General features: G+C 46.2%; 3 protein-coding genes and 1 long non-coding RNA gene across 8 annotated transcripts in view; 2 read left to right on the plus strand and 2 right to left on the minus strand.

The window, feature by feature from the left end:
• LOC140627474 (uncharacterized) overlaps positions 1–2,239 on the minus strand; it is a 2,726-nt gene extending 487 nt beyond the window's left edge. The window contains exons 1-2 of the long non-coding RNA XR_012026191.1: positions 1,758–2,239; positions 1–914 (exon numbers count right to left, since the gene is read on the minus strand). The exon at positions 1–914 is cut by the window's left edge and continues 487 nt beyond it. This is a non-coding gene — a long non-coding RNA (uncharacterized lncRNA). The remainder of the gene's footprint in view (positions 915–1,757) is intronic.
• A 3,422-nt stretch (positions 2,240–5,661) lies between these two features.
• Positions 5,662–72,665, plus strand: SEPTIN6 (septin 6). 4 transcript variants are annotated; one of them, XM_072817317.1, is made up of 11 exons: positions 5,664–5,984; positions 22,608–22,722; positions 30,879–31,074; positions 44,403–44,589; positions 47,279–47,440; positions 54,292–54,388; positions 57,577–57,745; positions 61,050–61,182; positions 62,525–62,715; positions 64,927–64,971; positions 68,254–68,986. In XM_072817317.1, the coding sequence occupies exons 1-10, from the start codon at positions 5,955–5,957 to the stop codon at positions 64,928–64,930; spliced, it is 1,284 nt and encodes a 427-aa protein (XP_072673418.1). In that variant the 5' UTR covers positions 5,664–5,954; the 3' UTR covers positions 64,931–64,971; positions 68,254–68,986. The 4 variants fall into 4 exon arrangements, with proteins under 4 accessions (XP_072673414.1, XP_072673415.1, XP_072673418.1 ...); XM_072817313.1 differs by lacking the exons at positions 64,927–64,971; positions 68,254–68,986 and adding an exon at positions 69,698–71,766 and having other exon boundaries at positions 5,662–5,984; XM_072817314.1 differs by lacking the exon at positions 64,927–64,971 and having other exon boundaries at positions 5,663–5,984.
• Positions 72,666–80,977: 8,312 nt separating this feature from the next.
• Positions 80,978–99,133, plus strand: NKRF (NFKB repressing factor). Of its 2 annotated transcripts, none has more exons than XM_072818049.1 (3): positions 80,978–81,675; positions 94,949–95,079; positions 96,154–99,133. In XM_072818049.1, exons 1-3 carry the CDS (start codon positions 81,410–81,412, stop codon positions 98,109–98,111), a joined length of 2,355 nt encoding a protein of 784 aa, XP_072674150.1. In that variant the 5' UTR covers positions 80,978–81,409; the 3' UTR covers positions 98,112–99,133. The 2 variants fall into 2 exon arrangements, with proteins under 2 accessions (XP_072674150.1, XP_072674151.1); XM_072818050.1 differs by lacking the exon at positions 80,978–81,675 and adding an exon at positions 81,899–81,933.
• Positions 99,134–101,723: 2,590 nt separating this feature from the next.
• On the minus strand, positions 101,724–111,462 carry UBE2A (ubiquitin conjugating enzyme E2 A). The gene is made up of 6 exons (XM_072817149.1): positions 111,228–111,462; positions 111,005–111,085; positions 110,567–110,592; positions 104,833–104,922; positions 103,749–103,837; positions 101,724–103,468 (listed from the first exon to the last, which is right to left on the minus strand). The coding sequence occupies exons 1-6, from the start codon at positions 111,269–111,271 to the stop codon at positions 103,340–103,342; spliced, it is 459 nt and encodes a 152-aa protein (XP_072673250.1). The 5' UTR covers positions 111,272–111,462; the 3' UTR covers positions 101,724–103,339.
• Positions 111,463–120,054: the final 8,592 nt, after the last annotated feature.

Here is a 120,054-nt window from a genome sequence, read left to right on the forward strand (position 1 = left end):
TTATTTATTCATGAGGGACACAGAGAGAGAGGCAGAGACACAGGCAGAGGGAGAAGCAGGCTCTTTGCAGGGAGCCTGACATGGGACCTGATCCCAGGACCCCAGGACCACGACCTGAGCTGAAGGCAGATGCTCAACCGCTGAGCCACCCAGGCATCCCCCGGTCTCTCCTCTTGCCCTCATTCAGTCTGTTCTTCATGTAGTGGCTCAAGTGACCTGTGTGGACACAGATCTCACTGTGTCATGCCACTGCTCAATAACCATTCATGCAGTGGTTCTCCAGCTGTGATGTACCTCAGGGCCACCTGAGGAGCTTGTTACAAACTAGTACTTTTCCCACGCAGAGTCTGATTCAGCAGGTCCAAGATTGGCCCCTTTTAATGCTGACTCTGTTTCCTCCCTGCCACTCCACTCTCATGTCACTGTCACCATCATTTCTTGCTGCAACAGTGTTCTGATTCCCAAGTTCGAACTGCATTAATCACTCCCTGCTCCAATGTTTTCCCCAAGCTGGAGCCAGACTGACCTTCCAGAATTGCAAGTATGTTCATATCACTCCCTTGGTCAAAACCATTCGGTGACTCCTCACCATCTAAGGGACAGTTTCTCTAGCTGGCTCAGGTGGCACAGCATTTAGATGTCGTGGTATTCTTTCCAGAATGCCATGAAATAATTGATATATTAAATCGCACCATATGAAATAAAAAAAAAACACTTTTCAAAAGAATACTTCTGCTAGCAGAAAATACATCCACATTATGTGTGTGCAATAGGAAATCACAGCCACAAGCACAGATGTCCATGAAAAAATAAACTGTTGAATTAAGCATGATCAATACTGGGATCGTCTGTTTAATATTCATTTGCTTCTTGTTCATTCATTTTGTTGCTTGCTAGCAGATAAGCAGGAGCATCTGTCAAAGATTTAGGAAAAAAATATGCTTAAAAAAAGTTAAAATAGAGAAATTTCTACCCATTATCTGATTTTTTTTCACTCTGAGCATCCATCCCATTTGTGGTGGGCATGTTTCCAGACTGAGCAGGCATTGTCTCTGGAGAGCCCAACTTGGGAACCCCTACTACAGAGCATGAAGTCTAAACTCTTTGGCATGACCGATATGATGCTTCCAGATCTGACCCCATCTTATCTTCTAGCCTCATTTATAGCCACCGCCCCCACTTGCCCTGGCCAAGACTTGGAATTCCTTAAATGTTTTTTTTTCCCCGTAATTTTACAAATACCATTCTTTTACTGCCTCCCCTCCCACCCTGCCCCCTCGATGACCAGATAAACTACCGCTCATTCTTCAAGACTCCACCCAGTCACTCTTCTTTCATGTGCCTTTCTTCACCTCTCTGGGTCTCTCTCTCCCCAAGCTCTTGCTTCTGCTTGGTAACATCACTTATCACGCCACTGCTTGTTCGTGGAGCTGTTGGCAACTGGCCTGGGAACTCCCTCAGGTGGCGGTAGGGATTCTTGTCACTCATTTTTTTCTTGAGTTCCCTGGCACTTGGCACAGTGGCTGATGTGCAGCAGTGACTTGGTGCATATTTGTGGGATGAATGAGTTAAATTGCAAAGGAAGTGAAGTTTATTTTTAGAACCTTCCAGTTCCCTACGGGGGTGCCATCTGCACCTTTTTTGGCACCCCTTCCCCAATCCAATGCACTCTGTAACCTTATGCTGTCCATGTAGAAATCCACCAGGATCTGCCATCATTGCTAGAGTCCAGGCTTCAAGCCTTTCTCTGGCCTTACCAGTCCTATGTCCCATCCCTCCATGGGCTAGATTTCAGATGAGCCAGTGGTTCTCGCACTTTGGCATTAAGTTCAAACACAGGTTTCTGGGTCCCAGGCTTCCAGGGTCTGATTCAGCAGGTGTTGGGTAGGGGCTAGGAATTTGCATTTCTACTAACTTCCCAGGTGATGCTGCTAGACAAAGACCACATTGTCAGAACCATTGGGATAAATTAATGTAAAACCAGGGGCAGCAGGTAATAATGCACAAAGGAACCCTAACTTCATCTTGACTCAGCCCCGTAACTGAGCTTCTGATTCCGTTGGCACTATCTGGATTTCTTTAATTCCAGAACATTTTCCCTCTGCTTTGTCTTCTCCTCCTCCTCCAACCTTCTGATTTTTTTCAGCTGGGTCTCTAGTTTCTTTGCTTTACCCTACTACTATCCTTCTCCTTCTCCTTTCCTAAAGCCACCATTTCAGGACAAAGGCTTTCCTGAGCCCTTAGCTCCATTTCATTGCCCTCTTTCCCCTCCCCGTTCCCCCATTCAGTCTTAGCAATCCCCCTAGCCCAGCAGTGAGTGAGCTTTCCAAAGCTTGGCTCCAATTAGGGTCCACTCTCACCAAGCAGGGGTAGCTCTTCCCCCCCCCACCAGTCTGGCTCCACAAACAACATTAGCATGCTAATGACAGTCACCTGCTGGCCCTGGGAAATCCGTTGCGTGCTTCAGCTTTCTCAAGGACAGTGGAAACACTGAAAACAGCACGTTTGAATGCTTCCGTTTATTCATTCACTCAACAAACACTGACTGAGCACCTGCCAGACACTGCCCTGGGCCCAACGGATCCTGCCAGGCCCCATGGAACATGAGCATGTATGCATGGCATGCCTGAGAGTTTATGATGCCTCTTCAGGAAGGGGATCTTTTGTTCCACTCATCAATGGGGACAGACATTCAAGGAAGGAACTGACCACTCATGGGCCCCTCTTGCCTCGGTTTCCCTGCCTGCCCTGTGCCTGGACAGGTGACCCAGGACCAAAGATTGGGAGACACCAACCCAGGGAGTTTCCAAACCTCTTTGTTGAAATAAGCATTGTAATCCACACCTCTCAGCTATTGGCCCATTATATTGAGTGAGGCAAGGTATGTAAAGCCCAGAACACAGTGAGCTAAAACCTCTCTGCACATCTACACCCCCATGCTGACAGACACACAGCGACACACAAACAATGACACAAACACCGACACACACACATATTGACACACACACACCAACACACAAAACTGGCATACACACCCTTTATACACATACCAACACACACTGAAAACACACTGACACACACATCAACACAGACACAGATGCACACTGAAACATACACACTGGCAGACACACACCAGTGTGTGAGTAAACACATGCCAACACACACATCGACAGATACTGAAACACGCAGACACATAGCTGACACACACACTGATACATGCAAATACACACCTACTCACACATCAATATCCAGCGACCTACAGCCCACGGAGACCAGGATGCCCAGGCCCCAGCAAGTGCTTGCAGCCGCAGGCAGCAGGTCTCAGAGGGACCAAAGGGTTGCCAGAGACTTGAGTTACAAACTTGGTTCCAGTCTGGCAGTCCAGATTTTTGGAGGAGGGGGCCTCTGAGGTTCTGAGGGTCCCCAGGGACAGGCGGGTAGAGTGGGTCACATGGCCAGGGAACTAAGGATTTCCAGCCAAGGTACCTCCTCTGAAGGGCTGAAAAATGTACGGAGCTTTGGTGAGCGCTAAGGCCAGGGGTGGGGGTGGTGTTGGAGGAATGGGAGGGGCAGTGGCGGACAGTGCACCCCGAGAGCAGGTAGGATTCCCAGGAAGCCCAGCTGCACCAGGCCCTCCTCCCCGCTGGGCTCGGCTCACGGAAGCTCTGGGTATCAGCTCTAACCTCTGGCTTCCAGATACGCCCCTCTGGTCCTGCCACCAACAAAGTCCCATGTCCAGATCATTTAGTGACCTCGGGCCCTTCTCCGTCGCCCACCGCACAGCAGCCTTTGCCGGAGAAGACCGGTCTCCCTCCCAGACACCCAGCCAGAACGGCCAGTCACCTCTGACTTCCCGCCCCCATCCGGCCAGGGCCCAGCCTTACCGCGCGGTTCCTCTTACACAGCGCTGGTCCCGCGTGTCGCTGCCACCCCAATCCAGGGCCCGGCGCCGCCCCCTGGCCCTGCCCCAGCACCCTGGCGGGCCTCAGAGACTACAGTCGCCCCTCTTCCTTGCCGTCACCATCTGCCCCGAGGGCCCGCGCTGTCTGCTGAACTCCCCTGTCCTGGTCCCTGATCGTTCTCCTTGGTCTCTAGCGCAATGACGGCACCTTCAATACTTGGCTCCTCGCGACTGTCCCAACTACTACCCCCTCATTGTGTCTCTTTCTTCGGTACCTGCGCGCCTCCTCCCATCCAAATCCCCAGTCCTCCTGCTCAGGAAACGCTTAATTGGGCGCTTCCTGGGTGCCAGACCCCGGACTAGGCACTGGGGATGCATTTTCCGGAGTCCTTCTCCAGGTGCACATCGCACATAGGCAGCTCTCTGAGACAGTGTGAAGCACTATCCCGGCAGGTGGAACCTAGTGCCAGGGAAGCACTTCCTGTGGCCACCCCATTTCCCTGCCTTCCCTCTTTCTCCCCAGGCCTGGGCTTCTGCGACGGGGTGCCTTCTCTCTCTGGTTCCTGTTCTTCTCCTTTCCTCCCTCCTGCCTCCCCCTCCGCCGCTCGCGCCTTTGGGCTGCAGCCGGGCCACCTCGCTGTCCGGGCTTCTGCCCGCGGGCCAGCCTCCCGCAGCGGTCCCGGGTTCCACTGGGGGTTCTGGCGCCTCTCCGAGACCAGGGCACAGCCCTACCGAGGAGTGGAGCGCAGCGTCTGCACGCTAGGGCCTGGGGCAAGGCGGTCGACCAGGGTTCGCTAGTCCCAGGGAGCTGGCACGGGGCCGCTCCCGGGACTGGGGGACTGGGGTAGGGGGCTCAGGGCCGGAGAGGATCCGCGGCGGCCGCTGGCCAGGAGGAAAGGGGAACCAGGCTGGCACAGCCTCTGCCTTCGGAGGCTCTTACTGCGCACCGCCGGCCGCCTTCTCCCCGGCTGAGCGAAGGTGAAGGGGAAATCCGGGCGGGACAGAGCCACCGGAGGCCGCTCCCCGTCACTCCCACGTCCCGCCCGACAGAGCTGGGGGGGCTTCACCCTCAAACTCCTCCTCTGAGACGCCCCGGCGACCTAGGCACTAGAAGGGGGTCGTGGTCAGGGCCCCGCTCACACGCTGCGCTTTTGGGGCTTGGTAGGAAGAGGAGGCGTGGGGACCGTCCGTATTAAGTACCCAACAGTGGTGAGCTCGGCTTCACGAAATTACCGCCCACAGCATCCGAGGCTTGGAAACCCCGGGGCAGAAGGGGACCTCGAGGCCGCGGGCCTCGGACTCCGCACGTCACCGCTCAGTGGCGGGGCCGCAGTGCGGCTCCCCCCAGCTGCCCCCTGGTAAGCTCCACTGTGGAGCGGCAGGTGCCGCAGCCGCCCCCCCACTCCCGCTGCAGCAGCACTCCCGGGCTAGGGGGGGTGGGAGGAGGTGTGGTGGAGCCTCAGGTCTCCGGCCGCTGGCGCTCCCATCGGAGCACCCTGAGATCTCGCTGGAGAGGAAGAGGGGGTACAGGGGGCGGGGAAGAGGGGGAGGAGGATTGCGGAGCTCAGCAGCGGAGCTGTGCGCGGGAGGGGGAGGGGCAGGGGCTCCCTTCCAGCCTCAGGGGTCTGGGGACTCTGGGATGTAAGGCGAGAGCAGGGGGGTGTGACAATTCAGCAGAGGTCGGGACGTACCACGGAGCCCAGTGGCGGGGGGGGGGGACAGAGGACGTGGTCACCGAGGGGAGCCCCAGCCCCCCTTCGCACAGGCCTACAGCTGAGGTTGCAGGGAGAACTGGAACTGAGCTCGCCGTAGGGGGAAGCGGCGCGTGAAATCCGCCCCCCACCCCGAACCCCACTTCCGAGGGAGTGGGTTGATAGAGGGGAGGTTGGGGTTGGAGCAGCGGCGCGGGGGCCCCTCCCTCGCACCTCCCCCCACCGGACTTGGTCGCGCCCGAAGTGTAACACTTTCTCTTTGTCGGAGGAGCTTCGCTGTTTCTTGTGCTGTACCTCCGGTGGCGGCGGCACCCGTGGCAGCCCTGGCGGACGCAGGAGCGATGGCAGCGACCGACATAGCTCGCCAGGTGGTGAGTGCGGGGCTGGGGGGCCGGCGCGGCGCGGGGGGCCGGGGGCCCGGGAAGGGCGGAGGAGACCTGGCCGCCGCCGCGGCCCCGGCGAGGAGGGCAGTGGGCAGCATCCCGGAGCCACGGCGCGGCGGGACTTCTCCCCCGGGGTCAGCGGCTCACTCCCCCGTCCTGTCCCCGCGATCGGTGGTGGCGGGCGGCCGGGGGACCCGGGCGAGGCTGCGGGCGGGCAGCTGAACTTCCATTGCCCAAGAGCTGCAGTGAGCGCCGCCGCCTCCCTCGCTGCAGCTGCCGCCGCGCCGCTGGGGCGTTGCCGAATGAATGGCCGCAGGAGCCGCCGAGCCCTCGGGGTCCCTGGCCCCCCGGTCTTGCTTTCTCCGGCCGTGGGGCCGCGCCCCTGCGCCCAGCCGCCCCCCACCCGGGCCTCCTGCGGAAGAGGGGCGCCGGGCTGGGGTGAGCCTGGGGCCGGAGGCGGCGAGTGGCGAGGGGGGCGGGGAGGTGACTGGCTGGGGTAGGGTTTCTCCATATGCATTACATATGTGACTGCGTCTGTGTGTGTGTATCACCGTGTTCGTATGAGTGCACGCGCGCGCACTCGTGCCTCCGGGGCGGGTGGCGGCGCCGGGCTTGTCCGTGACCCTGCAGGAGTCCGTCTGTTTCCCCGTGTGCGCTCCGTGTGCGCTCACCTCCGTGACGTGTGTCCGTGTGTCCCGACTGCTCTCTGCTGGGCTGGGTGCCTCTGGGTCCCGAGTGTGCGCGCGTGTGGCGGAGTGTGTGTGTGTGTGTGTGTGTGCGCGCGCGCGTGCAGCTCGTTGGCCTGTAGGTGGCTGGCTGCGTAGTTTGGCATGTTTCTGGAAGCCTTGACCCGGGTTTTGCGGGCCTCTGGGGGTCTGTCTCGGGTGCGTGTCCAGTGTAACAGGGCTTGTTCGCCAAAGCCGGGGCGCTGGCTTCTTTCTGTGGGGACTCAGGAACATATAAGTGTGAGGCTTGCTGAAGCGGTGCCGTCTCTCTTTTTGTTGGCAGCAGACTCTGGAAAAAAAAAAAATCTTTTAAAGAACTGAAGTTTTCCAGCCTAGAATGTTCAGAGAAATCATACTGAAGTGACTTGAGGCTCCTTATTTATTTATTTATTTATTTATTTATTTATTTAACCAGAAGTTTGGTTGTAAAGGGAGGGGATAATTCCGTCTAGGGGGACAATCTATCTTTCTCTTCATCCATGGGTATCTGGGATCTTCAGAAGCCCACAATTATCCACACTCTCTGATGAAGGAGAGTGAAGTAGGGGTAGGTGAGCCCCATAGCACCAAATCCTACTGGATGAAAATCTCCGAACCACACGCACACACAAGTTTTTAATCCATTGGTTTACTTTTTTAGGGAAACAGTCCATGCACTGAGATTCCAGTGCCAAAAAAAAAAAAAAAAAGAAAAAAGAAAAAAAAAAGAAAGAAAAGAAAAGAAAAAAAAGAAAAAAGAAAAAAGGAAAAAAAAAGCCTCTAGGTATTTGAAGTAATTTAAATTGATTTATTTTCAAAATCTGAATCCAGAATCTGGTCGCATTTTCACTACAGGATATATATAAATTTATTCCACCCTCTTGTCCCTGTTTGGAGGGCAGGGTGACTTTTCTTGAATCTCCCCAACCCCTACAGACCCCAGCACCAAGCTCTTCATGCAGTCATGATGTGGAAGGACCAGGACTAGTATAGGGGGCAGTGCTCTGTGATAATCGAATTTGAGAGAATTCTCTTCTAAGATTGGCACTGTAATATTTATTGCTGGGGCATTTTGAGGGTTCCCAGAGTGCTTTTCTACTCCCTGTTACCTGCATTTTAAAGATGGCATGGCTTAAGTAGAGGGATTAGTCTCCTGGATTACACTTGCTCCATCTTTAGTGACCAGAAAGGATGCTAATGATTTTTCTTGTCAGCTAATTAATTTGCATCGACCTGTCCATGCTCTGTCACCAGTCCTCCTTGCCTGGATTAGGATTGCAGGGCAGACGTTGCAAAGGGGAACATTCCAGAAGGTTGTGTTTCACCTCAGGCAGATTCAGGCAACCCAGAGGTCCCCTTTGTTCGGCAGATGGGAGGTGAGAGTGGTTTAGGGCCATTTGGTTTGCGCATGGTTCTAGTTTGCTCCGGCTGGCCTTGCCCATACTGCATGATGAAGAACATAATTGTACGCCAGATTCTGAAGCTGAAAGAACAGCCCAAGCACTTGAGACCTTGTTATCAGGATAAATGGGTTTCTGGGAAAACTGACGTCATTCTCTCTGCCCCCCTCCCCCAGTCTGTAAAGCTCTTGTTTATGTGTCATTTGTCTCTGCTCTCCTTTGTGTCTGCAAGAGGTTGTAATTCACCAGGGGAAGATGGAATTAACTCAGGAGACCTTGGATGGCTGGTTGCTGCTTGTTTCTTCCAAGAATCACGTATCCAGGGTTTGGGAAGAGAAGACTGGAAATTAAACCTAAGTGTGCCTATTGTAGGAGTTCTTTTGAATGAGCTCTGAGATATGGTGCCATGCAAGCATTGCTCTGGTGTGTTTGTGCATGTGGGGGAGGGAGTGTTCTTTCCAGAGTCAGTTGAGGGTCACCATGGCTAGTAAGGTAACCTCATTAGTGACCTGAAACAGGCCATGGAGTTGTTGGATAGGACACTTATTTAGGCATACATGCAGCTTGGAAGTTCAACTCTTGTGCACACAATACAATCCCATCCCATCGCGAATGAACACCATGAAGATGTGTGACAAAACTATTTCTCCGTTGTGTCCACACGTTGACTTTTGTCTAATAAGTGTCCAGCACCATGGCTAGCCCTGGTCAACTCTACCAAAAAAAAAAGTAGCAGACATAGTTCCTGGCTTTTAAGCTTAGTCTAGTTGGAGAGACAAATTATAGATGCTGTGAAATAATTAGAGATCTATAGAAGATTCTGGGGATGTCCCCACTCCCAGCCCCTACCTGTGAGGTGGCTTGGGCTGCTATTAATATACTCTTTGAGGTTATGGGTGACTTGTACAAGGTCACCTAGCAAGGCATAGCCCAGACCTCAGGGGCTGCATCTTCTGGCTCTTTTATTGAGCTCTTTCTTTCAATGGTGTATTTTGGGATCCAGATTGTAAGTGTTGGCCCATAGAAAGAATGGCTCATTGATTCTGGCTTGAACCAATCCCACAATGTGGACAGTGATGCTCTCCTCTGGTGGTAGCCAGGTAATGGTCTTTCTCCCTAATGAAAGATCTTGCAGGGACTAACTCTGCCTCCACCTGGGTCGTTCTGGGGCAGCTATCTCAGGGCAACTGCCTACAGGCTGGGAGAAGCTTGCCTCTGCATTCTGGTCTTACTACCAAGTGGCACTTACCCTTGATTTCCCTGGAAGCTCCCTGCCTCAGCCATCTCTATCACCTCACAGTAAAAGTAATATTATACTCCAAGCAGGGAGAGCAAAACTCCAGTATGTACCCATACCTCCACGGAGGATACAGCACAGAAGAAAATGTACATGGCTGAGGTGCCTGGGTGGCTCAGTCGGTTGAGCAGCTGACTCTTGATTTTGGCTCAGGTTATGATCTCAGGGTCCGGGCATCAAGCCCCTCAAGGGGGCTCCAAGCTCAGCAGAGAGTCTGCTTGAGATTCTCTCTCCCTCTGCCTCTGCCCCTCCCCCTCATGTTCACACACATGTACTTGCTCTCTCTCAAATAAATACATCTTTAAACATAAAAAGAAAATTTACATGGCCCCAAATATTAAAAATTGTTTAATCTAAATCAGGGGTACATTGGTGATCATGGTACTATTTTCTAACTTTTTTATGTGTTTGAGACTTTTCCAAAGAAAAAGTGGGGAGAGGGGAATGACAACGTCCCCCTCCCCCTAACCAAATGCATACAGCCCCTTCCCTCAGGGAGTTTGGGCTCTAGTAGTGGAGGCAGATTTAAATAACTATAATTATCATTGTGATCAATGCTGCACAGAAGAGCTGCTGCCTACTGTAAGAATTCATTACAGGGGCGCCTGGCTGGCTCAGTCGGCTAAGTGTCTGCCTTTCACTCAGGTCATGATCCCCAGGGTCCTGGGATGGAGCCCCGCATTGGGACTCCCTGCTCAGTGAGAAGTCTGCTTTTCCTTCTGCCCCTTGCCCCATTCATGCTTTCTCTCTCTTTCAAATAAATAAATAAATAAATAAATAAATAAATAAATAAATAAATAAAATCTTAAAAAAAAAAAGACTTCATTACAAGCAGACCTCATCCAGCCACGACTGGGGGCTTCCTGAGGGCTTTGGCTAAGAAAGGAGGTAGCTATGAGGAAAAGTAGGCTCTCATGCTGCTCCTGGGCTGGGAACACTTTATTTGCTAATTCACACACTTTTATTCTCATTCATTCCTTCAACGTGTTGAGGTGCCAGGGATATGGTGGTGCCAAGGCACACAGGACTGTGCCCTCTGAGAGCTTCCAGATGACAGGCAGGAATAAGTCCCGTTTCCTTTCATTTCCTAAATCCTGGAAATGGTGAGGGTTAGCAGCGTTCTCATTACAAAATTGCATTACAGCTGAGCGATTTGTCTGTATAGTATAATGAGATTTTGATCTGCAGTCATGTGCATAGCATTTACCTTGTGGCGTCTCTGCTGTAAATTTTCTGTTAATTGCTGGCTTTGTTACCTGGCCCGGCCCCTCCCTTTGTGTGCTGTAAGGGAACAAACCCGTTGCATGAGTCTGAGCAAAACTAATTAGAAAGATAAGTCCCCCGGAAAAAGGTATTCCAAAACTAAATAGGACCGATTTCTAGACTTGCCTGGGTTTCTGGATTATCAGAGTCGTGGTTTCATATTAGCATGAACAATTGAGAAGGGCTTTTAAGTTGTGTGTACTTTTAAGGCCACAGTCAAGAAAGAGAAAGAAGAAAGAAAAGAGAACACCATGGATAAGCGTAACATGTTTCTTTCAACGGTCTCAAAATGCTTTTATCTACATTGCCTGGACAAGTGTTCTTGTTTTCTTATTTTATGGGTACAGGGAGACCGAGTGACTTAGTTCAAAGTGTTAGCGCTGTTCAGTGGATGAAACAATGGGGCACACACTGGATGACACAGATTGTTTTTTTTTAAAGATTTATTTATTTATTTATGATAGACACATACACACACACACACACAGAGGCAGAGACACAGGCAGAGGGAGAAGCAGGCTCCATGTCAGGAGCCCGATGCGGGACTCGATCCCGGAACTCTAGGATCACGCCCTGGGCCAAAGGCAGGCGCCAAACCGCTGAGCCACCCAGGGATCCCCATGACACAGATTCTTTAAAAACAACCAAACCAGCCCTTTTCGTGACGTTTCTAAGAGATAAAAACTCTGCCTACCCTGACTTCCCCCTCTTTTCATTGCATGTCCCCCACCCCAGTGCGCTTGTGGAGCGGGGGGTCAGAGGAGAGTATACTTGGGTGCTCTGAAGGCTCTGTGATGATAAAAATATTCTCAGCTTCAATCCCAGAGAGCTCAGTCATGGGTTATATGTGGGTTTTTTCTTTCTTTTTTCCTTTCTTCCCATATTGCTTTAAATAAAAATCTTGGAGCCACCAGCCATGTAATGATGGATTATTTTAAGTAACAACTTGGTGGGGGGAGCAGAATAAATTAGAAACACAGACCCTTCCTCCTGGCTTTGGCAGGAGGAGGCTTCTGCTGCTGGGATTTGAAACCGTGGGTTTCTCCGCTGCCGGCGCAGAGGAAGGAGGCCACATGCTCAGGAGGGTGAGAAATAATGTTACCCCCTTGTGCTGCGTCTCCCCGTTAGAGACAGCCATCTGCTGAGCGATGCCGCGTGCCCTGGCTGGCCCTGACTTGGGTCATCCCTTCCACTCAAATGTGACCCGGTAAACGATTTGCAGGCTCTCTCCGGGTGGAGGTGGGCGGGGAACAGGACTCAGGGCTCAGGTTTCTCCGGCCAGCGCCCCCCCCCCCACCCCCGTGACCCCCAGCGAAGGCCCTGGGGTAACAGGAGCAGAACTCTGCTTTCCCACCCTGATGAGGTGTGAGGCCGAGCTGGGTTTCCTTTCCCAGTGGAGGCCCCGGCGCTGAACAGCGGCGCAGAGGCAGGAACTGGGTTTTTTCAGATCCACTTTAAATGAGACCAGATGGAGGCAGAGGCAAAATCAGGCTCCCTAGAGGACAGTTGGGCATTCATCCAGAGGCCTGTGAGTAAACCTTTTTTCTTTTTCTTTCTTTCTTTTTTTTCTTCTTCTTCTTTTTTTTTTTTTTTTTTTTTTTTTTTTTAGCAGATTGGAGATAACAGTGGCCAGCACACCTAGAAAACTATTTAAAGAGCCTGGCTTGAAGGAAATCTGTCTGGCTTTTGTGGGAAAGGTGACCTCCTCCCAGCAGGAGTTGTTCGTGGCCTGAGGTGGAACTGTTTTTACCTAGAATCTGGCTGGTTGCTGAGGTGGCCCTGGGGCCTCAGGCTTAGGCCCAAGTCACAAGAGAGGCAAATGACAGAACCTGAGAGAGAGAAGTCCCAGCCTCTCTATGGCATCAGATGCCTCAGTTGCCTTCCGTGGGCCAGAGTCACTTCAATTAGCCCACAGTGTTCTGGGTCGTGACCCGTGACCCTTCTCCCTTTTTTATTTTTTATTTTTTTCTCCCTTTTTTAAAAAAGATTTTATTTATTTATTCATGGGAGACACACAAAGAGAGAGGCAGAGACACAGGCAGAGGGAGAGGCAGGCACCCCACAGGGAGCCTGATGTAAGACTCCATCCCAGGACCCCAGGATCACAACCTGAGCGGAAGGCAGATGCTCAACCACTGAGCCACCCAGGCACCCCTGATTATTTTTTTTAAGATTTTAATTTATTTATTCATGAGACACACACACAGAGAGGCAGTGACATAGGCAGAGGGAGAAGCAGGCTCCCTGTGGGGAGCCTAATGTAGGACTCGTCCCAGGACCCGGGGATCACGCCCCAGAGCCGCCCAGGCGTCCCGATCCTTCTCCCTCTTTTTTTTTTTTTTTTGTAAAGATTTTATTTATTTATTCATGAGAATATACAGAGAGGAGAGAGAGAGGCAGAGACACAGGCCGAGGTTAGAAGAAGGCTCCATGCAGGGAGCCCGACGTGCGACTCGATCATGGGTCTCCAGGATCAGGCTCTGGGCTGAAGGCGGTGCTAAACCGCTGAGCCACCCAGGCTGCCCTCCTTCTCCCTCTTGACTGCCATTAAGCCACAGCCCAATGCCCCCAAAGTTTGAACACCATGAAGAAATCTATCTGGCACGTGGAGTGGTAGTCGGCTTGCTCTCTGCCCCTAAATCACTCTGTGACCTTGGACAAGTCACTTCCCCTCCCTGAGTCTTGTTTCCCCTTTGGTAAAACAAGAGAGTGGGCTGGAGTAGGTGAGCCATCAGGGTGTTACCAGCTCTCCCACGGGATGGCCCTTACATCTCCTTGCTCTCCAGCTTTTCTCTAGGATCTCCTTGCTCTCCAGCTTAATTTCATCTAGGGTCTCGCCTGCTTCTGCTTCCCACTGAGGTAACAGACTCTTAACTCCACCTCTTCCCTGCTTTCCTTCCTTGCGCAGAGTGAGGAGGGAGTTGTGGAAGAGGCAGGTCTGTGCTTTTAGCTCATCAGGGTCTCCCTGAGCAGAATAGAAACAACCGTTCAAATAGCCTGTCCCTGTAGGTGGATATAGCTATTGTCTTCCTATAAAGGTACATGACAGCTGAATTTCTGTCTATTGAATCCCATTTTAAATGCACTAGGAGAGCTGGCCATTTAATGGAATCCTGCTGCGAACCCTTTTACAGAATGAAAAGCCACTCAGGAATTGATCTGGTGCATTAAAATCCAGAGTTTCTTCTATTGGGTTTGCAAAAAAAAAAAAAAAAAAAAATGGGCCTTCCCCGTGTATAAGGAGGATGTCCTTTGTGTGTCCCCGGGGTCCCCAAAGCTGCTCCCCCACTGAAAGGCCAGTGTCGGCAGGGCTTATTTCTCCTTGGAAGGGCTCCTAAATTTCTCCTCCCAATTCAGGGCATTGCTACTATTGTCAGTTTCCCCTTTGCCTGGCTTAATCCTCAGGAGGGAAATCCTGACATGTGGTGCGTGAGGCACACTGGAGGATTTTTTTTAACCTCTGAGAACTTATCAGTATTTTTGTGGTTCTTACCGCTGATAATACAGTGGCATCCACTCCCTTGACTGGAGGCAGCAAATAGGGCTATCTATCATCCACCTGATTGCTTCAGCGAGCAGTTTTGTTGCATGTTTCAGGATATGTGATTTGACTTTTGGTTCACATGAATCCTTATAATAATAAGTTATGCCGTATAATAATAAGTTATGTATGTACAATGTTATAATAAGGATAATAATAGGGCTTTATTGTAGTATTGGTAAAATAAATATTTATGTACAATAAAACTGCTCCAAAGCTGACTACTTAACTGAATTTTCTGATTATCTGTATGTAAAGCACCTTTTTGGTAGTTGTGGTCAAAGATTTTGCCAAAATATCCAAGGCTACTTTCCTACCTAGGAAAGCATCATCATAGAATCTTTTTTTTTAAATAAAATTTCTATTCTGATTATTAAAGTAAACTCTGCCCCCCAAAAAAGTAAAAGACGCCTGTTGTAGAAAATGCAGAAGACACAGAAAAGCAACAACACCTACATTCCCTCCACTCAAAAGTAACTATTGTCACCATTTTGGTGGTTGACCCTCGAACAATGCAGGGGATAAGGGGTGGCGACCCCCGCACAGTAAGGAATCCACATATAACTTTCATCTCCCTCCAAATTTAACTACTAACAGCCTACTACAGACTGGAAGCCTTACCAATAACATAAATAGTAAGACTAGCACGTATTTTGTATATTATATGTATGACATATAATTGATTTTAATCATCCTGAGGGTTTGCAGGGTCTCTCAAAGATCAGTATTCAGGGGCACCTGGATGGCTCAGTCAGTTAAGCATCCAGCTCTTGATTTGGGTTCAGGTCATGATCTCAGGGTGGTGGGATCGAGCCTGGGCTGGACTCTGCACTGGGGGTGGAGCCTGCTTAAGATTCTCTCTCTTCGAGGATCCCTGGGTGGCTCAGTGGTTCAGTGCCTGCCTTTGGCCCAGGGCATGATCCTGGAGTCCCGGGATCAAGTCCTGCATCGGGCTCCCTGCATGGAGCCTGCTTCTCTCTCTGCCTGTATCTCTCTCTCTCTCTCTCTCTCTCTATCATGAATAAATAAATAAAATCTTAAAAAAAAAAAAGATTCTCTCTCTTCTGCTCCCTCTGTCCCCGCTCCTGCCCCCAAAGATGAGTTTTCAGGGCTGGGATGGAGATGGGGAAAAGGAAAGGTGTGAAAGATCAGGCCCACCAGTAAGGGACACGCGAGTCTGCTGGAGTGCATCTGATTTCAGTGTGTCTATGACATGCAGGGGAGAAAGTTTAGGGAAAGGCCAGTTGTGAGCCAACCTTTTTGTTTTGGCCTCATACTTACGTATTTATTTATTTAAGTAATCTCCACCCCCACTGCGGAGTTACTGAACCCAGGACCCAGCGATCAAGAGTCCCATGCTCTACCAGCTGAGCCAGCCAGGTGCCTTGTTTTGGTCTTGTCTTTCAAAACATCAGGCACTAACTTAGCCACCTCAACTGGAAACGGAGGCAGGAAACTCCCTTGACACATATGCACCCACAGTTCCAGAGGCCTCAAATACTGCTTGCTTCCTATACCACTAAGTTTGAAAGAGGGGCGGAGTGGGGGGCGGAAGACAGGACAGGCATTGCCCACTGGGGTGCTTACGGGACTTTTTATTTTCAGAATAACAGCAGTGGGAGCAAGATGCACAGCTGGAACCGCCATAACTCATTCTTCATAACATGAACCTTTGAATATTCAATTAAAAAATGAAATTGGTGTGTCCCCAGGGGAGGAGGCGGAAGAGAAAGAGAGCGGTGTTTCTGCCCGTGATATGAAGTGTGGTATAACGTATTTCAAACCGCAGGTGACTGCAGATGGGGAGAAAACAGGAAATGTAATTGGGGAGGGGAGGGGGAAGGGGCTCGTTCAATTCTCAGGAGCACTCTTTCATTTTGCCTTCCTTTTAGCTCTTCTCAGACTCTGCATCCTAATTACCCCTGCCGCAAAGCTGAGTGAGAAGTCTCTTCTCTCGGAAGTATTAAAAATGTTTTTAAATGACACGGGTAATGTATGAATACATTCCTGCTGTAAAAGGATCAAACAATACAGGAGTATACCGACTACCCCCTGGAGTAAGCCCCTATTTCCGCTTAGCTCCCCTGAGCTGGCCGCAGATGTCCCTGGTTTGGTGGAATCTTTTCTGTCTCCTTTCTCTGCACTCACATGCATTTATGTGCAAATACACATATATAGGGCTTTTTTGCACATAGGGGCTCCTACTGTGCTTTTTGTTCTACAGTTTCTTTCTACATTATAATATGTCCTGGAGATATTTGCATTAAAACATAGAGACCCGCTGTATTCTTCTTTTTTTTAAAATGGTTTATTTATTTATTTTAGAGAAAGAGAGAGACAGCATGAGCAGGAGAGGGGCAGAGGCAGAAAGGGAGAGAGAATCTCAAGCAAACTCCCTGCTGAGCACAGAGCCCAGACATGAGATATGGAGCGAGATCCCACGACCCAGAGGTCACGTCTTGAGCCGAAACCAACAGTCAGGTGCTCAACGGACTGAGCCACACAGGCGCCCCAAGACCGATCACATTCTTCCTAATGGCTACAGAGTATTCTAAAATATGCATGTGCCATAATGTAGTTAAATATTTTTCTATTATCAGACATTTATGGGTTTTCCCCCCTAGTTTTCCAGTATTATAATCGATGGCTGTAACGAATTTCCTTGTACATATGTCTTTGTACAGACATGTGAGTTTCTGTAGAATAGATTCGTAGGGGACTTTGCAGGGTGACAGGAGATGGGCCCTTTAACATTTTGGTGACTTGTGGACTTTCTGGCATCTTCATTCAGGCCTTAAACATGACGCCACCTGCTACTCGAGATGATAACTTGAGGTTTTAATGTTGGGCCGAGTTATCAGTTCTGTCTTCTCTGGTGCACATTGTAATCCAGGGAACGTTCAATTAACTGCAATCAGAGTAATTAAGACCTCACTTAATCAGGCCACCTTAAGGAGAGAGAGGAAAGAGATAAGATAGCAGAGCTTTAGCGAGAGAGGAGACAGAAACTTCCAGGGGCTGTCCTGGGGTCAGTATACATTCTGTCTGATGCCCTTTTTACCTCTACATATTTAACTCTGAACAATGAGGACTAATACTCATAATGATGACCTTGACATCTTATAAGATTTATCAAAACAAGAGTCAATGGTGCTTGCTAGACAGGATTTCCTAAAGCAGGAAATATATATACAAATATATTTTTGAAGCTTTCTCGAGGATAAGCACTGAGACAAAAAGTTTGCTCCTTAAATCTTAGCAAGAAAAACACAGTAACCAGCTCTCATGCTCCCTGGTCCCCAACATCCAGTTAATTTCAGTGTATTGGATAAAAGGATACAGAAGAAATAAGGATTCTAAAGTTACCAGTGACCTTCACCAAATTCCAGATTGATGGTTATTTCTCTGTAATTCTTCCTGACTTCAACTTTGGCCTCTGGTGATAGAAAACTATTGGGGCATCTCTTATTTTTCTGATCATGTCCTCCTCTTGGAAGAATCCTTTCCATCTTCCCATTCCTTACTTGTGGGCATTTCTTATATTCAGTCTCCAGCTCTTTTCTCCCTGTACTATCTCTTGGAGAACACATCCAGATTCATACCTCCCACTCCTAAATTCATACCCCAGTCCTGAATTTTCCTTGAGCCTACAATCCCATATTGCTAAGTTCTTGTTGGATTTCTTCCCCTGCATATCTCACCAGAAAATAAAAGCCATCGTATTTTCCTTACCACATAAAATGCTTTGGGGCACCTGGGTGGTTCAGTCGGTTAAATGTCTGTCCGACTCTTGATTTTGGCTCAGGTCGTGATCTCAGGGTCCTGGGATCGAGCCCCATGTCGGGCTATGCAATCAGTGAGGTGTCTGCTTGGCCATCTCCCTTGCCCCTCCCCTACGAGTGCCCACGATCACTCTCAAATAAATAGATAAATACAATCTTTTAAAAAAAATGCTTTTATGGGATGCCTGGGTGGCTCAGTGATTGAGCGTCTGCCTTTGGATCAGGGTGTGATTCCCGAGTCCTGGGATCAAGTCCTGCATCAGACTCCCTGCATGGAGCCTGCTTCTCCCTCAGCCTGTGTCTCTGCCTCTCTGTGTCTCTCATGAATAATTAAATAAAATCTTTTTAAAAATAAAGATTTTATTTATTTATTTGAGAGAGAGAGGGGGATGCCTGGGTGGCTCAGCTGTTGAGCATCTGCCTTCGGCTCAGGGCATGATCCTGGGATCCCAGATCGGGTCCCACATCGGGCTCTCTTTGAGGAGCCTGCTTCTCCCTCTGCCTGTGTCTCTGCCTCTCTCTGTGTGTCTCTCACAAATAAATAAATAAATCTTAAAAAAGAGAGAGAGAAAGAGAGCATGAGTGCAGGGGGTAGGGGCAGAGGGAAAGGGAGAAGCAGACTCTCTGCTGAGTGTGGAGCCCAATACAGGGCTCAATCCCAGGACCCTGAGATGGTGACTTGAGCTGAAGGCAGACACGTACCTGACTGAGCCATCCAGGTGCCCCGTGATGCCATTTTTCAATGATTCCGTTCACAGTGGTTAAAAAGCCTCAGAAACTCAGTGTTGGTCTAAGTATAGGTAAAACAGACCCTCTTGCACATTGGTGGCGGAAATAGACACTTGTACTATAATGATTTCTCAGTGTATACTGAAGTCTTTCAAAAGTGTGTGCCCTTGGACCCAGCGAGCTTCAATTCTAGGAATTTAACTTAAGGAAATAATCAAAGATCTATGGAAACCTATAAGAACAAGAATTATAATGTTTATGTTGTTTAAAACTCAGAAACGCACTAAATGTCTAACAATGGAAGATTGGTTCAGTGGAATGCTGTGGCCAATACAAATAACGTTTTAGAAGTTTATGCTTAATTTCTCAAGAAAACATCCACACTATGTTAAACGTCAGGCAATGGAAAGGAATATCCAGAATTATCCCTATTTTGTAAGAAACAAAAGGTATACAGACTGGAGGGAAACCCATATAAATGTTAACAGTGATTACCTCTGGAGAGTGCTGTTATGAGTAGTTGTTGTTTTCTCCTTTATCATTTTCTCCCTGTTCTAAAATCTCTACAGCAAACATTGCTTACTTTTTAGGAAATGAAAAATCCCTGATAAGTATAATGTTTACGTAATAGCTTATTTAAAACCAGAATCCTCCATTTCCCAAAGCAAGAACCCTTCCCAGGCTTCTCTCTGTTCTGTCCATGGTGCCATCAGTCCAAGCTCCCAGGCTCAAAACCTTGCAGGCTTGGAGCTTTGATCCCCCTTCGCTCCCACGTACCCAATCACTGATTGAGTGATCACCATTCTTTAGGACACGTCTCAAGAGTGTTCCTCCCTCCTGAGTCCCAAGTCAGATCAGCTCAGTTCAGGCAGCATTTGTTGGCACAGTGCCTGCATGTCAGTCTGCCAGGTCCACGTTAGTGGAGTCATCTGTCTTCCTGCCTCTGCTTCCTCTCTCCTCCAATCAATCAAATGTCCTGCAGCTGGAATGATCTTTTGAAAAACGCTACTTGTATCATGGCTCTCCCTGCTCAAAACACTCAAAGGGCCCCCAAACCCCGATGCCTACGGAATAAAGCCCATCCTCTTTCTTCTGCTATTTAGGGCTCTTTACAGAACTGTGCTAAGTGGGAGGTAACATTAGGGGGGGCACATGGGAGGTTTTTGGTGAATTATTGACAACGAAGTAAGTCTTTAAGGTGTGGAGCCTGGGTGGCTCAGTAGGTTAAACGTCGACTCTTAATTTGGGTTAGGTCATGATCTCAGGGTTGTGAGATTGAGCCCTGCAACGAGCTCTTTGGGTTGTGCTCCACACCCAGCATGGAGCCCGCTTAAGATGCTTGAGATTCTCTCTCTCCCTCTCCCTCTGCCCCTCTTCCTCAGGTTTCTCTCTCTCTGAGAAAAAAAAAAAGATTCTGCCCCTCCCCCTGCTCTCTCTCTTTTTCCTAAAGATTTATCCATTCATTTATTTTATTTTTTTTAAGATTTTATTTATTTATTCATGAGAGAGAGAGAGAGAGAGAGAGAGAGGCCGAGACACAGGCAGAGGGAGAAGCAGGCTCCATGCAGGGAGCCCGACGTGGGACTCGATCCCGAGACTCCAGGATCAGGCCCTGGGCCGAAGGCAGGCGCTAAACCGCTGAGCCACCCAGGGATCCCCCCATTAATTTATTTTAGACAGAGTGCAGGGGAGGGGCAGAGGGAGAGGGAGAGAGAAACAGAAGTGGACTCTGCACCTAGTGCGGAGCCTGTTGTGGGACTTGATCCCACAATTGGGAGATCAGACCTGAGCTGAAACCAAGAGTGTAACGCTCAGCCGACTGAGCCTCTCAGGCACTCCAGTCTCCCTCTCTTAAAAAAAAAAAAAAAAGAAGTGGAGTTCTCTCCATCTCTCCACTGTGTTCAGTTTGAAAATTCCCTTTCCTCTCCTTTTGGCAGTTGGACCAGAGGCCAGAGTTTCATGGTGCTGAATTTGGAGACAGGAAGAGGCAGCCAGGGGCGATAAAATATGGCTCAGGAAACCTCAACTCTGAGTCTGTCCCAATTTCCGATGCCTGCTATGTAGGAGGATCCATGGAGAAAGCATATTGGCTCTTTAGTCTCTGTCTCCCCTGCAGTGTTGAGGACCAAGAACAACCAGTGGGAGACTTAACATCTTCATTTGTTTGCTTTAAGAGAAAGAAGGAGGAAGGGGTGAGGGGAGGCAGAAAGGGGTGTACATAGAACCAGCTCCAAGTGATGTGGGCCACACATGAAACCCAGCTGTCATCAGGTGCCCCTCTGAGGCTCAGAATACGCCAAGTCAGACTGAATGATGACATATGGCTGGGTGTGGGAATGCTCCTCTGGGAGTGCATGGGGGTGAGATGTGTGAGGGTCATGAATTTGCCAGATGGCAGCCCCGGCCCTAGTACTGTCTCTCGCTCTTGGAAGACCTGATGGCACTACTGGGTGAAGGGGCTATCTGGGAACCAGTTCTGGCAATATCAGCTGCTGAGGTGCTCCGGCCATCCCTCTCTGCATGCAAATGTACCCTTAGGGACCTAGCCTAAAGGCAGGTCCAGGTGAGCACAGAGTTGCCTGCTAGCACAGCCCCGGATGCTGGTACGGACCTCCTGGCACTAACCATGCCCTTCTTGGATTGCTCTTGGCACCTTTCTGGTTCCTGAAATCTGGGTGTAGCCCCACCCGACAGAAATTCCCGACTCCTTACATGGCCCATACCTCTTGTCTGGCTGTGTCCAGCTCCCCTTCTCTCTTCCCCTGGGGCCGCTGGCAGTTAGCACTTTTCTGGAGTACATGCAGGCCTCTTTTTCCTTCCCCCTGGCTCCTTGCAAGCCTGTCCCAGTTTGAGGCTCTCCCTGTTTTATAAAACTATTAACAGTCAGGAGCTCTGGACCTAACAGGTGAAGCAAGGGCCCTCTGCTTTCCAGGGCTGCGAATGGCTTGGCTGACTCTCGTGGGACGAGGGAACCGGGGGAAGCCGGGAGGCAGCTCTTTCTAGCTGCGGAGGGAGAGAGCCCCAAGTGTTCCATGGCATCACGTGTTATTTTCAGAGTCTGAGTAGAGGGGTCACCTTGCAGAGCAATAGGAAGAGCAGCTTCTGTTGATGGGATACTCCCCACATGCCAGGCCCCGTGCTCAGTGCTTGAAGGGCATGAGCCTGTGTGATCCTCGCCCCAGTCCTAGGAGCTGGTAACCACTTGGCCCTGATTTTACAGATGGGAAAACTCTGAGAACCTAAGTAACTTGTCTGAGGTCCGAAGGTGGAGGAGGTGGGACTCTCTCTGAGACCTGTCTCATTTCAAAGCCTATTCTCTTAGCCCGTACACCGCACCACCTTTGTAGTCGCCCAAAATGCCCGCAAGAGAGGACTAATTGCTTTGGGAAGACCTTTTGTAATATTTACCGGACCCTGAGGCATGGCCCAGGCCTTGTGCTACGCTCGTTACATGTAGTGGTACCTTTGAGTCCCCCGATCACCTGGCAGATAGGTCATATTATCTCATCGGACAGACGTGGAAGGAAACGGAGTCACGGAGAGGTCACCTGGCTTCTAAGTGGTTGAGTGGAGAGTTAACCCGAGTTCGTGACCGTTACCCCCTAACCTGGCCCTCCCCAGCCCTCTCGTAAGTCATCTGGGCAGTTTGCTGTGTGTAGAACTATGGTGATATTTACGGCGGAGTCTGGAGACGCCTGCATCTGAGAGTCCATGACTTCCAAGCTGGCAGGCCACTCCGCTTTGGAGCAGGGAGTAGCTAAGGGAAGGTATGACACACTGGGCCTGGGAGGGGGAGTTACTTCCTTGCTCGCAAATCATTTGGATGAGAAGTGAGGCCCAGATTGCTTTTAAGCACATTTTCGTTTTTCTCTCCTCCCTCCCCTTTCCAAATTAGGGTGAAGGTTGCCGAACCGTCCCCCTGGCTGGACATGTGGGGTTTGACAGCTTGCCCGACCAGCTGGTGAATAAGTCAGTCAGCCAGGGCTTCTGCTTCAACATCCTGTGCGTGGGTGAGTATTTCCATAGCAGGAAATTCTATTACAGAATATGGATCCTTAATGGCTGGATGTGGCTTTGCAGGTAATTAGGTTAAATACTGTGTCATTCTGGCCTATTTGCAAAAGCGTTTTCCCCCCTCTTCCTCTTTTTTCCCTCCGTTTGCTTTTGTAAGCAGCCGACTGTGGTTATATTTTTCTCAGGGCAGACCAGAATACGGGGCTGTACCTTGGGGGAAACTGAGCCGTGTGACACCGAGTGGAAATTTTGTAAGGGCGCTGGCTGGCTGACTCAGCTACTGCTGTCAGGTTCACTTGGACTGCAGAAAACAGGAGCCAGGGCAGAATCGGGAGGAAGGTTGATGGCTATGGGCAGTGGGCTGGGGCTGTTTCCTCTGCAGCCCTGCAATGCTGGGTACAGCTTGAGCTCAAGTTCTTTTATTCCTTTTAAGCATATTTCCACCTGGACCTTTAGTCTCAAATGTGGGAACCATGCCTTAGTCACCCCTAAGGTGTTCATCACAGCACTAATAGAGTTAAGTGATGTTTGTGAAACGATTAAATGAGTTAACCCCCCAGGAACCACTCATTATACTTCTCCAGCACTTGCCCGTAGTAGCAATTTGAGTCCTGATTAGGACTGTGAAGTGAGCAGAGTGAGTAACATTTGTATCTTCATGGAGCGGATGGAGACTCAGACATTTGGGGAGGATAAGGGACTACCCGGGGCAACAGAGAATAAATGGCAGAGCCAGGACAAGGCCCCAGGTCTGGCTGACCCCTTGTCCCTCCCACCGCTTCTCTAACTGCCGCCAGTGACATCTCTTGAGAACACAAAGGCACTTTGGAAACTGTCAAGCACCAACCAAACAAATGGGAGGAAAAACAGATGCTTGACATTATTTAGGAATCTCCCCTTGAACCTTAAAAAATCTGGAATTTGCAAACACGGTCACAGCATATGATTTTCACCCTATAGTATAGTAGAGTATACCTGCATATTTTCAGTACCCTGCTTCCAGACCTTAATAATGATTGCATAAATACTGTAATGGAGTCTGTTTTCCTGCTTGTTAGAGCCCTCAGACACTTTTGCTAATTGCCCTTTCTTATGTTTGTAGAGTGTATGGGGAACTCATTCACCCTGAGGCTCTGAACCACTGCTGACTTGGATATTTTATTCTTTTCTTTTTTAAAGATTTTATTTATTTATTCATGAGAGACACAGAGAGAAGCAGAGAGACACAGGCAGAGGGAGAAGCAGGCTCCCTGTGGGGAGCCCGATGCAGGACTCCATCCCAGGACCCCGGGATCACGTGCTGAGCCAAAGGCAGCCATTCAACCACTGAGCCACCCAGGTGCACCCAGATCTTTTACTTTTTCATGTAATCTAAAGTTCTGCTTTCTGGGCAGCCCGGGTGGCTCAGCGGTTTAGCGCCGCCTTCAGCCCAGGGTGTGATCCTGGAGACCCGGAATCGAGTCCCATATCAGGCTCCCTGCATGGAGCCTGCTTCTCCCTCTGCCTGTGTCTGTGTCTCTCATGAATAAATAAATAAAATATTTTAAAAAAATAAAGTTCTGCTTTCTAACTAGGGGCGTTCATTTCCTTGGACTCTTCTTTTCCTCCATCCTTAGTGCTCTTTCTCCCTCATTTCCTGTTGGAGAGTAACTGCGAATTCGGGGATGAACAGAGAACAATGAGGCCACTTCTCAATGTGGATGACAAGCAGTTAGCTAGGCTCAGTCACTGGCTGAATGACTCCCACATATCAGCTTGGGAACCCAGGAGATGAAAATATGTGCTTCATTGAATTATATATACCATGGGCCTTAGCATCCAGAGCTGGGCCATTAATTCTTCAAATGCCAGAAGTCTACTGGTGGTTATGATGAGATGGTATTAGTAGAAGGATACAAAATAAATAGAAGCCACGGTGATCAACATCGAGACACTGTCACATTCAATAGTAGCACTGCCAGATCTCTCCGATCTTTGGCTGTTGGCCAACTTTTTTGGCATAATATTTGATTACTGAAAAATTTCCGCACAAACATATTGGATTCCCTTGGCATTCCTCCCAGAGCTCGGTGTGACCTGAACTGTAGTTGAGGAGCTGGGAAGTGAAATGACAGGCCCACCCTCATCAACCTTTCAACTAAGTACAGTTGGGTGGGTGAGTAAAACTTTAGGGGGGAGGCCATGCAAAGCAGAATGGCTCTCCGAGCGCGAGAAGTGTGGTGCAGTTGGACCTGGGGACCATGGGCCTCCTGACCCCCCAGGACCCAGAGGAAGAAGCAGTCAAGCTCAAGGCAAAGTGAGTGGGAGATAGTAAATAGCAAACCTCTGTCCTCAAGTTTCCACCCAGGCGCTATATAGCTACAGCCGCTTCAGTATGCACCTGCTGGAGTGGAATTGGTCAACTGCCCCAGACCCTTCAAGAGGGGACGGATAGGAAGGAGATCCTCATCCCCAAAGAGTCACCCTCTCTCTCCTTCCTCACTTGGCGAGTCTTAGGGAATAGCCCTAGAATCCCCCGTCTTAGAGCTGCGGGGACGCACACTGGATGTGCCCACCTGGGCTGGGTTAATTTCACACCCCATCCCTGATCCAAAAAAGACAGCAGCCTGTGCATCCTGCTTTCTGTTCTCACAACCCTGTCATTGCTCAGAGAACCCACAATTTGGGCCAAGGTCACGAGCAGTTGAGCTTGGCTCTCAGGCTGCAATCTCAGCCCAGCCACGGGGCTGGGTATTGTCACTGGCTGCCCAAGGGTCCATGGCTTGACTACTGAAGGTGATCTTTCCTCTCGTGCGAGGCTTTCGAGGGCCGTTCCTTCATGCTTACTGCCTGTGCATAACAATCAGGTTTACTCTCTTAATGACCGTTTTCAAACAAGTCTGTTTAGGCATAGAATATGTTCCCCCAAAGGATTTTCTTTTCTCATAGGACATTTTAAGTGTAAAATTGCAGCAGAGCTAGCTTCAATCATTGACAGAGACCTAGGACATTTTTATCGCAGTGTTGTTTATCTGGGTGCTGGGCTGCTGACTGTAGAGGTCCCAGGAGAGTGAGTCCTCTCCACCCTTGTGAATGTGTGTGCCTGTGTGCACAGGGGCATGGTGGGATTGAGAGAGAATTTTTATGAATCCAGAGCCTAATTTATATGTAAGGGTACCAATAAATGACACCTACATTTCTTATTTTTAGAGGGCTAGGCACACAGGTGTGGGCATATTATGATGCCCCTCGAACAGATTTTCTATGGTTGACAATAATTACTGAGTGAGGTGAGGTTCCCCTCTCCCTCCCCATCCCACCTCACCCCCGACAAAAAAACATACACTCGTGCTTAGCTTTGGGAATGACAAAGATCCCATGATCCTAGATATAATGCAGAAGGCCTCAGAGGAGCCACCGGAGCCAGCAGTACAAATGTTCTGGGGCCCATCACTCTGCACTGCTGGGAAAAAGCCCCAGACAGACGCTGCCCTCCAAATGTGCCAGCAACAGTAATGCCTGTGAGGAGTGCAAAGACTCATAATGATAATATTTACTTTGAAGCTGCTCAGGATTCTAGGCTCAACTGGGCTGTGTTGAACTTGGAATAAAACACACAAGAGAAGCAGGATGGAGGCTCACTATAGAGGAGGGAGGGACAGCTAGCATTCTGTCCAGGTCAAGGATCGCTTGGTCCATCCGTTGGTGTCTGGGAAAGGCAGCGGCTCACCTGAGACAGGCTGTCAGCTGCGCTGTGCCGGCCAGTGTGTACCAGCTCCCTCTCGGCAGAAAATCTGCTTTGGGTTGTGCAGCATTTGCCCATTTCCGTGGTGTCATTGCCCCCACTGTAGCGGGTCTTAAGCTGCCAGCTGGGACATCGTCGCACGTGGGATTGGGGAGATCCAGCAGGAAGCTGGGGCAGCCCGCGCCGGTACACCCCTGTCGGCCAGGGCTCGGCAAGATCAGGAAGGAGGAGACAGCGAGGTTACAGAGCCAGCCGTGACCTTGCCCCGGCCGTAGGCTCCCTGGAATTCCCGGAGAGTTTCCCTTTGGACACCTCCTTGTTGACCTCGGGAGATGTCTCTCTTAGTTTATTCCAACATCAGAGCTGGCTGAGATCTTAGCTTCAGGGGACTGTGAGCTCCCTGTGGACAGGGATCGTGGTGGTCCTGTTCACCCTTGTATCTTTGGTCCCTAACACTCTGTGTAGCTCCTCCTAGAGATCCAGTGGACAGTTGTCGTAGGACCCAATGAACCAATGAACGGACGTAGCTTGCCTGTGGGACGCTCCGGGGCATATTTACTGGTTAGAAGTACGGGCTCCGGCGCCAGCCTGACTCCGTTCAGGACCTGCTCTGCCACTTACCACATTTTACAGATGAGGAAGGAAGGTGTGGAGGGCCTGGGGAGTGCGGCCAATTCGCACAGCTGGGAAGCGGCGTGGCTAACCCTTCTGTGGACAAAGGACGGACGAGTACTATCTACCTCCTAGGTTTTTTTTGGGGGGGGTGGGCAGATAAGAAAATATATGTATAACAGCTGTGCCTGGCACATGGTAAGTGCTATTTTTATTAGTCCAACCTGTTCATTTTCTGGGGCAAGAGACTGGGGCCCAGAGTGGGGAACGGCATCTGGCCGGGCCCCGGGTGATCACCTGGCTGGGCCTCTGCGTTTCCTTTGGCGCAAGGACTTCATTACACAGGGTGCCAGAGGATGTGGATATTAGCAGCAGATGAGGAGAAAGGCCGAGGAGAGAGGTCAATGTTGGATTATCCCAGGGAGTGTACTTTGAAAAAGCATATTTCACATTACACGTTTTAAATGGAAATTCTTTAAAAAAAAAAAACCGGGTGTTTCCAGCATACGGTCTCCATTAAGCAAAGCAAGATGGAATCCTCTTGGCCCCTGGTGATGACCTTAAAAGGGTTAAGAAGGGAAGAGGAGAGAGAAATTGGCCCCTGGGGATGCCCCAGGTTTCCTGCTGGAATCTGCCAAGGCCCCACCTTCCTGCAGGGGTGGGAGGGGTGTGGAGTCTGCCGACCTGCTCCCCCTCTGTGCTGGGCCTAGGGCAGCTTGGGACGGGCCAGCGTCCTAGGCTCAGGCTGGGTCTGTGCCAGCCATTAGGAGAGACCCCCTGCAGCCCGCAGGCTCCACACGGATGGAAAAGTGGGACGGGTTGCCCTCCATAGCCATGGCACCAGCTCGCTTGATTCCCTGCCCTCTGTTCATGTCGCATTCATCACAATCCCCTGGACGCCTGTGGGTTCTTTTATTCCCCTCATCACTGGGCATCTGATTTCCACAGCCTTTTTGTGTTGGCAGGCACTCGGGTGGTCATTTGCCCTGCCGCTCCTCCCGGCTGCCCTGCCCTGCCTGGCCGGCCTCCATCCCTCCAGCTGTGCAAACAGAGCAGCCTGCGCTGTGTAGTCTGCTCCAGAGGCCTCTGCGTGCGCCAGGCCTAGGCCCTCTGAGGAGTACAGGAAGATGCCCCATCCCCCACTCTCCGAGAATCCTTGGGATCAAGAGCCAGGGAGCCAGCTCTGGGTGCTGGGGAGACAAGGCCTACCAGTCTAGGAGCTGCGGGGCATTCAGCAAGGAGCTCCCGGAGCAGAAGTGGGTGGAGGTGGGGATGGACATGGAAAGTTCATCAGGCACCCGCAAAGATGGGCTCAAATGGAGCTTGAACCTCCATGTCCAGAGGGCAGGTGAGTTGGGGGTGAGGGAGCCGCCCCAGTGTTCCCACCTCAGAGGTGCTGGTCCCCTGTGCAATGGAGCTGCACCCCCACCTCGGGCGGGGCGGGGAGGGTGATACATTCTCTTGCTTGGCCAAGTCTGTCACCTCCCATTGCAAAGGCCCCACCTCACCAAATTTTTCTTGAGACCCAAATACTTCCTGTTCCTTTAGGGAGGGAAAAGGGGCCTCTTCTGGGAGAATCTTTGCTGCTAATAGGTCTAGCAGACCTTGGCTGGAAACATGATCTTACCATGGAAACATGGTCCAGGGTGAGGGACCATTTCCCCCGCACCCTGGCAATCCACCACGTTAGTCAGACCTGGCTATGAAGTTGGGCTGGGGGGCTGGGGAGCCAGGCTGAGTTGAATGTTCTTCTTGTTCTCTCTCTCACCAATCTCTGTGCACTCAGAAAGCTCTCATCGGAGACAGATATTTTAAAAAGCACTTCCTCTATTCATAGCTCATTATTCAGGATAAAAGGCATGCAAGATGCAAAGCTAGACACACCCAGAGGGTGGAGGGGAGGTGGGCCATTTGTATTCACACGTTTTGTGTGGCTCTAACGCCAGCCTCTGGACCACCTTGCCGATCATCTGTGCTGCCGACCACAAGGGGGGGAGGTTTGCTAGGCCAGGATTTGCCCAGTGCTAACCCACTCCCTAATGCGGAGACAAGGCAACGCTGACCTCCCAAGGGTTGGGAGGGGATAGGGGAGCCTGGGGTCAGGATAGCAGAACAGCAGGGTGGTCTAGATATTCAAAAGGCAATCCAGGGTGATTAGCTACTGAATCTTTTATTCCTGGCATTCCTGAATTGCTCGCAGGGGTGGGGTGGTTGTGGTGGAAGCCCTAATATGGTCTGGATCCATGGAGACGATAAGCCTTTGTGGGTACCCAGCCTAGCTTGTAGCCTTGGGTCACGTTCCTGCCCAACTCCCAAGCCACCAATTTTTCTCCAACATCTTAATTCCCTGAAGACCCCTTGGCTCCTGGCAGTGGCTTGACATCCCTCAGGTCTCCCAGGAATGACCTCCAAAAACCTTCACCGGTCTCCACAGGCTCCCCCCCACCTCCGTCTCCCTGGTGTGAAAGTCAAGACTTGAAATTCCAATGGTTTAATTTATTAGTATCCCGCAGCCTGTTAGTTAAACAAACAAATGACTGGTTTGTTTGAAATTTAAGGAGAAGAAGAATTTGTGGCCTGCTAACTTCCCTCCCCCTTAGCTAAAAATGGCCTCCCCACTGGGATACACTTCCGGCATCTGCAGAGCGCAGTCTGGGCCTGGCAGGGAGGTGAGGTGGCAATGAAAAGGAGAGGATATTTATTTGACAAAGGACTGCTACCCCTTTCTTTTAAAATCAAAAATAGGGCAGCCCGGGTGGCTCAGCGGTTTAGGGCCGCCTTCAGCCCAGGGCCTGATCCTGGAGACCCTGGATCAAGTCCCACGTTGGGCTCCCTGCATGGAGCCTGCTTCTCCCTCAGCCTGTGTCTCTGCCTCTCTTTCTCTTTCTCACGAATAAATAAATAAATAAATAAAATCTTTAAAAAAAATCAAAAATAGCCCTTTAATTTTTATTACAAAAGCTAAGTATGTTCCACATAGAAAACTTGGAAAATACACAAAAGCTTGCAGAGAGAAATGAAAGCTGTACATAACCCCCACCACCCAGGGATAGCTCTCTTGGTAAGAGTATATTGTATGTCCTTCCAGACTTTCCAGGCATAACTGCTACCTCTCCATCGCTGCCTGCAACATAGTTTCTTTTTCTTTTTTTTTTAAGATTTTATTTATTTATTCATAGAGATGTAGAGAGAGAGAGAGGCAGAGACACAGGCAGAGGGAGAAGCAGGCCCCATGCAGGGAGCCCAACGTGGGACTTGATCCAGGGTCTCCAGGATCACACCCTGGGCTGCAGGCAGCACTAAACTGCTGAGCCACCGGGGCTGCCCCATAGTTTCTTTTTCTGACCACAAAAGCAGTGCATCCTCAACCTTCATATTATTATTATTATTATTATTATTATTATTATTATAGATTCTATTTATTCATGAGAGACACACAGAGGCAGAGACACAGGCAGAGGGAGAAGCAGGCTTCCTGCGGGGAGCCCAATGCAGGACTCCATCCCAGGACCCTGTGATCATGACCGGAGCCGAAGGCAGACACTCAACTACTGAGCTAGCTGTCCTCAACCTTCAAACGACACAAAAATATGGAGACTAAAAGAAAAATCACCCCAGTCACATTCTCCGGAGATGCTGCTGCCACGTTGATGCACTTCCTTTCAGTCTCTTTCACTTAACTGAGAGCAGTCTATCTAGTTTTATGTGTTATTGTGTACACATCCCCATGTCTGTGAATACACATCCAAAACATGATGTGGGCTGGCTGCGTGGTGGTTGTGTGAATGGACCATAATCTATCCTTTTGCTTTTCAGGAGAGACAGGTTTGGGCAAATCTACCCTCATGGACACCTTGTTTAACACCAAGTTTGAGGGGGAGCCAGCCACCCACACACAACCAGGTGTACAGCTCCGGTCCAATACTTACGACCTCCAAGAGAGCAACGTGGGCCTAAAGCTCACAATTGTTAGCACGGTGGGCTTTGGGGACCAGATCAACAAGGAGGACAGGTAAGGAGGGTGATGGGGTGTGGAGGCTGGTGGGAGGCTGCAGGGAGGAGCTCACCATGGAATCCTGCGACCTCTTCCCAAAATGGCCCATGCAGGCCACAGACACTTCCACCCAGGGTCCCTGTTTACCTCACACACTTTGACAAAGAAAGGTGTCTTTCCAATATACACAGGTGAGGTCTCCATTCCATTTGGCAGACACGTATTGAACTCCTGCCTTGTGCCAGGTGCAGCCATACCCTGTCAAGCTAAAAAGGAATAACTTTGTCTCAGCCTTTGAGGTGCTCACAGGAAAGACCAGTCTTGAACAAATAAGTTCCATCAAGTGTGATATGCTTTGGAAAGGACAGGGTACGAAGAGGTAAAGGACAAGTCACCATGAAAACATGAAGGAGGGAACAGTCAGTTCCACATGGGGAGCTCAGGGAGGCCTTCACAGAGGAAGTGCCTCCGCAGCTGGCCCTTGAAGGAAGAACTTTTTTGCCACACAAAGGGGAGGGAAGGGAAGTCTAGGTGGGGGGGGGGTAATGCTTGTACAAAGGCAAAGAAGTGTGGAACGTTATGGCATATTCCAGGGATCTGGCGCTTGCTCTGTTTGGCTAGCTCAAAGGCAGATTTGCTGTGGAACTGATGAAGCTAAGGCTTTAGGGCCCTCACTTGAATGGGCCCTTCCAAGGTCCGGTAACTAATTTTTAGTCATAATGTTGTGTTGTCTTTTGGAGGGCCCTTCTAATTGTATGAGCTTAAGGTCCCACAGTACCTGTGTCTGCCCCTGGGCTGGTGCTTGGCGTGAGCTAGAGCAAAGGAGGGGGAGATGAGCCTGAAGAGGGAAGCAGGGGTCAGATCATGGGGGAATTTCTAGAATGTCAGACATGGAGCCATTGAGAGGTTTTCTGAAGTGGAATGAGAGTCTCAGGGAGCCTGGGGGCTTAGTCAGTCAGGCTTCTGCCTTTGGCTCAGGTCATGATCCCGGGGTCCTGAGATGGAGCCCCACATCATCAGGCTCCCTGCTCAGCAGGGAGCCTGCTTCTCCCTCTCCCTCTGCTACTTCCATGGCTTCTGCGCTCTCTCAAATAAAAAAAAAATCTTAAAAAAAATAAGAATGAGATAGTCTGGCCTTGAAGTTTCTTTGGAAGGGGGTGGAGAGCAGGAAGACTAATTCGGAGACTATTGGACCAATTAGATGCAGGCCAGGGGTAACACAGGTGCAAGGTAGGAAAGAGGAGGAGGCAGATTTGGTAAACACTGAGTAGATGGAATCAATGGGACTCCGCAGACACTTGGTGTGGGATTGTGAAGGCAAAAGAAGAATCTGGAATGAGGCCCAGATATCTGGCTTTGGAGGGTGGACAAATGGTGGCGGCATTCAGGAGGGGAATTAATATCAGAGAGCCAGTTTCTAAAAGACTCAGCTGTGTTTTAGACCTGTTGAGGCTGAGCTGTCTGCGGACTACCGAGACACCTGATGACCTTTTGTGGTGGGCAGCTGGATATACCGGGTTAGAGATCAGCAGCAGGCCTGCCCTGGAAATATGGATTTGGATGATCAAGGTACAGGTGCTATGTTCCAACCGCAGACGCATGTAGCATCACCCAGGGATCAGAGTGGAGCGTGGTGAACACTGGGCTAAAGACAAAGTTTAGGATGTTAAGTCAGCAGATGGAGGAAAAGAAATCCTGGAAAGAGACTGAGCAGGAATATGCGGAGGGGTAGGAGGAGGGACTGCAAGCGGGTGGGGGTGGCTTGAGAATGGAGTGGGAGTGGGGGGAGTGGCTCAGAGGAGGGAATGTGTTGAGGGCTGGGGTCAGGGAGGGGGTTCAGGCACCATGTGCATTTAACTAGATGTCACATGGTTATTACACGTGCCCATCTCAGAAAAGGCCATTCAACATTTTGAGCAGTGTCTGCTCATCCTTTGAGGATTCTCTGGCTTCCTAGATAAACTGGATCCCAAATTCTCCTGTTTCTCTCCCTTGAAGCTTCAACAGCCATACTCATTTCCTTATAATGAATAAATATATTTAGCTTCTTAATAATTGAACTGAATTTTGTTTTTCATTTGAAATTCTAGACGGACACCTCTGCTTTTTATAGCCTTGCTTATTATGCTAATTTTGTTTGGTTGAGAATAAATTGGACCCTGGGGAAAGGGGATGGATATTTGGGGTCATCTCAGCCACGGACTGCTCAGGATCTTTTCAATTAGATTTCTCACAATTCTCGGCAACATACATTTGACATATTTGACATTGGAAACTGCTTTGGTAATGATGGTTTGGGAGGACCGAACTGATCTGGCCCCTTAGAGGCCAATCTACTTCCATTACATTTGTAATATCCTTATTGTTTTTCCTGATTATAAACAAGATGCATATTAATACAAAATCAAATAATACAAACTCGAATAAGTAGAAATGAAAAGCCTCTCGAAATTGGGCCTGAGAGCAGGAATGGAGCAAGCTCCAGGGATTTGTAATAAAAAGCAGTGTTTTCTCCGTACTGGCAGGATCATTTGGGCATAGATCTGTCAGTGCAGCTGCATGGAAGCAGAGCACCAGAATGCGATACTTTCCCCAGGGTTCATGGTCAACTAAGAAAAGGAGAGATGAAGGCCATATTCTAGGGGAAGCCACTATTTCAAAGATGCGGGAGCAAAAGGAACTCAAGAGGGAGACCCAGGGCAGGCTGGAAAGAGGCATGCTTAGGAACTTAGGCTTCAGTCTCAGACTGACCTGGGTTCAAATCCCATTGCCACCTACTAGCCCGGTGATGTTGGACCAGTGTTTTGTGCCTCTCTCAGCCTCTTGGTAACTAGTGTTGTGGCTGGTCTGGCCCTTGTGGTTCTTGCAAGACGCGGTCAGCAATAACCATCAGGGTACCAAAAAGTTTTATTATTCACAGGTCCGGGAAAGCACAGGGCACACCTGGGACCACATGGTGAGGTCACAGGGTAGAGAAAGAGAGAGAGGGCATGGGTCTGGGGTTCTGTTTTTATTGAGATGGAGGATTTAGGGCTAGGATTTGGTGGGCTTGCTCTGGGTGGGTGAATTTATTTATTTTTTAAGATTTTATTTACTTATTCATGAGAGACACAGAGAGAGAGAGAGGCAGAGACACAAACAGAGGGAGAAGCAGGCTCCATGCAGGGAGCCCAGTGTGGGACTCGATCCTGGGACTTGATCCGGGGATTCGGGGATTCGGTGCGGGGACTCCACTGAGCCACCCGGGAATCCTCTGGTTGGGGGGGGGGTAATTTAAAACACAAGAGCGAGAATTTAAGGCAGCAGAAGAGAAAAAAAACAAGTGGCCCAAATGGTCACTTAATGGAAATCAATCAAGATTTCTAAAACAAAGGAGCCCTGTGAGGGGTGGTTTGTGGAGGGAGGGCTGACTCTTAACCTTTAGGTAGCTGGCAGTGTATTTATTCCAGATAGTCAGTTGTCTTTGAAGTGGATACCTCAGCGATAAATCTTAAATCAGGCACTTGCATGGCAGAAAAGAAAGACCAACTCTCAGAGTTTACACTATAAGACCCTTAAATTCTCTATGGCTCAGTTTTTTCACCTGTAAAGTGGGGATGACCATAATACTAATATCTACCCTAGAGGGTCACGTGAGGCATACTTGACATGTTTGGCATATTAAAGGCTTCAAGAGTGCTGGGCACAGTGGCACCTGGGTGGCTCAGTTGGTTAAAGCATCTGCCTTCGATTCAGGTCATGATCCCCTGGTCTTGGAATCAAGCCCCTCATCAGGCTCCCTGCTTCACGGGGAGTCTGCTTCTCCCTCTCTACCTCTGTCCCTCCCCTCCACTCGTTTTCTGTCTCTCTCAAATAAATAAATCAAATCTTAAAAAAAAAACAGTGCCTGGCACTAAGTAACTAATGAATAGAAGATATTGTTACGATTATGACTTTCTTTGGTAGAAGAATCGAGGGAGAGTTATACCATGTAGCTTAATGGGGGGAATGACAAATGGAACTGAAAAAAATATCCTTTGGGTTTGGCAACATGCAAGTCATTAATACACTAAGGAATAATAATTCTAGGGAAGTTGTGGGTGGAAGCTAAGTTGCCATGAGTGAATGGAAGATAAGTTAGTAAAGGCATCAGAATAGCAAAAAGAGCAATAAGTAAAGCGAGACCAAGATCAAATTCCCGTTTATATGGGAATTTGGCATATGTAAGTGAGCAAGGAAAGAATGGACTATTCAAGAAAATGTGCTGGGAAAATAGGCAATCCATTAGGAAAAAAATAAAATGAGACCCTCCCACACAAACACTAGTCACAAAAATAGATTCCAGATGGGTTAAAAACAAATTCTAAAAATATAAGAGAAAATATAGCAGAATGTTTTTATAGCTTTAGGGGTAGAGAAGGCTTTTCTGATCGTGACACAAAATCCCAAAGCCATATAAGAAAAGATCGACAGATTTAAACTTAAGATAAAAAAAACCCTTTGCATATTGAAAGACTAAACAAAAGTAAAAACAAACTATGAATAGAGAGAAAATACTTGCAACTTATATCATAAAGAAAGGATTTTTCTAAAATGTAAAAAGAACTTCTACAATTCAATGTGAAATAAACAGGTAATTGACAGAAGGGGAAATATAAATCGCCAATTAACATATGAACTGATGCTCATCCAATGTCACCAGTGATTAGGGAAGTGCAAAATGAAACAATGGAATATTTTTTATCCATCAGATTTGAAAAATAAGAGATAAAAATATAAATGGCCGTTAATACAGTTCACTTCATTCATGTTGCTGGGAATATAAATTGATACAGATGTTTTAGAGTGCAAATTCGGTGGGACCTATTAAAACTTCAAATGTGAATACCTTATGATCCAGCAGTTCCACTTTTAGGTATACAGCCTAGAGAAACAATTGCACATGTTCATGAAAAACTTACAGAAAGGATGTTCACTGCAGCATTGGATGTGGAATAAAAAAATCTTTAAACAGCTTAAATTTCCATCAGTAGGGCAACTAAATGAGCTATGGTACAGCCATATACTATGGCATACATTTGGCAGTTTAAAAGAATGCAGTAGATCTGTGCACACTCACGTGGATGTGTTATCAAGTGAAAATAGAGGTTGCAGAATATACAAAATCATGATACCAATTGTATAAATCCACCATTCCTTTTTTTTTTAATCCACCATTCCTAATGAAACATCAAACACTCCCCCCCCCACATAAATGCATAGAAAAAGATCTGCAAGGTGAACCAACAAACTGAAAATAGTAGTTACCTCTGAGAAGGGGAGCATAAGTACATGTATCAGTCACATAATTAAGAATAAACTTTTTTAAAAGAATGAAATTTTTTAAAAGGAAGCAGATAAAGTGGGTGTAGACCGCTCATTTAAAAAGATTTCCTGAACTGGAAAAAAGAGATAAGGCAGTGTCTAGAGGGAGGCAGAGGTCAGGGGTGACTTTTTTTTTCTTTTTTAAGTTTATTTATTTTTTGTAGTAATCTCTACACAATGTGGGGCTCGAACTCATGACCCCGAAATCAAGAGTAGCACGCTCTTCCTACTGAGCCAGCCAGGCCCCCCAGGGGCCGTGTTTTTGAGGCTGAGCTGAAGACAGCTTGAACAGGATAAGAAGCTTCAAGGGCAGAGATGAGGAGGAGGCAGATAAAGAGAAAGAGTCCACCACACTTGGTAACCCAGTTGATTTGGGGGATATAGTACAGTTGATAACATTATACTAAATGCCAACTGTGTGTCAGGTACAGGTGCCAGGAATACTAAGAAATAAGGAACTTGTAGTTTAGTGGAAGGGGGTAATACGTAGCATACAAATTCTACATAGTGTAGTAAGTACAGTAACAAAGGCATATGGAGGATGAGAATGGCAAGCGGCACAGCCCAGTCGGGGGATAAGGTGGAGAGGAGGTGCTCAGGAATGGCTGAGCTAAGTCTTGAAATCTTCTAGGATGCGTGCAAGTTAGCCAACTGGCATACCATGGGTATTCAGTACCTAATTGTCCCTAAATGTGGTGGGGAAAATAAAGAAAAAAACCCTCTAAGTTTTTATCTTTCAAGACCAAACGTGTCCATTGAATGTGTTAACTAGGATGCCGAGGGTAGAAAACAGTCTACAATGTGTTGAGGAATGAATGAGAAGGAATGAATGAGTAGATTGTTCTTTCCAAAAAAAAAAAATTCCCCACTTACCCATTACACATTTATTGAACTTCTGTTTTATGCTAAGCCCTGTGGTAGATGCAAAAGACAAACTCGATTGCTAAGGGAGGAAAAGAAAGGGCAGCAGTTGGGAAGAAATGGGTAGTTGAGGGGGTTGGGTTGAGGAAAGATCTTTCTTTTGAGATGCAGGAAGACTTAAGCATGTTTATAGGTTGAGGAGAAAGAGTCAGTAGGGGGCGAGGAGCTAATAGATGAAGCAAGATTCTCAAAGAGCCTAAAAGGAATGAGAGCTAGTGCACGAAGGACAATGGGCCTTGCACACTATGAGGGGCCCTTTGTCTTCTGAGACTAGAAGGCAGTCAGGAAGGGCTGATTCAGTTTTAGAGGAGAGGGGAATCTAGCTGCTGTGAGGCTGATGGCCCAAATTTTGTTGGTAACGTAGGAGGTAAGACCATCTTGTGAGAATGAAGATGTCACGAGTAGGTTTTGGAGCTTGAGGAAAGTAGTGAAAGTTTGGAATGCCCAATGGAGGTGATGGGAAATGCAGCCAATCAAGGTCAAGTAATGGCATTGTCTTGTTGTTCTCTCTGAGGCTGGAGGCCATGGCTTTGGGTGCAAAGACTTTGGTGATGGCCTCTAGCTAATTTGAGCAGCCTCAGTGTAGGAGTGAAGGACAGATCCTGAAATTGATTCATCGCAGCAGTTTGCTGGGCCAGTAGGGTGGATGGCAGGGGTATCGTGGAGATGAAAGTGTGGCTAAAAGTGGTTCGGGTAATCAGTTAAGGGTTCAGCCAGGGCCGAGAAGGAGATGAGGCCAGCAAGGGGCTGATCACCTGTGAGATAATAAAGAGGTCAAGGTACCTGAGGATTCCATGAGGTGAAAGATCCAGGATGTAAGAGTGTTGGAAAGATGTGAGGCTGTGGCCAGAGAGCGGGAAGTTAGAGGCTGTCTTGGGGGAAGCTGGTCTGGCTCATGGTGAGGTGTGTAGGCGGCTGCAGTAGAGGGAGCCCGAACGTTGTGGAGTTCAGACAATCAGGGAAGAGAGGCTGAAGGTTGATGGGTTGTCTACAAGCACATGGCCGTCACCCAGGATGGGGAGAGAGAGACTGTGGGTCAGGTGCCACCAGGAGAGGATGGAATACGTCTCAGATGAAGAAAAGGTTTTACACTGAGGTAGTGGAGGAACAGTCTGGAAGTGGCACTGGGAAGCTACACGAATGCCCACCCCGCTGACCCCAAGGCACCCAGGTCGTGGGAGAATGAGCAGCCTCCTCCAGAGAGGGCTGCCGCGTAATGAAGTCTTCAGGGTGGTGGTATCCTGGGGGTAGGACAGAGGGGATTAGGTTTCCATTTAGGGCAAAGAAGTAGGCAAGTTCTGTAAAAGGAAGCTGATAGAGGTCAGCGCTGCTTAAACTTTCATCTTGCATTCAAGCCCCCGAGGCTCTTGAGAAAATGCAGACTCTGATCCTGTAGGTCTGGGTTGGGGACTGGGATTGTGCATTTCCAACAAGCCTCAGGTGGCGTCTCTGTGCTGCTGGTCCAAGGACCAGACCCTGAGTGGCAAAACTGTAGGCAGTTGTGTTTATCAGGGTTCTGGGGGTGGTGGTTTCAGAGGTCACAGTGCAAGAGCATGTGAAGCAGGAGAGCTCCAGGGGGAGAGTCCGTGGAGGACAGAGCAGACTCGGGATTCCGGAGGAGGGAAGGAGAGGTGACTGCAGGGAGGGTGATAGACTAAATTAGCTGTCATCATTTTTGGCTTTGTTCCTGCAGACCTGACCTGGTGCTACCTTGGTGCCAATGCCCGAGATGGTTATGCTCAAGCACAGTGTCTGTGACTGGGCTTTGTGAGTTTCTAGCAGGAGTTGGGGGGCTCTGATGGCTGTGTCTGCCCAGAGGACTGGCACATGGGAGAGGGAGGGACCGGGATCACCCTGAGGTGTCTAGGAAGCGTGATTGGGAGGCGGTGACAGCTGCAGCCACCGGAATGAGGGAGACCACTCAGGGATAGGTGTGTGCAATATGTGGAATGACAGCGAAAGATGGTCCAGGATGGAACCTTCGAGACAAGCCAAGATTTGAGGTGAGTGAGAAAGAAGAGTTCTAGAGGTAGGAGATAATGGTGGCAATGAAGTCAGAGGGCAGTGTTTCAAGAAGGAACTGGTCAACAGTGTCTAGAAAGATGACAATTGAAAAGTGCTCACCGAGAGGTAAAATCATTATTTTTCTATAGTAGGACTGTTTAAGAAACCCGAGGTAATCAATCACCTGGAAAACAATTCTAATGAATAACAGTTCGGTTAGGTAGCCAGTTTCAAAATAGGCAGACATGAAGAAAACCAAGGACTTCTTATCAAGCAACAATAACTAACTAGAGAACATTATGGAACAGAAGACCCTGTTCACAGTAAAAACCCCTTACTATATCCTGCCCATAAACCCTATGTGATCTGTCCCCTGCTACCTTGTTTGCTTCATCTTTTACTATTCTTGGGGTTTTTTCCTTTATTTATTTTTTTTTAAGTAGACTCCACACCCAGCATGGAGCCCAACGTGGGGCTTGAACCCATGACTCTGAGATCAAGACCTGAGCTGAGGGACGCCTGGGTGGCTCAGTGGTTGAGCATCTGCCTTCAGGTCAGGGCGTGATCCCGGGGTCCTAGGATCCAGTCCCGCATCAGGCTCCCCATAGGGAGCCTGCGTCTCCCTCTGCCTGTGTCTCTCATGAATAAATAAATAAATAAATAAATAAATAAATAAATAAATAAATAAAATCTTAAAAAAAAGGAAGGACCTGAGCTGAGATCCAGAGTCGGACTGTTAACCAACTGAGCCACCCAGGTGCCCCTGTTCTTGTTTTTAATAAGGAGAAATTCCCACAATATACAATTAACTATTTTAAAGTGAACAATTCAGTGGCACTTAATACATTCAAAACGCTGTGCAACCACCTAGTTCCAAACATTCTCATCACCCCAAAAGGAAACATTAAACGCTAACTCTCCATTCTCTCCGCTCATTCCATGGTAACCACGATTCTATTTTCTTTCTTGATGACTGACTATTGTAGGCACCTCATGTAAGTGGAATCATACAACATTCGACCTTTTGTGTCTGATTTCTTTCACTTGAAAGGTGTTTTCGAGGTTCACCCCCCCGGGGCAGCATGCATCAGACTTGTCTTCCTTTTATTTTATTTTATTTATTTTATTTTTTTTTGTTTGTTTTTGTTTTTTGTTTTTTTTTGTTTTTTTTTTGTTTTTGTTTTTTTTTTGTCTTCCTTTTAGAGACTGAATAATATTCCATTGTATGGATCTCCCAACTTTTGTTTAGCCAGTCATCAGTTGATGGCCATTGGGTTGTTTTCATCTTTTGGCAATTGTGAGTACTTCATTATTCTTCCTTCCTGCACTACTAGCTCCCAGCTCCCTTGCCTTCTTTCTTTTTTTTTAATATTAAAGTTTTTTTTTGGTAATTTGAGAGACAGAGAGAGCAGGGGCAGGGCGAGGGGGCAGAGGGAGAGGGAGCAGACCCCCGCTGATCAGAGAGCCCAATGTGATGCTCAATCTCAGGACCTTGGGATCATGACCTGAGCCAAAGGCAGATGCTCAACCACTGGGCCATCCAGGTGCCCCCCTTGCCTTCTTTTTATGGCAAATCTCCTCAAGCTCTTTTCTGCCTCTGGACCATTACTTTTGTTATTCCTCTCTGGAATGCTCTTCTCCCAAATTCGCCCATGGCTCTCTTATTCCCATCCATGCAGCTCAAAGATCACATTGTCTGGGAAGCCTTCCCAGTCACTTTTTAAAAAAAGATTTTATTTATTCATGAGAGACACACACACAGACGGGGAGAGACACAGGCAGAGGGAGAAGCAGGCTCCCTGCAAGGAGGCTGATGTGGGACTCGATCCCAGACCCTGGGATCACGCCCTGAGTCAAAGGCAGACACCCAACTGCTGAGCCACCCAGGCGTCCCCCTGCCCCGTCACTCTTTATCCCTGTTATTGAAAGGAATAAGATGTAGTGTCCAGACCATGAATTCTTTGTGCTTTTGGCCTCTTTAGCAATCTAGTGAGGCCTATGGACCTCATTCTTAGATTTTAAATGCCTAAAACATGCCAGTTATACTAAAAATACAGTTCCCAAAATATTTTCAAATTGTTATTTAGTAATCCATGTCCTTCTTTATTAGTTCCTGAAATAATACCTATGTGTGCAGCTCTAATAACTATCATAATTTAGAAGTCGTGTAAGTATAACTGCTATTTTGAGATATTTGCAACAACTTGTGATTGGAAGCAAAAATATCAGTGATTTCTATTGACTGTGAAATCACAGGTACTGCTTAAAATTACTATAGATTGTTACCCATGTTTGTACCTGAAGGAACCACTGAGAGCGCTTAGTGAAGAAGATTTTTTTTTCCTATCCAACTTTGTGGATCCTATGAATTCTTTCCATTGGAAGTCTTCTTCCCTTGGAAGTCTGGAGCCCTGGTTAAGAGCTCCTGCCCTAAAACATGAAAGCCAAACAGTAGTGACAAGGAGGGGTGGATCATGTTGAAGCTGTTTTTTTTTTTTAAAAGACTATTTTGTACCTGCTTCTGTGTGTGTGTGTGTGTGTGTGTGTGTGTGTGTGACTATCATAAATAAATAAAAAATTTTTAAAGAAAGACTATCTTGGAAAAAAAGAGCGCATGCACGCCAGTGGGGGTTGCGGCAGAGGGAGAGGGAGAATCACTTTTTTTTTTTAAGATTATTTATTTATTCATGAGAGGCAGAGACATAGGCAGAGGGAGAAGCAGACTCCCTGCAGGGAGTCCGACGTGGGACTCGATTCCAAGGCCCCGGGATCATGACCTGAGCCGAAGGCAGATGCTCAACCACTGAGTCACCCAGGCATCCCGAGGGAAAATCTCAAGCAGACTCCCCGCTGAGTGAGGAGCCCACAGCGGGGCTCAATCTCATGACCCTGAATCACGACCTGAACAGAAACCAAGAGTCAGATGCTTGATGGAGTGAGCCACCCAGGCGCTCCTTGGGACTGGGTTTTGTAGCAGATGGAAGAGATTGTAGGAGGCTGGGGAGTAATGAGCTAGAAGGAAGCTGCCCTCCCCACCCCTCCATGAACTTGGGTGTGAGAGATGGAGAAATTTCCAGCTGAGAAGGTCTATGAAGGAAGGCAGGTCTTTGACGGAGGAGAATCAGGTGTCACCTAGGAGAAGGAAACATTTGTGCAGAGCCTACCTATGGGAGTAAGGTTTATCATAGACTGGAGGCAGAAACCATACTGTATTCCAGACTACAACAGAGTGGGGCGGAGACCATACTATATTCCAGATGACCACACTGGTCACCAATGATACACAGATGAGTAAGACAGAGATGAATCAGCCATTATGATTAGTCTAAACCAAATGCTGTGGGTTGATTGGCTGGTTTGGCTGGTCTGATCCAGGCACCTCTTCCAAGACCTCTAAGAGCCTGGCAGCAGTAGAAAGGCCCAGTATCACTAGATACTGGGATGGGCTGGGGTGGGGGTGGTGGGGAGGGTGAGAAAAAGCTCAGAATGCACCTTTTTTCCCCTCCTTTGGTTCCTTTTGCAGACCAAAAAAAAAAAAAAATGAAGTAAGAGAAGCTATGTAATGGAGGAAAAAAAAGAAGCAGTGCCATGATTAGATAGTTTAAATGAGCCAATCATCTGAAAATTAATTAGATAAGTCTAAGGGATGCATCCCCCAGCCTTGCTCCTAATTCTTCAGGAACCTTCTAAGGATCTCTACAACCAAGAGTTTCTTGGATGCTGTTACCCTTCAGAATGATGTTTGGCTCAGATCAAAAGAAGCAAAAAAAGATTTTATTTTTAGATTCTTCTCTGGGGCTCCAGAGATACCTTGCACCTGGATCTCTCCTCTGTCTGTAGCTCTCAGAATCTAGAATTTGGTGATTCTTTTTTTTTTTTTAAGCTATTTTCCCTTCTCGACCACGGGGATCTTTCAAAAAAGGCTCAGGTTGGGGGCTGCTGCAGGTGGGAAGACTTGGCTGGGCCCAGCTCCCTTTGATGGTGTTTCCATCTGGCAGTGGTAGCTGCAAGCTCACTGCCCCAGGGTTGGATAACAAACCTCCTCTGGCTTGAAGGGAGGAAGCCCTGGACAGCAAGGCAGTGGGCAGAGGGGGAGAGGCCGAGCTGAAGCCCAGCTGACCTAGTTAGAGCAGAAGGAAGCTGCAGGGGTGGCAGGAATGGCCGGGGAGAGAAGAGAGAAGCTTCCCAGGACAGGGAGGAGCGGAGGACTGGCTCTTGTTTAAGACGCCCTGGCAAGAATCTGGGTCATAAAGGGGACCTGGCCTGGAGACTCAGTGAGCTGGGGTTGGGAGGGAGTGGGGGTTGGGGTGGGAAGACTCTTTACCAAATGTTGTCCACATGCTTAGATTTTAAAGTCACACTCTTGGGGGAAATGAGAACGAGAAAAATATGTGGATCTTAGGGGAGCTATGTGGGCTGTGCCGTAAACCCAGCAAGACAGAGCAGCACCCGGAGCATTCTGACCAGATGCCCCAGCGTTGGGTCAAGGAGACGTCCTGGCCACCACTGTGTAGCCGGCTCCCATGCTAGGCACTGGGGTGAGACTCATGAAGCACAGACGTGGAACCAGTCCACCCACAGACGCTGCCAGTGGGTTCTACATGGCATTGGGGCCCCACACAGTGTAGACAAGTGCCCTCCATGGTCTCTGCCCCTCAGAGGGATACAGTCTATCTGAGGGAACAGCAATCCTGGTAAAACCAGAGGAAGCGATCCAATAGCATAATTATTATTTTTTATGCTCTGGGGTCGCGGTAGGGATTTCTGGCAGAAATGGGGAAGTGGGGAAGGCTGTATGGAAGAGGAGGTGGACATTCCATGACCCCGAGGTCTGGGAGGGCAGGATTGGGATGAGAGGGGAGATGTGGGCATTCCAGAGCCAAGGTCTCCTGCCCACTGGCAGCAACTGTGGGTGGGCGGCCCTTCGAAGGGAGATGGAGGAACCCAGCTGGAGGGGAAAGTCAGGTTACCAAGGGCATTTTAAACTTTGGAAAGGGACTGTCTCCAAACCCGGGGTTTTGGAAGCTGTCAGGCCATTTCCTTGCTCTCCCCCTCCCCGCCCCGCATCCCACCCCCAGCTACAAGCCCATCGTAGAATTCATCGACGCCCAGTTCGAAGCCTACCTGCAGGAGGAGCTGAAGATCCGCAGGGTACTGCACACCTACCACGACTCCCGAATCCACGCCTGCTTGTACTTCATCGCCCCCACGGGCCATTCCCTGAAGTCTCTGGACCTGGTGACCATGAAGAAGCTGGATAGTAAGGTGCGCAGCAGGGGCGAGGGCCGGCGGGAGGCTGGGCACACCGGAATCACTCTTACTGATCTCTCTTGCCACATATGTGCCGGGTTCCAGGAGACAATTTGTGGCCTCATCCTCTCCTTCATTCCCTGTCCCTCCAGAAAGATGGTGGTATTTAAAAAAATATTTATTTAGTCATAAGAGACACAGAGAGAGAAGCAGAGACAGAAGGAGAAGCAGGTTCCCCATGGGGAGCCCAATGCAGGACTTGATCCCAGGACTCTGGGATCAGGCCCTGAGCCGAAGGCAGACACTCAACCACTGAGCCACCCAGACGTCCCAAAATGGTGGTATAGATCCAGCACCTGTGTGGTGTGCTTTGTGATCCGTCTTCCCTGCATGATGGCATGGGTTTGCCCTGAGCTGTCTTTCTGCCCTGATCCATCTAGGGGTGTCAAGGGTGACTGTGAGCAAGGTGGCCGTTTAGGTCTAGGGGCTCAGCCTTTTGGGACGGAAAGATGTTTTTCCTTTGCCCCAGGATTAACTGGCCTGGACGAGAATCAGACATGCAAACTGGACTTGGAAAGTTATTGTTTTTATTATCAATTATAATTTTAGTAACAGCAGCTAACATTTGTTAAATCCTCAAGCACTGCTGTGCACGTACCCCCTGGAGTATCTCCTTGAATTTTCACAAGCCAGTAAGGCAAGCATTATCATTATTCCCCACTCACGGAAGGGGAAACCGAGGCTCTAAGAGGTGCAGGGACCTGCCTGTTGTCATATAGCTAGCTCCAGGTAGAGGCTAGATTCGAACTCAGATCCATGGAACCAAGTTCTATGGCCTCTATTCCTGAGAAAGATGGCTGTGTGAATCAGTCATGTCCTGCTCTAAAAGGAACTGAAAAATGAAAGTGCCATGCCAGGTAGAAATCAGACGAGGATTCTTCATGTGAAAGGACTGTTGGCTGCACAGAAGAATTGACACAGGATTCTTTCAAAAGCCGAATACATTTTCCGCTAGCATTTCATATGTGCCTGGCCCTGGGATGAGTACTTAGTATGCATTACTTTATTTCATCCTTCCAGTATTATCCAGTGTGGTGGATACTGTTGTTCCCATTTCCTCATGAGAAGAGTGAGGCACGGAGAATGAAGTAGCTCGTTCCAGGTCAGACAACTTGTAATGGGTCTGTGATTCGGACCTGGCTCTCTCTGACTCCAAGGCATTTTATTTTCTGACATTTCTAACTGATAGGCATTATGTAGTAGCATATACGTGATAAAAACCGATATTGAGCTTAAATCAAAATAGGAGTGATTTTTTTCTTTTCTTTCTTTTTTTTTTTTTTACAGCAATGAGCTCCCCACCCACCAGTAAGGGGGCTGCTCTGGAAATGTCGCTATGCCCTGCATGTCCTGTATAGGGCAGCAGAGAGCCATGCGCTGGTGACCTGGGGCGTGGGTCGGTTGAAGTTAAGCAGCCTTGGCATATGCTTGTAGTGTCGATGGGGACATGGTGGAAAGTGACAGGGCGGATTGGCTCTGCCTGCTGTTCTACCTTGGCAAGGGCTTTGACCCGCCATCCTCCTGCAAAGACTTCAAGGAGGGTGCCTATAGGGTCCAATCTTTCTTTGACCTAGCATGTGAAACTGGTGGCAGCCTTTATGGCTACTCCGAAGGCAAAAGCGTAAAGCAGGCGATTTCAGGTTCCAAGTGTAGAGCTCCTTCTGGGGCCCAAGCACTATCCGTGTTGCCCCGCCGGAGTCTGCTGGCGGGGACACCCATGTTCTCCCTGGGCACCTGAGCTTAGGTGTGCTCTGGCTCACAAATGCATGTGCATTTCACCATTCTTTCCCTTCCCTCAGCAAAAGCCTTGTCTCTCCTTGGAGTAACTTCAAGGAGCAGGGTTCAGGTGGATTGAACTTTGGGGTGGCATTAGGCCTTCATCCTGCTGTCTGATATTGGGCACATAAATCTGCTTGCTTTATGCAGAAATTAATCGTGAAACTCAGGCAGTATACCTCTTTTTGCATTAAGTCTCGGATCACACTGGTAACTGAGAGGGTCATCTTCATCCAGCTGGGCTGGTTCGCATGTTTGCTGCCAGGTGAGCATCTGCACGGAGCTCTGCCCTGCCTCCCTTCCCTGCCGTGGCCCATGGGGATGGGTCCCTAAAATCCTGGGGCTCGCCTGCACTGGATAGGTTGGGACAATTTACTTTTTACAAGGAGTCGCCACCTCCCCTCCTTGTCAACCACAGATCCCCAACTGTCATCTTTCTGCTTTGGAATCACCCAAGTGGTGATCTTGATAAGGAAAATATCACACAGCTCATCAATTTGGAACTGAGCTGGCTAAGACTGTGGATTTAGGAATAAGGCTAAACTTGGATCTGGATCTCAGTTCTGCTATTTACCTGCCTTGGACAAGTTACTTAGCCTCTCTACGCCTCAGTTTCTCATCGGTAAAGTGAGAGGGTTGTTGTCAGGACTCATTGTGTTAATCCATGTCAAAGCACTTAGTTCAGTACTCAGCGCTTAGTAAGCAGCACCCATTGTCATTTGTCATATTGTTCTTTGGCGACGGAGGTGGCCAGTTCTGGACCATTGGGTCGAGCTGTTCCTTCTGGCACCTGGTGGAAGTCCTCTGTCATGCTGCTATGGGTTGCAGATTACCAACAATGATCCTGCTTTGCTCCTCCCTTCCCTAGGTGAACATCATCCCTATCATTGCCAAATCAGATGCCATCTCTAAGAGTGAGCTAACAAAGTTCAAAATCAAAATCACCAGCGAACTTGTCAGCAATGGGGTCCAGATCTACCAATTCCCTACAGATGATGAGTCTGTGGCAGAGATCAACGGAACCATGAACGTGAGTGGGAGCACAGGGGTTCGTTCATCTTTCTGACCATTTGCTGCTTATTTCTATTGTCATTATTTTACAAACAAGCCGCTGAACATCACAGTCCATTTTAGCGCGGTCGACTCTCGATCATCTAAATCTCAGGGGTTTGTGAGAAAGAATCCAGAACCAGAACAGCTCTTCTCCCTTAGCGGTGATGGCTTCAAAGCCTCAGAGAGGCAGAGATTAATAGCCAGAGACCGAGGGAGGGAAAGGCCAACCTGAGGAAGAGTCTGGAGCTGGAGATTCAGACCTCTCCTTCCACTTTCCTCTTTGGTGCTGCTTCAGTCTAAGCCAGCACCCCCCCACCCCCTGTGGGGACTGCCAGAAAGGCAACCGGTTCTCCTCTCTGACCAAAACAGTGCCATGACAATCAGCGAAAAAGCTGGCTGGCTTCCGAGACTTCCAGGATAATATGTACTCAGATAATCGAGCTCTCAACCCCCGGGAATGGGAGAATGACATATAGCCTCCTCTTCTGCTAACCCCCCCAACTAGAGGAATGAGTAATGAGCAAGGCGGACAGTCAAACATCTCCTCATGCTTCTTTACAACATGTTGATGCTGTTGCTGCGAAATCTTCAATGTTGTGATTTCAAGGAGACAGCTAATAGCTTTCAGAAAGCCTCTGCTTTGGGAACAGACTTTTTTTTCCCTCTGTTGAGAGGCATCAGTTTTTCCTAATGACATAATGCCTGGGCATAACCAAACTCAGGAAAGCCTTGCAGTAAAAGCCATTTTTAGAAAATTTTCCTGCTGCTGCCACCGCCCCTGAGTTATCATTATGGTATCAGTTGCTACCTCTTAGAATTTGGCCAACAAATGAGCAGCGGGGCAGCAAGTCCTTGTCTTGACTGGCCTGCCCGCCCATCGGTACAACCTGAGATATGTTCATTATTAGGAGTCCCTCATCATCTTTTGACTCCTGTGGCCTATGAGTAAGGATGCATGGATTGGTGTGGGTGGAGTCCTATCCTCTCTGACCCATCATGAGCATGAAAAAAGGGGGAACAGAAAGATGAACACTTCTCCTCTCAAGCAGTCTGGGCACTTCTATGAGAACCAGGCTCTGTTGTGATGAGGAAACCTGAAAGGGTGCCTAGCCTGCAGAAAAAGGGGAACCTCGAGGGAAGCGTCTTCTGGTGTCACTGGCACTGATGTCTAGAAGCACTTAGTCACTTCAGAGCATCAGGCCCTAGTAGATACCTTCAAACTTGGGTGCCCTATGTTACCAGGTAGCTTTCAGACTGGTGATTTGATTTGCTACAAATAAATAGGGTAAAGGATTGTCAGCAATCTCAAGACCTCACCCCAAACGACAGCTCACTACATTGTGAATCAGGAATGACAGTCATTTTGGGCTCTGTTCTGCACCCAGCTGTGCCCTCCTGATTGAACTTAGGGTAGGTAGGCTCAGCCTCAGGGTTGGAAACTTCTCGTGCTGTGAAGCAGTGGTTCTCAACCACGCTGTTTTGGATGTGAAGAAGTTCTGGGTCATTTCTTATAACAGTCCAAAGTATGCCAGTGTTTCACTTTGAAAAACTAAATTTGAGGGATGCCTGGGTGGCTCAGTCAGTGAAGTATCTGCCTTTGGCTCAGGTCATGATCCGGGGGTCCTGGGACTGAGCCCCATGTTGGGCTCCCTGATCACTGAGGGGTCTGCTTCTCCCTCTCACTCTGTGCACACACTTGCTCTATTTCTTTCTCAAATAAATAAATGAAATATTTAAAAAAAAACTAAATTTGAGTGGATTTAGGATTATCCCCATAATAACATCACTCAGCACTCATTCCTTGACATCCCACTGTGCTTTTTTGAGTGGGGAAGAGTGTGCCTGGAATTGGGCATGTCCGTGGGAAGGGGCATGCATGTGAATGCCACGTGTTATCTCTTGTGATGGGGAAAGGGTGGGGAGTCGCTGCTCTAACATGCATATGTGGGATGACTTAACCTGTCTGCCACTAGAACAACTGTTGAAAGTCCCCAAGGTCTTCAGACAAGCTGTGGTGTATGAAGCTGCATCATCAATATCTCTGGTGCGGGTGGTAGGAGGAATGGGTACTGGCCTTTCAATTCTGGATTTGATTCCAGCCAATCATCATGGGGACTGGATTTAGAAGTGGAAGAAGCCTCTTGCCTAAGTGGAGAAGAGCATACAGGCATGCCACCGCTCCCCACTAGGGATTTGCATGGTGGGAAATAAGAGTAATGAGGTCTCAGCCTCCCTCTCGGCCTGTAGGTGGGTCTGAAAAATGGCTTCAGATTGGGGGTCAGTGAGAGAAGGGAGTGAGAGGTCTTGTTGCATGCTTCTTCAACCCATGCTCTGATAACTTTCAAGGCTGTAGACTTTAATGATAAAAATTGCTATGTTGTTCAAATTGAATGTTGTTCTTTGAATGGCTCAAACCATGGCCAGGGGCCAGGGAGGGCATAGGCCCAGTTACTTGACTTGGCTCGGTCTATTGGCCATCTGTGAGGTCTTGGGTTTGGCTCCCCCAAAAGCATAGAAGCCCAGTGAGAGCACATGGATCACAGGGAGACCCACAGCCATAAGCTTGTCCCTTGTCCAAGGCAGCAGTGCCATTTCCAATGTTTGCATGTACTTTTGTGGGAATCACCCAAGGTCGACTTGAGAGAGGATTGAGCAGTGCTTTTGCTCAGTCGGCAGCAGGAGCCTGAAATGGGGATGGGCATAAGCAGCAGCATGCCTCGGAAATCGTGTCCTCACTGAGAGGAAGCCACTCCTGATCAGGTTATTCTCAGACAAGGAATAAACAGTCCCAACAGTCTCTGTTTCACCAGGGCGAGGAGAACAGTCCTCCAGCTTCCCAACTCTAAAGGATGTACTGGAACTGGAATAGAATAATTCGTGCCAATTGGATCATCAAACACTTTAAAATATATGGAGAGGAATCTTTTTTAAGGTATTATTTATTCATGAGAGACACAGAGAGAGAGAGGCAGAGACACAGGCAGAGGGAGAAGCAGGCTCCTTGAAGGGAGCCCGATGTGGGACTCGATCCTGGGTCTCCAGGATCACACCCTGGGCCTAAGGCGGCGCTAAATTGCTGGGCCCCCGGGGCTGCCCTATAGAGAAGAATTTAAGGTAGACACAATACTGGAAAGGTAGTGAATCTGAGAACAGGCTTCCAAGAGGAGGCTTGAGAGTATCTGTTGGAATTTTCGGAGACAGGACGTCTGACATCTGGAGGCACATCTGCCCGTGTTTCAGTCCCTGCAGCCAGCAGAGTCTCCTCCCTGGGCCCACACAAACAAAGTGTCACCCCTGGGAATGTGGTCGGTTGGATGGTTTACCGTCTCCTTGCTCTGCTCGACTCTCTCCTGGTGGTCAAAGCCACCAGTCTCTGAAGAGCAGCAGAAAGAGGGCCAAAGCCTGGCTCCGTGATTTCCCGCCCTGCATGGTTAGGTGACTTCCAGCAGATGCTGTTTAGCCAGGAGGCAGGCTGCAGGCTGCTGCGGGTGGCTAGGAGAGGCTGGCAGCAAAAGCATGGTGGCTTTACTGCTCCCTGGGAAGATTTGGGCACAGGACTTACGGACCTGGGCGAGTCGTTTCCCCCTAATCACAAGTGGGGTGTTTGAGAACCGCCCTGTATAGTTGTCATGAGAAGCCAGTGAGATCTGCCTGGGAGCACTCAGAAAAATTACCCTGGCATATGCTTCTCGAAACAGACATTGATGCCAGTTGCCAAGAGTGTGCTGGGGGAGGTCTCAGGAGCCCCGAAGCTGCTGTGGCGGGAGCTGTGCCTTAGTGTGGGGATTGACAGACAGATTGACAGCGCTATAAGGAAGAGAGGAAGCAAGTGACCCTGTCATCCTAACTAACAATGTCTTGCGGGGATAAATATAACAGGCTCAAGGGAATAAAAAACTGATGTGTGTGTGTGTTTTCTTTAATGCCTTTATTCTCAGATTTTTTTCCCTTCCTTTCCTCTTTAGCCCAGAGAAGTCCCCACCCACTTCACACACCCTCCTCTATCACTTTCAGCTGAGAGTCAGGGATGCTCCAGAAGGTTCTCTTTCTCACCTCCTCCCTCGGTCTAGCCCTCTGCCATGGTCGCCCTCTGGCTCTTTTGTGTTATGTGGCTGAAGCGTTGGGTCTTGGCAGGAGGGGCAGCATTTTCCCCCAGAAAGTGCTTGGGGGTGGATCTGAGCTTCCCAACATGTTGTGGGGCCCTGAGTGGGAATGGACGGTGCCTGGATGTCCCTCCGACAAAGCTCTGGCCCTTGGGCAGGGTTGTCAGGACTTCGGGGCCCCCCAACGCCCCATGTGTCGCACTCCCAATGACCCTCTTGTTCAGTCCCCCCCCCACCCCAGGACCAATGTAGCATTTGCTGTGTCCAGCCTGGCCCGTCTTCCATATATCCATAACCTCGTCCCTCCTTCTTTCCACATCCCCACTTCAGGCACAGCCAGGGGGAAGGCCTGGAGGGGTCTGCTGAGGTGATACTCAGAGCAGCTGAGAGGGGGTGATGGGAGAGCCACCTCTGCAGGATGGCCGAGCGCCTCGGGAACTTGCGGGTGTCCTGGAGCTGAGTTCCCGGTTAAGTCCTGTGGTTTTCCACTCTGAAGAATATTCTTGGAGGTGGGGGGGGGGGGCAGATGCTAAAGAGAATAAAGGGGAGGGAGTGGCTATGACATCAGCACACTGATTCAGCAAGCAAAAGACATTTGCTGTAGGTTTGTCAGAATTGAACTGCTTCTGATAACCTGGCTTTGAGCCGCAGGGGCACTCCAGGGTTTGAGAGTGCTCACATCATCTGCTGCTCAAACCCCCTAGGTGAGAGTGGCAGGCCACTTCAAAGTCCAGTGGTGGGCTTTGAAGCCAGTGAGTTCTGGGTCCCATCCCTACTCTGGCCCCTGCTATTGTGTGCCTGCTGGCAACTGGACCTCAGTTTCCTTGTCTATAAAATGGGGCTGATAATACCTAACTCCACAGTGCTGTTGGAAAGGGTCAACAAAATGATGCCATGCCATGTAGAGGACCTGACAGGTGGGACCTAGAGCTGCCTAAGCTGCTGCTGCTGCTCACACCAGTTCTATAGCTACCACAACTGTTGGTATGAATTTTTTGGATTTATTTATGAGAGACACAGAGAGGGTGGCAGAGACATAGGCAGAGGGAGAAGCAGGTTCCCTGTGGGGAGCCTGATGTGGGACTCGATCCCAGGACCCCGGGATCATGACCTGATCCGAAGGCAGACGCTCAACCACTGAGCCACCCAGGTGCCCCAACTATTGGTATAATTGCTACTACCTCCTCTGTGAAGCCTGCTGTGACTTCATGAAGTAAGCTGCTCCCTCTGATCCTCCAGCTCTCGAACTTCTGTCTATAGTCTAGACTTTACTGTATTATTATTATGGGCACGTCTTTCTCCCGTACCAGACTGTGTACTCCCCAGGAGCAGGCTCGCAGATTTTTTTCAACGTTGTACTATTGATACCTAGCACATAGTAGGGACTCAGTAAATACTTGTAGCATGGATGAGTAAGCAAACGAGTCCAAATATCTGTGCTTGAGACCTGTTTCTCCAAGCAAGCTCAGAAAGCTTGCTCCAGTGGACTTTCCCTTGTCTGTGTAAAGCCCTTTTGGGTGAGGCTTCACCCACTATTTATTTTTGTAAACAATATTGGTCAACAGTATTTATTCAGTGGTTCCTCTTAGCCAGTGATCATAGCACTTATAACTTGGCCAGCTCCCTGAGAGACTGGGCACCAGAGGCAGTTCCCAAGCTCCATGCTACCTGTTGGGGGCAGTTAGTTGCCTCTTCTTGGACCTACAAAGCCTTCATCAGCCAGGCCCAGCTCCTTATCACCCTGCAGGCACCACACTCATACTCCTGAGTTTGTACTGTGCCTTTATTTTCTTTTTTTTTAAGATTTTATTTATTTATTCATGAGAGACACAGAGAGGCAGACACATAGGCAGAGGGAGAAGCAGGATCCCTGTGGGGAGCCTGATGCAGGACTCGATCCCAGGACCCTGGGATCACGACCTGAGCCAAAGGCAGATGCTCAACCACTGAGCCATCCAGGTGCCTCTGTACTTTGCCTTTCTTTCCTCTCCTGTTTTTGGCCCTGCTACTGCCATTCAAGTAGTATTTATTAAGCACCTTCTGTGTGCAGGTATAAGACCCTACATTTGAGCCCTTGGTCATACTGTGTCTTATATGATTCTGGGTGTGCAATTCAGGTGCTCTGAACAAGATAAGCTCCTAGAGTGTCTTCTACTTCTTTTGTCTCCCTTAGGGCATTTAAAACAACTCAGCACAGTTATGAGCATGTGGGAAAATACTTGTGGACTTCTAGACTCAAGAGTTCAGTGTGAGCTCTTGCTTCAGGGAACCTTGAAAATGAGGAACATACAACTCAGTCCACAGTGTGATTGCAGTACATCCCGGCTCCTGCGGCTCTCACACCCCAGGGAGGGGGCAGCGATCCTTGCCCTCTCAGTCCCTGTTAGCCCCCCTCATCCCATTTAGCCACCTTCCAAAGGCTTTACCCCTCAGTACCTGTGTATTCTGAAAAGCATGCTCATCTGTGTATCTGCTCATTCTGCTTATTTTTCATCTTTGTCTGTTCTCTCTGCTCGGCCATGTCATTGAGAATTTCTGAACGGACTAGGCCTCTTAGCCCCACACAGCTCAGAGCTGAAAAAATGCCTCTTGGTGATAGTGATGGGGAGGGACACCACAGTGTGATGGGCCCAAGGCCCCGGAGCCTGGGCCATGGTCATATCAAGGGATGCTGGGCGCCTCCCTCCCGGAGCTCTGCTCTGAGCCAGTTTGCCTTCTGTTCCAGGCCCATCTGCCATTTGCTGTCATCGGTAGCACGGAGGAGCTGAAGATAGGCAACAAGATGATGAAGGCACGGCAGTATCCTTGGGGCACGGTGCAGGGTGAGTGAGTCTCTGGGAGATGGGGCCTGGGGAGCCCCTGCCATCTGCCTCGTTCTTTGTCTCCAGCCGTTATGTGACCAGTCCCTAATTTGTCCCCTGGTCTGTACTCCTTTGGCTTGGGCTTCTGGCAGCGATGGGCAAACTCTGGCCCCACACCTGGATTCTCTGCTGTGAGCAAGCTCTCTTTGTCCCTCATGGAGAAAGCATTCCTAAAACAAAAACACATGTAGGGGGAGCCAGGTAAGAAGGAATATGTGAGAAAGCATGTGTATTGGCCCAAGGGCACTAGGAGACGTACAAGAATATAGCAGATGATCAGCAAACAACCCAGATATCCACCAAAAATAGATCAGATGAATTGCAAAATGTTCATCTAATGGGATGTCAGACAGTGGCGAAAATGAATGGATTATAGTTACTGCTGCACGAATGAACCTCAGAAACATAATGTTGAACGCAATAAATCATAGAAGAATGCATGCCATGTGATTCCATCAATATGAATTCCCAAAGTAGACAAAATGGAACAAGATCTATATTTTGAGTAATTCGTACATAAGTGACGAAACTATAAAGAAAAAGGATAATAAGGCAGCCCGGGTGGCTCAGCAGTTTAGCGCCGCCTTTAGCCCAGGGCGTGATCCTGGAGTCCTGGGATCGAGTCCCACATAGGGCTCCCGCATGGAGCCTGCTTCTCCTTCTGCCTGTGTCTCTGCCTCTCTCTCTGTGTGTGTGTCTCTCATGAATAAATAAATAAAATCTTTAAAAAAAAAAAAGAGAGAGAAAGGAAGGATGATAAAGCCCAAATCAGGATAGTGGTTAAGTCTCTTTCAAGACCAGGTCAAGAGACACAAGGTGCTGGTACTATTTCACCTGCGTTATAGACACATTGTTATTAATTTCTTCTTTATTTCTGTATGTGTGTATATATATATATATTTGTATATATATACATATATATATGGTTATTATACAATTTCAAAACAGATGTATATACACTCAGGAAACTTCCTTTCATGGTGTGCCTGACCACGGCATAAGCTACCCGTGGGACTAGTCAGTTCTATGGATGAAGCAAGGCCTGGGACGCTGCCATTGGAGGAAGAGGTGTCTTCAAGTCTTCAGCTCTAGGCTGGGTCTCTGAGCACAGGGGCACCATGTGTGAGAGGCTGGCTGATTCACTGCACCCTCATCCCTGCCACTGAACAAACAACGGGAAGTGGGTGAGAAATTGTCCATCTTGCATACAAGGCTAGCATGCTTTAGGGCATGCCATAGACTCTCCAGTGATCGCTAGATTTTCCATAGGTAGGACAAGACTGGTTATCAGAGCTGTGCTAGGTTTTGGTCTTCTCTGCCATCTGAGGAACATTTGTGAATGGTTCCTGGACCCAGAGTCCTAACTGGGAGTGAGTTTGTGGTCTGAGAGACAGGAGCCTAAAGTAAAATGAGGAGAAACCAGCAGACATGGTTCCAGTGACTTCCTCTAATTTAGATCACGCACACCTAACCAACAAAGGGTTTTTGAAGGTTTTTCTGATAAGTTGGAGTTCACTGTTCTGTTCAAGTGACCTTGGAGTCACTCCTTTTTTTTAAATTTTTGTGTTTTTTGTTTGTTTGTTTTTTTGTTTGTTTTTGTTTTTGTTTTTGGAGTCATTCCTGACTGGCCACCAGGGATCACTATCTGGAGATGGAGGAAGAACTATTCCTGAGAAGTTGCCTGACTGATGGGATTTTTAATATTAGCTTATGTTCTATGGCAGCGAGGAGCTTTATCCCCAAGGAAATGGATCTTTAAGAAAAGCTTTTAAGGTTTTATTTATTTAAATAATCTCTACACCCAATGTGGGGCTCAAACCCACGACCCCAAGATCAAGGGTTGCAATGTTCTTCCGACTGAGCCAGCCAGGTACCCCAAGGCAATGGATTTTCAGCAGAAGGGTTATGTGAGCCCATCCAAGCTTTGGAAGGGTTACTCTGCCACAAGGCCCACCTGTCATCCTGGACCCCCTCCCTGCCCCCACACCCCTCTCCCTGGCCCTGGAAGACAGAACCTAGGGTGACTATGTCAGTTTATCATCTCAGGCAACCCCACCGCAGCCATGGCTGAGGCACATACCAGAACACTGCTCACAACCTTGTGTTCCAACTGGAAGTCCACTTTGTTATGATTTGGTCTATTTCTGTCCTTCTTGGCCACTGGCCCAAATGCAAATCTTTGCCATACTCTTTTGAGGAGGGAGGCTTGTTCATTCAGGCTAGAAAGTGAGGTCCACTTTGTCCTGGTCATCATTGCTGCTTTCAGGCCATTATCCATCCTCTAAAAAGCACCTCCTTTGAAGCTACTACCTACCATCCAGATGGGCCACACCTTGGTCCACACCCCTCCTTGTCTCACTGCCACCTATAGATGTCCTAGTTCTTCCCCTTTATTCTTTGGAGACCTGGCACCTGCTCAGAGCCTTTGCCTCTCCTTTAGATCGCCTGCATTTCAATCCTAACTGCAACTTGCTAGCTATGGAACCTTGCCTAACCTTGTTGAGACCTTGTGTGGGCTATTTGCTGATCTGCCTGATAAATTCTGATTCTTCCCTCAAGAGTCATCTTAAGGGTTGCCTCTGGTGAAGCCTTCTCTCTGCTGGTGCTTCTTGGGCTCCCCTCTTCTGAGCTTGCACTGCACCTTGGCCATATGCCTCCATTTTGGTAATTTTTGCATTGTATTATATTTGTCTGTTTGCATCTTTTCTTCCACTACACTGTAAGCTCCTTAGGGCAAGACTCCATGACTTCGTTTCTGAATTCCCGGTGAGTCACACAATAGCAGGAGCAGAGATGCTGCAAATATTTATTGGACAGATGGCTGAATGTGCATTTGCTATTAGCCTAAAAGTGGTGAAGAGCAAACGAACATTCCCCTGAGTGCCTGATTGGTGAATTTGGGTTGAGGTGCTACTGAATGTTTTCTTAGATATTTTTTATGGTCTTGCAGTTTTCCACTACTGTCAGCCCTGTAACTTTCCATGTGCGTTTTCAGTGGAAAAGTGAGTCAGGAGGCAAATTCACAGGCTCCATGTACACAGATGGAAAGGCAATGTGGCTGTGAGGCATCTGGCCTCTCCATTCATCCATTTCCGCTGCTTCTGGCCCTCCTTTCAGTATGCTTTCAATCCCCCTCCCCTGCTGTGCAGTCGAGAACGAGGCCCACTGCGACTTCGTGAAGCTGCGGGAGATGCTGATCCGGGTGAACATGGATGACCTCCGGGAGCAGACCCACAGCCGGCACTACGAGCTGTACCGGCGCTGCAAGCTGGAGGAGATGGGCTTCAAGGACACCGACCCCGACAGCAAACCCTTCAGGTACCCCTCTGGCCAGCCCAGCCCACCCAGTGGCTGGGGAAGGCTGGCTGGGGAGGAATCACCCAGGGAAGCGAGACACAGGTGCCGGGACCTACAGCAGCAGGGCTGTCACTTGCCCCTTCTACTTGTCCCCTCTGCAGTGGCAGAGTGGGCTTGGTGAGCGCAGGGAGGAGGCCCAGACGACCAGCAAGGCCCATGGGCTCCCTGCCACACAGACACACGCGCGCGCGCACACACACACACACACACACACGCACGGGCATCAGCCGCGGTCAGTTGTGCCAGAGGCTTTGTTCTGCAGCATGGCAGTCTGTGCCTGTCCTCTGCCCCGCCAGGTTTCCAGGCGGCTCCTTCCCCACCTTCCCCTTACCAAACCCAGTCTATGGGACCAGATGGGACCCGGTTACAGTTGTTGCACACGCACATCAGGGACCTTCAGGCTCTTCAGGTGCTGTCCTTAGTGCCGAAGTTCGGGTGCAAGTTTTGTTTTGACCACCAGATGTTAATCCTTGTTATACTTCTCAAATCCGAATCTGAGAAGCTTTCAGAGGAGAGGCATGTCTCCGAAAGCAGTTTATTAGGCCCACAGGAGCCGTCTGCCAAGTGTCCTCGTCTGATCTGTATGCGTGATGCAAGACATACGCCCCACATTTTAAATTACCTAGTGGTGTTCTTTGTTACAGCTCAGTGCCCCCTCAGGAAGTGCCAGGCCTCAGTTAGGACGGGAGGGGGGTGCTTCAGAGCACGAAGTTGGCCTCTTGGCCTCTGGGCAGAGCATGGCCAGTCCTGCAGGGATGCCTGGTTCCAGAAGGGTGGACTCGCTCCCCTTCAGGGGCAGGGGCTGCTGGAGCTGCTGGGATGGAGGAAATTGTGCTTATCTCTCTGGTGGGCACTCCCTCGGTTTGCTCTCTCCTTCCCCTCCCATAGCTTTAATCTGCATCTGTGGGGGAAGAGGTGTGCCTCTGCCGGTTCCTCTCTAGGCCCCTCCCCTCCTCCTGCTCCATTCTGAACGCCTGTTTACCTGAGTCTTCTTCCCTTATTGCATGCAAACATGCGCATCCTGAAGAAACAGCTCCCTTAGCTCCTCCTCCTCACCATTCCCTGCTCTTTCAAGAAGTTTAGCTCTGGTGAGAAAAAGAGTTGTTTGTATTTACTGGCTCCTGCCCCCCACCCCTGCGCCTCTGAAATGCCTCTCTCTGAGGTCAACAATCACATTGACTGGCCATGATGGGGCCTCTGAGTCCCATCTTTTCCGATTTCACCTGAACGTTAGATATTCCTCCCTACTGCCTCTTTGCTGAAATTCTCTCAGCCTTTGGCTTTTTAAGCACTGGCCTGGCTGGTTCAAGTCCTTCTCTCTCGCTACCCTCTGGGTCTCATTGGCAGACTCCTCTTCTTCAGCTTTTTCCTTTACATGTTGGTATGCGCCAGGGGTCTCTCCTCAGGCCCCTGCTCCTGTCACTCTGTGTTCTCTTGGCAGCAGCTTCTTTCTACTATCGGCCCTACTTCCCACCTAGAAAGAAATGACTCCCACGCAAAATCTTACTTTTGAACTCCAAGCCCATTGCTCCAACTGCCTACCAGATATTCTCGCTCAGACGTCCCACGGAGGACGTACCTCAAAAAGTCCAGCGGTCTAAGTTTCAGTTCATCTTCCTTTTTAAACGTGCCCCTTTTCCAGCATTCCCTGCTGCACTTCATGATTCCACCATCCACCTGGTTGCCCAAGCCAAAACACTCAAATCATTTGAAATTCCTTCCAAGTCCTAGGAGTTCCTTTTTTTAAAAAAGATTTTTTTTAAAAATTTATTTATGAGAGACACAGAGAAAGAGGCAGAGACATAGACAGAGACAGAAGCAGGCTTCCTGCCAGGAGCCCGATGTGGGACTCGATCCAAGGATTCCGGGATCACGCCCTGAGCCAAAGGCAGATGCTCAACCACAGAGCCACTCAGGCGTCCCCAAGTCCTAGGAGTCCTGCTTCCCTCACTGTTCTTAAGTTCCCCCAAATCCTTCATCTCTACCAGCCCTTAACATTCAGATCCCATCATTTCTTTTTATCCTGTTTCCTTCATGTGCCACCCACCGCCCCCTTGGCAACCACGGTTTGTTCTCTGTATTTAAGGGTCTGGGTTTGCCTCTTTTTTCTTTATTCGTTTGTTTTGTTTCTTAAGTTGCACTTATGAGTGAAATTACATGGCATTTGTCTTTCTCGGACTGACTTATTTCACCTAGCCTTACACCTCCTAGCTCCATCCATATCGGGCCATATGACAAGATCTCATTATTTTTTATGGCTTTCTTATGGAAGTGAGAGATCCAATCATTTATTTGGATTGTTGGGAAGTCTCTCCTTCATGCAACAGCCAGGGTGGTCTTTCTCATTTTCAAATTGTATGAAGTCAGTCCTCCTGCTTGAAACCCTGCCATGGATAAATGACCAGGCCTGTAATGTGGCATCCAACACCCAGTCTTTCCTGCGAGACTCAGGAACCCCACCTCCCTGTACTCCACAGCTTCTGTGATCGTCTCCGGCCATGTTGGACTCTGCCTGGCTCCCCAAGTACATCATCCTCTCTCCACGTGTGCCCTTCCACATCTGCCCTCTTTGGAGCATGATTCCTCCTCTTCTTCACTAGGCTGGCTCCTGTTGCTTTAAACCTGAGGCTGGGGGCAGGGAGACTTGGCTCAGGCATCTCCCAGGTAGACCGTGAGTTCCTTGATGGTGGGCACAGTGGCTGTTGGCTTGAGATGTTGAATGACTAGCATAGTATCACTGAGTCCTGTGCGTAGCACACAATGGAATCTCATCAAGTGTTTTTTTGAAATAGTTCATTAATGTGGTCAGTTTCAGAGCCAGAACCTGGGAGTCCAGTGCAGAGGAAGGACCCAGATTAAGATGAGAGACCCAGCTTCGGGTCCCTCCCTTGCCTGTAACTAGCTGTGTGGTCTTGAGCAAATCACCTTGCCTCTCTGGTCCTCTTTCCTCATCTGTATCACCAGGGCAGAGAAACAGGTGTTCTGAGTCACTTCCAGTTGTAAATATGTCAGTTCACCAGGGCTGCCCCGCCCCCACTTAAGCAGCCTTGTGACCCTGCTGTCACATGCCAGGCCAGCTGCCTACAGCTTTGTGGTTCTGTTTTTGCACCTGTCTCAGAATTGGGGAAAAGGAGGATGGTGGTGGTGGTGGGGAACCCAAGGAGGACCACTGGAGCCAGTTTTCATTGAATAAGAGCCATTCTAAAGGCAGGGGAAAATAAATAAATAAATAAAGGCAGGGGAATTAACCTGACCATATTTGCAGCTTACAGGAGACATATGAGGCCAAAAGGAATGAGTTCCTAGGGGAGCTCCAGAAAAAAGAAGAGGAGATGAGACAGATGTTCGTCCAGAGAGTCAAAGAGAAAGAAGCTGAACTTAAAGAGGCAGAGAAAGAGGTAAATATGACCCTGACTGTCCAACAGGCAGGAAGACGGGGCTGAGCTTGGGCAGAGCCCCGCAGCTTCCAGGCAGGAATGGGGCAAGGCATCTGCAGCCCTGCCTTGGCTGGTACCAAGGGAAGGCCGCAGCAAGATCTGTGTCTTCTTCATCCCTCATTCCCCAAGGCCAGGCGGTTACTTTATTCTCTAGAGCCACCCTCTCCCAAATGGTAGCCATGCTACTTATATTTAAATGAATTTAAATTAAATAAAATGTAAAACTCAGTCCCCCAGTCCCATTAGCCACATGCTAAGTTGTCCTGCAACTACTGTGTGTCCTATTGGACAGCACAGATATAGAACATTTTCATCACCGTAGAAAGTTCTGTTGGGCAATACTGCTCAAGAGTCAAGACCAGAGTCCGTGGCATGGATATCGGATTTTTTTTTTTCAGTTTCCCTTTCCAAAAGAAAATGCCACCCAGTACGTTTGGAGGAGAGGTGAGAGGATCTCAAAGATAAATGAATGAAAGGCCAATAGACAGAAACTAGGTTAGAGCAACTGACCACCACCGTACCCCAAGGGACTAGTAAAAAGCTGGTCTAGACAGCAGGCCTGTCATCCACCACCCCTTACTAAGTCCCAAATACCTGTAAGACCTGGAGACCTGACCTCCTACATGGTACGCTTTGAGTGCTACGGAATCCTAAATTCTCTCCAGAATCCTCAAAAGAAATACTCAGTATTTGTACTGTTCTCCTTTGGGTGTCTGGTTCTATTCAGGGCTAGCTGAGTCTCCCCTTGGTCAAAGCTGAGGTCTCTGCCCTCATTCCATTTTATAAAACTCTTTTATCTCCTTCCATGTCTGAGGACAAGTATTTCCTTTGACCAGCTTTGGCATTGCTGAGGTTTTCTCTGCAACCCATGGTGATCCTCCTTGACCAGAGGGGGTAAGGAAAGGCAGGGGCCCCACTCACATTGGGCGATCTCGCTATATAATCCTCTAAAGAATGGATTAACCTTGGGCAAATTCCTTAACTTCTCTGACCTCCTGTTTCCTCATAAAACACAGAGAATCACAGAATATTTCTTGATGCTAATTATTAATTACTATTCATTAATAATAGTTCTGTGACTACATTCAAGAGCAGAAATGTGGAGGTGAAGTGACAGGAGAAGGGACTTCCCCAGAACATGGTGCCTTGGTGCCATCGGGGCAGTCCCTGGCAGAAATGTCTCCTCAGGTCCCCCAGTCCTGCAGGATGGCAGCCCTGCCGGTCCCCACTTAACCCTGGGCTTGGCTCCTCAAGGAGCTGTTCCCAGGGGACACTGCTCAGACTCCCTGTGCTCCCCTGCCAGCTGCATGAGAAGTTTGACCGCCTGAAGAAACTACACCAGGACGAGAAGAAGAAGCTGGAGGATAAGAAGAAATCCCTGGACGATGAAGTGAACGCCTTCAAACAGAGAAAGACAGCAGCTGAGCTGCTCCAGTCCCAGGGCTCGCAGGCTGGAGGCTCACAGACTCTGAAAAGGGACAAAGAAAAGAAAAAGTAAGTGGTAGGCTGCTCTGGGCCTGTGACTCCTTCCTACTCCTGCTCATCCCCTCAGTGCAGGGCCTGGAGACTCCGGTGGAGGCCTCATGCTGAGGGGTAGTGGCCAGAGGTGACCTGTAGACTGACAAATGCATTTCGGTCCCTGTAACTGGTCTTTGTGTCCCCTGAGTTGGGGGAGGTGAGAATAGGGGAGGGTTGTAGTCCCCAGGGGCACAGCCCCTCTGCTTTGCTTTTGGGAAAGCCCTGTAAGCTCTAGGTAGGAGGAGAGGGAGGGATAGAAGACAGGCAAATGGAATGTGGAATGTGGGAGGGGAGCAAGCAAGGAGGAAACCATGAAATCTGTAGTGTTGTAAGAAAGAGGTGAATGAAAAGAGGGACCCTCCCCCCCAGAGGGTAGAGGAGAGAGGGCACCTCAAGCGGAAGCCTCTGGGCACCCTCTTCCTCCCCAAGAGGTTGGTGCTGATCTGGCTCACAGGCCGCCTTGTTTGTCCTGTGTTTGAGGGGTTCACCTCCCCATGCCTGAAGCCCCCCAGCCCCATTTTCTCACTTAGCTGCAGCCCAGTCCAGGTCTCCCACCCTATGCCATCCCTCTCTCTTGGCTGCTTCATTGCTCCTGGCCTGAGGTGCTGAGAGCTTACTGGGGAGCCCCCAGATGGTAGTAGACTCCACGTGCCCCATCCTTAAGCTGGGCAGTGATGGCACAGTCTGTCCCTCTATCTCCCCTGGTGTGTGGTAAGGCAGGAGAGCAGGGGCTCCTGCTTACATGTGGGTCCATAACCCTGAGCTGACTGCAGGCTTTGCTGGCTGGAGCTCCCCATCCATCGTCCCGGAACCAGAGGAGAGGAAAGGATTTCTGGTGGGACCTGGGCAGCGCCAGGAAACTATGCCGGGGTCCCTTATGCTGGAGTTGCTTGTGCTGCGAGACTTGGGGGGCCCTCACATGGAGTGTTGGGCCATGTCCTTACCCAAAGGGCCTGAGGATCCAAAAAGTGCCCGTGGTCGATACCTTTTGTTCTCAGCAACCTGTCCCTGGCTCAGCTGCTGGATATCTGCCAGAAGGAGGGAAACATCCTCCTTTCCTCTGGGCCTGGCTGATCACTTAGGAATGAGACAGTGACTTCTGTACAACAGTACGACAGTTAATATTTGAAGGCACTCGATTTTGCGATCCATTTATTCAAAAGTGTAATTTGAACACGTTCACCCACTAGTCCACAGATTTTTGTTACCGAGTCACCACACTCTGTGTCAGATTCACTCACTCATGACCTTGATTTGGTGTTACCTGATGGATAAAGTTTAACTAGTCAGAAAAAAAAGCCTCTTTGGACATACTGTATATTAACTGATTGGGCCTTGTGTGTTAGTTGCACCTGCAGGAAAGGGTTCCTATTTTTAAGATCAGAAAAACCTAAATTTGTCTCCTCGTTCTAACCTGTTGCCTTCTTGGCCTGTGGTATTTATTAACTCAATCCCTGGGGCAGCCTCACAGCCTGCTTGCAGGAATTAGGAGATTCCTTTGTTTGAACCCCACTGACACTAAACTATAAATATTCCCTACTTAGATGTTCAGTGGAAGTTCCTCCCAGACCAGGCTCTCTCTTAGTTGTCTCACATGAACTGATCTCCCCTCTCCCACTCCAGGCAGAAGACCCTACATAGGGAGACATGTCTCTCCAGTCTCCAGGAATATTTGGGATTGGTGACAGCACCTTTCCCAACTCTGAGATGGGTGAAGGCCTTGCTGGCATGTGGCACCTCATATTAGTGACCAGGTTCTGACAAAATAGACTGTCCTCTTCCTTCCTTCCAGATATATAAATGGCCCCAGGCCTGGGCTGCTTCTGTAATTCCATGAAAAGTTGGCTAACTTCTGGAAAACCTTTCTTTACATCTGTGCCACTCAGGGCCCATGGTGATGATGGCGGGGATAGGTTTTGAGGGCAGAAGTGGGGGTAGTGGGCACTGACTCTTAAAAGATGGTGGTTGGATCTAATGGAGTCACACATTCAGAACTTCCTTTGGCTGCCCTTAAAGAGATTAAGAGAGTACCGGTGTTTTAGGGGTCCCTACCAGCCCACCGTCCCTCTCTCCCACCCTCTCTTCCTCGTTTCCTTTGATCGCTAACCTTCGTTGTTTGCGTCAACTCATAATATTGGATTTCTCCTCAAGCTCACTCCATCTTCATCAGCTCTTACTGTTTTACAGTTAACTCTGCTGTTTGCTGCATGCTGCATGAGACCCTGGGTCCTGGTAAGCTTTATTAACTCTAAGTAGAACTGGCAGTGGCTTCTACAAAAGCCAAATCCCGCCCCCCACCCAACACAAATATCTAATCACGAAAAAAAGTGCTTCACTCTCCTAGCTCTTGTGACTGACAGTATTAAGAAATAGTTTGCTGTAGTCTCAAGTGTACATGTGGAATGTTTGCCTGCATGATGAAAAGTGGAGTGTTTTCAGACTTGCTGCTAGAACAGTTAAGTAGCATAGGTAGATCCTGTGATCAGTATCTCATGCCTTAATCATTGCTTTCAAAATTAACTAACGTGTAGCGATGAGGGAAATCACTGGGCTTGCAAGTCTGTCTTACAATGTCAGAGTGGCCTTGACCCCCAGGTTTGGGAATGTTCCAAGTCAATGGAAACTTGCTTCTCTATTTCCCTCTGGTGGCTATTTCTTATCCAAGGGGTTCAAATTCTCAAATTTCCTTTCGCTGTGTGCCTCCCCCAAAAACTATAATAAAAGTGGAAGCAGCTTGTAATAGTTTATAGGTTGATTATACCAATGATTAAGCACCTTCTATCTGTTCTTTTAGACTCAGTGAGTAGGGAGGGAACATAATTAGGAACATAATTAGGCTTATTGCTATTTTTTAAACCTTACCATAGAAACTTCTAAACAGGAACTAGAGAGAAGATGGTATAATGAAACCCCATGTGCCCACGACCCAGCCCCCAGACAACTGTCAACATATGGCCAATGCCATCTCATCTATTATCCCAAACCTGCTGGATTATTGTAAAGCAAAAGCTATATCTTTTCATCTGTAGATACTTTAGCAGGAATCTCTAAGAGATAATGACTCTTAAAAAAACATAACCACAAAACCACCATTAGCACACCTAAAAAATTAACAATTTGTTAACATAAAATTTCTAGCCAGTGCTCCGAATACCCTGGTTGTCTCATAAATGCCTTTTATGTTTGGTTTGTTTGGATCAGGGAATATAAAATACTGAGAAGACTTCTCCCCACTCACCAATGTAGTTTATGATTTAAATAGAGAGCCTGCTGTTTAGTCGCCAAACTGATTGCTGTAGCTATTGCTCTGGGGACTTCGGGCAGCTGGCAAAACATCCTACTTTCAAGCAAATCTCTAAGAGGAAGTCCACAGAGGCTTCTGAAACGTAAGGCCCCTGAAATTGGGCCAAAGGAAACAACCCTAAAAGAACAATGAAATGATATATCGTCTGGCTTGAAGGCAAGTGGTGGAGCCCCTGTTAGTTGATGGGAATTAAACTCCATTTGGGAAGACTTTGAATTTCTAGAGCATCAGTCTACTGCCGACTCTCATGCCTAGCAAAGTGTCTGGCACTCGTAGGAATTCAGTTCATTTGTTTGCCCATGTTCAGTAAGGACCACAAGAAAGATGTATCCTGGGAGGTTAGATTTCAGTTGATTCAGCTTGCAGTGCACATGGCTTGACACAATTTGGTTCAGGTTTCCAAATCCTTGTTAGTAGCCATTATGAAAATGAATTCTGGCAAAACTATAATTAAAGCCATGCTGTACAAGTGAGAGGCAATTGGCCAACAGTGGGAACAGCCAACCCCAACCCCAAGGAGGTTGGCTTTTCCTGGCAGGCTTTTCCCCAGCGGACCGCAAGAGCGGTTCCAAACCAAATAAGGGAGGGAGGCTCCAAGGGATCTGAAAGCCACAGAGGCAGCCTGTCCCCTCCCCAAAGCTCTCATTCCAGGCGCAGATCACAAAGGCCAGGCCTCATTAACTGGAGTGTGGGCTGAGGGGAGGCCTGCTGTTCCTCAGTGGGTTTTGAAATTGCTGGAGGCGCTAGGGGCCCGCACTCTGCAATTGTAAGAGAAATTCCCCTGGGATCCTACACAGTTGTGGCTACTATGCCTCAATGGTTATTGGCCCCTTGGCTCTTAGGGAGGTGTGCACAGTATGTGGACAGTATACATGTGCCAAAATAGGTCCACCTTCCGACACAGCCCAGAATATAGGCCATCACCGGGTTGTTTAAGTCTCTCTTCCCGGGGAAAGTAGACAAAGACTAAAATAAGAGGTGAGCATTCGTATGGCATTTTAATGCTTTTCAAAGGGTTTCCCCAGATGACATATAATTTTCACCTTACAACAGTCCTGTGAGGTAGAGCAGAAAGGAATCATCTTCAGTTTGCCAATGAGCGAATGAAGGAGTGGGGAATTTCAGAGACTTACCAGGGGTCACACAGCAAGTTAGTGGCAGAACTGGAACAAGAATGCAGAACTCCTAATTCCTAGCATAAATGGCTATTTACGAGAGAGAGAGAGAGAGGAGAAAAGAGGTGCGTGTGTGGAGAGCTGTATAGATGTATTCGGTCTGAGGAAGGTGACTCAATGTTCAAACATACTCCCATATGCATGTGCTTGTAACAGCCCCCCTAGACATCTAACAGCCTTGATTTAATGAGATAGATGTATTCTTTGGGCAATAAACAGAGGCTTAGAAACACAGGCAAGGAGTTCTCAACACTGCAGTGTGATGGAAAGAGTCTTGATCAAACAGCCAAGGGAAACAATCTCTGACCCTGTGACTCTTTCTTTGTGACCACGGAAAAGTCAGCTGGTATCTGTGTTCCCCGGTCTCCTCCTATGTTGAATGGAGATTGATGCTACTTGCTCTGTAAATGTCCCTGGCATGAAGTTTACATGAGAGAAAAGTCAAAGTGCTGTGTGAACACAGACCCATAATGGATTGCCATAGTTCAGGTTTTCAGGTAACTGTGGTCTGGACCCTATTGCAGACCCCTCAGCCATCCCTAGATACTTCTCAAGCAATCTTGCCCCTGGGAGGGGGGTACCAGTTAGCTAACTGGGGCTGCTCCAGAGTCTAACTGAGGAGAAACCTCCACCTCATCTGCTTTCCCTATAAGACAAGGCAATTCGTGGCTGAGAGCCTGGCCTTCTACCCAGTGGCCTGAGGCACCCCAGAGATTTGGTGACAGGACTCCTGTGTAGTGTCTGGGTGGGCGTTAGGACCTAGTAATTCAGAAGAGATAAAGTATTCTCGGGGCTGTTGATAATTATTTTGCTTAGCTCGTGCCACTCTACTGCCACTTAGAGGTGTGTGGGGGCGCACGCATGAAAGCATGTTCCCAGGAGCCAATGCGATGAGACCTTATTCTAACATAGCTGTATTCTAATTTATCCATTAGTCATCATGACAATTTTCTTCTAACCTTTTTGTTGCTGTTGTTGTTATTGTTGTACATTAATCCATCCATTCATTAACCCAAGTTCTCTTTTCATTTTCAGTTTGGGCTTCCTGTAGACGCCCTTTTCCTGCGCACCAGAGCTGGGCCTCACTTTCTCTAACTCCCCCTTAACACGTCTGAAGGGGCACACAGCCCATGCCCTCCCCTCTCTTCCTGCCAAAGTTTATAGAAGCCTTGGGGGTCTGAGGATGGTGTCTGGCCTCTGGTCAAGAAGCCAGCAGTCACATGGCTCAGAGATGGCTTGTGCATCCCAGTCCCCCTCCCGTTGCCCCACCCACCCCCCAACCTGCCAACCCCCCCCCACTCCACCAACCCCTTCCCCACCATCTTTGCCAGACCCTAACGTGTTCAAGGGTCCCATCTGCTAGTCTCCACCATCAGCTCCCCTGTTCCAATTCTGATCGGTGCTTGGTTCCCTGAAGTATCTGCCTCCACCAGGGCTGGGTAAGCGCTGATCATTCCCGTTACTGTCCAGGCCCTGGGCTTCCTTGAGCACCCCCAACCCCCAACGGGAGCCTGGCCCCTTCTGAGAGGGCTCCAAAAGGAGACACTCTGGTGCCTTTTGTTCTGGCCTCTCAGCCCAGTCTTTCCCAGTTTTGAGTTGCTCTAAGTAAGTGCACTAAAGTTGCGTTAGAAGTCCAGAACGAGTTTATTTACGCCAAGCCCTTTCCAGAAAGCATGACTGCTGAAGAAAATGGCATACATTTCTGCTCTCTATAATTCTGGGTACCCTACAAATGCAGAGGGAAGAATAAACCTGAATATTATTACCAGCCTAGTGTCTTCAATAATAGACTTCTGGAACTCTTCTGCAGTGCCTCACTATCCCTATAACCTCCCTTAGGGCTCTGCACCATCCCAGTCGGGCAGGGCCCAGGAGCAGGTTCATGTTGGAAGCTGCCAAACTGGGTGGTCAAAGAAGCAGTGTTAACCAGGGAAACATAAATTAGGGATTAATCTTCACACAGATGAAATTTAAAGCAATGATATTCCACGAGATCAAGAGAGAAATTAGAGATAGAAAAAAACAAAAAACCCCAGAGAAGCAGTGTTTTCAGTTTTTTGCTCTGCTGAGTCTTCCAGTCTGTTTATTTGGTGCATGTGATGAGTTTTGATCTGTATTTTGCATGCATTCCCCACCCTCCACCCCCCCCACCCCCTCATAGGAAGAGGTGAGACAATCCGCTGGGGAGGAAAGAAGACATGTTGCATCTCAGAAGGTTCCCTGACTTTATCTCCAGTCTAAGGATGTGATATTTTAAAAAAGATTCCAGCCCCAATTTTTATAATGGACCCATCTGCTGGTGGCTTTGCGAACCCCTTTGAAGTAGAGAACCCTCCACTGTCAGGGCCACGAGGTACGATGGCCTTTGGTATTTGGCCAGCAAGAAAGAGAGAGCGAGGGAGCGAGCAAGCGAGCGAGCTGAAGGTCACCTGGCAATGATGTGTGGCTAATGCTCCGTTTTTCTGCCCTTCCTTTGCAGTAATCCATGGCTGTGTACTGAATAGTATTCCCCGCTACAGCTGGACTGGACTCCATTTAGCCTTTTAAAGCCAAGGTTCTGATTTTAACTGACAGCTTTCCTTTGGGGTGCCAGGCAGCAGCCCCCACCCCTGTCCCTGCCGTGTACTTCCACTTGGAGTCCCACCTCTTCTGAGTTCTGCCTCCGAGTCCACTGGCACTGATCATGACTCTTCTCTCTCTCTTTTTTTTTTTTTTTGATCGCCTTTTATTTTTTTAATTTTCCAAAACACACAGTTAAACCTGGCTGTGCCAAATTTTCAGGGCTTTTTGAAGCATTGAGAATGGGGAGGGAGGGGTTTCCCTCTCTCTTCCATAATAGGTAATAAATAAAAGGAAGTGGTAAAGTAGAGCAAACAAAAAGCAAACGTACACACACCCTTTATATTTTCTTGTTGGCAGAGCAAGAGTGCAGTTTTGATGGGTATTGTGGGGTGAGTCACTGATTGGTTAGTGGCCAGAGGCAAGTTTGAAGTATACACTAGTTTCTTGAGAAAAATCCAAGTCTCACAGTGGAGCATTTTAGGAGACCCCATGCTTGGAGGTTCCAAACAAAACAAACAAAAACGTGAATACTCAGCCAGTAGCTCTGAGAGATGCTAAATTAGGGCTGACACGTCTCCTTGGGAAAGGCATCTTACTTGCTGCTTTGCTGTCTCTCCATCCAGTTTTACAGCTTTCCTAAGAATCCCAAACTTACAGGACCAGCTGATCTCCTTTTCCCTGGGTTATTATTTGCATCACAAATAATAGGGCCCTCATTTGCATTTGTTTACACATTGTTTACTTGAGGCCTGAAGAGCTCTGAAAACTTCATAAGTAGCAGACTGCCACCCGGCCTTTGGGAAAACTTCAGAAACCAAGCAGGAATTTCGTGTCAAGGGAGAAATTTTGGTCTGTCAGACGCAACCCAAAGGAAACAGACCTGGAGAAGTCGAGGGACTTGCAATATGTCCCAGTGCTGCTTGGTGGCAGAAGCCAGGCGAAATTCAGTGTCCCCTGACTCTGGATCCGTTTCACAAATGGATTCAACCTCTCCTATGTGGTGCTGGATACCAAGGTCCTTTGATGTTCAGAGAAAATGAATAGTTAGCATTGCAGGGCCTTTGAGGGTTTTTTCCCCCCATAGAAAAATATCTGAGGATGGAGTGGGTAGGAGCGGGCAAAGCAGAGGACTCCAGGCCAGCTCCTGAACTGAGCGTTTCTGCTGACGGCGCCTGTTGGCTGGTCAGTTTTCCTGGAAGTCTGGAATGGGGCCCAGGCCTGCGAATGTTCAACAGGTGCCCTACATGATCCTTGTAATCAAGGAAGTTTGGTAAACAAAAAAAGTCTAACTTGTGAGTAAACATAAGGCCTTTAGAAAGTTGATTAAAAGGATTAAAATAGTTATTTTCCTGGGTAGCTTTTCTCACTGTCGACAGAAACGGGGTTCCCCCCCCCCCATTCAGTGAAGAAGGTTTTTAATCAGTACAATTGTTATTTTTTTAAAATACCCTGAGTACTCTGTTAACTTGTGGTGAAACAAATCCAGTCATCAGAAATGGTCTGCGCTTTTAATTTTCCCAGACTGGAATGGAAAGGCTTTCCTGAAAAATCCCCATATGTGATCACATACACTCACACGCCATTTGTTTTAAGCTGAGAACTTTGCTTTTCCTTGCTGCGGTGCAGATCACTTTTGGTTTTGGTTTTAATCATCTGGCATTCACATGGGCTGTTTTCCATTAAAATAAGAAGCTTCAACCGGTGTGTGGTGTTCTTAAAACCTTCTCAGCAGAGTTCCAGGTGGTTATGGTCCATCGGTGACTCCATTTCTAACCTGTCTTCTTCAAGAGTATAATCTGTGCTACCTCACACTGCCCACTCCCCTTGCCTTGTCTTTCTTTGAATGTCCTTTTTCTTTGGCTAATTTCCTGTTTTCTTTCTCTTTCTCTCTCCCTCTCCAGCTTTTTTTAATCTTGTCTTCAGCAGCTGCACTAAGTCTAAAGGAGAAGACTGCCATTATATTGTCTCAAACCAGAAACTACCCAATCCCCTCCCCTCAAACTGCGCACATACTCACACCACACACTCAACAGGTGTTCATGTGGTCCTGTGTCCAGGCAAGAAGCTCTCTCCTGGCTTACATGGTATTTTCAATGAAAATGTCTTGTCCTGACCTAACCAAGGCAGGAAAAGAACCTTCCAAGCTGGAGAATGGACCAAATGTAACCTCAGAGAGAGAACTGCAGGACGACTCACCCAAGTGTAAGTGACTGGGGCAGGAGGACCTCAGCTGTGGGTGTGGAAGTGTTGTCCACGTTTTTCAATTTTCCTTTTTAAACACCGATTCTCCAGTTCAAAGGGTTGACAGTCTACAGCCACTATTAAACATTTCTGAGTATGGAAGAGAAAGTCAAGCGACAGTCCAGTCTTCAGCATTGACGGGCCTTCTGCAGACCACCCTGCCCCCAGCAAGGGGGAAAATGGATCCACTCACACTCAGGTGGGGAAGAGAAAGGCAGGAGGGGGTTTAAGCTTAGTAAGCGAAATTACTCCATTTAACCCTCCAGGGCCAGTTGGGGTTTTGAGAGAGGTTTCTGCACAACCTAGGATTGGCAAGGAGAGCTTTCATGTTGATCAATCTGAGTTGAATTCATTGGCTTAACTTGCATCAAAATCCGTGTGAGTGTGCTCATTACCGTACATCCCTACAACCATTGCCATTCCACTGTCCTGGCATCTCCTGAGAGAGCCTCTTTGCATGTTTTCCAGAATCTGTGTTTGTTTTTCCTTTCTTCTCTTTGTTCTTTTTGTTCAAAAGTGTGACGGGTCCCTGCCCCTCTGGGGCTTTCATTCGCCAGGAGAAACATCCCAAAACCAGCACTGTTTAGCTTGATACCTTTCTAATGTCCATGTCAATTTTCAATAAAATTCAAAGAAATGCTCAATGGTTGTGTGATCTGATCTTAAATCGTCAGGTGAAGTATTCCACCACGGTTTGCCCCAGGAGGAGTGGGTAGCTGCCTTCCACGTGGGTGACTGAAGAGGCTCAGGGAGGCAAGCCCATACACAAACTTCGTAGGTGGGCTACTTTGTGCCCCCCTCTCCATTTGGGCCTGCAATTCCCTTGGGCAGTGTGGGGGTGAGCAGGAAGTCCTACTTTTCCTTCATTAGCATGTATTTAACTGATGCATTGAGCTGATTATCATGTAGGATAAAGGGTGGAGGAAGTGGAGTTCCAGATCCTACCAAGCAAGATTCTGGTGAGTTTTAGTTCCTGAAGGAAAAGAACTCTGAACTGCATGTCATCTTTCATTCAATCTTGTGATGGGAGCCGCCCGGAAATTCATGAACCTGACTGTCCATTAAGACTTGAAAATATGGGATCCCTGGGTGGCTCAGCGGTTTAGCGCCTGCCTTTGTCCCAGGGCGCGATCCTGGAGTCCGGGATCGAGTCCCGCGTCGGGTTCCCTGCATGGAGCCTGCTTCTCCCTCCTCCCGTGTCTCTGCCTCTTTCTATGTCTATCATAAATAAATAAATAATTTTAAAAAAACTTGAAAATACTTGTATAGATAGCAAGTAGGACTGTATGTGTTGGGTCTACCAGTGAGGGAAGCCTCCTGGTGCCCCCAGCATTATTAAGGCGGGCAAGAGGGGAGAAGGGTTAGCTTTCTACAATTCTGGTTGCGATCAAGGTAGGGTTTTCTCCCCTCGGTTTCATTTCCCGATTGGCCCAATGCTGGAGACTGGAGACCTGAGACCCGAGACCCGGAGAGCCGTTCCTATCCTCTCCGAACCCGAGGAAACGACACTGACCTGCGTATGCGCAGCTCGCACACTAGAGGGCAGGAGAGAGCAGTGGCTTGTGACGTCACTGAGCGGTGGCAGGCACCGAGTGTGTGTGGAAAAACACCGGCTCTGGAGCCAGACACCCTTGCTGTCGGTGTGTGCTCGGGGGCAAGTTGGGTTAAAAACTTCTCTATAAAAGGAAAATAGAAGTAATGCTCTTGCAGGGTGATTGTGAAAGCTACATGAGCTAATGTAAATTAACAACCTGGTTGTTCAATAAACCATATCCCTTATTAAGGATAGAGTTTTCCCTTTACTTGAAGTACCTTAGGCTCCTCTTATCCAGGTTTCCTCAACCTCAGCACTATTGACATTTGAGGCCAGAGAATTCTTTGTCATAGGGGCTGTCCTATGCCTTGTAACACCTTCAGGAGCATCCCTACCCACTAGATGTCACTAGCACCCTCCCGTCCCCCAAGCTGTGATAACCAAAAATGTCTCCTGGGGGGCAAAATCGTCCCATATGGAGAATCATTGTTGTAGGCCAGGGGTCAGCAAACTTTTTCTATAAAGGACCATCTGGTAAGTTATTTTACACTTCGCAGGCAATGTGGCTTCTGCAACTGTTCACTGTAGTGCAAAAGCAGCCATAGATAATATGTCAAAGGGTGAGCATGGCCGTGTGCCAATACAACTTTATTTATAGATCCTGAAATTTCAGGGCACCTCAGTGGCTCAGTGGTTGAGCCTTTGGTTCAGGGCATGATCCTGGGGTCCTGGGATCAAGTCCCAAGTCCTGCATTGGGCTCCCCCACAGGGAGCCTGCTTCTCCCTCTGCCTATGTCTCTGCCTCTCCCTCAGTGTCTCTCATGAATAAACAAATAAATTATTTTAAAAGATACTGAAATTTGAAATTCACACGTGAATTTCATTTTCCCATGTCCTGAATTATTATTCTTTTGATTTTTTTCAGCCATCAGATAATGTAAAAACCATCCTTAGCATGAGGACCTTACAAATGCAGGCAGTGGGACCAGATCAGGGCCGTGAGCCATAGTTTGCCGACCCCATTTCTAATGCATTTTAGTGCTGGTTGGTGTATCATTGAACCTGAAGGTGTTACAAGTAACTGGCCAGTCAAGAGAAATCCAAAATGAAGACAAATGGCTGACAACTTAATGCAAGTTAGTGGGGTGTGTGTGTGTGTGTGTGTGTGTGTGCAAGGAATGGGCTTAACTAAAATTTGCATACAGTTTTGCTAGAGCATAGATGTGGGGCAGGGGGCTGCTGTGGCATTGAGGGACTGCTCCTGGAGCACTGCTGAGCAGGTGACAATGCCAACTGCTTCTAGGGAGAGAACTGGGCCTCTGAAACCCTCCAAAAGGCCTAGCAGCCAGGGCTCCAGTTGTAAGCACTGAGGTTAATCAGCATCCTCACTCATCTGAAATGGGAGATTCATTGCTTTGCTAAAAGCACAGTTTTCTTGCAAAGTCATTCTTTTAAAATGTGGGTACCCCTGGAAAGAGTTGTGCATCAGACAGTAGTACCTCACAGTAGTTTTGGCACCTGGTCCTACCTTGACATTGGTGTCTATCCAGATCCTGCACTACCTCTTACCTTGTTTGGCTTGGACTTTAGAAGGTACCTGCTCTAGGCTCAATACCTATAAAAATTATAAGTCTATCTGTTATGTGTAGACCTGGGGCCAAGCACCTTATCTTGGTTTGGGGCTTAAATTACTCATCCTCAATCCAATAATAAGGATATATTGAACACTTCCCGGTGGGTTTGGCCCTGTGCCCCATGCCATGGAGTGTATTGTTGCATGAGATCTAGTTAGACACTGCTCTTGAGGGACTTACAGACTAGCCACATCTTATCTACTCAGCCCTATTTTTCAATCCTTCCTAATATCCAGTCAACATTCCAGCTCATCAGCCTGCACATGCCTCTCCTGGAGTTACATGAACTATTGGTTAACTTTGTCTGAAATATCCTCTACTGATTGAAATCCTGCTTTTGAGGCCCAGGCCCCTCTTTCTCCTTGAAGTCTTTCTTGATCCCATCCAAATACCCTGATCTCTTCTCCATTTTCATACTTTCTTTCTTTTTTTTATTTTTATTTATTTGTGATAGTCACAGAGAAAGAGAGAGGCAGAGACATAGGCAGAGGGAGAAGCAGGCTCCATGCACCGGGAGCCCAACGTGGGATTCGATCCCGGGTCTCCAGGATCGCGCCCTGGGCCAAAGGCAGGCGCCAAACCGCTGCACCACCCAGGGATCCCCATTTTCATACTTTCTAGTTGAACTTTTATCATCTTTTCTGCCTCCTGTTTGAGAGACCTCCCTTCTCAAGAGATGGTAAGCTTCCTATGGGTAGGAACATCATTTATAGCCTGTCAGAAAGCCCAGTCAAGAGCCAATACACAACAACATGTAATTAAGAGGTAGCTAGATTGAGATTCTTTAGCAGTGTAGGGAGCTATTACACTTAAAAAAAAAGATTTTTATATATTCATGAGAGACACAGAGAGACGCAGAGATATTGAGAGAAGGAGAAGCAGACTCCTTGCAGGTAGCCCGATGTGGGACTCAATCCTAGGACCCTGGGATCACGTTCTGAGTCAAAGGCAGATGCTCAACCACTGAGCCGCTCAGGTGCCCAACTATTGCACTTTTCATTTTTTTAAAAGATTTTATTTATTTATTCATGAGAGACAGAGAGAGAGGCAGAGACACAGGCAGAGGGAGAAGCAGGCTGCATACAGGGAGCCCGACATGGGACTCGATCCCGGCTCTCCAGGATCAGGCCCTGGGCTAAAGGTGGCGCTAAACTGCTGAGCCACCCAGGCTGCCCCTATTGCACTTTTCAAACATTTAATTTTGGAATTGAGTTATGAGAATACTATAAAGTATATCCACATACTCTTGACTCAGATTCACCAGTTGATAACAATTTGCCTCGTTTGCTTTATCATTGGGTGCTCTGTGTATACAGATATAGATCTATGGATAGCTATACATTTTTTTTCTGAACTATTTGAAGGTAATTTACATGTATCATGGCTCTTTTCCCGTAAATATTTGTGGGCATTTCCTAATAATAAAGACTGGGTGACGGGCACTGAGAGGGGCACTTGATGGGATGAGCACTGGGTGTTATGCTATATGTTGGCAAATTGAACTCCAATAAAAAAAAAATAAGGATGTTCTCTTATATAATCACAGTTATCAAGTTCAGTAAATTTAACATTTTTACAACACCTGTATCTATTGAATAACATGCTTTATAGCATTTTTTTCTTGCCATATAGGATTTAGTCTAGGATCACCCATTGTGTCCTATCTATGCTCCTTTAATCTAGACTCTTCCTTTGTCTGTTTTGACATTGATATATATTATCAATGTATGCATGTGCAGGAGAGGGAGCAGAGGGAAAGAGAATCTTAAGCAGGCTCCATGCCCAGTGTGGAGCCCAACACAGGTCTCGCTCTTACAACCCAGAGATCATGACCTGAGATGAAATCAAGAATGATTCACTTAACCAACTAAGCAAGCCAGGCACCTCATGACATTGATATTTTAAAAATCCCAATCTAAAAATAGATTGTTCTCGGGACACCTGGGTAGTTCAGCTGTTGAGCATCTGCCTTCGGCTCAGGGCATGATCCCGGGGTCCTGGGATTGAGTCCCACATCAGGCTCCCTGCATGGAGCCTGCTTCTCCCTCTGCCTGTGTCTCTGCCTCTGTGTGTGTCTCTCATGAATAAATAAAATCTTTAAAAAATACATTGTTCTCATTTTGAGTCAAGTTGTTGCCCAATTTCTCAACTATATAATTATTGGGTTTTTCCCCCTTCTTTGCTACTAATAAACAATTTGTGGGGAGAAACTATAAGTCCATGCAGATATCCTACTCCTCGTCAAAAATTTCCCCTGAGATTTAGCATCTATTGATAATTCTTGCCTGAATCCATCTACAAAATGATGATTTTCCAACTCCAGCACTCCCTTCATATTTATCAGTCAGCACATAGTGTTCGATTGTAAGCCAAGGCCCTCCCTTCTCCCACATTACTTCTTCATCTGCTTAGTACACTGTGGATTTATGGCTTCCCATTTTTTTCAATAGTTCATTGCTGTCCTTAATAATTTTGATGCTCAAATTACCAAGATTTGGCCAGTGGGAGCTCCAGCTATTGCTTTTAATCTGCTACGAAACATTCCTCAAGAAGATATTGTAGCGCAGACTACTCTGGTCAAGAACTTTTGGTGATCTAATTTCTGGGATAACGTATGGGGGGTGGGGCCAGGCTCTACGTCTCTGTCCTTTGTCCTTTAATCAGTCACTGATTCCTCCATAGGAAAGGGTAGGGAGGGAAGCTCAGAGCTGTTAGTGTGTGTAGTGTAAAGACAGTGGCAAGAGCCTGTGTTGGAGCAGAGAAAGATGATGAAGGAGAGGAGGATGGGTGATTTCAGGAAGTTTCTGTATCATTTTAGAATTGTGATGGCTCCCTCCTACACTTCTCTTCAACCATTATTCAAATAATTTACTTCTGTTTAGAGATCTCAGCTCCTGCTCACTAAGGAAATCTCTGTGGCTTGTGAGAAGGGAATGGGCTGAACATAGGTTGGCTGAAGGATTTTTTTTGATTATAAGGATTACCAGGGGGACACCTGGGTGGCTCAGTGGTTGGGCGTCCAGATCTGGTCCCACATTGGGCTCTCTGTGGGGAGTGAGCTTCTCCTTCTGCCTGTGACTCTGGTTCTCTCTCTATGTGTCTCTCACGAATAGATGAATAAATCTTTTTAAAAAATGAAGGATTGTCAGGGAAAGAAGGTCATGGAGAGTCATGCAAATTTTTGTTCCGTTTTCCAGAGGATGGAACTGTTTTTTTCACAGTGGAGTTACAAATGGAATCCAGTTATGGCTGTCCCAAAGCAAATGGCCTCTTTTTTTTTTTTGAAGATTTTATTTATTAATGAGCGACAGAGAGAGAGAGAGAGAGAGAGAGGCAAAGACACAGGCAGAGGGAGAAGCAGGCTCCATGCAGGGAGCCCGACGTGGAACTCGATCCTGGGACTCCAGGATCATGCCCTGGGCTGAAGGCAGCACTAAACTGCTGAGCCACCCGGGCTGCCCGCAAATGGCCTCTAATATCAGTTTCACTGCCTCTCATTTTGTAATCCAAGTTCAAAACTCAGATTACAATAATTTGTTGCTATATGATGGAAAAGTTTTAATCCAAGCTGAGAGGAAGTCGTTTTTATTTTTTCAAATATTTTTCTAGGATATTGAATACAATGCTGATTTTTTTTTTTTACAATGCTGATTTTGATCAAAGTTGGCAGTTAAGGCAGAAATTAATCCAGCTGTGAAATAACAAATCGGCTTAAAATGTAGGCTCCAAGAAAATGAATTTCTCAAGATTGGAACAATGGGAAGAACCTTCATTCATTCATTCATTCAATGATTCATTTAATTCAACAAATATCTCTGGAGTGTCTACAGGAGCCAGGTGTAGGTGCTAAAAGCAAGATGGATGAGTTTCTTGTTCTCATAGAGCTAACATTCCTGGGGGGTGGGAACAGTCAAACTTTAAAAAATAAATTTAAAAAGTTGATACATGCTGCGAAGGAGAAAGAGGAGGAGAAGGAGAAGAAGAAACAACCCAGGGCAATGCAGTGGCAAATGTCTGGGGAAACACCGGATAAAGGAGTCAGGTGACAGAGATTCTGATCTCAGCTTTGCCGGGAACAATCTGTACAGCCTACAGCAAGTCAATTCACCTCTCTGGCCTTATTTTTCTCACTCATACAAGGGTGACTTGAATGTATGATTTCAAAGCTTCCTTCCTAGTATGTTCTCTGATTTGATGGTTTAAAGACAGCCATTACTTCAATAAACATGAATGCTTACCATTGGGTCAAAGACAAAGCACACTCTGCATAATGGGACAGACAGAAATAAAATCATTATGAAACAGTGTGAAAACTGCTGATATCTTCTGCTCTTCTTAGTCCAATATACCCCTACACATAAGACGTGTCATATAATGAGAAGTATGTCATTTAAAGAGTTAAAGAGGGATCCCTGGGTGGCGCAGAGGTTTGGCGCCTGCCTTTGGCCCAGGGCGTGATCCTGGAGACCCGGGATCGAATCCCACATCGGGCTCCCGGTGCATGGAGCCTGCTTCTCCCTCTGCCTGTGTCTCTGCGCCTCTCTCTCTCTCTGTGACTATCATAAATAAATAAAAATTAAAAAAAAAAATTTAAAAAAAAAAAATTAAAAAAAAAAAAAAAAATAAAGAGTTAAAGAGTGCAGTGAGTCAAAGCCACCTCATCCAATGGTCCTGCTGCCAGTGGTACGGTGAGTTTGATGCAAGACTATTTTCTCCCTCCCAAGACTGTAATCAGTTCTAGGACAACAGAGAAAACCCTGTTTCTTTTTTTTTTTAATTTTTATTTATTCATGATAGTTACAGAGAGAGAGAGAGGCAGAGGCACAGGCAGAGGGAGAAGCAGGCTCCATGCACCGGGAGCCCGATGTGGGATTCGATCCCGGGTCTCCAGGATCACGCCCTGGGCCAAAGGTAGGCGCCAAACCGCTGCGCCACCCAGGGATCCCCCTGTTTCTTTTTCCTTTGTATTTATACTGTATTGAGCGTACAGGAGGTGCTGTGTAAATCCCAGCTGAGAGACATTTGTTGATTACTTGACTATCGCAGGTTGGCGCAGACACAGACTGAAGAAGCTGCCTGGAGCAGACCCACAGGTGGAGTGATCCGTGTGACGACAGAGTGATTTAGCCATTTGCTGCTGTGCAGCTTTTAACTTTCTACTTTGAGCTCTTTTTGTGTTTCGTAATATTTTGCACGTTTTAAATTGATACATGACACACAGAATTATTTGCAGTTGCGATCCGATCTGTGTAAACATGGTGCCTGTATTTGCCAGCAATTGGAATGGCATATGGATGATGCAAGTGGCTGACTGGAGAAGTGGCGCTGTGGATGATTTTCTTTGCAAGTGTCACATATTCCCTATGTTTTCACAATAAAATGCAAAGCTAATGGCTCACGATGCAGAGGTTTTTAAGCTGGACTATGAAGAAAAAGCCCCTCAGGGAGCTGACATTTTTTTAAAAGTGTAAAATCTAAACCGAAGTGTCCACCCCTCCCCCATCCCCCGCCAAAAGGCACGGTCCTACTGTCCCACGGCTCAAACCCCAGCAAAAGCGCCAGGCGAGCTGTTGGGCCAACAATCATCCGAGGTCGCCTTCCAGGGATTTCACGGAATCCTGTTCCCGAACCTTAGAGAACCTTCCAAAATTCCCTTCCCAAAGTCCCCGCCCTCCGCTTGTCACCGTAGTGCGTCAAAGGCCGTTAGTCGTCACAGGAGGGGAAAATCTACCTCGCGCGAGATTTGGCGACGGAATTTCGAAGTTAGGGAACAGCCGCGGCGCACGCGCACTGGCCTCACAACCTCGGGGCGGCACGCGGGTAGGTAGGCTAGAGCCTAGAGGAGGGGGAGCAGCGCGTGCTGGTGGCTCCCCCGGTCGCCGCGCAGTGTGTGGGTCTGCGGGTCGCTGGAAGTGCGGAGCACCGGGCCGGGCCTGGCCTCCCCGGCGCGCGTGTGACTGCGGCGGGCGCTCTCCTGCGCCTCCACGAGTTGGAGGAGTGCTGCCGGCGTGAGCCCCGGCGTCGGGACGTGAGCTCGTGCTCGCCTTTTCCTTTTAACGGTCGCCCCCCCCCCCCCGCACACACTCCAGTCCCCTGAGAGTTGGTCTTCGCGCCTAGGAGCGCCCCTCCTCACCCGGCCCCTCCCACCGACCCCCGTTCCCGCTCGCTCCTGGTGGGTAGCCGGCTTCTTCCTTGGGGTCCCTGCTTGGGGGCGGAGAAGATGGCTGGCGGACGTCTGCTGTTGGGGGGCGACTTCCTGTCGCCGCCGCCGCTGCCCCCCCTCCCGCCGCCGCCGTTGCCGCCCCTCCCGCCGCCCCCGCCCGAGCCAGTGCTGGAGCAGTGGCGCTATAGCCACGAAAGTGACTGGCAGTGGGCTCTGCGGCGCAGCTTCATCTGTCGGCACCTGCACAGCTATCCCGGGGCTGCCCTGGACCAGCTCCTCGCGCTCTCCGCCGCCTGGACCAACCACGTTTTCCTGGGCTGCAGGTGAGGAAGGTGTGAGGGTCCGGTTAGGGACGGGGTAAGGGGTTCGATGATGGGGGTCGGGATAGAGACGGGGGCAGGATACGGACGAGGGGTTAGAGGCTAGAGATTTGGAGGTGCTGGAGGACACCAGAGGGTTCAGTGTTGGTTTGGGGCGATCAGCCAAGCGAGGTAGAGGATATGACATAACAGCCAGAAGAAGGGTGCGGGGATCACGGGAGCAGCTCCTCTAGGAGCAGGGATGGAGATAAAGCAGCACCTGTAAGAGGATTGTTGAGGGGTGGTCATTGTGGCGCTGGTTTTGGAGGGCGTGGGAAATGACGAATAGCAGAATCTCGGACCTGCGTAGGACCTTCCAAGGATGCGGTATCCGCAGAGATATTCGACAGTACGGGCTTCGAGGGTCTGCGCGGGCTGCGGGGGGTGGGGGGAGGGCGGTGGACGAGGGGAACCTTGCTGATCTCCTCCTGACCACTCCCTCTTTCTATCCCCATTAAATAAAACAGCACCAGCTCCCGGGCGGCGGGGTTTTTCTGTCTTCTCCTGGGGAGGCGGTTTGTATGAGGTCTCTCAGCTGCAGGGTCCGCCTCGCTTGTAGATTTGCGCATAATGTGCCTGGACGCAAACAAAGAGATGGATATATCTTACTCTAAAAATGGATTGCCCTCCTTTCACCTTAAATGTGATCTGGAGGATTAATATTTGGTCTCTGGGTGAGGTTTTAGGTGTGTTTGTCTCTGTGTGTGTGTGTCTGTGTGTCTGTGTTCGTTCCCTCCCCCCTTCCCTAGATCCTGGTGCGCGTTCTGAACAGGCCTCTTTGAGAGCTCTTTGCATTCAATGGAGACTGCAGTATGGTTCCAACGCATTTTTTTAAACAGGCTACTTGGACTTCTGTCCAAGTAGCACCCCCAAATCAGTCCTAGACTAATCATTCCTTTGATAGACTGAGAGGCTTCTTTTGTTGGACACTCCTGCCTCACCGTGAATTTTTTATTAGGAAGGATGAGAGGGATCCCTGGGTGGCGCAGCGGTTTGGCGCCTGCCTTTGGCCCAGGGCGCGATCCTGGAGACTTGGGATCGAATCCCACGTCGGGCTCCCGGTGCATGGAGCCTGCTTCTCCCTCTGTCTGTGTCTCTGCCTCTCTCTCTCTCTCTCTGTGACTATCATAAATAAATAAAAATAAAAAAAAAAAAAAAAAAAAAAAGGAAGGATGAGAAATTCTGGAAAATGATCAGATCAAATTCAGCCAATTCAGTTCTAAGAATGACCATAACAGATTCAGAAAAATAGAATTGTCTACTTCTACCTGTAATTGTTAAACATAGTATCCAGTGTATACTTTATTCTGCTCTAATCACCAAAGTTTATTTTTTCCTATATTCTCTAGGTTAGTATAATTTCTGCCTCCAGAGACAATGATGATTTCACTGGAGGAACTGGTTACAATGGGGAAGCCTCAGTTAGTAATCAATTCAGATAAATCTAATTGACCTTCACTTAACAATATTGTTTTTGCAGTTAAAAAAGTATCCTTATCCTATAATCATACATCTCCGTGATATCACAGAAGGCCAAGGGAAATTTGAATCCTGAAAAAATTTTTACATGTGGGAACTATCTATTGTATTAATAATAAATCTTCTCACAAGAGTCTAAGCTCCTTTGGGGAAGAGGTTTTTGCTGTCTTGTTCACACCTTTATCCTCAGGGCCCAGAAGAGTGTCTTCTACACAGTGGCCACTCAATAAATATGTGTGGGGTAACAGATGAATATAGCTTTATAATGTATAAAATATTTTAATTTATGTATCTCTCGTAATACGACAATCTTGGGAATTAGATGGTATCTCATTTTTACAGCTAAATCAATGGAGGTTAAGAAGTTAAGTGACTTTTCCAAGATCCTACAGTCGGGGCTAGAACTCAGGTCCTCTGATGCCCTTTCCACTGAGACACCACTGCTATATTTGGGAAGGATGGACCAGGAGTGAAAGGAAGTAACTGACACAAGACACATCATTATTATCTCAGGATTTCATTCCAAGAACAACAGCCCTTTACATAAACTAGGGCATTAAGCAATACAAAGCAGGCCAAAGATAGTTGGTGTTAAAAGCTCAAGCATCCAGGACATTTTGTGTGCATATGCACTCACCCAAGCACATCTGTGTGTAGAGTGTGTGTGTGTAACATGATGAATATACACACACATGCACACATTATTATATCATGTAACATTTTAGTTAAGTCAGCTCTGTCACTGCAAGAATTGCCACAACATTATCAAATAGCTTTACTGAAGAATAATGTTTGCATTATATCTGATAATAGTTACAGGAGAAAGGGAAAGGGCAATAAAGAATCTTGGAAGCTAGGGACCAAGTGCAGCTTTCCACCTTAGTCAGACTTTATGTTAGCTGTCAGCTTCAGGTGGGTAGAGTCTATTTTCCAGTACTTCTTAAAGTTGATGTTGGCACAGCTCATATTCTGGTCTGTTCTTCCGGGACAGAAGACTGTTCTCTCAAGGGAACTGCAGAATACATGTGCAACAGCCCATTCTAAATTTAAATTGTTAATTCGTTGTTCATCCCTTGATTTTTGGAACAGGTTGTAAATAGTAGCACTTTTTTTCCCCAATGAAGGGCTTTTTGTGTTCTTTTTAGTGGGGGCTGAACTAACTCTTAGGTCAAGGATATCTTTGGAAACTCCTTGATCATAAGACCAAGCCAGGGGGAGCTCAACATGTACAGGGAGGCAAACTGTTTCATTCCTTTGGTAATAGTGGCGATTTGCATGTAACAAATGTAACAAGCTCAAATATCTCAGTTCTGTAACAGTGGTTCTCAAACTTAAGCATCAGAATCAACCATTAGGCTTGTTAAGCACAGACTGTGGAGCCCCACCGCAGGCTTTCTGATTCAGTAGGTCTGAGGTAGGACCCCTGAGTTTGCATTTCTAACAAGTTCCCTGGTGATACTGATGATTAGGAGATGCTGGTCCATTGATTATACCACAAGAACCACTGATTTGCAGTGTTTTCCAATCTGCTTTTTGATCATTTTTCCCTCATAGGCCCAGGCAACTAGGAAGCTCAAATAACTGAAGTTATTTCTCTTCACTATTTTGTCTGTTTCATAAAAGTAAACAACTGTCAAAAGAATTTCTTTTGCTAGCAATTTCTAAGATATATCTTGTGGCCAATGAAAGGTTAGTGCGGGTGGGTGAGGGAGTGGGATAACGGGGTGATGGCCATTAAGGAGGGCCCTTGATGTAATGAGCACTGAGTGTTATATGCAACTGATGAGTCACTAAACTCTACCTCTGAAACAAAGTTAGTGCGGTCTTCTAATCAATTGCATCTGTAGCACTTACATAATTGTTCATATGGACGCTGGGGAATTGTACAAATTTTTTAAAGATTTTACTTATTTAATCATGAGAGACACACAGAGAGAGGCAGAGACATAGGCAGAGAGAGAATCAGGCTCCATGCAGGAAGCCCGATGTGGGACTCGATACCAGGATTCTGGGATCAGGCCCTGGGCCGAAGGCAGAAGCTCAACCGCTGAGCCACCCAGGTGTCCCATGGAACTGTATGATTTTTACTTAAAAACTGTAGATAGGGATCCCTGGGTGGCGCAGCGGTTTAGCGCCTGCCTTTGGCCCAGGGCGCGATCCTGGAGACCCAGGATCGAATCCCACGTCAGGTTCCCGGTGCATGGAGCCTGCTTCTCCCTCTGCCTATGTCTCTGCCTCTCTCTCTCACTGTGTGCCTATCATAAATAAATAAAAATTAAAAAAAAAACTGTAGATAGTGTATCTATATTTTAAAATGAAACCAGGTTTGCCGCCTTGATGGTCTCTTCCTTGTTGCTGTGAGACTGGTTTTTGTAAGGTAGGTGCCAGTTGAGTTCGTGTTGTGAAACTAACTTTGCACATAGGTAGTGTGCATCAGTCACCAGCTAAAGAAGTGTGAGAGCTTTCAAAAGATTTATCAATTATCTGGTTGTGTGTTATTCACTTATGATGTTAAGAATCTTATTGATAGTTTTAAATAAATAAATTTATACTTGGAAATCTAGATTTGTTTAGTTTTCAAACCTCAGCGTTTTTTTGGACCCAGGAGAGCAGTTTAATAAATTTTTTTTTTAATTTTGGAAGCATTGCTAGATATTTGTTAAATTACAGGTGCCTTGTAGATCATAAGTATGTGCCTATCTTTTTTCAAGAATGTAAGATTCATGAAGTCACATGTCTTTGTCCATTATAAATCATCTTTATGTATGTCAGGCTTGGTGGGACGGTTGAATAGCATCCTGATTTAAAAGCTTAATACATCCTGATTTAAAAGCTTAGTACATAATAAGCTATCTTTAAAAACCCTAAAGACCTGCTGAGGCTTTTTGATTTTGTTTTTTAAGCATTTATGATCAAATGGGTAAATTAAACTTAAATATATAATATGCATGCATTGTAAAATTACTGTATTAGATTTGCCTTAATGATAAATTGGATCATGGTCTGTCCATAAGGTAAAATACTGTGTAGCCATTAAAACTCATGTGGTAATGGCATAGAACAAAACTTATACAGTAAATTAAGAACAACTCCCTATCCTGCCAGATTGCAAATCAACATAGGTGATCTCATAGGAGTTTTTTGGGGGAGGTGGAATGGAAAGCATAGAACAAGGAATAAAAAGTAAACTCCAAAATTTTAATGAAGTTATCAGTGGTTGGGTTTCTAGGTGCTTTTCTTGGTGGGTTCTCTAAAATTTCTGGAGTAAAGATGTTACTTTTTAAAAAGATTTATTTGTTTATTTGAGAGAGAGAGCAAGAGAGAATCTCAAGCAGACTCAGCGCAGAGCCCCAAGGCGGGGCTCAATCTCAGAACCCTGAGATCAGGACCTGAGCTGAAATCAAGAGCCAGGCACTTAACTGTCTGTGCCACCCAGGTGCCCCTCATAGTAGGTTTTATCTTTTTTTTAAAGATTTTATTTATTTACTTGACAGCACAAGCAGGGGGAGCAGGAGAAGGAGAAGCAAGTTCCCTGCTGAACAGGGAGCCCAATGCAGGGCTCAATCCCAGGACCCCAGGATCATGACCTGAGCTGAAGGCAGATGCTTAACCAACTGCACTACCCAGGTGTCCTATAGATTTTAAAGTAACACCTTTAGATGAGCATGGGTGGCGCAGTTGGTTGAGCATCTGACTCTTGATTTTGGTCAGGTCCTGACCTCAGGGTCATAAGATCAAGCCCCGCATCAGGCTCCGTGCTCAGCACAGAGTCTGCCTGGGATTTTCTTTCCCTCTCCCTCTCCCTCATCTCCACCTGCTCGTGTTCTCGTTCTCTCTCTCTCTCTCTCTCTTTTTCAAATAGATAAATCTTTTTTTCCCCCACATGTAGAGGCTGCTTTTATTTTTATTTTTAAAAATATTTTATTTCTTTATTTCAAAGAGAGCAAGAGAGCGCATGAGTGGTGGGAGGGACAGAAAGAGAAGGAGAAGCAGACTGCCCACTGAGCAGGGAGCCTGATGCAGGGCTTGATCCTGGGACTCCAAGATCATAACTTGAACTGAAGGCAGATGCTTAACTGACTGAGCCACCCAGGTGTCCCCATTAAATAAATCTTTTAAAGATAAAATCTACAAAAAATATATAATGGAAAACAGTAATAAAAGCTTTACTGGCTTGGCTTATATAAAATTTGTGGAACCACTTCTTTATTCTTGGATAGCTATTCTCTGAAGAATTTTAGAGGAGAGAATGAAATCCTAATGGTCTTATTAAAGATTCTAGATTAATATTTACATTGTTCTCTGAATAGTCAATAGTTAGGTACTATAGAGTCTTTTCCATTATTGTTTGAGCTGGTTGGGTTTCCTCAGTATTATGACTTCCTAATAAAGGACTGAGAAGCTGACTGTGTTCACAACCTACGCAAAGGTTTATTTTTATAGCCCATGGGTGATGTTGAATTTTGTGGCAGATGTAATGAATAGGGAAGAGTAAGTAGGTATAATCATCACTGATGCTGGAAGAAACTGGAGAGAAAAGTGAATGGAATGAGCCCCAAATGCATCATTCATGCACGCTTCTATGTATGACATACATGCCATTTACAGTTGTATGCCATATTTGGAATCAGGCTGGAATTGAAGTCTGGACAATTTTGACTGGAACTCAAGGTGAGTGGCTTGAGTGTAGTACCAATTCAAGTAGAAAAATTGGCATTACCAGGTTAAGATGCATAGACTTTTATTGTCATAATCTTTTGTTTTCATTCTATACCTTAGAGATTGGACTCCCAAATCTGAATGGAAGTGATATATAGAAAGTATAATGTTTTAGGTTTTACTTTCTTTTTTTAAAAAAGATTTTATTTATTCATTCATGAGAGACACACACAGAGGGAGAAGCAGGCTCCAAGCAGGGAGCCCGACATGGGACCTGATCCCGGGTCTCCAGGATCACGCCCTGGGCCAAAGGCAGGCGCCAAACTGCTGAGCCACCCAGGGATCCCCACCTTCTTTTTTTAAGGCTATACTTTCTTTTTTTTTTTTTTAATTTATTTATTCATGAGTGACAGAGAGAGAGAGGCAGAGACACAGGCAGAGGGAGAAGCAGGCTCCATGCAGGGAGCCCGACATGGGACTCGATCCCGGACTCCAGGATCACACCCTGGGCTGAAGGGAGGCGCTAAACCGCTGAGCCACCCGGGCTGCCCCAAGGCTATACTTTCTGATGTTTAGATAAGAATAAATGAAAATAGGGGCACCTGGGTGGCTCAGCAGTTGAGCATCTGCCTTCGGCTCAGGGCGTGATCCCATGGTCCCCGGATCGAGTCCCACATCAGGATCCCTGCATGGAACCTGTGTCTCTGCCTGCCTCTCTCTCTCTCTGTCTCTCATGAATAAATAAATAAAATCTTAAAAAAAGAATAAATGAAAATAAAGTTACTCTTGGCATTTAAAAGCTGATGTTAGCAGCCGCAATATGAGCAATTATCCGTGGGAAGTGCAGGTTACAACTGAGCTAGCTCATGCTAATCTAATCTGTCAGTGAAGGCCACCATGTCTTGACTTCTCTGCTTTGCAAGGAAAGATGTCCGATGGGTGTGGAACCAGTTGTGCCAAATGTGGAAAATGTTTCCTTCAAGTTCAGAACCTATTCATGTAAAGGTGTGATAGTTTTTCACATTCAGAACATTCTTCCCAAATGCCACCAGTAGTCTCTTTTCTTTGGTTATAGGCCAGGAAAAGCTCTCAAGGTAGGAAGGGTGAGTAGGTCCCCATGATAACAAAAACTTCACTGGAGCTTGTATGTTTGTTTCTCTGCAGTTATATGATATTCTGTCAAGCAGCCAATCTACTTTATAAGGAGCCCTTTTAAAAATTATATGTTTCGGGATCCCTGGGTGGTTCAGCAGTTTGGCGCCTGCCTTTGGCCCAGGGCGCGATCCTGGAGTCCCGGGATCGAGTCCCGCGTAGGACTCCCTGCATGAAGCCTGCTTCTCCCTCCTCCTGTGTCTCTGCCCCCCCCCCCCGTCTATCATGAATAAATAAATAAATCTTTAAAAAATTATATGTTTGGAGCACCTGGGTGGCTCAATGAGTATCTACCTTCAGCTCAGGTCGTGCCTGGGGTCTTGGGATCAAGTCCTGCATTAGGCTCCCTGCATGGAGCCTGTTTCTCCCTCTGCCTGTGTCTCTGCCTCTCTCTCTCTCTCTCTCTCTCTCGTGAATAAATAAATAGAATTTTTAAAAATGAAAATGATATGTTTTGAAGCTTTCTATTATGGAAAAAATCAAACACATAAAAATAAGAGTTTATTGGACCTCCATGTACCCATCACTCAACTTCAGCAATATCAAGGTCTGTCATGCTGCCCTTCTCATTTCTTCTGTTGTGCCCCGTTTTTTTGTGGGAGATAGTTTGGAGTATAGTAAAGAAAATCTTGACACCATTCCTGACCTGCAAATACTTTAGTATGTATCCGTACCAGATAAGAAATTTTTTAAAAAAATTTTTACCAGGGGGAGGGGCAGAGGGACAGGAAGAGAGAATCTTAAGCAAGCTCCACTGGGTGTGGAGCCCTTTGCTGGGCTCCCATCTCACAACCCTGAGACCATGATCTGAGCCAAAATTAGGAGTCGGACGTTTAACCGACTGAACCACCCAGGTGCCCCACAGATAAGAATTTTTAAAAAATAGAATCATAATAGGGGTGCTTGGGTGGCTCAGTTAGTTAAATGTCTGACTCTTAATCTCCGCTCAGAGCTCAGTTCTTGATCTCAGGGTCATGAGTTCAAGCCCCATGTTGGGCTCCATGTTAGCTATGGAGCCTACTTAAAAAATAAAGTCATAATACCATTATTTCACTCAACAAAATTAACATTAATTTCTTAAAATCATCTAATGCCTACTCCATGTTCAGTTTTCTCCATTTGTTTCAGTTTTTAAAATATTTTATTTTTTTATTCATGAGAGACACACAGAGAGAGAGGCAGAGACATAGGCACAGGGAGAAGCAGGCTCCAATCAGGGACCCCGATGTGGGACTCGATCCCGGGACTCCAGGATCACTTCCTGAGCCAAAGGCAGACATTTAACCACTGAGCCACCTAGGCATCCCTCTCCATTTGTTTCAAAGTGTTTTTTTTTTAAAGATTTTTTATTTATTTATTCATAAGAGACACAGAGAGAGAGGAAGAGACATAGGCAGAGAAAGAAGCAGGCTCCATGCAGGGAGCCCGATGTGGGATTTGATCCTGGATCCCAGGATCACGCCCTGAGCCAAAGGCAGACGCTCAACCGCTGAGCCACTCAGGCATCCCCAAAGTGTATTTTTTGAATTTTATTTTTACACAAGGGTTCGAACTTTAACAACCCCAAGATCAAGAGTCACATGCTCTACCAATGGAGCCAGCCAGGTTCCCCTCGTTTGTATTTATACAGTTGGTTTGTTTGATTCATGATCCAGACCAGGTCCATGCGTTGTATTTGGTTGATCTGTCTCCTTTAATCTGTAACCCCATTCCCCTATCCTTTTATTTTCATGCTGTCTATTTGATGAAGAAATTGGATTGTCACATAGTGTTCCCTTCATTGTAGATTTGGCTGGCTATGTTTTTATGGTGATGTTTAACATATTTCTGGGAGTAAAGGGCTTGATTAGGTTCAAGTTCAATTATTTGAAAGACAGTACTTTATAGATAGTGCTTTGTGTTTCTTGTCATATCCTATAAGGGGACACATGTCTGCTTGTCTCATTTTTCAGTGATAGTAAGATTATAAAGTTCTCATCAACTTTTTTAATTGAAATTTCTATTGAGTGAATTGTAGATTCACATGCAGCTGTAGGAAATAATACAAAGAGATGCCCTGCACTCGACCCAGTTGCCCCAATAACATTTTGCAAAATTATTGTGTTATATCAAAACCAGGATAATGACATTGTTAACAATCCATTGATTTTATTCAGTCTCCCAGTTTTATTTTAGTCTCTCAGTTTTATTAGTATTTGTGTGTGTGTGTGAATTTAGTTGAATGTAGTTATTTTATTTTAAAGATTTTATTTATTCATGAGAGATAGAAAGAGGCAGAGACATAGGCAGAGGGAGAAGCAGGCTCCTTGCCAGGAGCCTGATGCGGGACTTGATCCCAGGACCCCGGGATCATGACCTAAAGCCAAAGGCAGACGCTCAACCACTGAGCCACCCTGGTGTCCCTGAATGCAATTTATTACACAGTCAAGATATTGAACAGTTTCCAGTACTACAAGGAATCCCTCACACACCCTTTTATTTTTTTAAGATTTTATTTATTTATTTGACCGAGAGAGTGAGCAAGCAAGGAGAGGCAGAGGAGAGAGAAGCAGGCTCCCCCCAGAGTAGGGAGCCCGATGCGGGGCTCGATCCCAGGACTCTGGGATCATGACCTGAGCCAAAGGCAGACGCTTAAGCAACTGAGCCACCCAGGCACCCCTGTTAAAGGACTTCTGAGCTGATTGTAGTTTTGGGCTATTACAAATAAAACTGCAATGAACATTCCTGTGCAGGTTATCGTGTGAACATAAGTTTTTATTTCTCTGAGATAAATGGCCCAAAAAGTGCAGTTCTTACATCATGTGGTGATTGCATGTTTAATTTATAAGACACTTCCATGTGAACTGGTACAGCCACTCTGGAAAACTGTGTGGAGGTTCATCAAAGAGTTAAAAATAGAACTGCCCTACGACCCAGCAATTGCATTACTGGGGATTTACCCCAAAGATACAGATGCAGTGAAAAACCGAGACACCTGCACCCCAATGTTTATAACAACAATGTCCACAATAGCCCAACTGTGGAAGGAGCCTCGGTGTCCATCGAAAGATGAATGGATAAAGAAGATGTGGTTTATGTATACAATGGAATATTACTCAGCCTTTAGAAACGATGAATACCCACCATTGGCTTTGACGTGGATGGACCTGGAGAGTATTATGCTGAGTGAAGTCAGTCAGTCAGAAAAGGACAAACATTATATGGTCTCATTCATTTTGGGAATATAAAAAATAGTGAAAGGGATTAAGGGGGAAAGGAGAGAAAATGAGTGGTAAATATCAGAGAAGGAGACAAAACATGAGAGACTCCTAACTCTGGGAAACGAACAAGGGGTAGTGGAAGGGGAGGTGGGCTATGGGATGGGGTGACTGGATGACGGGCACTTGACGGGATGAGCACTGGGTGATATGCTATATGTTGGCAAATCGAACTCCAATAAAAAAAAAAACATATAAAAAAAGGCACTTCCATGTTGTTATCCAGAGCAGCCATACCATTTTCCATTTCCACCAGCAGTGTATGAATGGTCCAGTTTCTTTGTGTCCTTGCCAGCATTTGATGTAGTTGCTCTTTTTTACCTTAACCATTCTAAGGGTGCATAGTGATATCTTGTTGTGGTTTTAAATTACATTTCTCTGGTAGTTAATGATGTTGGCTATCTTTTCATGTGCTAATTTGCATTATGTTTGTCCTCTTCGGTTAAATGTTCTGTTCATCTTTTAATATATGTATTTTTTTACTGTTGCATTTTGAGAGACATACTACTTTTGTTTTGTGTTTTTTTTTTTTGTCAGGTGTATGGTTTGCAAATATCTCTCCCAGTCTGCAACTTGCCTTTTTGTCCTCTTCACAGGGGCTTTTGAGAGCAGAAGTTTTTAATTTTCATAAAGTCCATTTTATCCATTTTTCCTTTAATGGATCACGCTTTTGGTGTCAAGTATGAGAACTGTTGGCCTAGCCCTAGATCCTGAAGTTTTTCTCCTGTGTTTTTAAAGAAATTTTATAGTTTTACATTTTCCATTTAGGTCCATGATAACATTTTGAATGAATTTTTGGATGAGAAGTGAGGTGGAGGTTGAGTTTGAGGTTTTGTTCATTTGTTGCTGACGGATGCCCACTTACTCCACCACCATTTGTTGAAAAAGATGTCCTTCCTCTATTGAGTTGCTTTTGTACCTTGAACATGTTTATGGGGGTCTCTTTCTCTCTTCCCCATCGACTTTTAACCTAGTAGGTTTATTTTTTTCCTATAACGAGATATTTTATATAAATTAAAAATGCAATAGAAATGGTCATTTCATGACGTATACATGAATCAATATATCACATTGTACACCTCAAGAATAATTTTAAAATGCAATGAAATAACAAGGATATCTGTACACAAAGTTGAACACTAAGCATATTAGAATGGAGATGGGCAGCAGTGGGGAGTGGATATAAATGTTCATGAGTGAGTGAGGAAGCAAATAAAAGAAAAAGGGGCCCAGTGTTGGCAATATGCCATGAACTGGGATATGTGGTTAACCCAACCCTTTGCTTCTGAAGTCTATGAATAAGTAAAAGAATATCAAGTATTTAAAAAAACTCATGGATTCTTCTTCCTTTCTACTTGTCAGAGTGTGAACCTATCAGGCACACAGATGCCAGGTCATCTCGCTATAACTGCCAGTAAATGCGGTCTTCTAAATTGTGCCTCTTATCCCTTTGCAATCAAAGTTGTATAAGTCCATACATCTTGGATTGAAATGCAACAGCCAGGCATTCTACTAAGCCTGGCAGTACCAGCATCCTGTTAGTTGACTTTTCTCTTTGTTAATGATGTTATAACTTAGTAGGTTTAGCAGCCATTGATGATTATTTATTTTATTATGGGTTGCAATGTGGCCGTAGTCTATCATTCCTTCCTTTGTTAGCTCCAATGCTAATGGAATGCTAATGAGGTTTTTCTCATCAACTCTTAGTTCTGATGTACAATTTGTACAGGAACATGGCAGATAAATGCTTGCTTTCTTCCTTTAATAATACCTGTTTTTGGAATAATGACTTGATTCCCTACTATCTTCCAAAAGTGACCAATAATGAGTTTGTAAGTATCAATACAAACCAATAGATTGTCAACATATTTGATGTGTCTGAATCTACTGCAGGTTATTATTCTTAGTGCTACTCAAGTTGGCTCGCTTGGCCAGTAGGAGTGTGTTCAGATTGGCTTCTGAGTCCATTTGACACAACCCATGAGATCTTTCACAGCTTCCTTGTTTCCAGACGCAAAAATATCTCCCAGATTTACCTTGTACATCTCCTGCCCCAGACTTGGAATCAGCCATTTCTCTAAGGACCCAGATTCCTTTTTGTGGGAAATGATAGAGACCACAGTTGGGTTGTTAACAACCCAGCCACTCTTAACACTCTTAGTACTTTTGTAAATAAACAAATGTAATTGTTTGCATATAATATGCATATCTGATAGAAAAATCTTGAGTTTATATGGATGCTTTTAATTCAAATTAAAGATAAGATCTTCACTTAAATTTCTTTATTTTATGTTTGTATGTCTTCTAATGACAGTAACATAACTACTCATTTGATAGGTAAGTATTATAGGGCAAATTCTTCTGTTTTATAGCCAAGATAACTCTGTTGATAAAGTCCTGTGGGAGCAATTACAAGATTGGCTCATCTAGAAGCTTTTTTAAAAACTGCATTCATGAGGCAGCCGGGTGGCTCAGCGGTTTATTGCTGCAGCCTTCAGCCCAGGGCGTGATCCTGGAGACCCGGGATCAAGTCCCATGCCAGGCTCCCTACATGGAGCCTGCTTCTCCCTCTGCCTGTGTCTCTGCCTCTCTGTCTCTGTCTCTCATGGATAAATAAAATCTTTAAAAATAAATAAAAATAAAAACTGCATTCTTACCTGTTTTAACTGTAGATTATATAATTTAAATAGGTACAGCCCACGCCTGATGGAAAAAATTCTCCAAATGGCTGAAGGTATTGATATTGGGGAGATGCCGTCATATGATCTGATGCTGTCCAAACCTTCCAAAGGCCAAAAACGTCACCTCTCAACATGTGATGGTGAGTATACTTGTTTCTGGAAGGTGGGATTTGAAGAGAAAACATGTTTTTAAAAAAAAAATGATATGAGTGTGATATATGATTTTAAATAACATTGGTAACATTGGATGTTACACAAATGTAAAAGAGTTCTAACTTTTAGTGCTGTGCAGTTTTTTTTTTTTGAGGGTGCTAAATAGAATGGAAAACTAGGAATAGTGAAGTCACACTATAATGCTATCCTTGAAGTCCATGCCATGGAACCTCCCTCTAAATACAACAACCTTATACTCTGATCATTTGAACATCTAAGTAACTGAATCCTCTTGGATGCGTCCAAGGTGGACCAGCTTTCTACTGAGCAGCATTATAGGGAGGAAGCTCTAGTGTCTGGTGTGGCCTCAACAGAGAGTCTTCCATAGCTTTAAATTCGATAGTCCCCACAAACCATTAGTTTCCAGCTGCTATTTGTTCTATAAATAAAATATAGCAAACAACCCTTTTGTGCAGAATAGGTCAGAACTAAGATGTTGAAGTTGAAAACCTTTGGGATCTTTTGATAATTATTTTTTTAAATTTTTATTTGAGTTTTAGTCACAACCATGTAAAGGACTATGCAAAGTTACTTACCTCTGAAAACAAAGAGAGAGGCTGTATAAATGCCCCTGGCCATCATCTCTTTCGCATTAGAGCCATCTAGTCCATTTGCAGTTTTTAAGAAGGGCACTTTCCAGCATGGGTGGTATGAGATGATACTAGAACAACCTCTTTCTCAGTACACTTCACCTGTGCTTTAACTCATTACATACAGAAGCGTCTGCCAGTCACGTGTGGTGGTGACCAGCATACTTGATTCAGTGGCATGTTTTTTGTCGAGTTTCTTCCCTTACATGTGGGACAGGGAACATCCCTTCTTATGCTGGAATCCTACATTGATATTTGAGTCCCTTCACCTAATGACCTGAAGTTTTTGTGATGGGAAATATCTTGTACCAACAGTGCAGCTTGCAAATAATATGGTTGGTACTATTTTCCTGTTTGCTTCTTTTTAAATATTCCCTTTTTAATGAATTGTAAATTTCACTCATTCTATAGGTCAAAATCCTCCTAAAAAGCAAGCCGGTTCCAAATTCCATGCGAGACCTCGTTTTGAGCCTGTACATTTTGTAGCTAGTAGTTCAAAAGATGAAAGACAGGAAGATCCTTATGGCCCTCAGACAAAAGAGGTAAATGAACAAACACATTTTGCCAGCATGCCAAGAGACATCTACCAAGATTATACTCAAGACTCTTTCAGTATACAAGATGGGAATTCTCAGTATTGTGATTCATCAGGATTTATTTTCACAAAAGACCAGCCTGTAACAGCCAACATGTATTTTGACAGTGGGAACCCTGCCCCAAGCAGCACATCACAGCAGGCAAACTCTCAGTCAGCTCCTGAGCCTTCACCATCACAGACATTTCCTGAGTCAGTAGTAGCTGAGAAGCAGTATTTTATTGAAAAATTAACAGCAACTATCTGGAAGAATCTTTCTAATCCAGAGATGACTTCTGGATCTGATAAGATTAATTATACATACATGTTAACTCGGTGTATTCAGGCATGTAAGACAAACCCTGAGTATATATATGCTCCTTTAAAAGAAATCCCTCCTGCTGACATCCCCAAAAATAAAAAACTTCTAACAGATGGTTACGCGTGTGAAGTTAGATGCCAAAATATCTACTTAACCACAGGTTATGCTGGCAGCAAGAATGGGTCCAGGGATCGAGCTACTGAGCTAGCTGTAAAACTCTTGCAGAAACGTATTGAAGTTAGAGTTGTCCGACGGAAATTCAAGCACACGATCGGAGAGGACCTTGTGGTGTGTCAGATTGGCATGCCTACATACGAATTTCCTCCAGCTCTGAAACCACCGGAAGAGCTGGTGGTGCTGGCTAAAGATGCTTCTGGGCAGCCAATTTTTAATGCTTCCGCCAAACACTGGACCAATTTTGTCCTGACCGAAAATGCAAATGACGCAATTGGTATCCTTAACAATTCTGCCTCATACAACAAAATGTCAGTTGAATACAAATATGAGATGATGCCAAATCGCACATGGCGTTGCCGAGTGTTTCTGCAAGATCACTGCTTAGCTGAAGGTTATGGAACCAAAAAAACAAGTAAACACGCAGCTGCTGATGAGGCGTTGAAAATCCTTCAAAAAACACAACCCACTTACCCTTCCGTCAAAAGCTCACAATGCCAAACAGGCTCTTCACCCAGGGGATCCGGAAAGAAGAAAGATATAAAGGATCTCGTTGTTTATGAGAATTCTTCAAATCCGGTGTGCACGCTGAATGACACAGCTCAGTTTAACCGAATGACAGTTGAGTATGTCTATGAAAGAATGACAGGCCTCCGATGGAAATGCAAGGTGATCCTAGAGAGTGAAGTTATCGCAGAAGCAGTCGGAGTGAAGAAAACAGTCAAGTATGAAGCTGCTGGGGAGGCTGTGAAAACCCTCAAAAAGACCCAGCCCACTGTCATTAACAATTTGAAGAAAGGAGCTATTGAAGATGTAATTTCCAGAAATGAAATTCAGGGCCGCTCAGCAGAGGAAGCTTACAAACAACAGATCAAAGAAGATAACATAGGAAATCAGCTGCTGAGAAAGATGGGCTGGACGGGTGGTGGTTTAGGTAAATCTGGTGAGGGCATTCGGGAGCCAATCTCTGTCAAAGAGCAGCATAAGCGGGAGGGGCTTGGTCTCGATGTAGAGAGGGTAAATAAAATCGCCAAGAGAGATATTGAACAGATCATCAGAAACTATGCCCGCTCAGAGAGCCACACAGATTTGACTTTCTCTACAGAGCTGACTAATGATGAGCGGAAGCAGATACACCAGATTGCCCAGAAGTATGGTCTTAAGAGTAAGTCGCATGGGGTAGGCCACGATAGGTACCTGGTGGTAGGTAGAAAAAGACGGAAGGAAGACCTACTAGATCAGCTCAAACAGGAAGGCCAAGTGGGGCATTATGAGCTTGTGATGCCTCAGGCAAATTGAGCTCTTACTGATTTATTTTGTAAATGCCCAATGAGGCAGATTTATGAATTAAAGAAATGCCACATGTCCTGGTTGCAGAGTATATTCATTCTTAAGATGTTTCACCTTGTTCATTTCATATAGTGCTTTATTAGATATTGGAACCTGAAGAATTCTGTCCACTTGTATTAGCTTAATCCAGCAGATGAAATTGTGCAGTTACTGTTTGTGTCTTTGATATTGCTGTGTCCCTCAGATTTTAGTAGTTTGTACAAAGGAAGAACACATATCCAAATGGAATTTCACCCCGAGGAAGAAATTCCCATTTTAAAGGGCATAGCACAGCCATCTGCAACAATATGTAAAGTTGATATTGACTACAATAAAACTACAGTCTTAATTCCAGACTTACTGAAAATGTCAGATCATTTTGTATTACTATTTTCATCTTTGTGTGAAGCCAGTTAAAGAATGTTTAACAGTAAGTTGTGCTGTATGTGTAAATGTCCTTACCGACTAAATGATGTAAAACTTTCTTAAAGTAATTTTAGTGTTCATTTATTTATAACTTCTATCATGTGGTTTCCAGACTATTGGAAGTGATTTACTGTTATCTTGTGATATATGAATTTTAACAAATTCTAGTCTTCATGCTGAGAGAGCACTACTTGAGAGAGCAGTTGAAAAGTTTCAAAAACTTTGATTCAATCTGAAGAAAGGAAGCTGGAGCTGTTTGTTCTTGGTGCCTTGCAGAGAGACTCACAGCAACTCTCCGTTATAGCTTTCACGCGGTGTGGATGTACAGCACATCAGGGCGGCCACAGCTGTGGCAGAGCTTGGTAAAAGACTGAAGACACATTGGTGCTTTGATGAAAAAGGTCAGTTGGCTGGTCCCTCTCTCAAAAAGCTTATTAAGCCCCAAAAGCCAACTTTGTAACATATTTAAAACTGCTATTTTCGCTTATTTCTGGAATGTAAAAAAAAATGTATAAAAAGAATTAGTGTATGCTTCCTGAATAAAAAGGAGCTGACGTTGATCAAAATGGCAGTGTGCTTATTTCTGGGCAGCAGCTTAGTAGCGACATTTTGGGTCTTGGGAGAGGGGAAGTGGTGTTTGCACAAAATATTTCAACACCAGAGCACATGTGGAGGCACATAATGACTTAGGAGATCCGAACAGCTAATCAGTCACCCATCACGTTTTTCCTATAGACCAACATGCTGGCTGCAGCCAAAATCTCAGGCTGTGTACTTGTACATGATTTTGGTTTTGTATCTCAGATAGATCAAGGATTAGTATTTAGAGGTGAATATTAATATCGATAGTTAAACAATGAAATGCTAGAACAATTAGGTTGTTTACGGTGTCTGTAAACATTTAGTACCATACTTGGCATGTAATTGGCCCACAATAAACAGGAATTTCCTTTCCCCTCTCTTTTATATTTTGCATCAAGAAGCTGCCCGTTGTAGTTAAATTAGTATCTTAAAAATATAAAGGGAATGGCTTTTGTACCTGGATCTCTAAGTTTTAGTCACCTATTGTGATTAACTGTGTGATATTTGCTTTTCCCTAACTCCCTTTCTTCCTACAGTGCGTGGTATTTCCTGATGTTGGTAGGAAGAGAAATGAGGTGTGCCTTTTATTTTGGCACATAATGTTTTAATAGTGGCAAAGGGAATATAAGCTAGAAAGTTTATAGATTTTATAGGATTTTTTTTAAAACCTACAGAGCTCAGGCCAACCTTGAGAAGCTGTGGTTCAATTAGTGAGTTAGAAAAGCCAGCCATTCTTCAGTTCTCTTGAGTAAGAGTGGCTTTGCGGATTGGGGGGGGGGTGAAAACTCATTTCTCTCTCTACATTTCTTTCCTCTTCCCAAAATGATCAGGCGGGGGAGGGAGGTGGGGAGAAGGGACATGTTACACATAAATCTGGTTTACTTAGGTATGTTCAACAGAACAGGATATTAACGTCACAGTTGAGCCTCCCAAATAACAGGGCCACCTATACATTTGGTTCTGGTTCTGGATTTGAGGGTTCAGATTTCCTAACTTCTTAGATCAGCTTTGGTATTGATGTGGAATAAGGGTGAAGTTACTTAACTCTGCTTGACAATAAAATTATGTTGAGAAATGGGTTTGGCAAGAATGAGCTGCTGACAACCTTGCCATTCTGTTTTGTCCCCATTCTGTAGGCTCCTGTATTTCCCCTTTCTTCTAAAGAGCAGTCATTTTTAACTCAGTAACTTTGCCATAAAACCTGCACAGATAAACAAGCTGCTTCAAGTTTTATTTGAATTACTTAAATATGTTCTGAGGAAGTAAAGTCTTTCAGTTATATAGATAGCCTGGAGTCTGACAGATCTACTTTTGATTTTTTTCCTTCCCTTTGATTGCAAAATGAATGGGAACTTTATGCATTCTGTTGGGATCCTTTTTTTTAGTAGAATACAGTGCATTCACTTGGCTGTGAGTAACCCCTGAAGCTGGAGATGGGTCCTAAATAAAGGACTCTTGATTATAACTGGTTCTTCCGCATGTCCCCTTCCCCATACCAGCAGGTGCAGAATTGAAGATTCAAGTTCAGATCAGACTGCCTTTTGTAAGGGGACCTCACAGATTCGTTCTAACTTTATTGTTATATGCAGGCAGACCGTGGCATTTGTAAAAAAAAAAAAAAAAAAAGGCAAATTTGCTTTAAATGTTTGAGTGGTTTTTGTAGTGCCTTTGACCATAGATACGATGCTTTTAGAGATTGGCTTCTTGACTGTTGTAAGGGTTTAAAAGGATTATCCCATGAAAAGATTGGGAATAGTGTTTCTCAGGAGGTGTATAAAAAGAAAAACATTAAATCTGCACATTATGGATCTCACCTTAATTTTTTTAGAGCGTACTACCAGTGTCAAAACTTAAGGTACTCAGCCACAGGATGAAAAAATTAATGTAAAGCTAATCTATCAAATAAAGACCAATTTAATGTGGTTCTGCTTTGAAGCAGAAATGGACTTGAGGAAAAATATTAAGCATATTTAAGGATGATGCTCCTAGGTGGGACAAACCAAATCAATGTGCTGAATGAATTGTGCCTCATTGTGGCTCCTTTAAGTGCCATGTCCTAAAGGATGTATGTAGTACATACACCACAAAGATTTATTTTTAAGATTGGTTTGAGAGAGAGCAGGTTTGCACACAGAGGGAGAAGTAGACTCCCCGCTGAGCAGGGAGCCAGATGCAGGGCTCCATCCCAGGACCCCCAGATCATGACCCAAGTGGAAGGCAGAGGCACCCCATGTAGAGACTTAATTTCATGTAGCCCCTACTCCAGACGACAGGTGAGAGTTTCTACAAAGTCACTGTTCTTGGCTCTTTCAAATGAGACAGGTTGCTTCCCCAGAAGGAAACAGTTTTGTTTAAACAAGATTGAGGATACTTGCACTCCCAAACTTTACACAAGAATCAAAATACCATTTTGTAATAGTTTGGTACTATTTGTTTTTAAGCTAGGGCTTCTTAAAGAGGTGGAATGTCAGGATCAACAAGTTAGAACTTGGTCTTTGTGGACACTGGTAAATACCCAGGTTTATCAACTCCCCCCAACACCATTTCATTCGCTTGATTGACCATACTAGATGCTGAAGGAACTTTGTTTTATTTAACAGTTTTACATTCTTGTTAAAACGTTAAAAAAAGAACAAAGCATGAACACTTATAACAAGAAGGTCCTCTCCAACAGTATCTACTCCTTTTTTTCCTCTCCCAGAGTGTGTATTTTCTTTTACCATGTTTATTTCAAGGGGGAAAGTGAGTAGATATGAGATTCCAATAAGTTAATACTAAAAGTTCATAGTGAGCTAAAATATAATTATACCTTGACTACAAAATTTTAAGGTTATTTTTATTTACAAGTTTTGAAAAATGTACATTTTTTTACATGGGTTACTTGTGCAAAGTTAGATTTAGAAGAGTGACAAATGCACAAAAGGTGACGATGGAACATTAGACAAAACATGTACAAGCCTCGTCCCACACTGCTACTTAAAGGTACTATCTAAAGTATAAATATCCAAAGAAAGATCACAAACGTGACTTTAAGGTTCTTATAATACTGAAAGGGAAGACGGAACTAAAGCATGCAGCATTAACTCAGGGTTTGAGGGATCCCTGGGTGGCACCGGTTTGGCGCCTGCCTTTGGCCCAGGGCGCGATCCTGGAGACCTGGGATTGAATCCCACGTCGGGCTCCCGGTGCATGGAGCCTGCTTCTCCCTCTGCCTATGTCTCTGCCTCTCTCTCTCTCTCTCTCTCTCTGTGTGTGACTATCATAAATTAAAAAAAAAAAACAACTCGGTTTGAGTGGAAAATAGTTTGCCACAGATATGCTCCCTTCCTTGGGTTAAAACTCTAAAAAAAATGACGGGGTTTTATCTAGGGTAGCACTGCTCCTTTAAAAAGATTAAAGGATCTTCCACCTTCCCTAGCTTAAAAACTAATGATTGTTTTCCATTCCTCTGCTCCCACACCTCTTTAAAAAGCAAAAACCCAGACTTTAGAATTCTGAAACTTAGCACGGATGAGCCCAGTGAATATCTTGCAAGGAGAGGATGTGTCAGTTACAACAATTGCCGCGTTCCTTTGGCTGAGTCCTTTAACTTTTTCCTTCCCACCAGTAAAAACCACCTTGTAACTCGTATTGGTTAGATCTCAGTATAACAGCCTTTAAGCCTCCATTGCTCTTTCAGAATGGATAGTTTATGTGGATTTGTTTCCCTGTTTTCCGTAGGCCGTATTCCAAACATTCACTTCGAAATCCAACACAAGTGAAGGACCAGCCAGGGTGGTCCTTTAGCATTGCTCCACTTTAGCAATCATTTTGTTAAAAATAACATCCCGGTCATCAAGCTATGCATAAGCACCACTTGTATAACAATTCACTTGAAAAGCTTAGTGTAAAGTACAGTAATGCAATACTGCCCTAAAACTGGAGATGAGACACAACGGAAAGGGAATGAAGCAGTAGTAATTTTTGCACGTAACCCAGGTACAGTACATTTGATCTCATAGAGGGTGTTTTCTGATGTTCAAGGAGAGGGTAGAAGGGGTAGGAAAAGCTTGGCAAGGGAAGATGGAAACAGCACAACAGCTATTTTGCTTTTAATAAAGTAAATGTAATGACACTGAGGAATAAGAAGGTGACAAACACATCGATAGATATTTTTCTTATGACCAGCCTCTTCTTTAGCTGCACCCGTGTCAACAGTCGCGCCAGCTCTGTTCTACTATCGCAGAAACACGTTTCTCATATTCCCGCTTGTTCTCCTGGTAGAGCTGTGCAGCCTGGCTGTTTGCTGGACTATTGGGATTGGGTTCATCCAGTAGGGACTACAGAGACAATTTGTAAAAGGTCAGTTCATCCGTGCAAAAAAAAAACCACACATATTCAAAACACTCAACTGAATTGTCCTCAGCAACAACTAAATGTACTCTCTTAGCATACTAACCTAGAGTAACATTAATCTGCTGGTAGCTAGGCAAATGCATGTTTTCTGGGGGCGTGGGTTAATGACCTGCCCTGTACCTTAATTTAGGACTTTCAGAAACAATTCAAGTGCTAATATAAAGATATCAAAGGCCATAGTTGGTGACATTAAGGAAAATTCACCTGTATGGATGTTAAAATGGAAGACACATCATAGGTTGGACTCCAACGGTTCTGAAGTATGTCCAGACATATACTACCATCTGCATAGACTAGGAGCATAGAAGTAGGTATGTTAAACGTAGTAACACCATTAAGATTTTTAACATCACAGTCAAGACAAACATAGTCAAGAACACTTTGCTTGTGAGGTTTAAAAAGATTCCTAAATTGCTTCTCAGTTATCTTCCTAAGAAGCAAAGTCCTAATTATTGCTAGTGAATTAATCAAAGAATGTCAAATACATTTTATATAAAACTAGAAGATACTTAGTGCTCTTTCTTCTGAGAAGACTGCTCTATTAACCAGGAAATAATACACATTTTCCAACAGGGTCCATCCAGACATGTGGGAAATTTTTTCCACTAAACTTGCAAACTCTATCTCCTATATGAAAGAATAAAATATAGCTCAGAGTTCAGAAGATCTCATTTTGCCATGAAGACAAAAATATCTGATATCCAAAAAAAATACTTTATTAGCCCGAATTTGAAAAGCAAGCTGTTTTAGGACTACCATTAGCCAAAAAGGCAGAATGTAAGTTACAATCACCTGCTGCTCTTCCAATATACTGTAGCCTTCAGCCACAGAATCTGATATTCAGTAGGTCTGGAGTGGGGCCAACGCATCTGTATTTTTAAAGTGTTCTGTGGGTAATTTTGATCTGCATCTAAAGTTGAAAACTATCGTTCTAAATAAAAACATTGTTCTAAATGTTGTGAAAGCAGTCACACGACTACCCAATCCAGCCTGATGGTAAAAGGAAACATCAAGAGTGTTCTTATTTTGTGTAATAAGTAAATGATAAAGATCGTCAAAACCAGGAGGCTTGTAGACTTCAAGCAAAGGCAGAGAGTACCTTCACTGCTTCAGTTCTGGGACTAGAGATCAAGACAGCAACAGACCATCATGAACAAGTTATTTTCAGGAACAGCAAGATGCCTAAACAAATACTCAGGTACTATGGACAGATACAGAGGAAACATGGAACACCTCCTATAATTAACAGTGTAGTAGTTTAAAATACTGAATTAAAAGTTATACTTGCCATTTGGATGAAACATCTTAGAGACAAATCTAACCGTAGGTGGTTTATTTGGATATTCTTCAGTGAATTCTATTGTAAGCTTAAATGTTCCTGTAGTTAAAAAAGAAAGGTTTAAGAAACAGATTTATTGCTTTGTTCAGCAGTACTTTCTTTTTAATGCTACATGCCATTTTTTTAACCAGTACTAAATGAAATAATGCACAGATGCAGGGTAGAGAGGAAAGAGAGGCCAGGTAAGATCTCCAGGAACTGCTCTAAAAATAGACACATATTCTAAGAACCACCACCCAAGGAGATTTGTTTTTTGTTTTGTTTTGTTTTGCCATCATTCTCCCCCAAACTTAAATAGTCATCTTAAACTCAAAAGTACTGTCTGCAGGATAACTTTAGCCACGGTCCATTTGGAAGATATCCTTAAAATGACAAGTAACTAGAGCCAAAATTTGGCACTCTTCCCCTTGAAAGACTGAAAGACCTCAAAGGCCTATTTTAAGCAGCCGCCATCTTAAACTCTCCAGTGATTCTGACACAGGCTAGAGAGAACGAGAGTATAAAGGTTCCAAAATCAGTGCTAGAAATACAAATCGATAACCAAATTAGTTTCTTAAATGGAAGGGAATGAGTATAAAAGTGTTCACTGGCTCCTTTTCATATAATAGCAACTCTATAATGAAAACATAATTGTATGTATGCCAGGAAAAACTTTACACTCTCTCAAAAATCCTTAACTATGACTCATGAGCTACTTCACTATAAAGTCAACTCAATTATTCACACTAATGGAGGGAATTAGTGGCAGAAATAATTTAAAAATCACATTAGATTGCATTCATGTCTCCAGCAAATATATCTAATGCTGTTTGTTTAGGCTACTATTGAAATGAATTTATTTTCCTTGAATACATGTCAACTAAGGTGTAGCAGGAGGCCGTAAAGTGTACTAGGTTATAGATTTATTTATAAGGAATGAACAAACTTGATCTCATTCAAGAATTGTAGGGTGTTGTGATCTGGGGAGACTTTGCTTCAAAATATTTTTCAAATTTAAGTTTAATAAATCCAAGAAAAACAGTTGGACAATTTTTTCCTGACTGAAATCTCTTCAAGTAAACTTAAGGAATCACACTGTCTGACATAAAATGATAGATGTTCCACTATATTACTCTGGTTCATTTAATAATTTTATATTCTAATAAAATATACACTTCAGGTAAATTATATTTTGTTACTGGTTCCTTCAGAGTTGGCAATTTATTTCCTCCTTCCATTAATAGGTTTGTCACCAGTTAAGAAAAAAACTACATTTTACTGCTAGATCTGTTACATAAAAATACCAATGTCTGTTTCCTACTAAGAAACTCATAGGAAACAATTTGCTAACAAAGTTGCCTTTAGTATGAGGAACAGGTTTTCTAAAGTTTCCGAATTTAAAGTGCGACATATAGAGACTTAATCCTCAAATTACTGAACAAACATGCTATGGCCCATCAGAATATACTTCACCTTATTACCACCTGGTCATAAATCTTCCTACTTTGGAGGAAGAAATATTGGTTCTTCCTTTTCAGTACTATTGATATTATAATATACAGGAAAAAGTGGGAATGGGTGTTAGAGAGTTCAAAATTTTGAGCTCCCTGATGTATCTGAAGTATAAACACATCTGGTTCCATGTTGAAATCTGATTAAATTAGGTAAGAGATTGATCAAGGAACTGCTCTAAAATTGGGTGGATTTAATAGCACAAGGGTACTAGCTCCCAAGTACTTTAAATTAAGACCATTATCAAATATGATACCCAAAAGTGGTAAAGCAACACATAAGACAGGTGTTAAGTGGAAACAGCAGAGCATAGTGGGGAAGAGCACAAGCTTTGCAGTCAGACCTGGTCTCAATTCCTTGCTTTGTTACTTACTAGTTGTGAGACCTTGAGGAAGCCACTCAACTTGACTGAACCTCAAGTTCCTCATCTGTAAAATGGGGTTAATAATAGTACCCACCACATTACATTGGTGTGAGGCTTAAATGAGGGAAATATGCACAGTGACAAAAAATAAGTGCTCCATAAATATTGTAGATATAACAATCCCAAAATTTCACATCTCTAGACCCAACCGAAGGAGGCAAAACCCAACACCCAAACTTGTAAGAAACATACAATTGATGAATTTAAATATTAAATAGTACTTTCTTCCTGACCTACATCAAATGCTCACAGCTGAATTCAAGTTGAGTGTATATGTTGGTGGCTCTCAAAACCTTTGACTTGAACTTTCTGCCTGATACTTGCCCAGAAGTTCAACAAGGTGGTCACCTTGCTACCAAATAAGCTAATCAAGTCTTCTCAAAGAGCTTGTTTACTATCTTGAGAAAAGAAACAACCTGCTTATGTCTACTTAAATCTAAATTAGGACTGACCCCAAATCTTATTTCAAATATATATTTAAAAGGGGGATAGTTCATACTTTTAGCCACATTCAACAATCAGAACCTTTTAAAATACAACCCACAATGCAATTTCTGAGATCCAAAACAAATGTTAAGGAAATTAAAAGTCCTGGAATGTTATGCAGTTGAGACTAGATCTTATCCTCTGGATATTTAGGCTAGGCTTTAAAATAACTGAAAATTTCAGCCTCCCCATTGTTGTATCCAGTCTGTACTGATTTTGTTCATCTTCCCGAGGAGGCCTTCTTAAACCATCTATACAGAAGGACTGTGAAAATTACATGTGTTCAATGGTAGAGGTATGGCAATAAGGAGTGAAATGGTTACATTAGAGAGTTTGTGTCCTGCTAAAGACATTCACAAATCCCAATTTTGAAAATGCTGTGTTGGCCAAAGAAAATACCTGTGTTTTTCTGCCATTTGGCCACCAGTTTGTGACCCCAGAGGAGAAAACCAAGTACATGCACTTAAAAAAAATTCTTCTTTTTTGATGACTGGAAATTCTGATTTTTAAGTTAATACCCAAATACTCTTCACCATAGGATATATTTATCTCAAGAACACCCTCAGTGGATTTTAAGTGATTAACCTTTAAAAGACTTAAACCAAATTCTTAAGAATACAACTATTACAAAAAGCAAATACTGGGATACCTAGGTGGCTCAGTGGTTGTGTCTGCCTTTGGCTTGGGTTGTTATCCCGGGGTCCTGGGATCAAGTCCCGCATCAGGCTCCCTGTGGGGAGCCTGCTTTTCCCTCTGCCTGTGTCTCTGCCTGTCTCTCATGAATAAATAAAATCTTAAAAAAAAAAAAACAAAAAGGAAATACTAGTATCTTACTGTGTGTAATCAACAATTTTTAGATGATGTGATGGAGAATACTTTATTCCATAGTTTTTGTATTCAGCATATCTTGATGAGGAAGCATTGCCCCCCCCAGTGTTTTTGTTTGGTAGTATTAAGTTCTTGGGAACATTTTCCTCTTACTTTAAGTGTGTGAAGTTAAATCAAAATACCTTCAAGAGTTCCTTTTCTTAAGTCTTCATCTTTAATTGGGGCCTGGCTGTTCCAGAAATGTCCCCCAGTTTACAAGGAAGCAGCAAAAGTAGTTTTGGGACTGCTGATTTACATAATACATTGGAAACAGCAAAATCAATTATGCCCCTTGTCTCTAACCAGTCTTTTCTAGTAAATGTCCTAATTGTCAATAAAGGGTATTAAAAAATAGTCAAAATATTTTTTGTAGCCACAGTTTGTGTTCTAGACACCTGAGGAAGCATCCACGGATAGCAGACTGCTCAACAGAATGAATCAAAATTGTCATTTAGCTGGAGTAGTTCCTTTCAGTAATGCCAGTATGGAGATACACCATCATCAAGAATAGAACCAGTGATGTCACTGGGGAAGATCCAGGTAGATAATGGATTCCTTAAGTACCTTCTCAATTCATACCACTTAAAACAAGTGAAGCACCCTTGAAATATTTAAGTAGCCAATCCTCCAGCAAAGTGATGTACTATTAATAAAGCTGTGCCCAGCAGAAAGCTGTCTGAGTAAAGTCAGGAGGGAAAAAAAAGCAGCCAATGAAAACAAAGCCTGCCAGAGCTAAAGCAAACACACAGTTAATCTGCACACAATGCTTAGGTATAATGAACTAGCACCAATCTAGTAGAGGAAAATTAAGTCAAGCTAGCTCTTGCCATGGATCAGTTCAAAAGATTTGCTGCAACAAAGTAGTATGCCTTTAGAATCACTCTCTTACTGTCATTTCTTTTTATTGCAGCACTGAAGAGCAGTGACATTTACTCAGGGGGCGGAGATAGAGAGGAGGCTAAAAGTATTCAGGTGACTGTCCATAGTCTCTTAGGGAAATCTGAGTATTGGAAACAAATTAGAGAAATGGTTGATACTGCCCTCCCTCATCACACTTTGTGGACTGGTAGCATCAAAAAGAAATCCAAAAAAAAAAAAAAAAAAAAGCAATCCAACTCAGCACTATAAAGTATATACTTAGTAGCTTGCAGAATGTTTTTGTTCCCACCTTCAAACTGAGTTCTGTGCATGCGTGTGTGTGTGTGTGTGTATCAAGTACTAAATAAGTAAAGGAAGATGGTCATTGCAAAAATTAACAGAAAGATCCTTTTCTTTTTTAAATACCTCAAATATTAAAAATGTCGATCAGTAGTTCAAATACTTTTAATCGTGTTTTAAATGTATTAAGCTTTTCAAAAAACGACTACACAAGCATGCACACAATTGAATGCAAATAAAACTATATCAATGTCAGTTTCCTGGCTGTGATATTTTTGTCACATTTTGTCCTGAATGACAGTCATTCAAGATGTTAACAAAGGGGTGGGAGAATGGGTGAAAGGTATACAAGGTCTCTATTATTATCATTATTAGTAGTAGTAATTTTAACTGCAGGTGAATCTAGAATTATCTCAAACAGTTAAAAAAAAAACAAAACAAAAAGCAACTAACATGTTTTTAAAAGTCAAGCCTAAATCCCTTAAAAATCCTGTATCTACAGGTACACATAGTACCTCCAAGTAGGTTGCACACTCGTCAAGAGAGTACATTAAGGCTCCCCTCAATTCCAAAGCTGCTTTGAGAATACTGACCATAAAGTCTTGATAAAAGCACACCAAAAACTCTTTTAAAAATAAGAAACAACATAATATTCAAACTGGCCATTAAAGGTGCCATTAAAGACCATCTTAGAGCAGTAGGCTGACAGGCATTCAATGCCAGATGGTAGAAACTGGACAGTTCTGTGCAAGGGATTCATGCACTCATCCAAGAAACACATACCAAGCAGCTGCTGAACACAGTTCCTGCCCTTGTGGCAGAATTCTGAACTAGGGGGTCTCTGTGTCTATCAGCAAGTGATCGGGTTGATACTAAGTCAGTTTCCTGATAGGGGGCCAAATTTAGCAGGTTCACAGCCCAAACCCCAAAAATCCTTAACATCAATCTATGATGCTCCTCTTAAAAAGTGATTGCCTTACCCGGGTTGGGGTATTTTTTTTTCTTTCTTTCTTTTTCTTTCTTTCTTTCTTTTTTTTTTTTTTTTTTTAGCAAGCAAAAAGCAAGAAAAAAGGTGCAGTTCTAGTCAAGCGGACAATGGCCAGAACAACCTGCCACACTCGGGATTCCACTCAAGCCTTTAGCAGGCAGAGGCTAGGGAGAAGCGGGCTCTTAAGTAGGAGGCACTTCCAGCATGACTGGGAACCCCTTCCCCCAGATGATCAGGCTCCTGAAAGGTGGGTAAAGAAACTCTCTTACCATCCTCAAACGGGGTCCCTTCAGGCCTGCAACACAGAGAAAAACAGTCAGTTCCCGCTTAAGGGGCTCCCTTCTCCCTTAAGAGGTTCACCTTAAGAGAGGGCTATTCCCAGCTCCGCCAACTCCACCTCAGGTAAAGCGCCGCTTCCTGGGGCAGGAAGCCACCACAGAGAGAGGTTTCGGGCTCGGCAACCGGGCGCAGGCCGCCGCGCCTAACCGCCACCACTCCCCGCTCCGCCCCCCTCAGAACCCCAAACGGTTCCCCTGGCAGCGGGAACTGAGCTAATCGAGGCACAGGCTCCGGGGAGGCGCCTAGGCCCAGCCGGACCCAAACATTTCCCCTCTCACCCTCCGTCCCCGCCGGGGGCCGGTGCCCTCGGGCAGGCTGGGCCAGCTCGAGTCCCTCACCCGTCGCCACCTCCCGGAACGCAGACTCACCCAAAAATGACCGCGTTCCAAACCATTATGTTGTTCTCGGACGGAGCCCCGCTGACTCCAGCCGGAGGATCCTCCTGCAACCTTCAGGGAAACAGACAGGGGCTCCGCAATCCGGCACTCGCGTCCGCTCCGGGCCGCCCCCCGCCCCCGGCCCGCCTCGGGACCCGCCCTGTGCCCCGCCTGGCAGCCCCCGGCCTCGCCTCAGCGCTCCCCGGCGCGTTACCTCTTGAAGTCCCGCATGAGGCGCCGCCGAGCCGGGGTGGACATATCTCTAGCGGGGTCAGGGGTGGGGCATACACCGAGGTCTCGGGTCCCTGCGGACGCTGAGGAGGCCGAGGAGGCTGGAGGAGCCGAAGCGGCCGCCGAGGAAGCGCCCAGAGGAACGGCACTGCCCCTCCGAAGTCGAGGGTCGGTCTGGCGCCGGCTAAGCACCACCCCGGAGTAGACGGGGGCTGAACCAACCTGGAAGGAGAGGGGGGGTGGAACGCCTAACGCCGGACAGGCCGTACCAAGACAGGGCGGGGGGGGTGGTGGCAAGGAAAGTTGCTTAGGTCATTAAACCCCGGCGGGAGGCGGGGAGCGCCGGGCGCGTGCGGGAGTGAAGCGAGCTGCCGGCTGCGCGTCAGCCTGGAATTCGCTAGCAATTAGTGGTGGAAGGGGGTCCTTCTTCACCCGCCCGGGCCAAGCCGAACCCTGAGGAAGCTTTCTTCTCTTTTTCTATCTTTTTTTTTTTTTTTAAAGATCAGATCACTTATTACAGTGCGCACTGTGGCTGGGGGCGGGAGGGAGGGTGGGTAGAGAAGAAGGTTGGAAGTCCCCAAGGAGAAGGGAGGCGAGAGTAGGTGGAGGCAAATCTGGCTCTCGGAAAGCGGGAACTCTGGGGACACGGGAGGCTGGGGAGGAGGGTGTGTGACTGGTTCAAACCGCTGAAAATCAAAAGAATAAATCGGCCACGGCTCTGAAAGGGAGCTGTGGGTCCCTTGTCTGGGAGATGAATGTACGGGATTCCGGTCCTAATGTTTTAGGCCAATGATCACCCCAAAGCAAAAATAAAATAGTGGGGTGTGTGTGTGTGTGTGTGTCCTGGGGGAGGGAATGTGAACTCAAGGCAAGCAGAATGAGGTTTTCGCTCTGGGCACTCACAATTTGGCTCTGGAACCACATTTTCCCCTTGGCAGTTCAACAAGCCAAGCGGCTACTATATATTCAGAAGAGTCCAAGGTATGAGAATATCCGACTGCGGAGAATTGGAAGGGCAGAGAGTCTGAAGTAAAAGTAACGGTAAGATGCACGTGAAAAAGCTGCAGGCTGCAGAGAGGAGTCACAGTTAGTATGTGGACCTGCAAAAGCAATAACAGTTTTAAAGAATAGTTTGTAAAGGTAAACCCAAAATAACTTAGAAGGTAGGCAAAACACTCATTTTAAAGAATTTCTGAAAACATGAGAAAGGTGAGTTTCGGTTACATCCGGGAGAGTTTGGAATTCCAAGCTAATGGATTCCTTAGAAGGTGGCTGCACATAATTAGAGCCAGTGCTAGTCACAGATGGGTCCCAGGAGAGCAGCTGGGAGACACTTGAAGTAGTCCAGGTGAGAAACACTGAGCCAGGCAGTGACAACAAAAATAGAGCAGAGGCGGTGAATGGAGAGGACTCAGCGACAGATTGAACTTGGGGTCCAGAGGGAGGAGGGAATCAGCAAAGGCTTGAGTTCTAAGTCCCCAAAGTAAACTGGGGCTTTGAAGGTGCCATGAACAGAGTGGGGAACATGGTGGGGAGGGACAGTTTCAGGACTTACTGAGTTCATGGGACTAGTGAGGCATCTGAGCAAAGACATCCGTAAAATAGCAGATGTGCAGAAATTTGTTTCTGAGGCGGGAGACACTTGACAATGGTAATGATTCTAGCTGCTGCTTAACAGCAGGTACTTTGATGGGCAAGGATTTATATCTCCCATTGACACCAACTTTCCCCTAACAACATTCACACTGTGACTGTGGTGGGCAGGGGGTACAAAAATGAGTTGAAAATCTCCTTTTCCTCTCATCTCGTAATTGGCAGGCAACTGATACACACACAGGTAATCTACAAAAGCAAGTGCATTTGTTTTCATTTGCTATTTAACAGATTACCACAGGCTGTTGGCCAAATTCAGTTCCTTGCAGTTGTAAGGACTGAGGCCCCCATTTGCTCACTGGCTGCCAGCCAGGGACCATTCTCAGCTCTCAGAGGTCACCCACATCCCTTGCCACTTGGCCTGTTCCATTTTCAAGTCAGCACCAGAGAACTTCTCTCCTGCCAATGCCCCCTCACACTTGGAGTCTCAAGAAGAGCCCCAGTTCACTTTAAGGGCTTATCTCATCAGGTCCGGCCCACCCTGGGTAATCCCCTTACCTTTCTATCGTCTGATTTGGGACCTTAAACACATCTGCAAAATTCCCTCACAGAGAACCTAGGTTAGTGTTTGATTGAATAACTGGAAGAAGGTGTGTGGACATCAGTGGCCAGGGATCTTCAAATTCTGCCTGCCAGAGCAGCAGCGTGTGCATCTGCAAATGCCAAGGGGCCACACAGCAGGGGAAACCCTCAGTCTGATGAGATTAGAACAAGCTTCCTGGAATGGGTCTGTTTCAGTTTTCTTTCAAAAGAGGTGATAGCAGGGAGAGACTTCCTGGGAGAGAAGTCAAACAGTTTCTATCAGTGCAACAGAATGAAAGAGTACATGGAGCTCAAGCGTTTTCTGGGGTTATTGCGCAGACTAGCAGGCCTAATGGGGTGGGGGTGGGGGATGCTGAGACCTCTGCTTGCAGAAATGAGGGCGACTGAAGTTGGTTAAATGCCCTCAAATGAAAGGATGACAGGGCTTTAGGTTTCATAGACAGCTTTAATAAATATATTTTATTTATTCATGAGAGACACACAGGCAGAGACAGAGGCTGAGGGAGAAGCAGGCTCCATGCAGGGAGCCCCATGTGGGACTCATCCTAGGACCCCAGGATCACGGCCTAACTGAAGGCAGACACCAAACCACTGAGTCACCTAGGTGTCCCTATAGACAGCTTTTATAGGTTTTCTAGGTCTAGTTTGTATAGGTGCTGAAATGCCGTGTATATAACGTACTGGAGAGCAGGGAAGGACTGGAAGCGGAGGCTCTTCTGCCACTGGGAGTAAATGTCTGAAACTAATTGAAGGCCAGAGATGTATCTGAGTTTGCTGTAGGTTTGTTTATCTTCTGAAATTCCTTTGCTTTAGCTAATGAGTAGCTCTTGGACTGTCTAATTAAGAAAACTCGAGGATGTGAACCGAAGCACTTTGGAAGCCCCATGACACCAAGGGATGGGGAGAGCACTCCCTGGCTGCACAGCAGAATTGCATTGCAGAAATACTGTACCCCCACATTCCTCACCAGAGACAGGGTTGTCATAGCAAGCAGCAACACAGAAGATTGTTCTCTAGCACAGATGATTATCAGGCTAGAACATGCTAACTATAGCATAGTTGGCCAAGCATTCCTTCCATCCCCTTTTCACCTTGACATCTTTTTTTTTTAAAGATTTTATTTATTTGAGAGAGAAACAGAAAGAGCACGAGGTGTGTGTGTGTGGGGGGGGGTGGAGGTGGCGGCAAAGGGAGAAGTAGAAGGAGAACCTGAGCGGGAAGTCGGACACAAGGCTCGCAAACCCAGGACCCTGAGATCAGGGCCTGACTGAAGGCAGCCGCTTAGAAGACTGAGACATCCAGGCACCCTCACCTTGACATCTTGAAGAAATACCCTCTTCACAACCAACCACCACTCTCCTCCCCAAAAGCAGAGGTCAAGAATAGAAGCCCTTTTCAAATGAAAGAAAAGTGTGTTAGCATTGCAGCTGCCAGGAAGATAAAAAGTTCCGGGGCAGCCTGGGCAGCTCAGAGGTTTGGCGCCGCCTTCAGCCCTGGACCTGATCCTGGGGTCCCGGGATCGAGTCCTGCATCGAGCTCCCTGCATGGAGCCTGCTTCTCCCTCTGCCTGTGTCTCTGCCTCTCTCTGTGTGTGTATGTGTCTCTCATGAATGAAATCTTTTTTTTTTAAAGTTCCAAACCATCCATAGGCGAGGACTTGAGAATTTTCACAAAAGGGAGGACCATGAGGTACAGGATATATAACTAGGGAGATTGTGGAATTTCATTCATGAAGCTTTCAAAATGCAGACTGGACTGTGATTTTCCTGAACTATTTTGGGTCAGGGAGAGAGAGCCTGAATAAACTATCATTTCCTGCTTTATGAGGCTGTGAGTTCATATTTCTGTTAGCCAGAGAAGGCAAGGAATTTTATTTTCCTATAGTTCCCACTTCCATCTAACATTTAATACAGCAACTATGAAACAACAGAATATAAAAATCAAAAAGTCTTTCTTGACTCCATTAACCTCAGAAGACAAGTCAAGAGAATTGCTTATAGGAAACGACAGTTGTCACAGTGTGTATTCTTGGCAGTAAAAGTAGCAGTATGCTGTCCATCCATAGACCCTAGGACATAAAGAGAGAAAGAGGGAGAGAGAGAGGAGAGAGAAATAGTGAAGTTTAGAGAAATGAGGAAATTAGAGCCATGAACATAGACTTTCACTATCTGCTAAATTGCAGAATCAGAAAAGTCATGGCATGGTAAGCTGAATAATGCACCCCTTCCCCAAGGTCTTCTTGTCCTCATCTCTGGAATTTGTGGATATTACCTTATATGGCAAAAGGGACTTTGCAGATGTGGTTAAATTAAGAATCTCGAGATAGGGAGATTATTCAGGATAAAAACCAGTGGGCCTGATGTAATCACACGAGTCCTTATAAGAGGGAAGAAAGTCTGAATTCAGAGAGAAGGCCATGTGACTATGAAAGCAGAGATGGGAGTGATACAGCCACCAGCAAAGGAGCCAAGGGACACCGGTAGCTTCTAGATGCTGCAAGAGGCAAAAGTGGGTTTTCCCCTAGAGCTTCTAGGAGCAACCAGTCCCGCTGACCTCTTGACTTTAGGCCAGTGAGATTGATTTCAGACTTCTGATCTCCAGAGCTATAAGATAATACATTCGTGTTTTCTTAAGTCACTAAGTTTGTGGTACCTTGTTACAGCAGCAGTAGGAAACTAATATACATTGTTTTGATATTGGGTATAGGAATTCAAACTGGCCACATCCACCAACAAACTACAACCAAATCTAGCCCGCCATCGTTTTTCCTAGGGCTTGCCAGCCAAAAGTGATTTTCTATATTTTTAAATGGTTGCAAAAATCAAAAGAATATTTAATAATATTTCAGTACACATAAGGATAACATGAAATTCAGATCTTCAACGTCCATAAATAAAGTTTCATCAGGACACAACCATGCTATTTCAGTTGTGTGTTGTCTGTGACGGCTTTTGTATTCCTATAGCAGAGTTGAGGAGCTGTATCAGAGACTGTATGTGGCATAGTCATCACCTCACACTGTTGGTGGGTGTACCATACATCACAGTGATGCAATTATAACTCAACAGCATTTTGAATGCCACATGTATCATGGTATTATGGCATTTTTTATTACCCATGCATAACCTATCATGTCAAAAAAAATAAAAGTGGATTTTGAATGTCATGCTTTTAAGGCACAGTGGAATGTAGATTATGTGGTTATCACATTAGATGTCAAAGCACCATGTTTATTACACAATGACCCTGTAGTGTTGCTAAAAGAATACGGTACACAACAACATTACCAAAATAAGTGCTCATTGCAATGTTCCTAACTCCAAGGAAAGCAATGGTTAGAAAAACTAGAAAGTTTAAAATGGAATATCTTATCATAGCAAAATTCTTCACAGAAATAAAAAAAAAATGAAAATGAAGCTGCAGCCACAGTAATTTTCTGAGTGGCTCATTTGTGAGCTGAGCAAGGAAAACCATTTACTGATGATGAGTTAATTAAGTCACATTTGATTGCAGAAGCCAAAGAAATGTGTCCAGGGAAAATAAACTTTTCAAAGACTATTAGCCTTTAGGCAAGAAGACTGGCTCAAAGAGTTGAGGACATTGGAAGCAACACCAACAGTCATTAAAAAAAAACAAAACAAAACCAGGGCAGGGGCACCCTGGTGGTGCAGTCGGTTTAGCCACTGACTCTTGGTTTCAGCTCAAGCCCTGATCTCAGAGTCATGAGATAGAGCTCCAAGTCGGGCTCTGTGCAGAGTGCCCAGTCTGCTTAGGTTTCTCTTTCCCTCTCTCTGCACACCCCCTTTTCTCAAATAAATAAATAAATCTTAAAAAGAAAACAGTGCAATTTCAAGTTATTTTCCTCGGCTCTCAATGAGATGACAGATGTTACCAATACAGTTGTTGTACTTTGCTCAAAAAGTCAATGCTGAATTTAGTGATGGAAAAATTGGCCCGTGTGGATAGTCTGTGTGGAATAACTCAGCTAAGAATATTTCCTTTTAGGGATCCCTGGGTGGCGCAGCGGTTTGGCTCCTGCCTTTGGCCCAAGGCGCGATCTTGGAGACCCGGGATCGAATCCCACGTCAGGCTCCCGGTGCATGGAGCCTGCTTCTCCCTCTGCCTGTGTCTCTGCCTCTCTCTCTCTCTCTGTGTGTGACTGTCATAAATAAATAAAAAAAAAAGAATATTTCCTTTTAAGATTTTATGTATTTATTTGAGAGGGAGAGAGACACAGAGCATGCACAGAAGTAGGGAGACAGAGAAGCAGAGTCCTCACTGAGCAGAGAGCCCAAGATGGACTTGATCATGACCTGAGGCTAGTGCAGATGCTCAACCAGCTGAGCCACCCAGGCACCCCAGATGAGAATATTTTCAGAGAAGTCAAGAAAATACTAATTCACTAAACCTAAAGTAGAATCTGCTAAGATGTGTTACAAATATGTATGGAGGAGAACAAGGCTTAGGCAAATGTACAAAGCTTGTGAAAATGTGAGTTTTTTAAAGCCTCTGGTTATTCGTTGTATTATTAAACTGTATTTTTGCAGGAAAATATTTGAGTCTCTCTTGTCTATTTCAAGCATTAGTGTCAACACTTCATTTACTCAGGGGCTAAACCACTGTTAATTACACAAGTTTTTGTCAGAAATAGAAGCAGAAGATTCTGACTTGCTCAACCAACAGTTCAGTAGGTAAGCGAAGTTTTTCTGAGTTAAAAGAAATTTTTTTTGAGCTTAGGGCTGAGCTTGAAAATTTTCTGAATGAGGGGATCCCTGGGTGGCTCAGTGGTTGGGCATCTGCCTTTGGTTCAGGGCATGATCCTGAAGTCCCAGGATCGAGTCCCACTCTGGGCTCCCTGAATGGAGCCTGCTTCTCCCTCTGCCTGTGTTTCTGCCTCTCTCTCAGTGTGTCTCTCATGAATAAATAAGCTAAAATCTAAAAAAAAAAATTTCTGGGATCCCTGGGTGGCGCAGTGGTTTGGCGCCTGCCTTTGGCCCAGGGCGCGATCCTGGAGACCCGGGATCGAATCTCACGTCGGGCTCCCGGTGCATGGAGCCTGCTTCTCCTTCTGCCTGTGTCTCTGCCCCTCTCTCTCTCTCTCTCTCTCTCTGTGTGTGTGTGTGTGACTATCATAAATAAAGAAAGAAAATTAAAAAAAAATTTCTGAATGAGAAGAATCACCCGCAACCACTATTATTGAACACTGGATGGTTTTTTAAATTAACTTTTGCTGTAGACTTAATGTTACTTAATACACTTAAACTCAAATTACAAGGCAAAACACTGCTTATATGCGAAACTTACATTTCAGTAAAGTCATTTCAATGACAATTAACATTGTTTGAATCACAAGTAATGTCATTAATCTCTTCCTGTACTGTCAAAAATGAAAACAAAAATCAAGATTTGCATTCCCACACCAATCTACAATGAATATATTTTCTGAGCTCAAATTACAGTTCCAGTGTTTTTCGGAACTTGATGCAAAGTGCAAAAGAAGTTTCTGTATTTAAGAATCAATTTCACTGTGCATTTTAGGAGCTTCCACCTAAATTTCAATTGGAAGTGATTATTCTTTTAGCAATGTAATGACATGCTAAAAGGCAAATATCAAGAGAAGAATGTAATTGAATTCCGTAAAAGCCTTCTAAAAGATGAATATGCTCAATTAAAATCAGGTATTTGGTATCAGTATTTGGCAGTACTTATCTGTGTTAAAAAATTTTTCAAAGATGAAATACATAAAATCTCATTACAGATAAGTATTAACAGATGGATATTTGCAACTGATTTATTAAGTCCTTTATTATTAACAGGTGCTGGGGCGCCTGGACGGCACAGTCGGTTCAGCATCTAACTCTTGGTTTCGGTTCAGGCCATGATCTCAGGGTCATGACATCGAGCCCTGCTTTGGGTTTCACATTTAGCGCAGTGTCTGCTGAAGACTCTCTCCATCTCCCTTTGTCCCTGCCCTCTAAAAAAAAAAAAACAAATCTTTTAAAAAAAGACCTTCATTAACAGGTGCTTTCATTTTATTGGCTCTTGTAAAAAGTTGTAAACTTTTATTAGAAATTAAAAATGAGGGATCCCTGGGTGGCACAGCGGTTTAGTGCCTGCCTTTGGCCCAGGGCGCGATCCTGGAGACCCGGGATCGAATCCCACATCGGGCTCCCGGTGCATGGAGCCTGCTTCTCCCTCTGCCTATGTCTCTGCCTCTCTCTCTCTCTGTGTGACTATCATAAATAAATAAAAATTAAAAAAAATTAAAAATGAGGTTCTTAGGGGATGCCTGGGTGGCTCAGCAGTTGAGCATCTGCCTTTGGCTCAGAGCGTGATCCTGGAGTTCCGGGATATAAATATAAGTTATAAGTTCCACTTATATGCAGAATCAAAGCATGTTGTTGCAAATGATAAGCTCTCCTCCTTTCTATGCTTGAGTAATATTCCATTGTGTTTGTGTGTGCGTGTGTGTACCACATTTCTTTTATATTTTATTTAATTCGTATTCATTTGAGGTCTAGCAAATGGCTTTAAATTCCCCTTGGTTTACATTTTGTCTATCTTAAACCCTACATTTCTTCTAGCCAAACTGTCAATTTTTAGTTGCAAGCTCC

The sequence above is a fragment of the Canis lupus genome, chromosome X (genome assembly GCF_048164855.1).
Source record: "Canis lupus baileyi chromosome X, mCanLup2.hap1, whole genome shotgun sequence".
In the NCBI taxonomy this organism is placed as follows: Eukaryota; Metazoa; Chordata; class Mammalia; order Carnivora; family Canidae; genus Canis; species Canis lupus.

Coding starts and splice junctions, on each gene's coding strand:
- SEPTIN6 (XM_072817313.1), top strand. CDS start 5,955: ATGGCAGCGACCGACATAGCTCGCCAGGTG. Junction 31,075..44,402: donor CAGATCAACAAGGAGGACAG/GTAAGGAGGGTG, acceptor TCCCACCCCCAG/CTACAAGCCCATCGTAGAAT. Junction 47,441..54,291: donor AGATCAACGGAACCATGAAC/GTGAGTGGGAGC, acceptor CTTCTGTTCCAG/GCCCATCTGCCATTTGCTGT.
- NKRF (XM_072818049.1), top strand. CDS start 81,410: ATGGCTGGCGGACGTCTGCTGTTGGGGGGCGACTTCCTGTCGCCGCCG. Junction 81,676..94,948: donor CACGTTTTCCTGGGCTGCAG/GTGAGGAAGGTG, acceptor TAATTTAAATAG/GTACAGCCCACGCCTGATGG. Junction 95,080..96,153: donor TCACCTCTCAACATGTGATG/GTGAGTATACTT, acceptor CTCATTCTATAG/GTCAAAATCCTCCTAAAAAG.
- UBE2A (XM_072817149.1), bottom strand. CDS start 111,271: ATGTCCACCCCGGCTCGGCGGCGCCTCATGCGGGACTTCAAGAG. Junction 111,086..111,227: donor CTCATGCGGGACTTCAAGAG/GTAACGCGCCGG, acceptor GTTTCCCTGAAG/GTTGCAGGAGGATCCTCCGG. Junction 110,593..111,004: donor TGGAACGCGGTCATTTTTGG/GTGAGTCTGCGT, acceptor TCTGTGTTGCAG/GCCTGAAGGGACCCCGTTTG.